General features: G+C 42.7%; 1 protein-coding gene across 1 annotated transcript; it reads right to left on the reverse strand.

Annotated features, from left to right (window-relative positions):
• Positions 1-68,235: 68,235 nt before the first annotated feature.
• Positions 68,236-121,655, reverse strand: MAP3K21 (mitogen-activated protein kinase kinase kinase 21). Its single transcript, XM_063082867.1, has 10 exons — positions 120,896-121,655; positions 105,465-105,645; positions 98,844-98,992; positions 97,335-97,510; positions 89,182-89,422; positions 81,206-81,328; positions 75,921-76,071; positions 75,470-75,567; positions 73,078-73,860; positions 68,236-68,648 (listed from the first exon to the last, which is right to left on the reverse strand). Exons 1-10 carry the CDS (start codon positions 121,653-121,655, stop codon positions 68,236-68,238), a joined length of 3,075 nt encoding a protein of 1,024 aa, XP_062938937.1.
• Positions 121,656-138,920: the final 17,265 nt, after the last annotated feature.

Here is a 138,920-nt window from a genome sequence, read left to right on the forward strand (position 1 = left end):
AAACGAACACTTGGAAGAAGAAAATGGCATGGGGTTAGTTTCCCATTTTTTATGGCTTTTGGTTGGGTGGCAGGCTACATTCGGTGTTGCACAGGACAGCCAAAACCCAGTCTTTCTGGCTTGAAAAACCAGGGAACAGAGTTTAAGACAATCATGCCTACTGGAAAGTGAGGAGGAAATCCTGAAAAGTAAAAGGCAAGGGATGGGGAGCATCAAATATATATAATTTTTATAAGTCTCTGGTTGACTCCTGAATATACAGGTAAGGGGCAGGCTTTTAGTTCCTCAACTAAGGACAGAACAATGGAACTGAGAGCTGGGCTGCTGCTTAATTTGTACCATGAATTCAGCCAAGTAAGTGGCCTATTCAAACAACAACATCAACAGCACTCTTTGGAGGAATATAACAGAATACAGAGCCTCTACGACATAGCATTTATGACACCCAGGATACAATTCGAAAGCACTCCATGTATGACAAACCAGAAGAGTGTGCCCCCCACTCAATAGAAAAGACCTGACTCAACTTTGACACATGCTCCTGCCTAAATATACAACCTTGCCAAGTTACCTAACTGGGGCTGGCCATTTAGTTCAGTTGGTTAGAGTGCAGTGTTATAACACCAAGGTCAAGCATTTGGGTTCCAATTCAAGCCAGCTGCCAAAAAACAAACAAATGAACAAAAATAACCCCACAAGTTACCTAACTACATGCAAGATAAAGATGTGGGACAGACGTCCAGAGTAAGCAGTGCTCTCAGCCCAGAAGACAGTCTTCAGTCCCTCAGTCTTCCTTTTAGTTAAGATGAATGATAAGTCAGACTCATCAGAGTGGAGAAGTTTGACAAGTCAAAACTGAAGAAAACTAATACTATAGAAAAAAAATACTCTTCCCTCAAAGGAAACTATCCAGCCGGAGAAAGAGTGTGTTCAAACATCGTAAAATGGTACCTCCTCCTGAGAGCAAGTTTTAACATTGCCTGAGCTTCTTGGTTTTATGCTTGCTTTTTGCTCAAAGCTAGTGTTTGTAGAGATTTTAGGTATCTTCTGATGTCTTCTCACCTAGACTCCCTGGCTAAGAGGTCAAGTGTAGCCAGTGTTTCCTTAAATTTTCTTAAACTTCCGATTGGTGTGTAAATTCTAGACAGCAGATGCTGTCAGTAATCTCACCACCCTTGAATGCTGTGTGTGTAGACCTCGCACTCCTATAGCATAAGCCAATTTTAACCTTCTGCCATGGGTGCCTACATTGCTTCATAATTTTCATGAAGTTGCATGCTTTGCAGCTTCTCACAGTTTATTTTTATTTCTAATGTAGCAATAAAATAATAAATACAAAAAAAAAAGACATGGAACAGTTAACTAGTGCACCGCATGAAAAGCTTCTCTCGGTGGCTGGTGGATTTACAGTCCTTCAAATTCTACTCTCATTTTGCCTGTTTAAGCACTAGACTGGTGTCTAGGTCAATTGCTTGATGGAGAACATTGGCTCTGTTTCCATATAAGTTTTAATATAGTGCAATATCAAAGGCTTTCCAAAGACTATCTGCTCAATAATATTTCTTATTATTCCACTATCCACCTATTCACGTTCCATTTAAATGTCCAGCAGTAGGTTTCAATGAAGAGGTCTGATGTGTGTGTGTGTGTGTGTGTGTGTGTGTGTGTGTGTGTGTGTGTGTTCACACATGTGTGTGTGGTCAATAAAGAAACTACTATTGATAATGTAGATGACAGTGTGACCTATTTTATGGCTGTCAGTCACACTTCTTTCCAACCGATTCTGAGCTTCTCCAGTGGTCTCATAGATAAAGAGGCTACAGTAGTAAAATCTGAGGATCTTCCTGGCCTCAAAAATCCTTAACAAGGATCAATAGCTATTGCTATTCCTGAATGTCCAGTTTGCCAACAATAACATACCTTGAGTTCCTAAAATGATTCCAGGGACCAGGTGATTTTCTGGTGGCAAGATAATTACACTGGGCCCCCGCCATGACTGGGGGGCCAAGTATTTATCTTCATCAGAATAGATACTTATTTACTGTTTAATTTTGCCTGCTCTTTAATGTCTCAAAAGTACTACCAAACATGCACTTATTTAAAGTTGGAAACACCAGGGTAGAAACGGAAGTGGAGCCTATCACCTCTTCACTTGGTGACCCACTCTCGAAATTTTTGTTTTATATTCCCATGTGACCAGACTGTCCTGATACGATCTTAGTACAAAAGGAAGAATACTTCTAACCCAATCACAATAAAGGTTGCCCTGAACTGGAAGCTGAGACTGCCATTTTATTATTTAAAGTTCTTAATATGAACTTTAGGAAGTTAGAAAACGGTGCTTGTTGGACCGGAGATGGCCTTTGTCGCTTGGTCCTTACAATTGGCACTAGAGACACAGCCACACAGAAAAACATAGCTGAAACTTGAAGTGACCTTTGCATCTCCATGTCAGGGAGTGAAAAACCACCAAGAGCTCAGGTCTCTCCGGGATGAAGGATTGGGTTAATCCCACCAGCAAAGAAAGCTGACTAGTGAGGTGTCCATTAAGTTGAGGTAGACTAAGGCTGGAACTAACCATGCAAAGCGCCTACAAGGACATAAGCAGAAAACTCCCAGGCCTCCGCTCTGCAGATAAGAGGACATCAGTCCTACACCTGTATCACATGAAGTTTTATCTACTATTGAACTAAAAATCACTCTGGTTGCTGATATACAACCACGAGTATAAAAGCAGCATTTGACAAGGGCTGACTCTCCCTCAGTGTTCACCATCTAGACCGCCAAATGTCAGCTACACCTCCATGAGAAAATTAAACAGGCAGAGGAGCACCTCAGTTTCCACTTGACGACTTATCTCATGCATATTATGTGCTACATCAGGAGTAAGCCAAAGGAAAGCCAAACATGGGCCTAGTCCAGGCTGCTGTTCTTGTCAACCCTTCACTCTGGGTCACAGGAAACAGCCACATGGACTGGAGAGTAGACGGGGCAAATGTAAGCACCTGTTGTGAGCTCATGGCCAGTTCAAGGATCTGGTGCCTACAGCCCCCGCCAGTCTCCTCTGCTTGCTCAGGAAGTTTCCGAGGTTTGAACAATCGCCATGTTCATTCTACTAAGCAGAAATTATCATGATTATCTCCTTTTCCCTCTTTAACTCTTTTCCCCTTCTCCACTATTATGTAGGTTTTTAAAAAAATTTTTATTGACGGCTGGCTGGTACAGGGATCCAAACCCTTGACTTCATGTTATAAAGCTGCACTCTAACCAAGTGAGCTAACTGGCCAGCCCCCTTCCACTATTACGTAGTAGTGGTTTAAAGTACCCTTTATTCCAGGGCTACCGTGACTTGAGACAAAATCACAATGGAACTAGCAGAGTTTGCATCACACTGAGACCCTGGCCTGGGAGCACAGTAGCCCAGTGACATTGGTGCATCTGGAGGCCACAGCTGGATGAGACCTTGAGTCGGCTCATGCTGAGGAGGTGGTGTGTGAACTTGTGATCTTATGTGCAACAATTAGATTATGTTAGGCAAAGACGTCTTTGGATATATGAGCAGATAGGTGTACGTGGGGCAGGCAGCCAACAGATGATGTAAGAGAGGAACTGAGGTGTGACTTCCTGCCTGCAATGTTTCTCCCTCTTGGAAGCTGCTCTTCAGCACCGCATGTGGTCCCCAGAAGCCATCGCTTCCTCCGTCATGTCAGATCTCTGGCCCTAATCAAACAGGGTCAATCAGATTCTCTCTCCTAGGAATTTGGAAATGAATAGAGAAACACACAAAGATTGGGATCTTGCAATGAGTTGCGCTAATCTCAGTGCTACAGAGGGCAGGTCCACAGACTGGCTGAGTCCCCTGGCACATTGCTGCTTTGGGCCTTCTCAACAGGGCTCGGCTGTTCACCTCTCTCCAGGGTTCCATGAGCCATGCATTATTCCTCCAACGTATGTATATGTTGTTTGCCTCTTAAGCTATCAAGAGTCAGTTACCATTACTTGTAACCAAATGAGCCACGCCTTAGTTATTTAGAGCACGGATCTAATGAGGGATGGCCAAAAGGTCATGACACTTGACGTTCACCACTCTTTTACTAGGGGATGCCCCTTATTTCACCATTAGAATAATTTTTTTTGAATTAAAAGCATGGTATCCAAAATGTCTCTGTTAAAGAATTTATATAAATAGCAGTGTGGGGAAGTAGAACTCACAGATGTAATTCAAGTCAAACTCATTTATCAAGGAAAGTATTCTGAGAGGGGAAGTTTTGCCCTGAGGGGTAGGAAAAATGAGGCACAGGAAGGGGAGGCCAGCACACAGGGGTGCTCTCCAGGGAGGGGCTTTGGAGTCTCACTTTCTCAGCTTTGTCTAGGAGGCAGCATGATGACTGTGCTGTAATGTCACTGTGTGATGTTCAGAAGATGAGGTCAGAGATCGTGGCAGGGCCAGCTCACGTAAGGCCCTGTGGGCCTGGGCAGAGAGTTTGGATTTTCTTAAGCGGCACGAGAAACCACTGGAGAGTTGAGAACGGGAGAGTGACATCATTTGATTTAAGTTTTCCAAGGATCTTTCTGGCTGATACATGCATACTAAGGAGCCAGGGCAGAGTCAGACAACCAGCAAGTAACCTGGGCACAGAGCAATGGCATCTTGAATGAAGGAGGCAGAAATGGAGGTGACAAAAAGTGCTCACATGCAGGACATGTTCTGAGGGTAGATCTTCAAGGACTGATTATGTGCTACAAGGAAAAGAGGGAAATCAAAGATGGTTCCCAGGTGTTTGGCCTGAGCAAACAGGTGGATAATTGTTTGTTTAACCAAGATGGGGAATGTATCAGTCAGGATCCAGGTAGGAGAAAGAAACCATACCAGTTATTTTAACAGAGATAATTCAATATAAAAAATTAGTATATGCAAAAAAAAAAAACCTAGGCAAAATAGAACACTAAGGTATCTCGTGGGAAACAACTACTACTCCCAGGGCTGGGAAAATGCTGAGAAGAGGCTGGAATGATCAATACAAGTGTGACAGTGGGTCCCATGGAGCTGAGGGTAAGTTGAGGAGAGGGGTCCTGATTTGCTGGTGCATTGTATCATCCTGGAGGAAGAGCCCTGCAGAGCCAGCACCCAGGGCCCTGAGCAGGGGCTGCCAGGGGTTGTTGGTGCAGTTGGTTTCTCTGCAGAAACATAACAAGAGCTGAGAAAAACCATGATCTCTGCTGGTGTTAGAATGAACTGCTGCTGCTGGGGGAAGCAGCATGCTAGGGGCACATTGACACCAGGAACAGGAGGTGAACAGGAAGAGGAAGCCATCAGGAAGAGGAAGCAAAGAGGAAGAGGAGGCAAACAGGAAGAGGAAGCCATCAGGAAGAGGAAGCAAACAGGAAGAGGGAGACAACCAGGAACGGGAAGCAAAGAGGAAGAGGTGGCAAACCAGGAACAGGAAGCAAACAGGAAGGAGGAACAAGGCCCTTCTTTCTCCTGCAGCCCCAAAGTCGTCCTATAATGTCCCCTCCCAGCACAGCCTATGAAGCAGCAGTTGGCAAAGCAGAAATGGGGGTCGTCCAGTCCCAGCCCACGCATCCCAAGATAGGAGATGGGAGGGGTCAAGCTGTGAGATGATATCTTAACATCTGACAGGAGGACTTGTTTGGGGGCACGTTTAGGTAGGAAGAATTAGGACTTCTGTTTGATGGATTTATTATGATGCCAAATGGAAATGTTGAGGAGACAACAGGTATACAATCAAGAGAGCAGGGAATGGTTGAAGCTGGGAGAAAAACCTGAGAGTCAACAGCTACTGTGCTTGATTTGCTTCCATAAACAAAAGAAACCAAAATAAGGCATTGGAAACTAGATCCTGAACACCAAATGCTTTCCTTACTGTGCTATACAAAAGCTTGCCATGATTGCACTTGCATAGGTCATGTACAGAGAATTTTTTCTTTTTTTTTTTTTTTGCTTAAAAATTTGATAATACGGGCTTTAGAAAAGAAATGGGACAATATGGATAAAAATTTTAATGTGGCAAGATAAGTTTAGGGTTGGGTATAATGGTGGCAAGAATCTCTAAATGTCCTCTATCCCATGTTCCTTCTTTAGATAAGGGCTGTATGTAAGTGATCCCAGAAATGTAATTGTCACTTCTACTCCTCTTGATTTAAAGAGTGAAAGACTCTCTCCATGGCATTTTAGTAACATATAGCATTGCATGAAAAATGGGACATTAATAAATTTCTTTAACAGAAGAAAAATAATATGAGATGTATTAACGAGATATTTTCTACTTACGTCAGCATCATTTTGAAAGGAACATAAAACACTTTACTAAAGCTCCAAGTAATTACTCACTGCAGGAACACTAGACCTTGATAGAAGCAGATAATATAATGTTCCCCTTTATAGTCATGGAAAAAGCAAGACATTGCACAACTTTCACAGTCCCCACGAGTACTTTATTTTAGGATTTAGACACATTAAGCACATTTGTTTGTAGGGCTGTGTATGGATGTCCTACCATGAGTTTATGGCATGGATGTTTGGAGAAAGAACTTATCCAGGAGGGAAAGAAAATTGGCAGACAGCTCTGTCCAGTAGTAGAGCCTTGGTCACACTAGGGGACTGGGAACTCTGTGTACAGTCTGCCACCAAGCAGTTCCTGTGACCAGCTCCATGGATTCATCTTTGAGGTCTAGGAAGAGACAGGTGGCAAATGAAAATTTAAGGTTTTCTCACCAAAAGCTCTGTTAGACATTTTTTTTTTTTTTTTGTCTTTTTGTGACCGGTAAGGGGATCGCAACCCTCAGCTTGGTGTCGCCCACACCGCACTCAGCCAGTGAGCGCACCGGCCATCCCTATATAGGATCCGAACCCGCGGCGGGAGCTCTGCTGAGCTCCCAAGTGCTGCACTCTCCTGAGTGCGCCACAGGGCCGGCCCTAGACATTTGATTTTTTCTTTAACTAAGCATTTATAGCTTCTTTTTTTTTCTGCCCAGCATCCCATACTCCTTTTTCCTGACAACAGTGCCTTCCCTCCTCTGTGGAGTTGTCCCTTCTCTGTCTTCTGTGAGGGTTTAATGATGCTGTCAATCAGGACATCTTATCCCCTGGCCACAGTGATCGGCCCAAGGGAAAGCACCTGGCTCAAAACAGATCAATGTGTGTCTTCGGTGAGGTTTTTATATATTGTTGGAACAGAGGAGCAGTGTCTCTCCTCTGGGGTGGCTCAGCTAGGGTGACGTAAGCCTGGGTCACTTGGAGGCCACTTCGCATCAAGCCCAGCACACTCCCCGTGAAGAAAGCAGAAGGGGAGTGCAGGGCTTTGCAACAGGCAGAGGTAAATATCGACCACAGAGGGAAAAGAAGAGAGCCTAAGGCAGCAAGAGCGATCCTGACATTTGTGAGCCTCTGAAGATTCTAAAACCATTTTGTAGACTTTCTGGTTATATATGACCCAATATATTCCCATTTTCTAAAGTCCAGAGAGTTGTTAAACAGAGATCGACATGTAAGTGGAGGAAAGGGATTTTTCCTTTTACACGAGAAATTATTTGGCCCTAGGGAGCCTCTGTAGAACAGCCTCCAGCTCCTGAGCCCCTGGCACCTGGCAGCATCCTCAGAGAGATACATCCAGAAGCTTTCTGTGTCAGAGACCAGGGCCTGAACAATTGGCAGTTGTGAAGACAAATTGCTTTTGCAGCAGCAAGAAGCAGCAGATGTTGTTAGAAAGTGCTATGGTCTGAATGTTTGTGTCCTGCCCCCACCCTGCCAAAATTAACGTGTTAAAACCCAGTCCCCCATGCAATGGTATTAAGAGGTAGGAACTTTTGGAAGGCAATTAAGTCATGAGTATACAGCCCTCCAGAAAAGGATGAGTGACCTTACAAAGGAGGCCTGAGGGAGCCTGCTTGCCCCATCTGCCATGTGAGGACGCAGCAAGAAGGTGCCATCTACAAAGCAGAGAGGGAGCCCTCACCAGACATGAATCGGCCATGCCTTGATCTTGGACTTGTCAGCCTCCAGAACTGTGAAAAGCAAATTTCTGTCATTTATAAATTACCCATCCTAAGATTTTTTGTTATAGCAGCCTGGATATCCTAAGACAGAAAGGGCAGAAAGAAGCTTTAGAAGCAGCGAGGGGGTCCAGTTCTTTTGGTTGCCTAACAGTGCCCTTGACGTTAACCCGATGTGCTGAACTCACAAGTTTATAATCCCTGATGGACCCAGCTATAGACATATTATTATCGTGGGAGTTGACAAGGCTCAGAAAAGGAGAGGAAAAAATTAACAGTCACCATGTGGAAGCCTGAATAAGAAACCTCATGGAGATAGATGGGTTGGGAGCATGCAGTTATAACCGGTGGTTATAAATGTAAATGTGACCCTGTTTTACCCCCAGACTGAAAAGATCTGGGAAAATAATGAATTAGACAAAGCTTCATTTTTCCCAACTGGCAAAAAAAAAAAAAGAATTAATGATGCCCATGCTAAGAGTGAGACTAATGTGTCATGTAGAGAACTCAGTGAGCAGCCAGAATCGATGCAGGAACAATAAAGCTAGAAACAGGTGCAAAGATGTGTCCTTGGGATGGTCATCAAAAGCCAAGCTGGGGCCAAGGTCAGGGACAGAGCCAGGTCCTCAAGGGCTCAGCACACTCCAGCTGTGAGGGACGATCCAGGAAAAGCAGAGTCTCCCCTTGCCCAGATCCATGCACCGCGGGGCCTCTGTAGAGCCCGTGAGTGCGACACCGAGTGCACCTGGTACGAGGGCAGGTGAATTTCAGCATCTGAGGAACGTGTTTATTTCCACGTCCTCCTGTAGAGGAAGGTGTCTGACTTCTCACTTTTCTTCCCTTCTACTGAAGCCATTGAAGTGTTTGCTATGTTTGATTTTGAGGATAACATGAGATGGGATGACAGCACTTTGAAAAGCTGAATGCCTCATAAATACACAAGTTGCTGCACGTAGCCTAGCGTGGTGAGACCTTGCAGCCTGCGTGGCTCCTAACCTGCCTGAACCCCATCTCCTTCCCCTCTTCCACCTCTGTGCTCTCTCCTCCTGGCCCAGGCACTTTCTTTCCCTTCTCAGATTGCACATGCAACACGTGTGTGGTTGGCACATGCACGCACATGCAGCACATGCTCATACACGTCATGGCTGACACGTGCCTAATCCAGACTGCACTGGTCTAGGAATGGCTGTCTGTGGCTGATGTCTATTCTGATTGCCAGTGCCCTTTTGGTAGCAGTGGTTAGAGATTTTTAATATCATCCCCTCTTGTATGCATTGTGGTTTCTTTTCTCACTATTTTATATATTTATCTCACTTGGAGAAAAGATGGACTATTATTGAATTCACCACTACCCCAACATGTTCCTCAACCCACCCTTTTTGTCTGGAGTTGGGGAGCATTTTACTGCTCAGGCTGCACTAGGGCATCCTAAAGAGAACTAGTATCTAAATAAATAACGAGGCTGCAAATAGAAGTGGTAAAATTCCACACTGTACTGATTGTGGACAGGCATTTAGGCAGTTGACCGGATCATGTCAAGAGCATCAAGTGACCTCTGGCTGCCCTTGTCTCCAAGTGGAAGTTGAAGTTCCCTTAAAAATGTAAGGGATCATGTCAAGAGCATCTGTCAAGAGCACCGGATCATGTCAAGAGCATCTCCTCCCCCGGCTGCCCTTGTCTCTAAGTGGAAGTTGAAGTTCCCTTAAAAATGTATTATTTAACACTCACAGGAAATCGCTTTCCTCTTCTTACTATATGAACTTTTGTGAGTTGTAAGAATGAAAATTTTGTATCTCTGCCAACATTTTATGCTGCTAAAGGATTTAGTTTAAGGAGTTTTGCTAATTGAATCATTAACTGATGTGAGAAAACTCTTAATGAGCCAAATATTTTGGGTCAGGGAATTCAAGAGCATTTTATGATGCTTTTAATTAGAGCAGAACTGTGAGATGTGTTTCTGTTTACAACCACTGACATTCAATACAATAAAATAAATCCTGGCAGTAAGAGCAAGGGTCCCCAAGTTGTCGTGAAGGACATACCAATGCCAAACAGCCATTAATTGTGGCACATACTCTCTAAACAATCACCAGTTGTCATTTTCCTTCTGAAACCTCGTTATTCTGAAATGTAAATGAACGATTGATAAGCCAGGGAGGGAGAGAGACTTCATCATTACAGGAATCCTGCCATCAGTGAATGGAGCTTCAGCTGGTGAAAGCTACTCACAGGAAAACAGTAACATTTCAACAAACGTGTAGGTAACTTCACTTTACTTTGAAGACAATCTGAGTTATCACAGAACGCTGGTTGGCTTTGAATAAATGGTGGTAATAGAAGGAAAATATAATAGAGGAGGTAAAGGACCCTTCCCCTTCTCCCAGCACCTGCTTCCAGGCTGAGACCAATGATCTGCAATCTCCAGAAGACAGGCAGCTTCTCTCTAGTGTCAGTCAAGACAGCAGGATGAAATTGCTCATCCGGGTGGGGTAGCTGGGGGGAACTTTAACAAAGGGGCTACTTGATAGGCATGGGGAGGCTAAAGGAAACCAGCAAGGGATGTGCAGTACCTCCATGCCTGCAACAATGGGGGCTTTGCCACCCCTAGGCTGCCTGACAGGAGGTGGCCTCTGATGGAGGGAAGCGGACAGTCAGGGATTCCAGCTGAGAGGATCTAGAATAGATGCCTTGACCTTGCCATCTTTCCACTCTCTGACCCAGCGTCTGTGCTTCCAATTGGCTCAACTGAAAAAGAAGCCAGAGGGCCAGGGCCCTGTTGATGCAATGACACTGGGCCAGCCTCCCAGGGACAGAGAGAGTGGGTGGGGCAGAGCATACATGCAGAGGCAAATGGAAAATATCTGCATAGGTCTCCCAGGTGGCCGATGCTTTGTAAGGTGGCTGAGGGAGAGTGGGCCCCACACATGCACATTCCCTCTATCTCTCTCTCACACATACACCAACCCTTACGCTCTCCCCTAGTTTCCTCCATCAGTGCCTCTGTTCATTCTGAAACCAACAGTGCCCCCAAAACAGCTAAGAAGAGGTAAGACAGAGAACTACCCATGCCACCTTGCAAAAAGGATAAAAGGATTGAAAGAGCACATGCTCTTTCACCACAAGGGAATTAAGTTAGAAATCACTTTTTAAAAAATCTGGGAAGTCACTAAATATTTGGAAAGTAATCAACACACACATGTGTTTAAACTAAATGAAAACTAAAATATAAGTATCAAAATTTGTGGGGTGCAGGTAAAGTGGTACTTAGAGGGAAATTTATAGCATAAAGTCAAAACTTAATTATCTCAATAATCCAGGAAAAGAAGAGCAAATCAAGCTCAGAAAAAGTTGAAAGAAATAAGAGAAGTAATGGGTGAAATAAAAAACAAATAATAGATAAAATGAATAAAACCAAAAGCTGGTTCTTTGAAAAATTAAACAAAATTAATAAAATTCTAGTTAGACTACTAAAAAAATAAAGAAGACACATTTTCCAATATTAGAAATTAAGGGTGATGGGGGGACATCACTACAGATAGTACAGATATTAAAGATAATAATATATTGCAAATAACTTCCCATCAATAAGTTCAATAGTTAGATGAAATGGACAAATACATTAACAGACACAAATTTCCAAAACTGACTCAACAAGCAAAAGAAAATTTGAATAGCTCTACACCTATTTAAAAAATTGAAATTGTAATTTAAAAACCTCTGCTTCCCGCCCATTCCAGACTTCTATGGCTTCACTGATGAATTCTATCTAACATTTAAGAAAAAAAGAGAGTCAGTCCTAAACAAACTCATTCACAAAACAGAAAGGGCAAAGCTTTCTTGATTAATTTAATGCTACCCAAATTACTATGATTATAAAGTCAGAGGACAACATTATTAAAAAAGAGAACTATAGCCCACTCTCCCTCTTGAACACAGACACAAAATTTCCTAGCAAAATATTAACGAAATGATATAGCAGTGTATGAAAACTGTTCCCTGACATCAAAGGCTCTGGAGCTCTGGGCAAGGCCAAATTCTTGAGGAAGTAGCGTTCCCACTGCACCTGGGCAGGTCTGAGGCTCAGCTGTGGGAACCAGTGAGGACATAGCAGTGGGTCTCCACCCTGGTCTCTTGCCTCTCACCGCCCCACTCTGCCCACAGATTTGTGCTGACAGACCAGGGCAGGATCCCAAGTCTGCAGAAGCACTTACTCTGAGGACATGGCCATGAATTTCTCCCAGGAGGAGTGAGAGCTCTTTGGTGATGCTCAGAGACTCCTATCCTTTGACGTGGTGCTGCAGAAACTTTGCACCTGAGGTCTTGCTGGGACTTACATCTTCAAAGTCCCATGCAGGTGCCCAGCATAAGGACGGGGCACCATCCTCAGGGAAAGGGAACATATATGTTTCCATTCATGTGTCTGGAAAGGGACTTATATCTAGATATATAAAGAACTCTTATAACTTAAAATGTGCAAAGGATCCAAGAGATTTATCCAAAGAAGATACACAAATGCTCAATAAGCACACGAAGAAATGCTTAACATTGTTAACCGTCTTAGAAATGCAAGTCAAAAACCACAAGAAACTACTTTCCACCCACAAGGATGGTTATAATAAAAAAGATAATAACAAATGTTGGTGAGGAGGTGGAGAAATTGCCACATGTTGGAGTTATTTTCTAAAACAGTCCAGCAGTTCTTTACATGGTTAAACACGGAATGCTATATGACCCAGCAACTCTCCTCTTAGGTATATACACAAGAGAATTGAAAACATATGTCCACATGAAAACTTGTACATGTCGTTCACAATAGCCTTATTCAAATAGTCAAAAAATGGAAATAATCCAAACATCCATTGACTGGTGTATTTTTTAAAAGATATATGTGGTCTCTCTCTTCATAACAGGGACTTCATAACTAAAAGGTCTGAATTTAGCAGGATAGAAGTGGAGAAAATAAAAAGCAAACAAATAAATGTACCATGTAATCTCTGGTAATTCACAGAGTAATGCACTAGGACTGACCAGGGAAAGGGCTAATTCAAAGTGGATGGTCAGAAAGGGCCTCGGTGCACTAATTTTGGGACTGGATTGTTCTTGTTTTTATAGTCCCTTGAGATGTAGCATTAGGCTGTTTATCTGAAATCTTTCTGTTCTTTTGATGGAAGCATTTATTGCAATAATCTCCCCCCTTAGTGCTATTTTTGCAATATCTACAGGTTTTGGTATGATGTGTCTTTATTTTCATTAGTTTCAAGAAATTTTTTGATTTCTTGTTTAATTTCTTCTCGTGCTTTTGTCATTCAGGAGCACGTTGTTTAATTTCCATGTACTTGGATAGCTTCTAGACTTTCACTTGTTATTGATTTCTAGTTTTAATCTGTCATGGATTGAAAAGATATTTGAAATAATTTCAATTTTTAAAAAAATTTGTTATCTTGATTTCTGAGGAATATGCTAATTATCCTGATTTGATCACTACATTCTGTATACAGGGATTGATATTCAACTTTGTATTCCACAAATATGCATAATCAATTATGTTTTGATTGTTTTTAAAAAGGCCTCTAGGGGTGGAGGCACCAGCCAGAGTGATAAAAGCCCAATCCCTACGAATCTTTCAGCTGACTGAGTGCAGATTTGGAAAATCCATTTTATTACAACTCTTGGGACAAATATAGTGGCTATACCTAATTGAATTCAATGTACCTAATTGAAAATCAGTGTGGATTATGGAATAAAGATCTAGAACTTTAATTATTAATTCACTGAGTGGGAATTAATGTTCATATGTTAATTCAGTTAATGAGTGGGACATGGCATAGCTAATGCAAAATAGGAGATACTCCAATGGGCTTTGGAAAGCAGTTGGGATGCACACACACACACAGTACCTGCCATGCTCATGCAGAAGCCACTCTTCCTTTGGCTGTGTCTGTGGCAAGCCGCCAAAGTCCCAGTAGAACAGGTGGCGGGGGTGGGGGATGCTATGACTATCCCACAAAATAAAATTCATATAATGGTGCCCTGGTGGTATAAAATCTAGACAGCCTGGGAGTCACACTTAGTCACAAGGCAGCTCTGCCCATGGTGCAAATATGGTGTTGATAGACCCTGGTGATGGGGAAGCCAAAACGACGACATTCATATACACACACTTGGTTGAAATGTAATTAGAGAGAATCGATCCATTTCAGCAAAGACTGGCTCCAGACCGAATGTGCCCCCACATGGAGCCTTGGCACCACGAGCTGCGTACACAGCCCCTGACCTGAAATAGCACAGAGCACAGACTGCTCCAGAACACAGAGGAGCAGTTCTGGGAACCCAGCCTGCACGCAGGAAACCAGACCCCCACAGAGGAGCTTTGTCCTTAATTCATTCATCATCTCCTAGTTCTGACTCTGGGGCCCAGGACACAATGCTGTGGTTGTGTATATACAGAGTAATAATGCCTTGTGGTTTCTTTGAGGCCCTATTTACCTGTGAGACAGGTAAAATAATTATTCACTGATATTCTTTTAAGTACTTAAAAAGTAATTTACAAACAGAATCAAAAGATGTGAGATTATGCTAGAATGGAAAAATACCAGATTTTACACTAAGGTTTGTAGATTCCTTTGAAAAAAGGTGTTAATGTGCCGTTCCATTACTTTCAAATAACCCTTTGTCACAGGCATGGAAAACAATTCACCTGCACGCCCTACTGCATTCACGAAAATAGGAGTGCCATTCAGTCCATATCATAATCCTATTATTTTTATCATCATAGGAAGAGTGATTACCACAAACACAAATGATTTACATTTGCAGGTACAGGAAACCCTTGCTATTCCAATTTTCGAGTTTTCAAATACCTACCTTTTAATCACGCCAAAACACTCTCTAACTCTCATGCGGCACATTGATGCAATCATTATGAATTCACTGTATTTTGCATTCATGACATTGCAAATGTAATATCCGTATGAAAAAAAGTGCTATTCGAAAAATATTTTGAATAAAAATCTGTGTACATTCCTTTTATTGAACTGAATGCTGCTTTCAGAAAGATCTAATATAGCCATCTAAATTTTCAAAATATGTATTTTGAAATACATATTTTGAATAATAAAATAATAAAATTATAAATAATAAAATAATAAAATTATTACTATGGGATAGGAGTAGGGCCTGGAGCAGAAGTAGAAATAAAAGCATGTTGCCTGCCTCGGTATTTGAAAGTTGTAAATGAAAGTATTAAACCGTGAACTATGTTCTACGTTGACACAGAGACCTGCTCAAGTGCAGAATTCTTGGACTCATGGAGTCTTGCACCAGAATGTGACAGCATGGGGCGAGCTGGCACAGTTATTAATTCACTCAGTCCAGAAGCAGAGGGACTTGAGTCTGAATTATAGGGATGACTGACCTGTTAGTGCTGAGATTAGAGTTCTGGAGAATTCTCCCTGTAGGAAGGGCCATCTGTTGGTTCTCATTAACCCATTCCCAGATATCTAAAAGAGAAGCCGTCAATTGCTATTCAGGAATAGTCACTGCCTATGAGCTGCCCAAATCTCTCAAGGATGTAGTGTCCTCACCTCTCTAAGGCTCCAGGAGAATAAGGCAAATCTGCTCCAGGAAATAATTTTTCATTCAGGTCGTTCACCCACAGCATTAACGACCTGCTCTAGGTGATGACCAAGGTGAGATTCCAACGCCTCAGTCTTCAAGGCGGCTCGTTAACAGGGGGCTCACCTTGATTTCTCTTACTTCTCTCAGCATCGAGCAAGAGTGATTGCTAAGTGTCCCCTTTGCCTGCTTTGCTTTGAGTTGGCTGTGACTTGCATGTGTGTCTGTGCCTCCTGCAACTCAGGTCAGTGATGTCACAGAAAAGGACAACCTATAAACAAACTAACACTGTTTACAGTTGTCAAAATCACTCGACCTACAGAAATTTTATTTGGCTTGAAAATGCTGTATCATACTTCTTTTGCATTCCATCTTTTCTTCGAAGACCTTACTTTTTTTTTTTAATCGAAACAGAATTAACTGTACATATCTATGCAGTACAGCGTGGAATAGCCAGGCCTGTGTGCAACACGTAATGCAAAGCTTTTACATCTTCAGGGGAGACTCTGCTTGGACAAAGAGAATGAAACAATCCTGTGTGGCAGGTGTTCTGGCTGGCATCCCAATCTCCACCCCTCTTCCTCACTGTCTAATAATAAAGAAACCCAGTTTTATTTGGGGTCTCCATGTGCTGAAATAAAAATACGTATCTGCCCAGATCTCCTTCCAGTTGGGGGCTGCCTTTGGGGACAGTCTGGGTCAATAAGATGAGGGCAGATTGGCCTGGAGAGAACTTTCTTTCCCGAATAATGTCTGATTTGGAGAAAGCACACCGGCCTTTCACTTTCTGCCTGGAAGCATGACGCTCAGAAGGGGAGCACCTACCTTGCAATTGGGAGGGAAAATGTCAGATGTTAAGAACAGCAGAGCAGAAGCTAAAGGAACCTGTGCCCTGGATGACGACCTTGAGGACTGGAGGAGCCTGAACTTCCTGCATCCAGACTTCCAACAAGAGACAATGTCACTTCTGTTCATTACAGCCCAGTGCGTGCCTAATTTATAGATTCTGCCTGCACCAAATGCCCATTTGGCACCAAATAAACGGAGTCCTGCCAAAAAAAAAAGTAAAACCGAAGAGAAAACTTTACTACAGATCCAGTGAATTACTCAAGGGTTGAAATCGTGCACAGGTAGGTTTTCATGGACACTTTGCTGCTCCGTAAGGCTTTGCAAATTGGTAACTAAAGAACGAAATAAATAGCAACTCTCAGCTAAACAGAATGCAACCAGAATGTATCCCTGTCATGGTAGAAAGCAGAATTTGTGCTGAAGAAAAATACAGCCTCATATAAAGTGATGTCTTTGGGGGAATAGTTACATCTCCAAAGGAATCACAGGAAGTATTGGGGCTTTTAGAAATGGACTGTTTTATAATTTTCTATAGTTCAGGAATTTTGGGCAGACTACTTGGTTCATCAGCTTGAATTTGCTCACCACAATAAAATTCACATGCAGAGTTTGGAGGCAGCTGATATCTTTAAACAAAGAAAGTGGTCTTTAAAAATTGGCCTCAACTGCTAGTGGCAGACGATGGGGGACAAGGTGGTGACACAGACGGCTCACATTCCTCCCACATGAAAGAAGCCCAGAGTGAGGTGACACAGGGAGGGTATGGAGCTTTGGGGACCCAGATTCCTTCTACCTTCCTGCCCCGTTCTTCTTAGGTCATCTTCTGTTCTCAGCATCCTTCTTGATACCCAGGACGGTGCTGGAGCTGCAGCCATCTGGTCAGTGTTCCATAGAGGAGGTCAAAAGATATGGGCAGCATAGAGGGTCCATCTTGTCTGTAGCTCTCCAAGAGCCTTCGTTTCAAAAAAGTTCCAGCCAATAATTTCTATTTACCTCTCTCTGGCCAGTCCTGGACCATGGCCACACTCGTGATGAGGGAAGATGTAAATCCTAACTCCATGGCTGGACACATTGTTGCTCTGGATAAATTAGGGCTCCTTAAGGAAGAAAGAAGGGACATTCATCAGTCCCCCTTATCCACGATTTCACTCTCTGCACTCAACCATGGTCCAGATGTATCAAATAGAAAATTCCAGAAATAAACAATTCTTAAGTTTTACATTGTGTGCCGTTGTGCATAATGAGATGAAATCTCATGCCGTCCTGCTCTGTCCTGCTGGGACACAAATCATCCTTTTGTCCCACGGATCCACACTATCACAGCCCCTGGCCCGTGAGTTCCTTAGTAGCCGTCTTGTTATCAGATTGACTAGTGCTTGTGTTCAAGTCACCCTTATGTTACTTAATAATGGCCCCAAAGTGCAAGAGTAGTGATGTGGCAATTTGGATATGCCAAGGAGAAGCTGGAAAGTGCTTCCTTTAGGTGAGAAGGTGAAAGTCCTGGACTTCCTAAGGAAAGAACAAAATCGTGTGTCAAGGTTGCCAAGATCTACGGTGAGAACAAAACTTCTCTCCGTGAAAGGAGAGAAAAATAAATTCCTGCCCCTTTTGCTGTCACACCTCAGATTGCAGAAGTCACAGCCACGGTGCGCGACAAGTGTGTAGTTAAGATGGAAAAGGCATTCAGTCTGTGGGTGGAAGACGTGGGCAGAAACGTGTTCCGACTGATGGCACTCGGGTTCCGAGCCATCTGTGGTTTCAGGCATCCATGGGGTCTTGGGACATACCCCCAAGAATAGGGGGGCGACTGTAGGTAGACCAGGTAGGCAAGGAGCAGTGTCTTAACACCCACCCCTCTCCCAGAACCCTTGGGCATTGTTCTCTGTGGCTTCCGATTTGACCTCTGGGAGGTCCCTTCTTACCATGTCCTCCTGCACTTTCCTCCATGCCTGCACCCAAGGAGGGCACTGGAGAGTGCTTCCTTCCCTTCTAGAGGCTTCCAGCTTTTTAGGGAGAGGGGAGAGGGCTGTTTGCCTTGATCCTCAATAGGCTGTTAATAAGATAAGAAAAACCCAAAGCAAAGTGTCTTTCCTTCTCTTACAGTCACCACAATCCTGACACCAAATATGGGCTATAGGGGAAAAACCTTTTTCCTACTCTCTACTCTCACACAGTCACTGAACACAACACTTCTGACAGCAGAGGTGTGTGCAGCGGGGGGGATCCCCATACACCAGACAATTCCCCTGCAAACTGCAGCAGATTCTGCAGCAGACTTCAGCTGGATGTCCTGTAATTCAGTTCAGTTCTAACACCGACTACCTGGAGACAGTGTCAGATCCCACAGTTTGAGGGCTCAGTCCCACGAGACTGTCCCCACTTCAGACACCAGTCACAAGTAGCAGGTTGTTACCTATGTGAGAAAATAATCTAAGTGATTCATTTTCAGAAATAATTCAGGCCCAGCCCAGAAGTTGTCTGACGGGTCCAGCCCATTCCTGGGAGGCTGCTGAATAGATAAAGTTCTCCTTGAGATGGTAGTGAGTTGCTAACCCTTTATTGTGCTCTTCGTTACCTAGTGTTTCTCCTTTCACAGGGTTTCAGCAGGCCTTTTACGCAGGCTTGTCCTGAGCCCTCAGACAATTTTTTTACAAGGGGGTTGTAAATCGAGGTAATCTTAGACGTCACCCAGGAAGATAGTGCACCCAGTAGTACGCTTGGCCAATGAGGAGGTGGGGGCAGGGACTTGTGCACTAGGGAATAAATCGCTTGCTGCAGCCCTTTTCTGTGTGCCTGCCCTGCAGACACCCAAACCTTGCAAGGCTGTAATTAAAGTCTCACTTTGCTGTACCTTGTGTCTCCATGTCCATCCTTTGGCCATGGACAGGTGAGGGTGTTTCTCACACCTATACTTCTGACCAACTGGTTGTAAATCAGGGTTCCCGTGACCCCCTCCTGGGCTTGATTAATTTGCTACAGCAGCTCACAGAGTGCGAGGAAACACTTGCTTACGTTCGCCGGTTTCCTATAAAGGACATTACAAAGGCTCCAGGTGAGAGATGCACAGGGCAAGGTGTGGGAAATGGTGCGGAGCTTCCAGGACCTCCCCGGCACCACCCTCCAGGAACCTCCATGTGTTTGGCTACCTGGAAGCTCCGGCTTCATTAGGCAGGCATGATTGATTAGATCATTGGCTACTGGAGATCAACTCAACTTTGAGCTCTTCTCCCCTTCCTGGAGGAGGTTAGAGGTGGGGCTGAAAGTCCCAAGCCTCTAACCCTGCTTTGGTCTTTCTGGTGACCAGCCCCCATCCTGAAGCCACCTAGGGGCTGCCCGCCACCAGTCAGCTCATTAACATTCCAAAGACATTCTTATCGCTCTGGAGATTCCAAGGGTTTAAACTGGGACGAAGACCAAATATATATTTCACAATATCACAACATGGGCTTGGGTTTCTTTGGAAGTACAGTTCCCTGAAAAATTTAATCAGCCTCCAGTAATTTTGCTTCCAATCAAGTTTTAGTTTAGTTTTGTTTTGTTTTGTTTTTGCATGAGTGATCACAGTAAAAGACTTTGCTTAGACACATTTTAAATAATAGATCTGTTAAACGAAATGCCGAGCTATTCAGATTTTCTATTTATGTTTCTTTCAGTTTTGTAAGGTGGGTGTCTCAAAAAAAATACAGCCATTCCCACCTCAGACTCCAAGCAGAATTTAAACTGCCTGCCAAAAAAGATCGAAACAACCCTCAGCAAAGTAGTGATAACACCACCAAAAAAAATATGCTCTGACCAGGTCAGCCAAATTGCAGTGTCTTGAGAGATCTGGGATAAGTCAGTCATGGAAAATGTTATTATCGGACCATTTTTACTTAGAGCCAGATGAGATGGCACCAGAAAGTTATAAAATAACGTAGAATGCTCCTTCTGACCCTCACCGTAGGTCCCTGCATGTGGGATGTAACCTAGTAACAATCCCAAATCTATACACCATTTTTAACCAATAGAAAACCTGATGAAGTGATTAAAGAGGAGCTGTTTTCTCTCTCCTTTGATTCTACACCTTCCTGTGATTAAAAGGTGCTGAGCTCTGCTTACTCAAAGTGCATTTCTCAGGGTGCCCTGATCTATGCATTTCCCCGGTTGCAATCACTGTATTGGCTCAACACATCCCATGCTTTATGAATTCAGCCTGAGTTTCTTTCGGGTCGACATTTCTGGTGTTAACAACGGGATCCAGTTCAACTCTCCCGATCAACCGTCTTCCTCTTCAGTTCGGGCTTCAGTAACAGCCAAAAGGGGCCCACGGTGCCTTCCGACTCCACACGCTTTGCTGGTGTGGAGCAGGGAGTTTCTCCTGGATTATGGACCTCCCTCTTTTTGGTGAGGTCTAATTGGGATTTATTGAGCTAAAATATGATAATAATAGAATGAAAAAATTCTTTAGAGCTCTACAGTAAAATTTGGCTTAATTGAAAACCGATATTCAAGCTAGATCTTTTAAAAGCCTCTCTATTTCTCTGTGTTGCATTTTTTTCTTCTCCCCATGGCAATTTTTCAGTCAACTGAACCTTTGTTTGCTCATTTTCTTTGGCCTTCTTTGGCAGTGGGCTTTGCTCTTATCTCAGTAATTCAGTTAAGAAACAGAAACTAAGCTGAAAAAGTCACCTTTCTAACTACAATGGTCTCCAAAATTAGGACTTCTGGTATTCAACTGGTTATTCTAAACAGACTTCTGAATTTTCTGTGTGTATCCTTGTAAAATCGTATAGCAAATTCCTGTGATTTTATGTTGCCTGGACATCTATTTTGAAATCCTCCTCTGTGTCTTATCTAAATGACATATGTAAACCTAATTCCACTTCCATTAAGCACTGCTAGAGAATGGCTGATAAAACTGTCAGGCCAGAACTAGAGTTTATAGCTACTTTCCAGAGAGAATCCTCAAGACCAAATTAGAAAGAAAGAAAATAAAAATGCAGCAAATCGAGTTTTAGCAGAAATGGATATTTTCATCCATTCAGATGAGCTTTGGAAACATTCAGACCTAAGAGGCAACATACCTTAAGCTCTTTCTTGGAAAAACTTACATTCCTTCTCTGTGCCTTGAGTTATAGATCTGTTTTAGTCCATTTTTGTGTTGCTATAACAGAATACCTGAAGTTGGGTAATTTATAAAGAAAAGAGGTTTATTTGGCTCACGATTCTGGAACAGCCTCATCTGGTGCAGGCCTCAGGCTGCTTCTACTCATGGCAGAAAGTGGCAGACAGCTGGCGGGTGCAAGCAGATCACATGGCGAGAGGAAGCCAGAGAGGGAGAGAGGGCAGGTGCCAGGGTCTTTTAAACAACCAGCTCTCGCAGGAACTAGTAGAGCGAGATCTCACTATCCCAAACCCTGAGGGACAGCATGAGGGATCCACCTCCATGACCCAAACAACTCCATCATTGCCACGTTGGGGATCAGATTTCCACATGAGTTTTGGGGGAACAAGACATCCAAACTCTATCAAGATCTCATTCTACCCAGGAGTCTCCCCTTTAAAAGCACTAATTTAGGGTTTCCTAGCTAAGAATCGCTTAGGGCAAGGGAACAGGTAGTTAAAGATTGATATTGTGAGAGAGAAATAGAAACTCTTTAAGAGCTACAAATGAAAAATCTTAACAAAAGCTATAGAATCTTATCTGTTTCTGTCTGTTTTCATGTGTATGCATGTACACATGAATATGGTATGTTGTGTTTACATGTATTTATGTTTTGTTTTGTTTTCTGTTTTTTTAATCTGTATATGTTTATACTTGTGTTTGTATATTGTCTGCATGGTAGCAAATTGGCTTATAATTAATGTGCACTCAAAAGTTAAATAATTAAGCCCAAATATTTTTCAAGTTCGTGTGACTTTAGTAATCTTTAGTAAATAAAGCTAGTTTTAAGATTGTTGGTGAAATTAAACAGAAATGTTTTTAAAATTTCATTTAGACATCTTTGCCTTGGTCTATTTTCAGAAAAATTTATGGTGTCTCTGCTAGATATTTTAAGATTATAAAACTGTTGCTTCTATATCATTTTTGGTACTGATGTAATTTATTTGTGAGCTAAAGCTGCAAGGGCTGGCTGCAGGATCATGCTGGAAGAGGTTGTGTCCTCCAGATATTATCTTTGTAGCTCTGTCCTTTGTCCTGAGCTCTGCCCTGGAGATATAAATCCATGACCTGGATGGGCCTTGCTGTTTATAGCTGCCCTGGATGCCACGTAAGTACTTGAGACCCAGAAGAGCTAAGAAGGAAACACTTAAAAGGGTACCTATGTCCAGTATCTCAAAGGCCTTAGTTAAGAGGAGACTGGTTTTGTTTTTTCAAAAGAAAAGGAAAAAAAAAAGAACTTTTAAACAATATTCTGGCATGACAGAGGAAAGCCTCCAAAATCATTAAATGATACCTTTTAAGGTTTACTTTCCTTAATGGACTTGATCAGAATCTAGTCGTTATGGTTAAAAGATATCAAATTAGTTGGGAAACTGCCCAGAGTCATGATCTTGTTAATTTGGCCTATCAGCTCTCTAAGATTCTCAAAAAGAAGGAACAAAGCAAGCCCTGGAAGGTCACAAGCTTACAGTTTCAGCAGCTAACTAGTCAAACCAGATCTTTTCAGAGAAGGCAGACCACGCCAAGCAACCAAAGAATAGTCTGCCTTCAGTAGAACAAACCAGGCTACCTTAAAAAGATTGCAAATAACTTAAGTGGTTAGCTTTGCTTTCCCAAATCAGTTCAAATGCAACTGTCCAAAATGAATAAATTAGGTATATGTGATTGGGATAAATTTTTATACACAAACTTATTACAGTTTCAAAAAGTCACGTTAAGTAATAGGTAGCCATAAGATACCTGAGTCGTTTCTGAGTAAGTTAAAACCCTAAAATATTAATTATTAAACATAATTTTGCTTATACGTTTTGACATCTTGTTTATACGGCATTAAAAAGCTAAATATATTTGGATCTGTTAATAAAAAAATGTAAGGAAACATCTTTCTAGAAATTATAAAGTGATTTTTTCTGCAGATACTGATATAAAACAGTTTCAAAATTGCTTGCTTCACTAGAAATTAGTTAAAATTGTAGTTAACATATGTAATTAAAACGGCTGGACATAAAAGAAACACTTCTGTATACAAAATATATATTAAAAAGTAGGATGTGTTTTTGGTTAAAAAAAAAGATTATAAAAAAGCATGAGGATTTTTTCTCATTGTTAAAGAAGAGGTAATTTCGTCTAAGCTTAAAGGGTGCTTAAGGGCAGTTTCAAAATAAAAAGGAATGTTATAGGGAAAACTAAATTGATATGGAAAGACTAAAAAATGTTTTTGTTAAGAAATTATAAAGGGTTTATAAAAATCTTACTTTATGTGGTCAAAGCTGATTAAGATTGGATAAATTTGTTTATAAGATGCTATCGAAATGAACTTTGGTATTAATGATACACTAGCCCTGTTCATTGTTTTTGAGTCTTTATGATCTGAACCGAATCCTAAATTTTAGCAAATATCCCTTCCTGGGCATTCCCTCTGGGCTGCACAGTGGTCAAGAGACACATTCCCTTGGGCAGATAACTGGGTCCATTTGCAATTTGTGGCCAAAGGCTCTTCCACTGGTGGTGGCCAAGTCTCTCTCTCCACCCCACTTGGAGAGCAGCAACTGCCTCCCTTTGGAATAATAGCAGGTAGATCAATGCACCTGGATGGAGAACTGCATGATCCAGCCCTTCTGAAAGGTGATATTCTTCATTACTGCTAAGGCCTTGTAAAGCTCCTCACGAAAAAATTCTGCATTAATAAAGGATTTCTTCCACAGCCTGCTTCCGGGAGATGAAGACCTCAAAGACCAGGGTCTCCAGCTGGGAGACTTTGTCTCCAAATCTTAAGTCATCAAATAAAGAACTCCCTCCAGCCCTGCTGGAAGGGACCACATTAGGCATTCCTGTGCAGCTCACCTTAAAGACATTGATTCATGGATTCACGTTTCTCATTTTAAGAAAGGCAAATCCACCTGAGTGGACCTGACGACAGCTCCAGGATCAATGTTGCTGAAATTTTGGACTCCCACTTTCACCTGGGGGATTTTTCTAGTCTCAGGCCTTTGTCAGGAACTAGATCCCATGTCCTTAGTCCACATTCCAGCCAGATCATATGCCTCCAGATTACTTAACAAAATTTTAAACTCTTGCTTCAATATTTTCTCTCCCAGGCCTATACCAAGTTGAAACTTACTACCTACTGTAAGTTGCAAAAATACCCTTAGTTTCTTCTCATGCTGTTTTTTTTTTTTTTTTTACCATCCAGCCCGCTAACCCTCTCGAAGATGACCCACTTCTACAATGTGCAGGCTCTTTTGCCTGAGGGCACAATTTATTCTCCTGCTGGATATGTGACAAAGGCTGCTGTCTAGTTCTTCAGGTTTGCCAAGAATTAAAGGCTCTGATTACCACCCCATCCCAACTGCCGTGTTGCTTAAAATTCAAACTCAGACCTAGAAGCCAGAGCCTAATTTCTTTCTCTCCTACGTGGGACATGATTTTTGGGGAATGAGCCTTCCCAGCAACGAGGGATCAAAATGTCCACTGGAGCTGATCGTCAATGCTTTCAGATGAAAAATTTCTTTTTTTATCAAAAGGGGAAAATGATAACAAAAAAAAACTCGCTGTGACCAGGTCAGCTAAATTATAGTACTTTGGAAGACCTGGGGTAAGTCAGTAGTCACCTCTGCATGTCCTGGAAAATGTTATCATCAGACCATTTTTACTTAGAAGCAGACATGAGGGCACCTGAAAGTCATAAAATAACCCAGAACACTTCTTGTAACCCTTACCCTAGATCCCTGCATGTAGGATGTAACCCAGTAACAATCCCAAATCCATGCATTGTGTACCACCAATAAAAAACCTGATGGAGTAATCGGGTGGGGCTGCCCCTCTCTCTGTCATTTGACCCTTCCTCCTTCTTGTGATTATAAAATGCTGAGCTCTGCCGGTCTCTTCAGAGCACATGTCTCAGGGTGACCGCCTTATGCATCTCTCCAGTTGCAATTGTCATATTGGCCCAGTAAATCTTATACTTTATATGTTCGGCCTCCATTCTTTTAGGTCAACAGTAGGGAAGGCTGGCAGAGAAACAGCAGCAAAAACAGGAAAAAATAATCCAAAAGTGCCCAGAAAAGAAATACAATGCAGTGAAAGCACTATATTCTACAAGATTGTAAGCCAGTTTTTTTTAGAGCATGTTGGAGGAATGCATAGTCTTCTAAACAAATTGATTGTGGTGGGCAGAACAATGCCCTCTCCCCCAAAAGTTATCCATGTCCTAGTCCCTAGAACCTGTGAATATGTATGTTACATAGACAGGGGGAATTAAGGTTACACATGCAATTAAATTTGCTAATTAGCTGACCTTAGGATAGTGAGATTATATTGTATCGTGCTGATGGACCCAAGGTAATCTCAGAGTCTTTAAATGGGGAAAAGGGAGACAGAAGGGTCAGAAACAGAGAGATGGCCTTATGAAAATCACCCGACTGGCCACCGATGGCTCTGGAGATGTGAGGGGGTTATGAGTGAAGGAATGTAAATAGTCACTAGCAGCTGGAAAAGGCAAGAGAACAGATCCTCCCCTAGAACCTCCAGAAAGGAACATAGAACTGCCTACACCTTGGTTTTTAGCCCAGTGAGACCCGTTTTAGACTTCTGACTTCCAGAATCGTAAGAGAATAAATGTGTGTTGCTTTAAGCCACTAAGTTTGTTACAGCAGCGAATGGAAACTAATGCACTCGTCTATAAAGACTCAATCATTGGAATGAACCCTGAATATTTGCAGATTCAAGGCAAGAAGCAGACTTTCCAGGAGAGATAAAGTGGAATAAAAGCAGCATAGGATGCATCAACAGGATGAATTTAAGACAGAGCAGAGGACTGCAAGCCTGCCTTGAGAGGGGTTGCTATCAACTGCTTAGAGGGGAGCGTTTGTTGATTTGGATCCCTTAAGGCTTCTTGTATGTATGTATGATGTTGATAGTTTTTAAAATTTAAATTCTACAACTAATCAACCAATATTGACATATTATTAGCAAATAGTGTTTATATTTTATCCACATTTCCTTAGGTTTCTTCTGATGTCATTTTTCAGTCCCAGGATCCATCCAGGACACCAAATGACATTTAGATGTTATATCTCCTTAGGGTCCTCGTGGCTGTGACAGTTTCTCAGACTTTCCTTGTTTTTGATGGCCTTGACAGTTTTAAGGAGGCCTGGCCAGGTGTGCTGTGGGATGTCTGTCTGTTGGAATTCGAATGAAGTTTTTGTCAAGATTAGACCATTTCTGGGAGGAAGACCAAAAATTGTCATGGTTCTGGTAGGAAATACAGAGGTAAAGTGCCCTTCTTGTCACATTATGTCAAGGATACACACTGTCTGCAGGACGCATCACTCTGATGCTGCCCTGATCACCTGCAGGCTGAGGTCGTGGTTGTCATGTGTCTCCTCCTTCCCATACTGTCCCCTTGGGAAGGAGGTCACGGTGCATAGCTCACCCTTAAGGAGCGGGCAGTTAATGCTCCATCTCCTCAAGAGTGGAGTTTCTACATACATTATTAAAAATTCTTCTGCACGGGAGATCTGTCCATTATTGAGCATTTACTAATTTAGTCAATCATTTATTTACACCTATATGAACTCATAAATATTTATTTTATACTTTGGGTTATAATCCAATATGACTTTAAGCAGGAAATCAGCTTTAATTAAAAAGAGACGATGACCAAATCCCTTGGACCAAAAAGCGTTTCATTTATTTTTGGCTCTGTGTTGTAAATCACTTTCTCTTCACCTGGAAGAGAAGCTAAGGACATTGCATATTTACCACCCAGGAAACTAAACAAAGAATAAGTCTTTTAAGTAATTGGGTTGAAACTCATTTCCAATAAGGCTAAAATCTGACTCTCTTTGGTTATAAGAGGCAAATTTCCTGTGCTGTGTTTTCTTGCCTTTAGTGCAAAACAGGATGGGATCACTGTTACTGTCAAATTGTATTATTATTCACCCAAAATGGGAAAATGCTTGCATAATTGTAAGAAGTAATAAAATATGGCAGGGACAGGGGAGAATGATTGTTCTTACTGCTATTTCCAATGTAACTGAACTTTAAATAAATGTACCGGCATTAAGAGAAATTATTTCTCACTCAAAATCTTACTTCATTTTTTCTCCAATGTCATAAAAACCTCAGTTTTTAAAAAAAATTCTTAATATTCAATTCAGCAGCTGGATGGTTGTGTCCCTGCAGCAAAGATGAAAAGCAAGAGTAAATAAAATATTTTTCTGCAAATATTTAGAACCAAAACATAATGCATAATTTTGTGTATGCAAATCGAGTCCATAGCAAAATAAGCGGACAGACAGACACTATTCTGGCTTTCTAAATAGGGAGAATGGCCAAGTTTCAGGTCCTAAAGACTTTTGAGGTTGGCATTAATTTCTGGGAAAATTTTAGAATAAATTATTAAACAAACAGATTGTGACCCATTAGAAAAAGTATGTGCTGTTCTTTGGACTCTGATGTGGATTCGCTAAGAACAAGATGTACTAACACAGCGGTGTCTCTTTGCCTTTGGGGTTAGGGTATACCAAGGCTGTCACTTGAATGGATGTCAATAAAGCATTTGACAGAAAGTCCTGCAATATACTACGGTTCAGAAGTGGACAGATGGGTGGGGGGATGGCAGTATTCACTAGATACACCACGAGCTAAAGAAAGCCACCCACGGGGACTTTGTTTAATGGTCCCTTCTCAGCCTGTAAGAAGTCCCTCACAAAGCATCTCTAGACTCATTTCTTGGTCCCGGGCCCTTGTCATTTTTATTTTTGACTGAAGACAAAGTAAAGTCAGTACATGTTCACATGCATCAGTGTTTGAACGGATAGCTCTTATGGTGAAGTGCTAGATTCAAAAGTCAAAGTCAACATCACAGGGAGATTGGAACCAATAAAAAGACACTCAGCAGGAATAAAGATATAGTCATATCAAAAATCAAAGACACAAATGCAAAATAAAAGAGATCTGACTTGGCAGCAACATATTTTAAGAGAAATCTGACACGTTGGTTGACCACAATTTAAAAACGAGTCAATTGTATGAAGCCGTTAATACGCCCCTCTCCCCAGCCCCCAAAGCCAGTGTCATCATGGTCTGTGTCCAAGGGACAGAAGGTAAGACTATAGATCAATATTCTGGGCCCATCTGCCCTACTGTGATATTGTCTTTTCCATTTTAATTTCTACATTGCAAGAGAAATATTTGCTCACTGCTGTAATATGCTCAGAGAAGGTGTATTTGGAAGTTTAGGAATTGGAAATCAGATCACACGAGGAACAGCCCAAGGAAGCAGAAATAAGTTCAGCCCCAAAAAGAGACAACCAAAGGCAGATAGGAACATTGCCCTCAAATGCCCAGAGAGCTGTTGGGTAGAAGAGGAAGCAGACTTTTCCATGCAGTCGCTCTAGAAAGCTAAGAGAAATGAGGTTTGGTTTCAATGTGCTGAAGAATCTCCTGCCAATTACAGCTGAGTAATGGGCGGGCAGTAATCAGAATTGCAGGACATGGGTAGGGTCAGGGGTGGAGAGGGGATCGCTGAGCTGCGTGGAAAGCGGAGCTGAGGATTTATCTCTGAAATCCCCTCCAACTCTGGGATCCCCCAATAAAGGTATTCCATATAGCTAAAGCAATCTGCTACTTCCCACACCTGTCCTATCCCTATTCCAGGAAAAAAAAGACTCTAAGTCTGAAGGAATCAAGAAAGAGAAAACAGGTGATCTTTTGCCAGGTCAGCCTTCCACAGATGGCTGCCAGGTGTGACAGGTGCCACACCCTGTGCCAGCTGCGGGCTGCCTGAGTGCAGGGAACTTGCAGCCTAACAGATGAGCGTGGGGTAGAATCCTTTATCCTAAGTGCACCTACATTTCTAAAGGGGTTAGTGTCAAATTGCATGCATCCTGGCCACGTAGGACTTTACCAGTGGTTCTCTTAAGACTTCAACTGCAGAGTTTCTTTCAAACAGACGTCGCTCCCAGTCATCGACTTGGGCTGCTTTATTAGCTGCTGGTAGACAAAGCAGCTCCTTAAACTTAGCAGAAATAGATTCTAGATACACGTCCCTTCCCCAGAGTTCATCATTCTCTCCCCAGAGCATTTGTCTTCTTCACCGTTTTTTTTATCCTTAACAACCCATCTTAGTGATCGCATCTTCTCGGGAATTACATTTGAGAAGGCTGAAGACATACTCCATTTATAAGGTTTCTGTTTTGGTTTTTGGTGTGTGTGTAAAGAATAAGAAACACGTCTGGGAAAACCAGCCTCTCTGTTTTGGCTCCCTTGCTCTGGGCACTGCAGGATTTAAAGACGCACCGTGAGAGGCTGCTTTGATCTTCCTGGCCTGCCCATCACATGAACGTTCAGCTCAAGGCTTCCCTCTCTACCCAGGAAGGCATGTTCCCTGAGTATAGAGAGCTTAATCTTTTCAGTTGGAGCCTCAAACCTCTTTTTCATCCAGATTTATTTTCATAACCAGCAGGAAAGCTGCAGGGTCTGTCCATGTGCTTGCATTCGACTGCTCCTAGGAAGCGGGTGTGAGCTGCCACCCTTGGGGGCTGGGATCCTGCCACCTGGTATGTGCAGGAAAAGTCCCATCTCCATGGCAACAGACCCAAGCTCTCACTATCTGGTCTCCCCTAGCTTCTGTCACCCTGCTGAGCACACCCTGAGCGCTACATCAGTGCAGAGAGGAGGAAAAGGAAAAGAGGAACCAACCATCCCCCTCCACTGCCACTTTTAGAGTCACACGTGTGAGTCCAGAGAGTGCCCCACGTGGGGAGAACCCAGCTCACTATGGCTGCAGGTGCAGCTGTGTCCTCCAGCCAGCAGCTCAGGGCCAGAGCTGCCCAAATAACTGCTCATCGCTGAGTTATTCTTTAAAAAGTGATTCCTTTTCTAAATCTCAGCTCTATCTGTTTCTACACCTCCAGAAGTTACAAGCTCCATGAAACCAGGGAACTTTCATGCAGAGGTCCCAGAAGGAAGCTGGTCACTACCTGCCTAATTGGGAGTCCTCCTTAGAACAGAGGTCTTCTGGAATTCTTTCACTTGCACCTGACCCCAATCATGCTAGTCTCTCTGCAGTGGCACCTTGCACTGTCAAACGAGGCCACAAGTGTATGCATGACCCTGATTTCTGAAATGAAATCACCACTGAGCTGCAAGAGATGTTTTGCAACCTTAAAAAAGAGTAAAGAGATACACAAACAACTGCTTATTTATTTTCTATATTCTTCTCACCCTACATATTGAAATTGTGTTTATTGAACACCTCGCATAGACTCGTTTCGTGCTACATAGTTGTTTCCATTGATGCTTTATCCCCACAATCCTCACGGTATGTCATGGAAGGCCACCTTGAGATGATTTTGAGGGACTTTTCTCATTTCCCTCCATGGAATAACAGAGTCATGGCTATGAGGATCAAGAGAAAGAAGCTGAGAATTATGAGTATAAAATACCTTCCAGGACGGCCAACGTTTACATTTTCCTTTAATGAAGTCCTTTTTGATTGCTGGTGATGTTTTCATATACCACTGTTGAAAGAACCAGTGAAATTTGCTTTTCTTTCTGAACCTAAAGAATATCCAGGTTTTTCAAAAGTCAGAGCACACCGTGAGAGAAGCACACCAAAGGTAAGTCATCAGACTTACACTGGCTCACTTAATCCGACCGCCTGCTCCTGAATTATAGTCTCCAATTGAGTAGAAAATGAAACTCGGCACCTCCCACCAAAAGGGCAGGGTCGATACACTCATTTGTGTGCCAGGCACTGAAATCAATATTTGCTCACAAGAGTCTTTCAGTCCTCTGAAAATTATACCTATTTACCCTCTGGTTTCTTATTTTTTTCTTCAATTTGATCTAAGCTTTAGTGAGAATTAGAATAGCTAGTTTTCGTGCTGTTCCTACTACGTTGTCACTCAAGAGAAACTGGACCATGTGCCTACAGCTCGACCATGACATTGCAATGTCACTCCCACTGATAATGCAGCGCACACTTGCTATGGCTACAGTGTTACCTTCTTTATTCTGATGGGAACGTTTTAATTACTCAGTGAAAGGGTTAACTAGGGAATCTATCACAGGGTCCAACTGTCTAAGGGCAGGAACAAAAGAAAATCTTTAGCTCTGTAGCTCCCAGTCCCAAGCACACATGGCAACTTGGAAAGAAACACATGGGCTTGTGCACGCACACACACACACGTGCACACTCACACACGTGCACACACACACACACACGCACACAGGCTGCAGGACATTAAGGCTGGCTGATCGAAGGCTCAGCTCTCCTTGAATAAATAACCTGCCCCTCTACTTGCTGGTCTCTGCGGCATCCTCTCCTATGCAAGGGGATTTATTTGAAAGTGGAAAAGGGGAGAGTTTAGACAGGAGGAAGTCTCGGGAGAAAAGAGAAATGAGAACAGCAGGGGAGATGGGATCCGCAGTCTGTTCTCTCCCTCTGGGCTGAGTTCCAGCTGCCACAGATACAGAGACGAGCCTCACAAGTAAGCAAACCTGTTTCGTGGGAGGTTTGGGGGAAATGCTGAGCAAGAAGTGAGAGCCATGGAGCTGCCTTTGTACATTGTTATTTAAGGCTCTGGGCACAAGCTGAGATGCCAGGGGGCCTCTATAGCAGAGCGTGGCATGGAGACGGGAGGGCGTCTCTCTCCATCCCGCTGTAGTACCCCTGCTCAGTGTTAAGAATGGGGTGCACCATGAGATCATTTTCTTGGCTTCTTTTAACTGAAACCATGCACATGGTGCAAAACTGTCAGGTGCCTTCCAGGGCAGCAGAGAGGATGAGGGACACCTCGTATGCCTTATGGTGGCTGCAGGAGACAGGCTCGTTTCTAGATGGTGAAATCCTAGACACGGTGAACTGGATGTCACATTGAAAATGGTCTTGAGTTGTGGAACCGATGAAGGTTTGTAGTTACTGTGCCTTTCCCATAATCACTTATGGCCTGGTGAGGTCCGACAGTACGCGGGAGGTGCCCTTCCACATGCACACGCATGCACACAATCGCACAAACATGCACACGTACCTGTAAGAACAGATTCATGTCTTCATGCCTGCAGTCATTGACGAGTTTATTCTGAATGGTTATTTCATGTACCTCATTGTACTAGGAACTTTGGAGAATATATAAAAACGTGTAAATTGACTTCTGGCTCAATATGGCCAATGCACCAAGGTGTGGATGCCCTTTCTCTACCAAAACCCTGCTAACATGAAGTGAGCAAACAATTTCAAGGTTAGTATCCCCCAAAGAGCAAAAGTAATAGCAGAGTTGACAGAAGCAGATGGAAGAGTCGAACTTATTTTTGGAAGTTGGGGGGGGGGGCAGATGATTGGAGATGGAGTATGTTACATGGCAGTCCTTTTGGGGGCAGCTCCCATGGGAGTGAGGTGGTGGCCCCCAGATGTCCCAAAGGCTCATCAGCTGGAGGTACCACGGGGGCTGGAAATGGGGGATGTGGGTTGTACATGGAGCTGTCCACCCTCCTGGCTCCCTCTTCATCCCTGCAAGGGACAGGAGGTTTATTATCTAGAGAAATTGAACTGGAGACATCTAGAACTCTGGGGAACTGAGTGCTGTGGATTGATTGAATTGTGTCCCCAAAGTTCATATATTAGAAGCTTAATCCCCACTGTAACTGTCGAGGATGGGAAATCCTATTATGGTCATTGAAAGGTGGGGCCTTGAAGAGGTGATTGGATTGTAGGACTGTGCCATAGTGAATGGATTAATAATGGTGGTCAGGGGTGTGGTTCTGAGGGCTTTAAAAGGAGAGCATGTGAGAAACTCTCTCTGCTCTGCCATCTTCTGCCATGTGACACTCCTGCATTGCTTGTAAAGCCACCATCAAAGACGACCCTCACCAGATGTGTTCCCCAGACTTTGGACTTCCCAGCTTCTGAAACTGTAAGCAATACATTTCCTTTTCTTACAAAGTACCCAGGTCCAAGTATTTTATTGTGAGCAGCAGAAATGGACTAATACACTGGGGAAGGCGGCAGGTGGAACAGTGAGCATCTCTGAATGAACTGAGAGAACTTAGCGCTGCTCTCTGACGACACGCAGGCCAGGATGGACCCAGGCCAGATGCTGAGAGCCCTTCTCTGAATAAACTGAACATTCTCTTGAGCAGAAAAAGTCGCCCCCAATGCCATTTAACCACCTCCAGTGGGAAGTTCAGCTGACTGCTCCACCGTCCCAGTCGATCCCCGGGAAGAAAGCCCTCCAGTGCAGAAGCCCCAGCAAACACGTGGGGCTTCGAATCAGCTTTGTAGTGTCTCACTCACACATAGGAGCAGACAGTTAAGGAGCAGAAGCATTCGAAGAAAGTCTCCAAAGAAATGGAGAAACTGCAAAAGCGCAGCATAAGAAAAGTAACTTGGAGAGGGCATAGACGGCACAGGCAAAAGAAAAAACTAAAAAGACAGAACAAACTATCATGAAGACCCAGAGAAATAAGATATTACACCCTTAGAATAAAAGCAGGTGGCTTGGAAAAAGGAATAATCAAAGAAAAAGTGGGGGAAAGCCTGTGGAAATCAAAACTGATTACAGAAAAAGTCCCGCCAGCACACTGCAAGGTGCTTCTCTGCCATGCCCGGGAAGAGGTGGCAGCCCCTAGAGCACAACAGGGCATCTTCCCCAGCTGCTCTGTATTAGTCTGTTTCTGCTGCTTATAACAGAAGTACCTGAAACTGGGTAATCTGCAAAGAAACAATATTTATTGCTTACAGTTTTAGGGGCCGGGAAGTCCAAAGACCAGGGAACACATCTGGTGAGGGCCTTCATGGGTTGGTGACTTCGTTGATATGGGTGTCACATAGCAAAATGGCTGATTGAGAGAGAAAGAGAGAGAGAGAGACAGACAGACAGAGAGAGACTGAGTAACTTTCTCACGTGCTCTCCTTTGAAAGCCCTGAGAACCACATGCACGGCCACCACTAAACCATTCATGGATTAATCCATTCACTAGGGTATGGTCCTACAATCTAATCACCTCTTCAAGGCCCCACCTTTCAATCACCATAATAGGATTTCCCACCCTCTAAACAGTGTCACAGTGGGGATCAAGCTTCAGTGAGTTTGGGGGGACATCCAATCCACAGCACGCTCCCCACCTGACTCCATCCCTGCAAGGCGAAACGTGGAGAAAATGTGGTCCACATTTGCTGTCTCTATTTCCTCCATCAGTTTCACTCCTGGACACCCTGCAAGGAGACTTGGGCTCCAGCACTCCGTGGAAATAACCCTCACTAACGTCTCCAGTGAGCCCATAACTGCTGAGACTGAATCACCTGGAGTCCCCTTACCTGCCCTCACTTGCTTTTAGCACCTGCTGATTCCTTTCTCTTGCTCTACGTCACTGGTTCCCGGGCACCTCCATCCGGCTCCTTCTCACTCTCCTTTGCAAGCTGCCTTTTCTCTACCCACATGCAAAGCAATCGATTCACATGATACCCCTGAGGGTATCTTCTCTGTGTCACAGACTCTGCCGGTTATGATGTTCCTTCTGCAAAGACTCATGATGCTTTTTAGCCTCATCTAGAGAAAGGCTTGAAGGTGAAGACACTCATTGATCCAGAAGGTCTCAAGAGAGCCCTTTTTAAAACACCCCCCAAATAGGGGATGAGCCATGTCCTAGATCCAGTGTCCCTATGTCCTTTGAGATTTTATTTTTGCTGTTGATTCTTTTTCACAATTTACACAGTCCTTCTGTGAGTATGATAAGAAGATTTTATGTGCTTCAAAGGGAAGACCAAAAAAAAAAAAAAATCAAAATATGGAGTTCAAAGCATAGACATTTAGACTAGAGCCAAGGAAAAAGGAAATTTTCTCTCACATGTATTCAGCATCCTAGGAAAGAAGCTGTTTCATGTTGGTCAATTTTGCAGTGAATAAAAATAGAAGCCTTCGAGTACTTATTTCAAGCATTTCTGATCATTTAAGAAAAAATATTTTTAAAATGCAGCCTTCAAATAGTTGGAAGAGGTGTGTGGATAGTAACTTAAAGCTTCCCCTTCCTGAGTGGGGATCCTGAGTACAATCCCAGCATGGTCCCTGCTGCCACCCAAGGTGTCTGAGGGCCAGCAGGGGCGCTGTGCCCTGCAGAAGACCCCACCAGATGGCCACCCTGCTCCGTGTGCCCAGTTGCACACTTTTTATTTATCTTTCTTATGCAGTCTTTTTGAAGTCACAGTTGCAAAAACTGATTCCTATCTCCCCTCTTAGTCAAACGTGAGAGCACTTCAAAAAAGTTCATGGAAGGATTTGTATTGTTTATTTATTTATTATTATTATTTTTAAAAATTTTATCATTACACAATGTTAACATTTTTTGTGGCCCTTTACCAATTCCTCCCTAACCTTTCTCATATTATTTTTTTTTTATTCCATATTTCTACAAACTTTTTGAAGTACCCAGTACTATCTTGAAATAGTCAATGTGCCGGCACATGAGTCAATTAAATTTGTGTATTAGGTAAATGGGCCACTACAGACTCATTTTAATGAGGACCTGATGGTCTCACCTATTGAGTCCAGAACAGGAGCTATATTTTTTTTCTTTTTTATTTTCGTGGTGATTATTCTATCACTTAGATTTCTCCCCTGCCCCCTCCCTTTAATTTACTATTTACTTAATTTGGGGGGCGGACTTCAGAGCTAATTGGTTGCCTGAAGACTGAGTTCTAGGCATTACTGCACTTGGAACTCCCCTGTCCTTCTGCCAAAATCAAGGTCAATCACAAGTAGAAACAACTCCTCTGTCTACCCTGCTCTCCTGGGCAAGCAGTGCCTGGATCTCGTTGACGATGGGGACGTCAGGCATCTACAAGGGAGGGGGTTCGCCATTGGCATGGCATGAGCTGGCAAAATCGGGAATAGAATTCAGCCCGATATTCGTAAGAACATTTGCAAAAGAAGGTCACAGGACCAGTTTCTCTTTTATCCACCCACAGCTGTATCCCCTTGAGGCCAGTGACCTGGTGGCATATTCCCTTCGGACTCCCTAGTGAGCAGGATCTATGTCACTAATCCAGCTCAGCCTGAATGCCACCTCCTTTGTGGGGCCCGTGCAGTGGGCACACAGGTCTGCTTGCAAGGCCTTGGCCTTCCAGAAGGAGGAAGGGTTCAGGTGGCTCCACTGGACACCATGGAAACCTGTCCTCATCAGCCCCCCATTCTGATGTCACCCCTCATCAGCCTTTTTGTCCCCAAGATGCTTCCTATATAGCCCCTGAGCAGTCACCAGATCCATGGGTCACACATACATGAGTCTTCTGGTTCCCTAGTAACAATTCTCAAATGCATTAGTAAATTGGAGTTCAGCTCTTAAATATCAGTCCTTTGAGCTTAGTTAATATAAATCCACCTCGAAGAGACAAGTGAAAAATTAAATTCCCAAGCCTGGGGGCTGAAGTCTGGGCCTGGCCACGTTGCTAAGATCTGGAGGGCCACCATGTGGGGTCTCTGGGGAGACACCAGGCGTCTGGCCTCTCTGGTGATATCACATCCACAAAGACAGACGCCCAAGGACGGTTTAAATTTTTCAGCATGCCTATGCTCGTTGTTTACTTGCAAGCTTTTCTTTCAGTCCCCAGTGTGAGTTCCCAAAAGGCAGCAGTGATCCCTGCTGGATCCTGTCAATCTCACACAAGGCTGAGTACAGAATGTGGCTTCAGTTCTCACTGATGGGCAATTTCGTTTTCCCTGGAGACGGTATTTTGTCTTTGAGTTGTAGTGACCCAAGAAATAAAGTGTTTGTATGGCCTAGCGAAGACAGATGACAGCAAACGGGAGCTGTGGTCTGCTGATCCCACCAGCACTTATGGGGCACTTCTGCTGGGCATGGATTGAAGTTAGGCAGAAAATAGAAAAGGGGAGACCTGAGGTACTGATGACGAGCTATTTGTGGGAGTGGAGCTCATAAGGTGGTACCCACTGCCTGTTGCTGCAGAATTCCTACAGAAGCATCCAGTGGTTAAGTGCAGCAGTTGGAGAGAGACCCATGGCTTCTGCTTGTCTGTTCTCTGTTTGGGGAACTCCAATTATGTGTGTATTTTTAAAGAGTCAAATAATGTGCACTTATCGAGAATGCATTAAATAATAGGAAATGTGCAAAACAAGGTCGATGTTCTCAACAGTCTCTTATGAGCATCCTTCCATGGCAGCAGAGAGACCTCCTCATTCCTTTTATCAGCTGTGAGATATTCCAAGGGGTCCTTGCTTGTCACATGCAGTGGAGTCTCCCATTCAGAAGCTCTGGTTCCCTTTCCTTTGCCATGTACCATGCTGCCCTGTGCAGGAATGTGACAGCAACAGGGACCCATATGCACTGAAAGATCTCCATGGCTTTGACTCAAGGTCTTGAGCCCAATGTGGCCCGAGTCTGCAGGGGTCCTGCTTGCTTGGGAGCCGGGGAGGTGTGTTAGGAGTCAGCTGCCACCTGCTACAGGTGGCAACCTCAGGTGGCCACATGATGAAAGTGGTGGGCTATGCATCCAGCAGGCCCCTCTGGCTGAAGCGGGCCACCTCCTGCCCTCCGTGACTGCTGAGTCTGTGGTTGGGCCTTCATTTTCTCTCTTAAGCTCCTGTTTTTCTTTCTGGCCATTCCCACCTGTCTTTGTTTTTTAATCTCATCCCCGGCTCCTGTGAACGCCTTCCCCGTCCTGAGACCCAAGGGCTGAGGGAGGCGAGGACTGCTCCTGACTTTTGCCCTTTCTGGGGGGCAGCTAGTGTAACCTCTGTCTCATGCTAATTTTTTTTTTTTTTTTTTTTGTCGATATACATTGTGGTTGATTACTGTTGCCCCTCACCAAAACCTCCCTCCCCCCTCCCCCCCAACAATGTCCCCTCTGTTTGCTTGTTGTATCAACTTCAAGTAATTGTGGTTGTTATATCTTCTCCCACCCACCCCCGGTTTTGTGTGTGTGTGTGTGTGTGTGTGTGTGTGTGTGTGTGTGTGTGAGTTTATATATTAATTTTTAGCTCCCACCAATAAGTGAGAACATGTGGTATTTCTCTTTCTGTGCCTGACTTGTTTCACTTAATATAATTCTCTCGAGGTCCATCCATGTCGTTGCAAATGGCAGTATTTCATTCGTTTTTATAGCTGAGTAGTATTCCATTGTGTAGATGTACCACATTTTCTGTATCCACTCATCCGACGATGGACATTTGGGCTGGTTCCAACTCTTGGCTATTGTAAAGAGTGCTGCGATGAACATTGGGAAACAGGTATACCTTCGACTTGATGATTTCCATTCCTCTGGGTATATTCCCAACAGTGGGATAGCTGGGTCGTATGGTAGATCTATCTGCAATTGTTTGAGGAACCTCCATACCATTTTCCATAGAGGCTGCACCATGTCTCATGCTAATTTTGAATTCTTCCTGCAGCTGGGGTCTGGGTAATCTAAACATACAGGAAGACAAAAGGCTCAATCTTAATCCCTTTTCAGCAAACACGTTATTAAATACTCCATTTTCAGACCTTCAGACAAATCAGCACAGCCTGGGTAAGCATAAGGATAAGAAATTTTCAGGTATTCAGGATCATCATGGTTCCTTTTCACGGAAACCTTCACAGGCAACTTCTGTGAGATCAGATGAAATTTTCAGTAGACTTTTCCAGCCATGTTTTTCATGTTGAAAAACGTAATATTTTTCAGCTTCTGTTACAGCTCCAGTGAAATAATTACCAGCAACTGACGAGGTTAATGGACGTCTCAGGACCTATTCATTTAATTCTAAGAAGATTTCAGCTGCTAATACTGAGCTCTGAGAAAAATTATAACAAAGGGATATTGCTTATAAATGAAAGTACATGAGGAGAGGTTGGGTGGGGGACACGGAGAATAATAGCAATTTGTAGTCATGGGCGTATTCAGTATTGATCTGATCATCACGTCTTGGACACAGGTGGGAACGGTCAGCTTTGTGCCCCATGAATATGCATAATCAATTTTTTTAAAAGTATAGAATTTTTTTAAGTACGATTAAGTCTCCACTGCCCCCACCTCCGTCCCCAAATCATAAACTCATCTTGTGCCCTAGAGAGAAACAACGGCTAGAAGATGTTTGTGACATTCTGTTACCCTTGACGTTTGAAGAAAAGGAAGTCTCTGTGGTCAGGGCTGCCATGGACTTGCCATAGCTAGGGCAGGTGATCTGCTCTGTCCCCAGAGAGCCAAGTAGGTATTGGGAGGAGCAGGTGCAGTTCAAAGGCCACCAGGCCCTGCAATGCAGTTTAACAGACCCTGACCCTGCAGACCAGGAACTAGTTTTTCTCAATACACCCTGGTTGACTTGGGAAAGAAAAATGAGTCATGAATATAGCATTGGGTCCCGGTCAGCCACAGAAGTTCACAGAGGCTGCTTCTCATGGCCTCGCGCCACGCCAGAGACATGGGAGGAAGACCCCAGAACTGGGCTGAGAGCATGTGGCTCTGCATCCTGACTTGCCACTAACTGTCCATGAGCTTTGGAGCAAACTCTCTCAGTCTCAAATTCTTCATTCTTAAAATGATGAAAGTGTGTGGTGTTTTGAAGGATCATGTGAACTCATGGAATGGAAGGACTTTAGACAATTTCAGGTCCCTTTGTAAATGCCACATTTGCAGAACTGTTGCTAGCGAAAGTCTCCTCCGGCAACAATTCAAAAGCTGCCAACCACCGAGTAATACTCTTTGCCTTTCATCCAGGATCCCCCTGGCTGGAAGGCTGAAGGAAATCCACTTTCTTCCCAGGAAGCGGGGAGAGAAAATTAAATTTATTGAATTAGTCATGTAATGCAGGGTCAAACACCACCCAGGCAGCACCTAACACACTAAGGCACCCATCTCAAAGTTTTTTTCTGGTTATTTTAGCCTTAAAATGCTTAATAATGCCAATCAGGGTTAAGGATGGGGGAAGTTAACATTAAAAAAAATTGTTATAGCTGCACCTGGAATATTTATTTAAAGCATTCACACACACACACACGCACATGCATGCACCCAGATGCACATGCATGCACCCACACGCACATGCATGCACCCACACGCACATGCATGCACCCACACACAGTATTGGGATGGCTTGCACGGCACACAGGATGAAATAAGAAATAGATTTGTTTCAAGAGGCAGGGGCTCAGGCATTTGATGAATGAGCTCATCTCTCTGTCCATCTAGTTTTTCTCTTTGGGAGTTTTATATCCTCTCATGCTATCTTTAGTGGGGAGACATTGCTTTGACTGTACAGGGCATGGGTGTGTTACCTTTCTCAGACTTGGGGCTCAGGGTGGCCCACTGTCTCACAGCGGAAAGCAAGGATGGCCAGTCACAGCTACATCCCTTCGTCCCATGGCCTCAAAGTCTCCAGGTATTTTTTTTTTTTTTGAAGGAAATCCAGGACCATTCTGGAAACTCTGGGGAAGATGAGACCTCCACTTTACCCTACCTCCTGTCGCAGCTCTGAGTGAGGGGTCGCTGAGTGGGGAGAAGGCAAAACCAAGACCCCAAGAAGATCCCAGAGGGAGCCAGACAGAGAGACAGGAGCCGAGAACTTGGACGTGGGAGCTCAGCCTCCTGGCTCCACACTGCACCACACGCACAACCTAAGGTGACCTTCAAGGGAACATGACAGCCTTCTGGTCTCTGCACGATGTCTGTGGAAAGGGCAGTTTATTTGAAGGGCCACATCTATTCTATCTCTGAAATCTTAGCTAAGACTTAAAAAGTTAGAAAGACAGTCCAACATTCAAAACTGCAAAAACGCTAAAAATTCTTACTCCCCCAATTTTTATTATTATTTTTTGACTTCAATTTTTTTTTTTCATTGTACATGTCTATGGCGTCCAGTTTGTTGTTTCAATATATGTGTATATTGTATAAAGATCTCATCAGAATAGTTAGCATATGTATCACTAAACATTTGTCATTTCTTTGTGGTTCTAAAGTTCAATATACTCTTTTCAGGATATCTTGAAATATACAATACAATATTATTAGTTATGGGCACCCCAGGGCACCAGAACTTCTTCCTGTCTAAGTGTAACTTTGTAACTTTGTACCAGTCACCAAACTTTCCCCAACCCTGTCCCCTTCCCTTTCCTTGCCTCTGGTAATCACTTTTCTATTCTCTATTCCTTTTTTTCTTTCTTTCTTTTTAATTTTCTTAATTAACTCATGATAACTGTATATATATTTATGGAGCACAATATGATATTTGGGGACATTCATACCGTGAGCCATGATCACACTGAGTGCTTAGTATGTCCATCATCTCAAACATTTGTCATTTGCAAGGTTGTTAGTGACACACAAGGAAGGATCAGAATCAAAAATACTGACAATGTAATCATTTACCCATTCAGCAGATATTGTACCCATTATGTAAAGATGCTAAGACAGTGACATGTAATGTGTCTGGTGTTTTGACAAGGGCTCAAACCCTGCTGGGGCGTGGTGGGCGTGGGGGGCTGTAGGTGGTTCCCCAGAGGAGGGGTCCCAGTCCTGCTCTCAGGCAGACCGGCTCACAGTGCCCATAAGTGTCAAGACAAGGAGCTTGTGTCACAACGTAAATCCACTCTGTCCCCTTCATCAGGGAGGCTCGCTGAGAGCGAGGTGCTGAGCTAGGCAGTGTGTTCAAGTCTAGCTGTCTTACGATCTGCCATAGTGCCTCTTCTTGTCACACACTGGGAACAGGTGGTCCCAGGCCAACAGCTGATTCCTGCCTCCACGGCCAACCGTGCCAGCCTCCTGCAAGAAGTCTTCCTGCAGCAAGCACCCTGCAGAAGGCCGAGAGAAAGGAAGGCTCTTCCCTCAGCCTCTGGCATCCAAAGACCCCGCTCCTTCTGGACACTTGTTGCAGGGCAGCACGGGGAACCCTGCATTTAAGGAGCAAAACAAGCTAAACTGAGACCAACAGAGACCTCCAGAAGCCCCATGGTCTGGGTCTTTGAAGACCTGAGATCCTTCCTGCCATGTCTGCTGGGCAATCAGAATACAGCAGTCAGCAAGAAATTCTAGTTACTGTACAGAGAAAGAGCAGGGCCGAGAGAAGGGGTAGGGGTTGGAGCTCCCACCGTCCAAAGTCCATGCCGCCCATGAGTGGAAAGGGGTCTGGGGTTCCCTGCTAGGGCTGCCACACACCTGCCTCGTTGTTGCCAGAAATGCCACCTTTATGAATGCATTCCTCCGAGTTGAGCACAGTCTAACAATTACCTCTTAAAATCCAAATCCCCCTGGAAAAGAAGCTGAGATTGACCTAGGCTTAAATCACTGAGCAACCAAGTTGACCTTGTTTATTAGCTGCTTTCTTCTGGGAACAAAGAGATTGATTTGACCAGGGTGGGCTCACAGGCTCGCTGAGACACAGATGGAACGTCCAAAAGCAGACACACACATAAAACACGCTTTGCACGCTCTCCACGGTGTCCAGGGCCAATCCCAAGGATTTCCCCTGGGATCACACCCCATGAAGAATTAGATCCTTGTTTCCTTTGCTTTCTGCACAGCCTGTGTGTGCTTGGAATTCACGGAATAGTTCGGCAGGTGTAGACTCACTAATACCTTTTCCAAGAATATTCGTGGTAAGTGTTTTCCCAAGAAACCTTTCTATTTTTCAGAGTTGTAAGAAACAGGACACTGAGTGACTTCCCTTGTCCCTCGCTCCCTGGAAGCTGTGCCCAAAAGGCAACAGCAGGGCTCTGTCAGGTTCTCAGGCTGGCGTGAGGTTCCTACTTAGGCTGGCAGGTGATAGATAGAATACAGACCTTAAAAAATAGACATTAACTGCAGTAAAATGTACCTCGCTTCAAGTACAGCCCTGCTCCCCACATGGAGAATGAACAGATCCAGAGGTGCTGGAATTGCACAAGGAATGGCACTTGCCTTTTGTATTCCAGAAGCACTCCTGGAAGATGAGGCATTTACACATCGAGCCCTCCAAAGGCTTTGAGGAGAACATGGGTGAGGTCAATAGAGCTCAGTCTGGAAGGTCAAATTAAGGAGCCTGAGCTTTGTCGGCAGGTGATGGAGACAAATGGGGGAGTTTTGTGGAGGGCAAGTGTGACATCACTGACTGTCCTTAAATTACCTGCCATGTGTTCAGCACCAGGTTGAGCAATCTGCATGCAGGAAGTCAGAGTTGCTAAGGCCCCCTACTTTCCAAGGGATCATGCACAAGTTCGTTCCTGCTGAATGGAACTTGGCTTTATGGAATAGATCTTTCCCTAGACATTTCAGCGCACATGGGATATTGTGCAACTGAAAGTTATTATTTGTCTTAAGTGCCAGGCACAGGGATGAATACTTCATCTGCATGATTACTATTATTATACACATTCTACAAATTTGGAAATCTAAGCTTTGAAAATTTTAAATGTTGCCCAGATAAACTGTAAGTGGTAGAGCTGGAATTCAGACTCCAGCTTTTCCAACAACAGAAACCATACTGGTTTTATTTATTTATTTATTTATTTATTTTGACCTGTAAGGGGATCGCAACCCTCAGCACGGTGTTACCTGAACCACACTCAGCCAGTGAACGCACCTGGCCATCCCTACATAGGATCTGAACCTGCGGCCTCCACGCTACCAGCGCCACACTCTCCCAAGTGAGCCACAGGGCCGGCCCAGAAACCATACTGTTTAATCATTGTGCTCTGCCTCTGATAGGCATAATTGCAGAAATGCAATCTCTGCATTGGGGCCAACCCTCCCCTGGCAGTGGCTTTTAATCCTACCCCTAAATCAGCCTCTTTGCCCTCAAACACTTCTCACACCTCAGACTCTCTTGCAGATCTTTAAAGAAAAGTACAAATCCTGGAGTCCCTCCTAATATCCTGGAGATCTCTTTCGGGATTTCTCATTGTTAAATGCTCCACCTTTGAGTTCATATTAAAATCTGTAAACGTGTGAGATGAATGCTGATCATACATCTATCTTCACGCAACACTCCCCCCTCAAAAAAAAAAAAAAAACACTTTTTAAACATTTAGATGTGATGTCTTTTCCTCCTGGCTTTTAGGGGGAGAAAAATCTCTAGGTGGGAACCATCTATGTAGATGGTAAGTGAAAGGCCTAATATTTTCCTTCTCCTGGATACAAATTATTGTTAGGGTCACCTGGTATAATGCAGAGAGCTTCAAATTAGAGGACAGGAGACCTGAATTTTGTCTCCTGCTCAGCCACCAACACACCTTTGTACTTGTGGCTGGTTGCTTAGTTCGCATGTGCCTCTGTTTCCTCCTCTGTAGAAGCGACAGATCACGTGATCCCTCGGGGTCTTTTCAGCTGTGCCATTCTACCATCATAAACATCAAATACCAATAAGTATTTTAAGGGTCTTGTAGCCCAGGCCCTTCTCTTGGGTGGTAAATGTGCTGTTTGCATGATGGTAGCCACGTTCCCTCTGAGAGTGCCCTACGCTGGTAAGGGAGGTTTTCTTTCCTGCCTGGACAACTCAGTCTGCTTTCCAAAGCTGACAAAGAGTAAAAGCACACGTGATGAGTAAGTGACATGCACCAGGCACTGTGCAGGGCGCAGAGCTTGCGTTACATCCTCATTTCAAGGGGAGGGGTGGAACGGACCACCTCTGATACATTTATTTGTTCACTTAAGGAGTATTTCCTGAGAGCTCTGAACACGCTGGTGGTGTTGTAGGTGCTAGAGATAGAACAGTAAGTGACAGAGATACATCCATGACCTGACATTATATAAATACCAATTTATTTCCACACATATTCATCGAATACCTACAATATCCTCAACACGACGCCAATTGCTGAAGATACCAGAGCAAACAAATCTCTGACCCCATCAAGTTTACAGCTTAGCAGACTAAAGCAATGAATGGACAACGTTTGTAGCATAGCAGTGCTCTGGAAATACGAAAGGACGTATAGCAGAAGGGAAATGCACACTTAACTTCATCTAAGTGAGTTAATCAAGCTGCTTCTGAACACACACATCTGATGTGATCTCTGCTCGTTTACTCAAGTACAGAACGGGTGCCGTTGACCTGGCTACTTTCAGAACATCCATCTAGGTAAATAGTATCTGTAGCACCTCCACCTGTGTGTCTTCATTTTTCTGCATCTTCTGTGACAAATGAATTGTTTTTGTTACCAATACCATCCCTCCCTTTTTGTGAGACAGCCCCGATACGCTCATCGTTCAAGCCCCATGCTTTGAGATATTGGATTCCAAGTAGCAGAGCATGTTATGAATCACCCCCAGGTAGTGAGGTCAGAAAGACCACGCTATCAAAAAGATAAAAATTAAGTGGATGACTCTTTGCCTTACCAAAACATTAAACCTCAGAGTTATATTAAACAGTGAAATTAGCTTTTTTGTTCTGGACTAGCTTAAAGATGGCAACCAGGGGCTGGGAGTCACAGGAGTTATAGCTAAAGAACAATTAATCCACAGAGGCTTTCTCGATTCAGCTGAGTTTGAAACTCATGGAAAGAGACCCCATGTTAGATTCTCTTTTATCTTTCCAAGATTCCAGAACTTGTAAAGCCAGATATTTGATATGCTGTTTCCAAGCTCACACAGGTGTAGACTTAAGCAATTAGCAGGAAAAAAATAAGAATGTCCGAAGCAGTTTTGAGAAAGCTGTAGGATCAGAGCATTTCAGTAAATCAAAGCCGTCCCAGCATCCTGCCCTCCCCAATTAATGAAAGAAAATTCAAATAAGTACTGAAAACATTGCATTAAATTACATTTATTTCATTATTTTTGATTGAAGGCTCTACATGATGCTTCATATTAAAATACCTGGTTAGAATTTTAAATTCAGGAGTATGAGAGTTTGTACAAATCGCCCTTGTTCTGGTTGGGTGCCTTTTTCTGTTCATTCAACAGACATTTATTGGGTGTCTACTAAGAGATGGACCTTCAGGCACCAGCTGCAATGAGGGATCAGATGTGGGAAAGCTTTGCAGAAAAGCGAATCCTTCAGCTGGATCTTGAGGGGTGTGGAGGAGTTCACCAGGAAAAACAGATGCACTTTAGCAGTGGGAAGGGGAGAGACAGAGTCAGAGGCAGAGGAGACAAGAGGAGATGAGAGCCTGGAGGTGGCCGGAGCCACCCACAGAGCCACACTGCAGGTCGGGGGAGCCACAAGTCAGGTGTCAGGGGGTGCGACGGCCTGGACAGCACAGCTGTCCATTCCAGTGGACACCTGCCACTGGAATGAAGGATACTCACACCAGGCTCAGGGAACTTCAACCAAATTCTGTAACTGATGGGAGCCACTGCTGTGTTTTAAACCAAAGGCTTTCAGAATGAGATTGCATTTTAGGAAGTTTCATTGTATCACTAATAACATTGCAACCACCGTTTCATTGTCGTATATGGGACAGTTGACCTCGGACCTGCTCTGTCTCCATGTGGTTAACTTTCCCTGGCAGTAGCTCCTCTGACTCCCAGCCCCAGGAGGCTGCAGCAGCCTTGTGCCTCTCATCAAGTGGTTATCATCTTTAAGCTAGTCCAAAACAAAAAAGCTAATTGCACTATTTAATATAACTCTGAGGCTTAATGTTTTTGTAAGGCAAAGAGCCGTCCACTTGATTTTTATCTGTTTTATGAATTTTGATTTTTTGAATGTGAGTGAAAAAGCATAAGGGCATGTATTTTGATTTCAAGAGGCAATTGCGCATGTAACATTGAGTGCCTCTGCCCCAAATCACCATACCGTGTGCTTATTTACAGCAAGCAGAATTGATTTTTTATTTTAAGTGGTGTAATCTGAACTTGAAGGATTTCTTTTGGAAGAGGATATTAGTCCAAACCGATAAGTGAAATAGTTTAGTTCTGTTTCAGCTGGAGGGTTAGTTTCTTTTTGTTTTTGTTTTTGTTTTTTATTGAATCATAATTGATTATTCATATTTTGGGGATTCAATGTTGACATATGCTGATCAAATCAATGTTACTAGCATATATATTGTTACAAATCGTCCTTATTCTTTATGCCCCTTGTCCAACCTCTCCCCATCCCCCGCTCCCTCCCTACGTCCCACCACTGATAACCCTAGATTTCTTCTCTCCCTCTGAAAGAGTAATGGTTACTCTGTTGATGTGTTGCCTACATGATCTATCCAATGCTGAGAGGTGTGTTCAGGTCCCCCAATATTATCATAGAGCAGATGCATCTTCTGTCTCTCTGGAATGGGCTTTGTGGAGAGAGACGTCCTCTTCTTTTCTTTGGTCTCTGCTGGTGACTCTCGTGTCAATGCACTCCAGTGGCTGTGGACCATCTGCATGGTGGTGATGGCCTCTAGCCACTTTTGCGGCATCTGTGGTTACTGTGGTGGCTGTGGTGGGCCACCCACAAGGAGGTGATGTTTTTCTCATGCTCCTTGGTGCTGGTGGTGTGCCTGGCTGGGGGGGTGTCGGTCCCCAGCTTGATGCCTCAGGACCCCGGTCAGGCCCTGAGGCACTGGCGGTGTGCCTGGCTGGGGGGGGGGGTCGGTCCCCAGCTTGATGCCTCAGGACCCCCCCGCCCCCGGTCAGGCCCTGAGGCACTGGCAGTGTGCCTGGTTTGGGTTAGGGTTAAACTTAGGCTAAGCCATGGCTATTTACTTCACTTTCTTTTTCAGAAGCCTGGTAATTCCCAAGGAAGTAGGTCTTGGCAACTGATAAGCCTCATCTATATGAGGAAAATGCAGATAGCAGGTTTCAGGCAATTTTAAACCTTCTGATGAAAGGTTTCACAGGTGATCTGGTGAGATTGTGCTTGGCATTGATGAGCACGTGCCACTCATTCCATAAGGAGCCAGCACGGACCTGGCTACCACTGTGGAGTGCACACGGGTAGCCAGAAGTCAGACCAGCCATGTGTGGGCTCTGATGGTCTTTTGCCTAGGTTGAAAGAAGCTCACTATCATTTGATGATTGGAGAGAGGAAACACTGGTGTTGAGACGAGGAAAGACTGTAGGATCTTGGTTCTCAGCTAAAATTTGAGTTGATATACCCTCAAACATGAGAAAATTCCTAGACAGTGAGATTCTGTAGCTAGCCCTGGTACACAAAGCACATTACACCCCTGGGACACTTACAGCAGATTGGCACCAGCACTGACCTCCCTTTGCCTCTTCCCACCTCTGTGTCCTCTTGTTCAATGCATCTTCTTCCATGTTCTGGTTGGCATTTTCTTTGACGAGGGTGTCCCTCACTTGCCTTCTCCTACCTTGTCTTCTCTTGTCTTCCATTACAGGGCATCATTCTACTATAGCAACAGCGCGTGAGCTCCAAAGGCTGAGAAACACAGGTAGGGCGGTAAGTACCATCTGCCCAGAAGTTGCTAAGGAATGACCCCATAGAAGGTCCTGCAGAGGGTGACACTTTCTATTCCTTAAGGGTCTATAAGGGGATGCCTCAGGATGACAGAGGGGAAGGGTGTAGAGTAGGAGGATTCCTTGGAGAGAGTCATCAGTGTTCTGCTCATATTTTCTCTCTCCTGTTGAGGGGGGCTGTTCCCCACTTCAGTGAGGGGGACTCTGAAGGCATCATTGACAGAGCTTGGCATTTGGGGGTTGTGGGCATGAGTACTTATCTCACACCCAAATGGTGAGGGCGCCTGGCCACAGAGCCAAGACACAAGGTTATGCCAGGACAGACACATCTCAAGAGTAAGAAGGGACCTGAGGCCCACAGGTGGAGCCTTTGCAAGTCAAATGGACTCCTGGAGAGGCTGAGTCAATGGCTGGAAGCCAGGGTCTGGTTGCAATGGTGTCAGAGGAGGCCTCCCTGGGGCCAGAGAGCTGCAGCCGGAGGTCCCCAGCAGGGCCATCTCAGGGGAATCCACGACAGCCTCCCACTAGAAGAGGGTCAGTTTGGAGCATCCACATTGCCAAGCAGCCAACCAACTCCAGCTGCAAACGTTCACATGGGGAACTCTCTACCCCTCCCTGTTCCCATTCCCCAGTCCTGTTGGAGCCAGGGCCAGCAGGGGAGTTGGGTGAGAGAAGGGCACAGGCTGGGGGATGGGAAAGAAACTGCTCATGCCTACTCAGCCCTCCACCTAGCCACTGCAGATCTCCCACCTGAGGCAGTGCTCACCTGGGAGACAGGAGACAGGTAAATTGATGAGAAATGTCATGTGGCTGGACTGGGCATTTTAATACCTGCAAGTAGTCGCAAATGCATAGATCTGCATGAGATTTCACTCGGGGCCAGGAAGAACGTGTTGGCAGAGCAGGTTGGAATGGGAAACTGTAAGAACGAACACATTTCCTTTCTACTTGTGCTCTACTGGGTCCAGGTTCTCCAATAAACTGGTTACAAATATATGAGAAGTTTCTTTATTTGCATTTCAAGAGATGAATGTGGTAGGAATAAGGATATTCAATAAAAGTTCTGGACATCAGCCCCCAGTGCAGGATATATTGAAAATAATTCACATACAGAGCTTCTAGTTTCCACTACATCGCTTATTATTAAATTCTGCCCCCCAAAGAAATTTATGTTTTGCTTCTGAACAATTAGAAATACTTTTGAAGCTAAAGTTCACATCTTATTCAGTAAACATTCTGAATCTACAGATTAGACATCCTACTAAAATTTTTTTCATATTAGGTTTGAGATACGAATCACTACAGACTTTTTTTTTTTTTTTTTTTGAGCAGTAGGAAATGTGTGGAACACATTTCCAATAAGCAAGTGAATAAGATGTGCAAGACTTTGATTTCCTCGTAAAGAAAATGTGGAAAGAAATTCATCACTTGAATGACAAAAGAAGAATTTAAATAGTTCATCTAAAGAATGGGAATTCTTGCAATTAGCCAAATAAAAGTACTCAGAGCACAATGTGGTGGAAAATTTCAAAAGAACAGTGGTCCCAGATATCTGCAGGCTTTTGTGCAGATACTTAGTTATTCAGCAGGAAACTTGCTACACTGTCGAAGATTCCCCTGTAATGAGAATAGAAATTGCATATCAGAAAGCAATATTTCCCCTCAAGTGACTGAGGAACTAAATTAAATGTATTTTCGTCTTCACCACCAAGAGATATGATACAGATAAAAGCCAGACAAAAGATGAATTTTCCACAATGCATATGTGTATAAAAGAAAAATATTCATCATTACCAGGCAGTTTCAAACTAGTAGCTGGTAAACAGAAGCAGGAATCTGGAGTCTGATGTTTGAGCAGTGTAATGGACTAAGTTATGTCCCCCCAAAACTCACTGAAGCTTGAATTGTGTCCCCCAATTTTATGTATTAGAATCTTAGCCTCTACTGTGACTGTTAAGAGGGTGGGAAATCCTATTACGGTAATTGAAAGGTGGAGCCTTGAAGAAGTGATTGGATTGTAGGACTGTGCAGTAGTGAATGGATTAAAAATGGTGGTCAAGGGCATGGTTCTGAGGGCTTTAAAAGAAGAGGGGAGTCTGTCTGTCTCTCTCTCTCCTCTCTGCTTCCACCATCTTGCAATGTGAGACCCCTGAGTCACTGTCACCACCACCAGATGGACTTTGGACTTCCCAGCCTCAGAAACTGTAAGCAATAAATTTCAATTTCTTATAAATTACCCAGTTCCAGGTATTTCTGTTACAGCAACACAAAACAGACTAATAAAAGCAGTAAGGATGTGGATTTGCAGTGTGGAGGGCCTGGTCTGTAGAGCAAGCAACTGCAGTTTAGCATATGATTTTTAGGTTGTATTTTAGAGCAAAGTATTAAAAATTACTGAGTAGGAAAGAGAAAAGAAACCCCTGACATTGGGGGCTGGCCTGGTACTGGCGGCCAGGTCTCAGTGTAGCTGGAAGCTGACCTACAGTCCCAGACAAGTCTTGGTTAAACACATAACATCAGACAAGGCGATCTGTGGTCAGGACAGACCAGGACATAAACAAGACCCCTCCATAATCATGTCTGAACACATACAGAGCATGAACTTGGTGTAAGCCACAACATTGCAATTATGCACCTGATTGAACACATCCACCCCAGAGTAAAGCCCTGCTTCCTTAAACCCTCCCCAAACCACCTTATGCAAGGTGGAATCCCGCAGGTCCTTTCTAACATCCTCTTGCAGAGATGCCCCCCAGATCCCCCTGGTGTGGGGTCTCCCTCACTGCAATGAGGAATACACCCCACTCGTTCAGTCACACGTGTGTTCCTAGCCGGAGGACATTGACAGAGGTATGATTTACATTCAAGAAAATGCACCCATTTTAAACATAAAGCTCAATTAATTTTGGCAAATATAACCACCCATGTAACCACCACGAAGATAAATATATAGAACATTTCTGTCACCTTGTGCCAATTCTCAGCCACACCCTACACCATGTCCTGCCCCAGCCAGCTCCAGTGACCTCTACGTGTCCTCTAGAGTCCAAGTACAGTAAGAACTTTCTCCACCTGGCTTCTTTCTTGCAGCTCAGGTTATTGCTGACTGAGGTATGACTTTTCCCTCCTTTGCCATATTGTACAAGCTGGCACCCGCTGGCACCCCCAGGCACTGGGGAGCAGAAGGGACAAAAGCCAGCATCTTGGTTTTGTTACTGACCTTAGGCTTCCTGATTCAGTCTGTCGCCATTAACTGTGATGTCACCTGTGGATTTTGCACAGATGCCCCAATCAGACGGAGGCACGTCTCTTCTTTTCCGAATTTGCTTAGAGTTTTTATTATTAAGTGATCAACCTCGTCAGGTGCTTGCTATGCATTTGTCAAGGTGATCATATACTTGCTGTTTTCAAATCTTTTATGCTGTTAATATGGTAAATTACAGTCTTGATCTTTAACGTTAAGCTAAACTTGCAATCTGAGAATAAAGCCCCACTTAATCATGGTGTATCATCCTGTTGCTATTTTGCTGGCTGTGATTTGATAATACCTGGTTAACTATTTTTGTATTGATATCAATGAGATGTGTTGATATAGTTTGCTTTTCTTGTCAGTTTTGGCATGAGAGAGCGTCGGTCTTATCAAATAATTCAAGTGTTCCCTGCTTTTCTGTTTTGTTTTTCAAAGAATTTGTGTAGGATTGATAATATTTCTTTTATAAATGTTTGATCAAATTCACTAATTAAGCCATCTGAATCTGGAGGTTACGTGTGGGAAGGTTTTAACTATGAATTTAATGTATTTAATTGATATAGGTCAAGTTTTCTACCTCTTCTTAAGTCAGTTTTGGTCATTGTGACTTTCGAGGTATTTGTCCATTTCAGCGAGGCTGTCAAACTTATTAACATAAATTCATCCATCATATTTCCTTGTTATATTTTTAATACCTGTGAGGGCTACATAATGTCCTACAGTCCACTCCTAACATTGGTAATTTTCTTATCTCATTTCTAAAGAGGTTCATTAATTTCATTTATTATTTTCAAATAAGTAGCTTTTGTTTCATTGATTTTTCATTCTCTGTCCTTTTCTGTTTCATTTATTTCCACTCTTATTTTGATTATTTCCTTCCTTTTCTTTTCTTTTTCTAGCTTCTCGTGGTAGAAGCTGAGGTCATTGATTTCAGACCTTTCTTATTTTCTAATAAAAGCTACGAGTTTCTCTCTATAGCTTCTTCCCATAAATTTTCCTATGTTGTGTTTTCGTTTTAATTCAGTTCAAACTATTTTATATTTTCCCTTTTGATTTACTGTGATCAATATTATCCATTTATGAGTTATTTGGAGGTGTGTTGTTCAATTTCCAACTATTTGGGGATTTTTCAGATATCTTTCTGCAATTAATTTCTTTTTCAATTCTATTGTGGTAAGAAGCCAACCTCTCTCTCTCTAATCTCAATTCTTTTAAATGCTTTGAGACTTGTTTTATGTCACAGAATATGGTCTATCTTGGTGAATGTTCCATGTACAGTGGTAAAGAATTTATAGTCTCTGGGTTTGGGATGGAATGTCATATGAATGTTGTCAGGCCAAGTCCAATGACAAGCCTTTATGTCCTTATACAAACGTTTGCCCATATGTTATGTCAAGTATTGAGAGAGAGTTGGAATCTCTAACTATAATTATGGTTTGTCTATTTCTCTTTCAATTTATCAATATTTGCTTCATGAACTTGAAGATCTGTTATAAGGTTCAAACATATTGAGGACTGTTATGCCTTTTTTATGAAGTGTTTCCTTTGTCACTATGGAATGTCTTTCTTTATTCCTGGTAAATATTTTTTGTTTTGAAGTTTACTTTGTCTTGTACAAATGTAGTCCCTGCTGCATTCTTAAGTTTGCATGATATATCTTTTTTCAGTTGGGTTCCTTTCATGAAAACAATTTAAAGCAGATCCTATAGGACATATTTGAGACTTGCTTTTTTTATCCAGGCTGACAATCTCTGCGTTTAATATAAGCGTTTTGGCTACTTCTATTCATTGCAAATACCAGTATGGTTGGGCTGAATCTGTCCTCTGTTCCGTTCAACATTTGTTTCATTTTTCTGCCTTCTTTTCAATTAACTGAGTAGTTTTTAGTATTCAATTTTTTTTTCACCACTATTGTCTTATTAGCTATGTCTCTTTGTTTTACTTTTTAAGTGATAACCATGGGGTTTGCCATATGCATCTTTTCACAGTTGTATTAGTCTATTTCTGTTGCTTATAACAAAATACACAGAGCTGGGTGATTTATAAGAAAATGAAATTTATTGCTTACAGTTTCAGTGTCTCGGAAGTCCAAAGTCCAGGGAACACACCTGGTGAAGTCTTTCTTTGGTGTAGCTTCAGTGGTGGCAGGGTGTCACACTGTGAAAATGGTGGAGCAGAGAGGGCAGAGACAGACAGACAGACTCTCCTCTCCTTTTAAAGCCCTCAGAACCACGCCCCTGGCCACCATTTTTAATCCATTCACTACTGCAGGGTCCTGCAATCCAATCACCTCTTCAAGGCTCCACCTGTCAATGACCATAATAGGATTTCCCACCCTGTTAACAGTCTCAGTGGGGGCCAAATTTCTAATGCATAAAACTTGGGAGACACAATTCACACTTCAGTGAATTTGGGGGAGAGACATAATTCAATCCACTACAACAGTCTACAATCAAATAATATTATTCACATTTAATCTAAATATCTTACAACTGTGTACCTCGGTTTCCCCTTATGATCCTTTGTGCCATCATTTTCATTTGATTGGGTGGGTTTTCTTGGCAATTAGTCAGTAAGGGGATTCGAACCCTTGACCTTGGACTTATAACCCCACACACTAACTAGTTGAGCTCATCAGCCAGCCTCTTTGTGCTATTATTGTTATACATTTTCCTTCTACATGTTTTGGGAAACTCAAAAAAAAATTTTTTTTTGGTTTTAAAAATAAATTACCTTTCAAAAAATTTTTTTAATTGAGAAAAACAATTTTAAAAACATATGGGTTATACACAACACATTTATCATTTTTGATACTCTCCATGTCTTTCCAACAATCCACAATTCCATGTGGTTCCTTCTGTGGAACTAACTTCCTTGAATATTTCTTGTAGAGCGGGTCTGCTAGTGAGGAGTTCGCTCTGCTTTTGTCTGTCTGATAAAGGCTTTATTTCAGCCATTACTTTCTTAAATTTCTGTCCTCTCACCTCCCTTCCTTCTGGGACTCTATTTACACGTATGTTAGGCTGCTGGATACGGTCACCAAGGCTGCATTTCTTTTCTGTCCTTTTTCTCTCTTCGATAGTCCCTATTGCTACAGCTTTAGGTTCATGGATCTTTTCTTCCAGTTCAGTATATTTTTCATTTTAGATATTGTGTTTCCACAGCTAGACATTCTATTTTGCACTTTTTTAGTTGTGATAAAGTATTCATGACATAAAATTTACCATTTTAACCATTTTTAAGTGCACAAGCTTTAGTATATTCACATTGTTAGACACCCATCACCACCGTCGATCTCTAGAACTTTCTCGTGATCCCAAACTGAAACTCCATGCTCATTAAACAATAACTTCCCGTAGATCCTGGCAACTATCACTAGACTTCCTTTATGTTTTTTTCTTCATTTTAGTGCTCTCGCTTTATTCAAATGCAAAAACATAAGTTCCAAGAGACGACCATAATTATACTCTGTCGTGCTCGATTTAAAAGCATTGATTATTATTATTGATGGCTGTTAACACCTTCCAAAACCAAGTGTAAGCTGTAACTAAAATGTTTCCCAGTCCATTTCTGGAGAATTACGCTTAGTATTTTAGAAGCTACTCCAATTTCTATTCCACAAGAAGGAAAATTATGCTATAAAAGAAAGAGAGTGAGCAAAGTTGTGATATGAAAGACTTCCTTAGGAAGTCTTTGAGCCCTTACTAGGGAAAAGAAGGATACCTGTTTCTCTTCCATACTACGGTAACCAGGCTTAAACCCTCTGCAGAGCTGCATTTCTGGTCCTACCCCAGCCATCGATATGTACCCACATTCCTTTTATTGTATCATACAAAGTCCAGCACTTCAACAGGATTTAGAATTTGCCAATAGCTTAAGGTTCTTTTCCTAAGAGAAAGTGGGTAAAAGGAAAATGCAAGAGTCTATAAACCAAAAAGTGAAAACAAATATTTAAATGTACTCTGATTTAAACAATTTCAAATGAGATTGAGTAGAATGAATAATATAGAAACTTGTATCATTATAAAAGAACAAAAGCTTAAAAGGTACCTGAATATTTCAATATTTATGGTATCCAGTGATATGATTTTCAAGTCCAAAATTTCCACTCACTTTTTAGTTTTGCTACATAGTGAAGGTTAATAACTTATATGCCAGTGTAAACACATTCACTTTGGCTGGTAGCAAAATAGATTTTTTAAAATGTTCTATGAAGCCAAAGAATTAGACAAATACCGAGCAGCAAAAAACAAAACAAAAAAACTAGTCCGGTACTTTAGTAAGTCACACATATTAGAACATTTTCTCTAGTTCGGCACATGGCTGTTACTGTGACTGATATACTGCATGCTGTTTATGAAATTAAATGCACAATCTTTCTCTGAAGACTTAAACCAGACTTCAATTCCAGCTACTCACCCATCGTACTAAAATGGATCACGATGTGACTTGCTCACAAGTCAGCAAGAGATCGGCGGTTTTCATAGTACCAATTGCAAATTAGTGTCATGCATGAGCAGACAAGATTAAAAATACAGCTAAACAAATCATCAAAATATGATTCTTCAGGGTGTTTTTCCGTGAACATTTTAACTACTTGGAAACAACCTGGTCCAATTTTTAAGTTGAATTAAATCCTAATATTTTCAGGAAATAAATGTGGGTGGGGAAAGGTAACACTGAGGAACAGTGTTCCAATATTCAATTTTAAAGAATTTATTTTCCCATTCGTAGAGTAACCTTGTCATAACATCCTGTTATTGCAACACCTGCCTTGCTTAAAAGAATTCCTAACTATTTTGTTACAGCACATTTTTAAAAACCTGAACCTAAATAATGTACGTTTTATTTCTAGGCATGGTGTCATTGAAGTCCACATGACATCCTCTGTATAAATCCATGTGATGTTACAGTCATATACATGATCTGATTTTCATCCTAAAGGCTTCTGACCATGGTTGCTATTCAAGATACATCAATGCCTTTACCGCCAGACTGTAGAGACAGTTCTGATCTTAAACAAAAGGGAAAGCTTTGGGTGCCAGACGGGGATCTCACAGCTTAGATGTTTGCAGCATCTCCTTGGCTGCTTTTTCAAATTCTTAACTCCAGAGTCACACTCAATCTTCAGAAGATTCTTTCCTCGGAGCCCAGATAGATCCTGGTTTCTCTTTCCCTTCTACTTTTTCTCTGTCAACCTCCACATGTACATTAGGGACTTTGGACATTGGTTCTAGCAACAGCTTTTCTATTATGGACCGAAGGTCTCACATGTGCCTGTTTTCATTCTAGTGCCAATCTGGCCACAGCTTTCAAAGTATCCTCAGGAACATTTAGTTAATTTGTGATAATTAAATGCACCAAAGAGTATTATAAACACAAGGACACCACAAAAGCAAGTTGAAATTTCTACCGTTGTACACATTTTTATGATGCATGCGAGACAGAAATCTTTAAATATGTATTGATGTATTAATATGTATTGATGTATTAGTATTTAAATATGTACTGATGATCAATACTTTAAAAAGTATTGATGTATTATTTATTTTTGTTACTGTTCTATTAATGAGTAAACTCATAAAATCAAGTTTGTTTTATTTTTAATTGCTCTTTCAGTAGGAGTCATGACCAGAGGCCAAGGCACGTTGTTGTCTGGGTGTCACCTCTCTGTCCTCTCTTTTTTCAAGGTGAATCATTTTGGTAAGCTAAATAATCCTGGTGGTGCAGTGCGTGAATGTGTGAATACACGTGTATGATTGTGTATGTGTTGTGTGTTGTGTGTGTTATGTCTGCATAAGTATGTTATGTGTCTAAGTATGCACTGTGAGTGTGTGTTCTGTCTGGATAAGTAGGTATATATGTAAAAACGTGTGTTGTGAATGTACATGCATGTGCATGTGGTGTGTTTCCAGTGTCCAGCATAGGACATAGTATGTGATCAGTTTTTATTTATTAAGTGACTACTAGGGAACATGTCTTAAGCAGGTATCTTTAGAAGGGTTGCTGTGAGCACCAGGGAAGTCTGCTTGCACCACTGTCTGGGGACGGTGGGAGACTGCCACTTGGGACACGGGTTCAATGCCGCCCAGGCTGGATTTGACCTAGCTTGTAGCTGTCAAGTGCAATCGTCTGGAACAGACTATAGAAGAAATCTGTTTATAAAGATCTCCTTGTGGTTCCTGTGTAGCCATTACTGAAAAATCATTTTCCTTTTCTCCCTTTATCTTTCCCGTATCTTCCCAAATCAGGTCCTTTTTCTTTCTAAGGTTAAAAATTTGGGTGCAGTTCTCCAAAAATCAAGCTGTGGTCCTGCCTGTGAAAGGATGTGTGCACAGTGCCACCTAGTGTGCAGGGAGCAGAAAACACAATCCACACAATTCAAACAGGATTCTTCAATTTTTGAAACAGGTATTGTTGAGATAGGGCAGCAAAGAGACTGGAGGAACAATTAGTACCAAATGCATGGATTTGAATCCCGTTTGCACCTCTATGAATAACTTCATATTTCAGAAAGAAAGGCTCAGCTTATTGAACAATTTAATTCCTATGAAGCATCCAAGGTGGAGATTTTTCTAGTTTTTGTAATTGCTTTCACACAACCATGGATCACTCTAGCCCACGTAACCAAACTTAAGTAAAAAACATTTAGTTCTTCTAAGAGAATCTTTTTTTTTTTTTTTGAGACAAAGAATGCTTTCCTACAGACTTATGCAATACATATGAACTTTCTGTAGAAAACATTCCTTAATAGAGTAAGTTAAAACTTCTTGGAGAGGGTACGTTAGAATATGCTCTGGCTTTTCAACATGCAGAGCAATGAAATTGTACCTCCTGGGTCCTTGTCAGTGGCTCAGTTTTGGGCTCTCTCCCCACTAGGGGCATCTCCTGCTACTAAGCAAATAGGGCTCGGCTGGACCAACACCAGGAGCAAAATGACATCCCTGACGATCCCACAGCCATTTGTAGAGTGGCAAGAGGCAAGTTGGCCATTGGAGCCTGGAAAACTAACCAGTGTGTCTGAGGTCAGAGGAAGGTAAGACAAAATATTGTTCCCTAGCCTATAGTTTTAGGAACGAGGAGCTTTTAAATATGGTGCATGCCACGATGCAGGCTCCTTACACTATAGAGAAGGACGGAAGGGAGGAAAAGTAAACAAAGGGACCTGATCTGGGACATGAAATTATAGTCCCGATAGACATCGACCCCCTTGTGATTTTGTAGGTAGGCAGAACCCAACAGGGTTTAATAAAACCAGTGGACATCCAGCTTCTCTTCCCACTTCCAGTTAAGTGGGATGTACATGCCGATGTCTTTGGGGAATAGGATCCTTCTCTGACAGTATTAGCCCACAGAGTCTTGCTATGGGTTAGGGAAGGAATTTGAGAACGGTGGTTGTGACCTGCTGCTGCTTTCTGTGCTCCGGCTCTTTCTCTCTTTCTTTTCTGTCCATTTCTCCTCCGAGCTATTCAGCATCTTCAACCATCCCCGACAGCCACATGACTTCAGAGTCTCTCTCCACCTCTGACCTGTGTCTCAAATTCCAGCTCCCCCTGCCCGGTGGATGTCTCCGGAGTGTTCCATCATCCGAGCTGCAAATGTCCCCTGTCCAGAGCCAGGTCCTCATCTCCCTGAGCACCTGTTCTCCCGTGTCTCATTTCCCACCGAGGCCACAGTCCCCCGGCGGGTGACCGTCTGCCCGATGGACCACTTGCTCTGTCCTTTCTCTTCCTCCTCAGCCCCTTGTGCTCTATTTGGAGGTTGTCAACTCCCTCTCCGTGCTCCTGTCCCCCTCTATTCTGGCTGTAAGAGCTGATGAAATTGTCCCATCGGCTTTTCCCACCACTGTCATGCTGAATATAGGACACTCTGCTGTGGGCTTCCTAATGTCATCAATTATACGTTGAAGTCCTAACCCCCAGCATGTCAGAATGGGACTGCCTTTGGAGACAGGGTTTCACAGAGGTGATTCAGTTAAATTGAGGTCATATGGGTGGGCCTTAGTCCAATGTGACAGTGTCGTATTGGAAATTTGGACACAGACACACACAGAGGGATGACCATGTAAAGACACAGGGAGGGGACGGCCCTTTACAAGCCAAGAAGAGAGGCCTCAGAAGAAACCAACCCTGCCGACACCTTGATCTTGGACTTCTAACCTCCAGGCTGCCTCAAAACCTGAGCTTCAAGCTCAGCTCTGCTCTGGGTCTCTAGCCTCTGGGCACACCCTGCAAAATTCAGACTTGCCAGCTCTCATAAGCACACGAGCCAATTTCTTAAAATAAATTTCTCAATATATACATATATTCCATTGGTTCTGTTTCTTGGGGAACCCTAATTCACACTCCAAATGAAAACCTATAATGAATCCTTTTAATGCAAAGTACGGGGCCAGATCCTTAGACTAGCGATTGAAGTCCTTCACAGTAATGCCCGCATCCTAGTCCAACTGTAGCTTACGCTGCTTTCCTTCAACTACCCTTTGATGCACATGTTAGCAATAACATTTACTGAAAACAAACTGTTGAATATTTAACCAACTTTTGCTTCCTGTGGCTGAAAAGCATGGACTAGACTCAGGCTGGATTCAAACCCAGCAATTTTTTTGATCTCCCTAAGCTTTGGTTTCTTCATCTGTAAAATGGGACCAATTCATTCGATCATTCTACCAATAGTTATGGGACAACATTCGTGATACAGACACGTTCGTGGTGTTGCTACCTGAGAACAGCTGGACCAGGGAGCCTCGAAGTTCCAGATGCCCTTGCTCTTTACTGAGAAGAAGGCTGAGAGGAGAGAAGATTTAGGGGAGAGTGAATTTCATTTGGGCTGTGTCCAGATTGACATCCAAGAGGAGGGAGCGGGATAAACACGAGTGACATTCCAAGAATAGGATGGCACTGGAGATAGAAAACTGAGCGTGAAATATATGTAAAGCCATGGGATAAAAGACATGAATTTGGATGTGTGGTGTTACATGAGCCAGTAAGAGAAAAAGCTCCAAAAAGGAGCCAGTGATCAGCTTTGTGAAAAATGACCAACTTATGGCTGGCCATGTGAGCAGTGCTGAAATCCTGGGAGACCTGTATAACTAGCAAAAACTTAAAAAAAAAAAAAAAAGCCTCTGGAAATTATCTTATGGTCATACAGCAAATGAAGAAATATTTATTTAAAGATAAACCTACTAAATCTTGGTAAGAATTGCAAGAGTCTGTGACCTGCTCCTTTCCCCGCTTCCCCCTTTCCCAGCTCAGCTAGACAGAAATTCCACCCCAGGCAGTTGCAGCCAAAAAACCTTCTCGTGGAATACAGTACTTCACTGGGAAGCACAGGCCACCAGCATTCCTCACCCCCTCAACTCCACATTTAACAGGCTAAGTTCCTGGTGAGTGTGGTCGACAGGTCAAGGGCTCCCTTCCTCCATGCAGTCCCCACCCAGGGGGTGGACACTCTCCCCAGTGAGAATACTGGGTTCCCACCTGCCAACACATGAGCTCACCTGGAGGGTGAATGTTCCACTTTGGAGCAGACAGGCCAAAAAGATAAGAAGCTACCACCCCACCCAGCACCCAGAGCATGGCTCAAATATTTTGCTCAGGGAGAAAGGTATTTGAAGGAACAGGCACCTCCAAAGCTCTCACCAAAGGAACCGATGTTATGGGAAGCAGTGGGGCAACCTTCAAGCCTAAGAGTACCTTCAAAAATCATGGCTCCTCTTAATGAAAAGCAACAAGCTAAACTGTAGGCCAGTGAGTTTATCAGAGAGAATCAGGCAAAGAGACAGCTAACAGGAGTCCTCCTGGGTCAGAACAAGCCTTAAACTACCCCTGCCTGAAATGAATTGGAATAGACAGTGGAGCAATTTATGCCCCAGGGCATAACCCAAAAGAATAGAGCAATTGACCAGCAATTTTCAGAGCCTAACAGCTGGGTGTGATGCAAAATGAAGTAGATGGATTAACAAAGATATCAGGGAAAGAGACAGTCAAGAGGGTCATGCTAAGACCATGTCAGCTCAGGGTGGGTATGTACATGGCCACAGCTGAGCCCTCCGAGGAGTGACACTGAAAGGTCCACACTGTGGGAAGAAAAGATTTCTCTAAAATAGTCCAGCAAGGGCCGAGCCCGTGGCGCACTTGGTAGAGTGCTGCGCTGGCAGCGCGGCGACGCTCCCGCCGCGGGTTCGGATCCTATATAGGACTGACCGGTGCACTCACTGGCTGAGTGCCGGTCACGAAAAAACGACAAAAAAAAAAAAATGATAAAATTGTCCAGCAAGTCACCAAACAAGCAAGCAAACAACAAAAATGAGACCTGGAGAGGGGGTGAGGAGAATTAGTATCTGCAGTTGCTGCAGTGAATTACCTAAAATGTCCACTTATTGACAAAAAAAAAAAAAAATGAGATATTCAAAGACAAAGACACAGGACAGCATGACCCATACACCAGGAACAAGAGCAAGCAACAGAAATGGCCTGTGAAAGGGCCCAGATTTCAGATTTAACAGACTTCCGAGCTGCCTTTATAAATATGTTCAATGAACCAAAGGAAAACGTGTTTAAAGACGTGAAGGAAAGTATGACACCAATGTCTCATCAAATAGAGAATAGGGATAAAGAGGTACAAATTATTTTAAAAAATCAAATAGAAATCATGGAGTTGAAAATAGCCAAAATGAAAAGTTCACTAGAGAGGCTTGCCAGGAAATTTGGACAGAAGGAGAATCAGAGAATTTGAGGAGAGATCAAAATAGATTTTGCAATCTGGAAAAAAAAAAAGAACGAATACAAATGTTGGACAAAGTGGGGAGACCGACATATGTATAATGGGAGCACCAGGAGAGAGGAAAAGGAGCAGGAAAAATATTTGAAGACATAATGGCTGAAAACTTCCCAAATACAGTGAAAATATTAATCTGCCCATCCAAGAGGTTCAATGAACTCCGAGTAGGACACATGCAAAGAGATCCATAACCAGATACATCATGATAAAAATGCTGGAAGCCAAAAGCAAAGAGAAAATAGGAAACACGGCAAAAGGAACATGCCTCAAGGACTCCCCACCAGCTCCTGACTATGCACAGAGCACCGCTTGCTATGCAGGGGTCCCAACTTCCTCAGCTGCCTTTGCAGAACCCCCCAACTAGATGAGCTCCTCCAACACTACCAGAGAGGCCAGTACTCCGCCTTGTATAACCCTCCTCTCCCTTGCTGTCAGGGTTGGTCACATACTTTGTGCAGCCCAGGGCAAAACAAAAATGAGGGGACCCTGTTCATAAATTGTTAAAAATGTCGAGATGGTCACAGCACAGCATTAATTAGCATCAAGCTCAGGGACCTTCCAAGGGCAAGGCTCTGTGCCGCTGCACAAGTCGTGTCCCTGCTAAGTTGGCCACGCAAATGGCTTCTCATTCAAGGTCTTTCTTACTAAATTGTAAGAACCACGCAGGCAAGGAGCACGCAGTGTCTCTTGCTCACAACTAAATCCCATGTCTTTTGCAGTGCCTGTCATGGTAGCCACTTAATGAGCTCGTCAGTGTATGGAAGCTCAGTTCAAACTGCCTATTTTACTTGGCTGTAAAAAAAAATAGCTAATTTTTGCTCTACCATCTGGTCTCTACTACATTGTTTCACTTGTAAATGTTTCATCATTCATCTTTGTTGCCTGGGTTTTTTTTTGTCCCTGGTGTGTGGGTCATGCTGTCCTGTGTCTCTGGATGTCTTATGTCTTTTTTTTTTTTTTTTTGTCAAAAACTGGACATTTTGTTTGCAAATGCTTTCCCTGTGTGGGTCTTTTCAGAAGTGAAGGATATAGGCACTTTAAGTCCAATTACGTTTATATTACATTGCAGTTTTTAAATAGCTTTACCGTATCTATTATCTTAGTCCATTTGGGCAGCTATAATAAAGTACCATGAACAGGGTGGCTTATAAACACCACACACTTATTTCTCACAGTTCTGGAGGCTGGATGTCCAAGATCAAGGTGCTGGCAGACTCAATGTCTCGTGAGGGCCTGTTTCCGGGTTCTTGGACAGCCAAACTGTCACTGTGTCCTCACATGGTGGGAAGGGCAAACCAGCTTCCTTGGGCCTCGTCAATAACGGCACCAATCCCATTCACGAGGGCTCCACCTCCACGACCTAATCACCTCCCAAAGGCCCCAACTCCTAATACCATCACACTGGGGCTAGTGAGGATTTCATATGAATTTTGGGGGGACACATTCAGATCACAGCATTTACAAACCCATTGAACAGAATACCCCATGTTTCTGAGTTGTCTGTTAGATAGACATGTGTTAGTACCTTTTATTTCATTTTGCATTTAGGAAATATCTCAGTGTATTAACCATTGCAAGTGAATATAGAGCTTTACTTTTAAATAAGTACTGATGCATTTCTAGACATGTGAACTTTTTGATGAATGAAAAAGTTCATTAGCTTTAGACGCCATTTGCAAAGTTGTAGATGTCTTCACCTTCTATACTGTGCTTATAATTACAACAGGTATCACAGGTAGATGGTGGGGACTTGACACGGGCTGGATCTTCAGAAATTTACCCAACTTCCCTGTGTCTGTTTCATGTCTAATGAAATAGGGATACCACTACTTATCGCACACATCTTATTAAAGAGAATTACAGGAAGTATCTTTTATGGGCACCTAAGAAGGAAGGCCCCAAACACTCAGTGATATACAACAGATGTTCAAGTTCACTCCCTCTTACATAACATCTCCCTCTTACGTAACAGATGTTACAAATCCGCACGTAACTCCTTACATATGTTACGAATCTGCATGAAATCCTGTGGTCTGCTTTCTTAATTCACCCAAGCTTTTATCACTTAGTAAAAACCACCAGATGCTAGGTGGTGCTTGTTTGAAATTCGTCTGATTTAAACATGTTAATAATACACATGTCTCACTAATCAAATTCCTGTAGCATCCACCAAGATGTACTTTATATGCTAACTACACTCTGCAAAAGGGTGCCTTCTGAACACTGGATTTGCTCAGTTCTCCCTGTGCAATGCAACTTTTCAATGCATGTATGAACCAAACATTTTAAATATTTCATTTTACCTTTTTTGCAGTATTTAATCCTATGATTCATCTAGTGATCTTCAATTTTATGCATTTATTAGGGTAATAGCTGGCTTATTAAGCATTAATTTTTTTTTTTTTTTTTTTTTGTCATTTTTTCGTGACCAGCACTCAGCCAGTGAGTGCACCGGTCATTCCTATATAGGATCCGAACCCGCGGCAGGAGCGTCGCCACGCTCCCAGCGCAGCACTCTACCGAGTGCGCCACGGGCTCGGCCCAAGCATTAATAATCTTTATTAATATACCTTTCCTTATTGAATACAAAATAAACCATTACAAACTAGAGTCACGATCATCAGGAGTAGATCAAAGCCACTGAGCAAAGAGACCAGCTATAAAAAAGTTTATTAAAAAAATAGACAACATATGTAAACATCTTTTTCAGTCACAAGCCTTCGTAATACAGTGTATCAGGCCCGTGCCTTAAATCTCTGCTGTGGAAGCACCTTAATTGTTGACTAACAGTTTAAATCAGCTTAATTTATCGTTCAGTGTGCTATGAAGTCCATATAAAAATAAATAACCAGATGCTGCTAAGTACACCAACACACAGAAAATCACAAATGTACAATAGATCACAGCAAAAAATAGCTATCTGCAGTAGCATGTGAGATTGAATCCTTATATTGCAATTATCTTTTTAATATAGCTTCATTTCTAATTCATCATAATGTAGAGTTGACTAAAACAAAGCTAAAGGGGAGCTGGAACAGAGTTGAGAAGGACAAGCCCTGCGGACACACATTACAGACATACACATGCACATGTGCACAGATGCCTATGTGCACACATGCACGTGTGCACACACACACCTATGTGGATACACGTGCACACACGTACATGTGGACACACAGAGACACGTGTGCACACATGCATGCACATGTACATACGCAACATGCTCGCACATGCACCTGTACACACACACAAGCACACTTATGCACATGTGCACACACATGCAATGCACACACACACAACTTGTACACACATGCACCTGTGCACACAACCAATACACACACGCACATGTGCACACATGCACACACATGCACACACACAGAGACGGTGTTTTGGTAGAAGCAAAACTCTGGACAGTTTCTTCACTTTTTTTTCCATGTTTTGATTATTTGGGACATATATTTCTTTTACTTTTAGCTGGATGTTACATGCCCCCAAATGCCTGAATACGAAGCAGCTGACCACAGTTTCAAATGTGATAAAATTTTGAGGAAACCAAATCTCTATATGCAATAACCCCTAGAAAGTGAAGCCAAATGACAGAATGGACAATAATATAACAGAACGTTATTAGTACCTGAGGTTTTGCTGCAAGAATCTGAAACATGAGACTGTTTTCCTTATAGCAAACCGTGCTGTGAATCCCGTCCTTCATGACCTGTTCGTCACCTGCTGGGCATACGTGCTGGGGGACTAAGACATTCTGAAACAGCCAAATAATGTAATTTTCCTTATTTTCTATCACAGATGAGATATTTTATCACATCTCATTTATTTTAAATTGCTGACATTTCAGTTTTTCCACTAAACCTTAACCAAGGTACAATTTTAAATAAATAACAAGCAATGTTCCTAATTTCATTTTTCATTGTATGGAAAAATTTAAATATTTATTATCTGTCTTCTGCACAACCACATTCTAGCAACAAAAAGGAACCACAGCCAATGTAACAAAAGACACCCAGGCAAATTTACCAAGCTCCTGGATAGCCATTTCTGTAGCAATAACCCAGGAGTCTATTTGTAGCATATACGTAGGATTACAAAAGTGATTCACAAATTATTTTAAATCATTTAAAATCCTGATCTGCTGTTCAAAGGCCCACTTTTTAAACCCATTTCTGAAATTTATCTGTATTTATCCTTTCCACTATATCAGCTTATCTCAACAGATAACATCCATCCACAATGAAACGAAATGTGTAATAACAACAAATTCTAACAGTACTGCTGTTTCTTGAGTTGGCGATGTTTAAGTGTATTTGAAATTATTGCAATACACATTCAGGTAGAAAAAAAATAAAACGACATGAATGTTTACAATACATGGTATCTGCAAACTGCGCGAGGCATGTGTAAATTAATTTTTAAAAATTCTGTTAGAGAATGAAAAAGCTTTCCACTTCTAGATACCAAATGAAGGGTTATTGATGAAGGGAGAATACTTTCTGCAGGAAAAACCTAGCCTCACTCAGGAGCATAAAATATGGTCTTAGCCAAATATCAGGAGCTCACCTTTTAAAATCTACTTTGGAGTTCTGATGGATAAAATGTTTATAAGTTACATTCAGTAAAGCATTTATAAATTACATTCAGTAAAATTTCCTCGAAGAGAGAAACATCATTGCATAATTTAGGTGAGAATTGAACGTATTTATGCACAATAAGCCTAGAGCTGAGTTTAGGTAGTTTCAATAGGACTCTGCATCTATTCCAGTGTTGACTTTTTTTTCTTTTTTCCCAAATGGACACCTTTACTTACTAATATCACATTATTCTTGGCAAGAAACTAATAAGTCTTTCTTGGCTTTCCGTTGCCCAAATAACAAAAAAGAAAAGAAAAGGAGAGAGAAAAGTGGAAGGAACGAAGGCAGAAAGGAAAGAAAGGCAGTGAGCCCATTATAGTTTCTGTTGTGTTTTATCAGACAAGGAGAGAAATGCAAACCAAGCGTTAAGACAGGGCTCAAGGTGATTCTACCCAGCCTAGTTTCACACTGGTGCACATTTCTTGCTTTACACTTTGTGTATTTCAAGTTACTAGATAAGGGTCCAGTGGAAAATACAATACAGATGGCTAATGCAATCACATGCATTACCCCTTACCCATGTAGTATCGAGGCCACAGCTTTTGAGAACACAGCAGCATCAAACAACTCCCAGATGGACACACGGTCTCATATGTTTACCTTAAAAAGAGAAATGCTCCAGCAATACAAGGCACTTAATTTAAGACAGAAATTCTTTCTCCAGTTCATAAATTGACGGTCGGCTCGTCTGGTTCTTCATTCTGCACAGGGGTACAGTACAGTCCCTGCTCTGACCCTCCACGTCAGCGTCCAGTAACGAAGGCATGTGGCATTTAGTTCTCTCCTTGGCACTGAGCAAACGGGCATGGCTTAGTCCTGGATGGCCCAGTACATGGTCAGCCTGTGCAGGCAGAGGTGCCACTGTCTGTGTGAGAGTCTGCGGTGGATCCGATCGGGTTCTCAGGGAGGCAGGGCGTGGGCGTGGCCGAGGCACCGTACTGGCAGCTCTGTGTTTCTCAGGTGAGACCTCACCTGGCAGGTTACTGTGAGCACTAGGGGAGGAGTGGGGTGGCCAGTCACAGACTCCGGGAGCCAGGATAATATCCGCACCAGCTGGTTGAGAAAGCCAGACAGTGCGTAATTAGAAAGACAGTGACTCCTAAAACAATGAATATTAAACAGAATAAAGTATGATGACAATTCAACTAAGGGATCACTTTAAAGTGAGCTTCAACAAAGTACACCACAATCCTAAACCTTTTACAACTGTTAGGATATAATGTGTTTCAGTTTTTTTGTTTTGTTTTTTAAAAGTAATGCAGAGCTGGAAAGAGTACTTCAACCTATAAAAATCATATCTGTAAACAGAGCTAAATAATATTCATAGTGCTGAGGACAATGTCATTATAAGTGTTTTATAAACAGGGCAATGATCATTATAAGCCTTTTATAAACAGGGTAGATTTAAAAACGGATTAGGAGCCAAGGGCAGCCACCCCCTTGGCTTGAAAGCAAGCGAGCAGCAGAGCTCACCTAGAGTCCTAGGCAGGAGCCAAGGGCAGCTGCTCTCTCCACCTGGAAGCAGGCAAGGAGCATGACAAAAACACCACTTCAGTGCAGGTGGCCCACCACAGCCACCGCCACAGCTGCTGCAAAAGTGGCTTGATGCCATAGCAGTAGCCTCAGCCACCATGCAGATGGCCTGTCAGACACTTGACTGCACCAGCACAAGGACAGTCACCAGTGGAGACTGGAAAAAGAAAAGGATGTCTTTCTCCTCAAAGCCCACTCCAGAGTAACAGAAGAAGCAACTGCTCTATCAAATGACCAGATATCAACATAGAAATACTAGAAATACAAAAATCCAAGAAAATATGATGCCGCCAAAAGAATACAGTAATTTTCAAACCTCAGACCCTAGAGAACAGGAAACTCTTGGAATGACTGAAAAGGAATTCCGAGCAATAGTCTTAAGGAAACTCACTGAGATACGAGATGATACAGACAACATAATGGAATGAGAAAAAAAAATTGAGAATATGAAGGAGGAAATTTACAAAGAGATTAATACCTTAAAAAAGAACATGGTAGAACTCATGGAACTGAAAAATTCACTCAACTAAATATAAAACACAACCAAGAGCTTAAACAGCAGGCTAGAACAAGCAGAAGAAAGAATTTCTGATCTTGAAGACAGTCTTCTCGAAATAACCTAGACAGACCAAAAAACAAAAAACAAAAAAAAAAAAAAGGAAAAAAGAATTAAACAAAATGAAGAAAATCTAACAGAGCTAGCAGATAACCTTAAGCACACAGGCATTTGAATAATGGGTGTTCCAGGAGGGGAGAAGAAAGAAAAAGGCATGGAAAACCTACTCAACGAAATAATAACAGAAAACTTCCCAGGTTTAGGGAGAGATACAGACATTCAGATCCAGGAGGTTCAAAAGATCCCCAAACAGATTCAACCCCAAAAGATCCTCTCCAAGACACATTATAGTCAAACTGGCAAAAACAAAGAGAAAATCTTAAAAGAAGCAAGAGAAAAGCATCAAGTCACCTATAAGGGAGCCCCTATCAGACTAACAGCAGACTTCTCAACAGACACTCTACAGGCCAGAAGAAAATGGGATGATATATTCAAAATACTAAAAGAAAAAATTGCCAGCCAAGAATACTATACCCAGCAAGGCTAACCTTCAGAAATGAGAGAAAAATAGTGTATTTTTGAGACAAACAAAAACCGTGGGAGTTCAACACCATGCAACCAGATCTGTGAGAAGTCCTCAAGGGAGTCCTGCATCAGGAAACCAAAAAACAATAATCACTCATCTTACCAGGTATAATTCGGTTCAAACTTTTTGGGTTTTTTTTTTTTTTCCATAATTCACTCTTGGTAGGTGGCGTGTTTGTAGGAATTCATTCATTCCATCTAGATGATCTGATTTGTTGACCAGCAACTATTCATAGTATTCTCTATTAACCCTTTTGATTTCTGTAAGTTTGGTTGTCATGACCCCTGTTTCATTTCTGATTTTAGTTATTTGAGCCTTCTCTCTTTTTTCTTAGTCCATCTAGGTAAAGGTTTGTCAATTTTGCAGTTCTTGTTAAAGCACCAACTTTTGGTTTCATTGATTTCCTCTATTTCTTCCCCCTATTTTCTATTTCTTTTCTCTATGCTCTAATGTGTATTATTTACTTCCTTTGCAATATCTGGGCTTAGTCAGTCCTTCACTTTCTAGTTTCCAAAGGTGCAAAGGATGATTATTGTTTTGAGATCTTTCTTTTTTATTAGTGTATGCATTTACAATAAATAAATCTCCCTTTTAGCAAAAAGTAAATGAATGAATGAATAAAAATAAAAATGCATTAGACTGGAATAAATTTAAGACTTTTGGAAATGATGGTTAACATGATTACACTTCATTTCAGATTATGATTTGAAAAAAATTGATGAAAATAGGGAAGTCATTGAGTTTTTACATGTTACCTCTTGTTTGTATTGAAGAACTGGCTTATTACCGCTTTAGCAAATGACTATTAACTTATAAGTAAGAGAAAAAGAATGGTCTCTTCAGGGGTTATTGTGCTAGGATTTCTCCTTGTACTATTACAAGATACCAAGACAGTACTCTATTGACTTACAAAAGGGTAATAAACCAACTTATCTAAAGGCAATTAACAATAATTAGAAAATGCCATGTCTAGGTACAGTACTTAAAGAGACAGATGAAAAGATAAAGAGACTGAAAGCAGTTTCAGTTTTAATATAGCTTCATAACCAATCCTAGTATAGCATTTTACAATTTAAAAAGCATTTCTCATATACCTCACTTAATACTCATGACAAGTATATAAGGTTATTATAACTGTCTTCATATACAACAGAAATACTAGTCAACCCATTGCATGTCACTTGATTTTTACCACAATTCTGACAGTGGCAAAGATTAGGTAAATATATTATTATCACTCCCATTTTATAGATAAAGAAACTGAGAACAGATGGTTCAGTGGTTTGCCCAAGGTCACACAGCAAATAAGTGACAGAGCAGAGATGTGAACCCAGATAGCCTCCACACTATTAAGCACAACACGAGTGCTTCTTAAGACATTCATACGAGAAAGCAGGTTGCACAATTTTCCCAGGATTGCAAACCTATCAGGTGGTACAACTAGAACTTGGACCTTGGTCCTATGACTCCCAATCACCTGTTCTTCCCAAGTAGACAGTGTCTCCTCCAACGTTGGTATCCAATTGCCACTTAACCCCAGAAATCTCAAAGGCGAGTGCCACTCCAGCACACAACAGCATCATCTAATCATGGAAATACTCATCTGATTTTAGAAATGGAAAGAACGCAGCTGTGTGGAGGAGAAAGCACCATAATATGACAAACAGTAAGACCCCAGGTTCAAATCCTGATGCGGCTGCTTCCTAACCGTGTGACCCTGGATAGGCCATTAATTTTCAGGGAGCTTATTCATGCCCTTGCTTCTGAACTGGGGATGTGTATATAACAGAACTGCCACAAAGACTACGATGGATGGTTCATGTTCAGGTGCTTTATCATCTACAAAGTGCTACAGAAATACCAGCAGTTGCTTTCCAGCCAAGCCCCTCTTATTTAATGGTCTAGAAAAATCTATTACGAAATTTGATTTTTCTTTCAGGGCTTCCACATCTGCACATACACCCCATTGGACTGTTTAGTGTATTATACATCAATAGGATAATACAGGTATTACCCTAAAATCCATATACTGAAGCCCTAATTCCAGTCCCCCAGAATGTGACTGTATCTGCAGATGGGGTCTTTACGGAGGTGATTACGGTAAAATGAGGTCATTAGGGTGGACCCTAGTCCAATCTGATCAGTTTCTTTATAGGCAGAGGAGATGAGGAGACAGACACACACAGACGGACAACCACGTGAGGACACAGGGAGAAGACGCCGTCTGCAAGCCAAGGAGAGAGGCCTCGGTAGAAACCGGCCCTGCCCACACCTTGACCTTGGACTTCCAGCCTCCAGAACAATGAGAGAAGATAGTTCTGTGGGTCAAGCCACAAGTCTGCGGTACTTCGCAGCAGCCCTAGAACATTCATGCACCTGCTAAACTCAATCCCAACATAAACTGAGCAAGGGAGCCACGCAACGTAAGAGACAAGGTGTCACAGGGCAGGCGAGAAGACCACCTTCAGTTCCGGCTCCCCCACTAACTACTGGTTCTGATTGGGGCAAGTGAGTTGCCTTTTCTGGGACACAAAGGTTTGGGTCAGTCATTTTCCACGTGCCCTTTCTGCCTTTCTGTGCTACTCTGTACAGTTACTAAAACTTAACCACACTTTTCCCAGAATCCAAATTATAGTGAAATTAAAACCAAATCAAAAAGAACGGTAAAACCCAAAGACCTGTATGAATGGTAAAAACAAATGATTAAATGTCATTGCTAGAAAAAGATAAAATCTTAGATCCCTACCATTTCACATCCTCATCTCTGCAGCGGTGTTTCGTATTTTTACCCAACCCATGCAACCTACTTGGGTTCTGAAAAGGATTCCCCTCAGACATGGTCCGTCCGTGGTGCGATGCTCTATCTTTTGAAGCAGCGTAAGGCACATTCCCAGGTGACTGCTCTGGGAAGGAAGGAGATGGGCTTTTCAACACACCGCCATCGGTCTCGAGTCTTGGCAAGAGGGCTGGCGCACGACTACTTCCTGGGACGTCAGCACAGACATCTGGAGTGGGCACCCTGGGGTCCCAGGTGACAGGTGTGCTGCCCATGAAGGCATCCTCCCCATCCGACTGCAGCAGGCACTTGGTGGAGAGAGAAGGCACAGAGAAAAGGCTCCCCGCACCTGGCAGTGGTGGTGATGGGGGACCGCAGGGCTCCCCACCTGGAGCTGGTGGCTGTGCGGTAGGACTGGCACTTGTGCGGCACCTGGAAGCCCTCGGGAAGATTCCCTCCCATTTCCTCTTCTCCTCCTTGGGCAGCCGATCTTCAACAGCCTGTGCTTTATGCAGCTCCCGGATATCCAGGCCCAGGGCCACCGAGGCCAGCAGTGCGGTGCACCCGAGCAAAGCCACCTCCGTTCTCTTTCTCTGGGGGGGTCTGCTCAGGCTCTCAGCAGGAGCCACCTGGGGAGAGTCCATGACACAGTTTGCAGGGGCTTCCTCCTGCCAGCTTCCAGCTTCCAGTGCATTCTCTCTCGGACTGTCTTTCCAAAGAGGTAGATCTGAGCAGGCCTGACCGGGCAATTCTAACTGCTTTGGCTTTCTGTGTTCTGATCCGTCGGGGAGAAGTTCTGGCTCCTCACAAGCCCCTGAAGAAAGGTATAAATACACACATTATAGGACCATTTTACAGTAGAAATCGTTTAAATGATATTGTAAATTGAACCTAAAAGTCTAATAAATAAATATTCTGAATCAAAACACTCAGAGTCCTTTCCATTTGGGCACATGGTTCCTCCAAGAGAGCTCGAAGGAACAAGGCTCCAGAGCCCTGCAACTCCAGTTTCCCTGCAGACAAAATGGCCAGGAAATCATCGGCTCTTTCCAATCCTTCACGAGCATCAGAAACAAAAATTACTGTAGACACGGAGGCATCAAGACACAAAAATGCACACATGGATACACAGGCCACACGAAATGTGTCCTTTTCTTTGCTTCACTGCAGTAAATGTGTCAGCCCCTGTCTGCTGCTCCCTGAGGGTAAAGGGGCTGTCCTGCAGCACATCCGTGGTTCTCAAAGTGGGCCGCCTGGATGGGGAACTTGCAGAAATGCAAACTCCATCCCAGACTGCGGAATCAGCAATTCCAGGGGTGGAGCCCCACTGTCTGCATTTTAACAAGCCTTTACTAAAGTTTGGGAGCTGCTGCAATAGAGAAAGATTCTCCAAGAGGTTGCAGAGTCCCCAGGGCTACAAGCCACAGTGGCTGAAGAGGAAGCTAAAATTCTTATGCCTGTGAGCTGAACAGGGAGTGACCGCACAGCAAACTCCTTCACCTGGTTTCCAAAGCAATCCACGACAGAAGGTCCCACTTTTCCTGCATTACACCTGCCACACCTAAAACGTGCTCCCTAACCTAGACAATCTGGGGTGCCAGCCCTTCCCCGATCAAGCCTGTGCTCTGCCCACTGGCGCCTTTTGTTTGGGGTGCCCTCTTTTTCCTCCACTTGGACCCCCTCCGCCCTCCAGCATTGCTCCCCCAAACTCCCTTTTCCTTCATAAAGGAGGAACCTTCACGGGGAGAGGTGGAACATGCACGATGAGCAAAAATATGCTTGTAAAACTGAGCACAGCACCAATAACTCAATGGTCTCAAAGGGTCCCCTTGAACTGTTATGTGCAAAGACCAATTTCCTTTTCTTTGTTAACAACCATTCCTGAAGCTTTTCTATAGTTTTCATCTTTGCAACCTTTTAATATCTGAATACTGAATATGAATACTGCATCATGAAAAAGAATCATTATGACTCCTTCAAATTAAATAGAAATTCCAACATAAGACTCTCCAAGCAGCAGTTTTCCATAGTTAACCTGCCTCATGGGATTTCATCATGTCAACAGGGGACAATATAGCCAGAGTCCCACCATTAATATCAGCAGAACTTTCAGGAGGTTCTAATTTTCATATTTACTATCTCCTATACTAAAATCATTTAGTTCTACGTAATTAATTATGATACTAATTTTTCTGGTAAAGAACAGGAGTTACAAATTCCCCCCCAAAAAAAACATGTGGGAGCCCAGTTACTTTCTGCCGTAAAAACTTGACGGAAAACAGCTTTTGAGCTGTAAGGAATGCTATCATTTGCTGACCTCCCCTGCTACTTTAAGGACCACATGACACTATTAAAGCAAAGATGCAAAGCACTCAGATGCTAAGTCTATCTCAAACAAATTCTACTTCCTAAAACCCATTTACCTTGCTGGTCCACAAATAATGAAGCCAAAGGCATGGTTTTCTGACTTTTTATTAAGAGAGTTGACCAAGGACTGTTGCCATCTGAGAGAGGTCTTATCCTGCAAGAGAAAGGTGTGTATTTTCATATAATGGAACTGCACAATGCACAAATTAGGTTTTGGTGGATATGTGCCAACAATATTTTTAAAATAGCAAGAACATATTTGTACTTTATAAAGAATGAACAATGTACAAATAAAACTTAAAAATGAGACAAACTATCAGAGGATATTTTTAATTGCTTGAATAATTAAGGTAGTAAAATAAACTCATCTAGCATAAGTTAATATTCAGATATCTCTGTACTAATTTTCTCGGTTTTTGAAAGTTCAGTCTGGCTGGTGCGTTATTAAATCAAGCACTGCTATATGTCACATTACACGTCGGATACCGCCAGACCACACACCCGTACCTTTCTTTGCAATCAGTTCTTTCTTTCATTTGGATGGAATTTGGTCCCCAAGTACAGCCTTTTTTCTTGAAGTTCCTTTTTACATCCTCAAATTCCTCTTGTCGAGAGACCGTGAGCCTGCCCCAAGTTTTACTGCTTTCATCTGAAGTCACTAAACAGAGAGCAAAACCACCATTAACCAGCACCAGCTTTGTTAAAAAAGTTAAATTACCAAACCAGTTGTGAAGCTACCTTACTCAAGACACGAAAACAAAGAACTGATTTATTCCACCCAATCTACAGCAAGGTTCTTCCTCCAATCATAAAAATAGCAAGAAATGTGGGATAAATTAACAGAAAAAAATACAAATTCGAGGTAAATTAGCATCAAAGATCTGATTACTTAATTATCTCTTTATTTAACATTTTGCAAGTCAGGATCTCAATTTAAATGGGGAGGGGGGGAAACAGCCAAACGGAACATTTAACTTAACTTAGTAGTCTATTTTTTTAACCAGAAGTTTTCAACTTGAGGCACAAATGTATCTTTTCAAATTGCAATCTAAACTAACTTTCCATTAGTCATCAAAATTTTGCTCACTTTGGCTATAGTTGCCTTTTAAACTCTGAAAATATTTAACAGTCTCCCATGTCTAGCCTGTTATTTACACCCCACAGGAGGTTCACATGACATTTAGTACCATATTTTGCTGATACACTTACACGCTATCCCTGGAGTGTTGAAGCACACTTACAACTGATCTGCAAATCACTGGGGAGAACTTGTCACTACTACAAACTTAGGAAAAAATAATCCGAAATATACCAGATGTTCTAAAAACAGTTTGAAACCTTATGATACACCTACACAGTAGAATGTTCTGTGATCATAAAAAATCAGGTATGGATAAAAATTAGACACAGTATAATGCTTATATTATCTATAATATTACATATAACACTTCATTCACAATTATGTGTTTATACATGTGTATATACACACATACACACGGAGAAGTTAATAAACACAGAGATCGAACTTTTAGTAAAGTATTTACATTTCAGGGAGAGGAATGCTTGTGTAAAGAGGGAAACTGAACTTCCTTACACATTTTTTTAACTAAATTTTTTATTTTATTTTAACAGACTTGTACCTGTTTGTGGGGTACAGTGTGTTGTCTCAATACAGACATATGCTGCACAGTGATTCGCTTAGGAAGACAGCATAGTTTTGTACCTGTCAGTCCATCTCTTCTCTTACCCCCACCCTGTTCCCTCCCAGCCTCCTCTGATAACCATTATTCTACTTTAATGAGAACCACTTTTTTTCTTTCTTTCTTTTTTAGATTCCACATATCAGTGAGCTCATGCGGTATTTGTCTTTCTGTGCCTGGCTTATTTCACTTAACAGGATGGTTTCCAGTTCCATCCATGCTGCTGCAAAAGATAGGGTATCGTTTCTTTTTATAGCTGAGTAGTATTCCATCGTGTATCTATGCCACGGCTTTTTTTTTTATCCATTCCTATGTGTGAGCATTTACGTCAATACCATTTCTTGGGTTTGTGACAGTGTTGAGATCAGCATGAGAGCGCTGGTGTCTTTTGGACGTACTGATTTCATTTCCTTTGGGTATATACCCAGTAGCGGGATAGCTGGGTTGTAAGGTAGATCTATGTTTAGTTCTATGAGGAAACCTCCATACTGTGTTCCACAATGGCTGTACCAATTTACACTCCAACTAGCAATACAGGAGGGTTCCCTTTTCTCCACACCCTTGCCAGCATTTGTTATTCTTTTTGATAACAGCCAGTCTAACTGGGGTGAGATGATATCTCATTGTGGTTTCAATTTGCATTTCCCTGATGATTAGTGATTTTGAGCATTTTTTCACGTGCCTGTTGGACATTTGTACATCTTCTTTTGAGAAATGTCTGCTTAGGTCCTTTGCCCATTTTTTAATTGGGTTATTTGTTTATTTGCTGTTGAGTTATTTGAGTGCCTTACATATTCTGGCTATTAGCCCTTTGTCTGATGTGTGATTTGCAAACACTTTCTCCCACTCTGTAGGTTGTTTCTTCTCTTTGTTGATAGTATCCCTTGCTGTGCAGAAGCTTTTCAGTTTGATGCAGTCGCATTTCTGTATTTTTGCTTTAGTTGCTTGTGCCTTTGCAGTCTCACTCAACAAAGTGCTGCAGACTCCCATTTCATACAGCATTTCCCCTGTTTTTTCTTTTTTTTTTTTTTTTTTTTTTTAAATTTATTTATTTATTTATTTATTTTGTCTTTTTCGTGACCGGCACTCAGCCAGTGAGTGCACCGGTCATTCCTATGTAGGATCCGAACCCGCGGCGGGAGCGTCGCTGCGCTCCCAGTGCAGCACTCTACCGAGTGCGCCACGGGCTCGGCCCCTCCCCTGTTTTTTCTACTAGCTTTATAGTTTCGGGCCCTAAATTTAGGTCTTTAATCCGTTTTGAGTTGACTTTTGTGTATGGTGAGAGAGAGTGACCTAGTTTCATTCTTCTACAGGTAGATATCCAGTTTTCCCAGCACCATTTATTGAAGAGACTGTCCTTTCCCCAGTGTATATTTTTGGTACCTTCATTGAAAACCAGTTGGCTGGAGACATCATGGTTGATGTTTGATGTCTTCTGCATTTTTCAATATTTTCCAAATTTTAAAATATACACATGCATGCAACTTCAACTGTGCAACTTCCCTGCCACGCTCCCAGGGCCGGCACCAATCTCTCAGCTTCAGGTCCCACTTTCCTCCCTCTCTGGATGTGTTCTTCTGTCTTCTCTTTCGTTTCAACACTTATTGAACGTTTACCATCTTAAGAGGCTGGAAGAGCGGGCAGTGAAGAGCCCACGTTCTGGACATGGGTCTGAATCCAGCTCCATCAGTCCGTGGCCACCATCTTAGGTCGAGATTCATGACCTCTCTGCACCTCGTTTGGGGGGCCCAACTGCATCCACTGGATGAGGCTGTTTTGAGAATTTAAAGGACTGACCCATGGAAAGATCTTAAGACGGTACCTACGACGTAAGTGCTCGGTGGATGTTAACCGCTGTCATCACTGTGCGAGGTGCGGGTCACAAGGTCTCTGCCTTTATGGAGCTTTTGGTTTAGTGTCTCTTCCTCTCCTAACCCATCTGCAAGTTGGCATCACTATCTTCAGTCAGCAGGGCTGTCTTGGTGCTTTGCTTTGTAGGGTAATCAGCAGGACGGGGTGCATGGGGGGCAGGAAGGTTACTGATATTTTCAGCTTGTATCACCTCTTTGGAAAAATAAGTGTGTTATGTTCACCGTCCGTTCTGATGCTCTGCTGGTGGGAAAGATGCTGAGGACACACAGTGACACCAGGCTCCTGAAATAGCAGGTGCCACGTGGGGGCCTCTCCACCACTCTATTCCGTTCTTTAGGACTTTCCCTGAGACCACACCCTGAAAGTGGGAATTCTCAGAGGATTAGGGAACTCAACCATTTCTTCTTCTTTAAGACAAGTGCATCATAAATATAATGTCACATAACGATGCCAGTCATTAGAGTAAGCCAGAGAAGACGTAATTATAGAAGAAGAAATACAAAGAAAACACACATTTTGTGCAAACATTGAGGGTTCTTCGCGTCATGGTGAAATGTTCACGTTTTATCCAAAGTCATGCTGATGTCATAAGGCCTTTCCTCTGGTGTTCTTTGTGAACTCTCTGGGGCCATCTCTCTTTTTTGTTCAATTTGACTGAAAAGATTCCCAGCCTCTCAATACATAGAACTGCCCTTTCTTTCGGTTTCAGAGGTTTTTTGGGTTTTTGCTTCTCATGATGCTTTTATCATCAATCTTTCTCCTTCAAGTTTACTTACATTTCCCCATCGCTGGGTCCAGGGGAAATGTGCCAGGTGACACCTACAACTCCTCGTAGTGAAAAGAAGCTCAGTCCCCTAAATCCGATGTGCGTGTAAATGCACCATGATGCACCGGAGAGAGGCCACATCTTCACGGTGAACACACACCAGCCCTGTCAAAGGCACACAGCAGTGAGACCGCAAGGCCACAAAGGCCTTCTGAGCAGCAGTAAGGATAAAAATGACGATTGTAATGACCGTCGGCGTGCACAGAGCTCCCATCGCATGCCAGGCACTGTCCTAAGCACTTCATATTTATTTAGCCCTTCTGGACCATTACCATCCCCAGCTCACAGAAATGGAATCTGGGGCATGACATGGTTAGGGAACTTGTCCCAAGTCTCAGGTGCAGGGCCAGAGTTGGAATTCGGTCCCAGACAGTGTGGCTCCAGAGTCTGCACTCAACTGTCACTACCCTGAGCCGTGACACCAAGGGGATGTCTACATGAGACACAGACACGGAGACAAGAGAGGGCCACGGAACACGTGGGATCAGGACGAAGATGAGCAAGACTCGGGCTGGAGAACCTGAGCTGACTGTCCCTGCACAGAACTGGTCCTACTTGGGGTATCTGGAGCAGGACGTTTTCACCCACTGGCACTTCTGGGGGTGAACACCAGGGATGCCCCTCCATAGGCTGGTTTCATTTCAACTCTACAGGGTTGGGATTTATCTGAAATCCCAAAGGTACTCACTTGAACGAGTATGAATCCTGGGCCCAGCCAAGTCGGCCCAGTGCCACCTCCACGAGGTGGGTCCCCAAGGGCAAGACGTGAAGACACTGGGAAGAGGGCAGTGGAGGAGTAACTGTATTTCACCCCAAAACTCTGATTCAGAGTCTGACAGAAACTCTCAGAGTGCAAAGAAATCAGCCACATGCGCTGCCTCCACCAGGCTGAACGCTCTTCCTAACACCGAAGGACCACGTGGTATTTTTAAGAATTAGGCTGGACATACCTAAAATAGATTAAATTGAAATCCCAAAAAGCAAAATATTTTTTTATCCTCACAAAAGACGGAAACCTGAATTCATTTTTCAAAATATCCACAAAGAAGCGCCGTGTGATATATTTAGGTAATGCTAATTTTGCAGCAAGTGTTTAGATAATACTAATTTGGCATGCACATGTTGAACAAAACGTCTCAAGATGTGTGGTCTCTCACTTTCTCCTCCGGGGCCTGGTCACATCACCAACTGCATAGAATCATTTGTTGTGAGTGTAAGAAAATCAGACTAAGGAACTTAAGACAAAATTTTGTTTTCCAAATAGCTGTGGCACCTATGCAATGTCACATGCACACTTACAACCTGCTGTGAAACCCTATCTGCTTAATCTGAATCCAAGTCAAGCACAGATGGAAATCAGCACAAAAGCCCCCCAGGCAGAGGGGGAGGCTCACACTGGATAGCTCGGAGCCGGGGGATCACTGGGGGGCTGCTGGGCGGGCTGGGACTGCTGCTGTTCAGACTCCTCCTTCTGTCCAAGTTGGGGGAGGCCTGCACGGTTATCTTGTGCTGGAAATCTGTTGGATTCAGAAGAAAGTAAGAATCGGTGAGTCACGGTTGCAAGTGATTTTCATAGACATGTCTTGAGCTCATGGCCATAAAAGCAAAAATTGCCAGACGGGAACTCTAAAGTATATTTAGAGTTGGTTTCTTACATATCAGGGTTCAAGTCAACTAATAATGATTCAGAGCTTATGCATTAGGGACAGTGACACACACACCCACGCACACACATACACAGAAAAATGCAGTGTTACTGAATCCTTGGAGAACAATCTTCTGAGAAGATTTACAAAATGGATATAGAAGGCCCAGGATTTAAATGAGTCCTGACTCCATCATTAATGCGCCATGGATTTTTGAACCAGTAAGGAACTGCTCGGAGCCTGTCTCCTGACCTGATAAATGTGAACAACGGTATTTTGCAGGGTTGTTTTGGTGATTAAGACAGACGATGTGGGTTAAAAGCATTTCGTGATCAAGACAATAGCTATGAGTACCTAACTGTAACGTGGCAGAGATATGCCGAGGACGTGGAACTCTACAGAAGAGCGAGCAGAATTACTGACGAGAAGGGGACAGTGTCTGGGAGGACTTTGTAGACTCCCAGGAAACTAACCGTGAACGTGGACACAGGTAAAAGAAATTATGGGGCGTTTTTTCAGTGCAGTGCTGAGCTTAACTTCTGACTGATTGCTTTTCTATTGACTGTGCTATTTTTTGACAACTCAATAGGAACAGATGTTAACTTATAGATTTTGCCTGGTGATGATGCAAACAGTTTCTGTCTGGCAGAAAAGACAATCCCAAAGGTTACGGTTTATTGCCACACTGGGCATTAACCAGGTTTGTATTTAACCCAGCAATCTACTCCTGACAGTCCCTTATGAAATTGCCTATAAATACCTAGCCCCTCAAACTCTCATTTGAATGGTTTTATCTGCATCTTCACTAATTAATCAGTTAAAATCTTTGACACGATTTCCATTCCACATTTGCAAGAGAGCTCTCATGCATCTTTCTGGAAATCATACTTTAAAGAACCACCTGGTACTTGAGGTGAGCAGGAGTTGAGATTTGGTAGGCAGATATCTGTCCAATTATTCATGCTAGAAATGTGAAGTTTTCTTCACACTGTCTTCTCGCCCTGGGGTCAGCACACTTCTTCTGTAAAGTGACACACAGTAAACACCATAGGCTTGGTGGCCCATAAGGTCCGTCACAACCAGCCAGCTCTGCCGGTGTAGCAGAAAAGAGTCAGAGACGGTATGCAAATGAATGAGTTCCAGTAAAACTTTGCTTAGGGATATTGAAACTTAAAACACATTCTATGTCAGGTGCCACCAGATATTATTCTTTTGATTTTTTCCAAGTATTTAAAAGGGTAAAAACCATTCTGAGCCCACGCGGCAGGGTTTGCTGGTCCCTGGTCGAACCTCACTGGTCTTTGCTCAGTCCCTGGAATTAAGCAAACTTCCTGGGCACGTGTTTGTCCATCCCCCTCTGTATTTTGTGAACTCCCGAGTCTCAACTGAAGTGCTGCTTCTGTAGAAAGCCTTGTAGGGTCTCCTCGGACCAGTAACATCTCCCCGCCCTGCTGATCCTTTCCCTCAGGGTGGTAAGTAATTATTACAAGCTAATCAGCACCTGTTTAATCATTAGCTTCAGGTCTCACCCAATACAACTGTAAGCTCCCCATGGGGAGAGACTGGGACAGTCTCCATCACATGGTATCCCGCTCCAAACTGGCACCATGCCCGGCCCACCAAAGGTGCTTAGAAAACTGTGCTAAATGAGTATTTTTCTTTTTTCGGTGAAAATTGTAAGTTACATGAGTGCAGAGACCATATGTACATTACAACCCCTAGTACTTGGGAATCCTCAAGTGTTTGTTGAACAAGGAAATTAAGCAAAGGTTACCAACAGGACCCAACTGGAGCTTCAGGTTAGCTGGTGAAAGCGACAGCAGGTGTGGGTAACTTGGGAGACCATGCGGACAGAAGCAAAGAACTAAGTCAGAGGCAGCGTCAATCTAGCAAGGAAGAAATTATGAGAGATTTGACCAGGTAGAACAGTTTAAGGAAAGGAAAGAATGCCCGGAGAAATGGAAGTTGTTGCTTTGCCTCCCATGGATTTGTCACCCCTTTTCCCCTGGGTGACAGAGCCACCAAAGATTACTCAAAGCCCATCTCTTTTGAGCAGTGAGAAGCCCCAGAAAGGGGTTAATATCCCAGGACCCTCAAGCGTGAGGCATTGCTTCCATTGGGAAATTAACCACGAATCGGGGTTCTCTTCCTGCATTTATTCTCGAGACCAGCAAGTTACAGGAAGACACATAGGTGGGGTTTTGCTAAGTACAGTTTAACAAGTTTTACAATCGAAGCTGGTAACATTCAGTAAAAACAAGTCAGATGACATTCTGTTAGGCAACTAAGTGATCCACTAACAAAGGCTTGATTTAGCAAACATTCCTTTTCCCTCCAGCAGCTTTTTAGTAACTTTGCATATCAATTAGTAATCTGTCTGTCTTTGAACCAGCAGCCTTGCTGTGTTATGATTTTTATCTTGCAACAGAGACTCAATAGCCTGGGGAAATTTTCCTGTCCTTTGCAAGGTCAATATTTGAAACTGCAAGGCTTTGGAAAACCAGGCCCTGTGAACATTCACTTTATGAATCCTCCACAGAAGTCATCACGTCAAAGGGATACCTGTTCTCCCATGTTTACTGCAGCACTATTTACAGCAGCCAAGTGTTGGAACCAGCCCAAATGTCCATCATCAGATGAGTGGATACGGAAACTGTGGTATATCTACACAGTGGAATACTACTGTGCTATAAAAAAGAATGAAATACTGCCATTTGCAACAACATGGATGGACTTAGAGAAAATTGCATTAAGTGAAATAAGCCAGGCACAGAAAGAGAAATACCACATGTCCTCACTTATTTCTGAGAGCTCATAAAAATAAGTAAATATACAAACAAACAGGAGGGAAGAAAGAAGACACAACAATTCCTTGAACTTGTTAAGACAAGTGAATAGATATGATGTTGAAGGGGCAAGGGGAGCGAGGAAGAGAGGAAAAGGAGGAATTGGTAAAGAGACATGAAAATCAACTATGTTGCATATTGATAAATTAAATTTAAAAAATAAAATTAAATAAGTAATAAAAGGAAAGGAAAGAACGGATACAAGAAATGGTTTAGTCGGACATGATGACTTAGTGGAATTGGAGTCACGGGGTGGGGGCAGCTGGTAGAAGCAATATCCTACCATTGATGTGAAACAGTTTGTTTTAGGTCAAAGTCATTTAGAAAGGTTTAGCTAAACACTGATTGGGTTAATGCTATGGAAAGGATTCGCCACGCGCTTCTAGCAGGGGGTGACAGTTACCTCTTCTGCCCCCAAGGTGGCGCTATATTGTTGTAATACTGATACCAACAGGGAAGCTTTTTAAAATTTTTTTCTGTTTTTTTTTTATCATCATACAATGTAAACATTTTTTGTGGTCCTTTTTCAACTTCTCCCAGCTCCCACTTATGAGTGAGGGCACGCAGTATTTCTCTTTCTGTGCCTGGCGTATTTCACTTAATATAATTTTCTCTAAGTTCATCCATGTCCACAGCAGACGACAGGCCAAGGACCAGGTCACAGTATCGGAATGATAAGTTATTTGTGACAACTGATGTGACAAGAGATTCCAAGGATGGCTCAGGTAACAGGCATGGACATGTGCAAAGCCGCAGATAAGCAGCAAGACACACGGCTGGATTTTAACAACACCTAAGGTAGAGAGTGCTTCTGAGCCTCTGGAAATGCCTAGACACTTCTGAGGTGGCAGGGAGGACGGGGCTGGCAGGGGAGACTCCATCTTGTTGTCCCCACCAAGAACCCAGCAGTGTACGTGCTGGAAATGCAGCAGAGACCCCAGGGCAACAGACCACGTGCTGTTCCAGGAAATGCCAGGGAGGGCAGGGGTTAAAGACAAGCCCTAAAGACTCCACTATGTCCCCATCCCACAAGCATGTCATTACCCAAGGTTGCCTAAGCCCCTGGCGAAAGCATTCTTCTACAGGCCTCCAGAAAACAATCAGGACCCCACCTGCTGAGGCTGAAAATAGGACACCTTGTGACCAACTGACGAAGACCCCAACTGTGAGACCGGAGACCTTACCCTCTCTCCCAAGCCCCCTATCCAGCTCTTTTGTCTTTAAAAACCCCTTGCCCTGCATGCTCGGGGACCGCCACTCCTCTTCCGTGTGGGTCCCCTCTGCACGAGCTGTCCCTCAATAAACCTTGCTTGCTCACTCACACTACGGGCTCAGTGTCCATTTCTGCGACACTGACTCCCAAAGAACCTGGCATCCTAGGTCCGGTAAATAATAAATAGTGTTTTTTTTAAAAAACACTCTTAATTATAAACATCCTTGTCCCTTTAAAGTGGAGAAAGGTGGAGTCTGTCCCAGGTATACATCTAGGGAGGATAAAATTGAATGGTTTAGTGCCTCTGGCTGGTGCCCGGTTTTTCTTTGTGCTCCCTGAAAGAAAGGTTCTCAAGACACCTGCTCAGGACAAATACCATGTGGTCAAGGGCTTTGAAGTGAAACTGACCCTAGTATTTTTGTTGGGAATGTTGACATTTCACGAACTAGGCTAACACTGCCTCCGTGGGAGCAGTTGCTTCCACACGAAAAACTGCATTATGGCCTTCAGAATCCTGGCGAGGCGTGTGTTCTGTCCCCACTGCGCACCCATCCACTCACCGGGCACACTCAGGGGGCCGAGGGGCCTGGCGCCTGTGGCACTTCTAAATGCCACTGCATTAGCGATATAATAAAATAACCATTAATAATTCTCAAGGACCAGATTCCAAGTGAGTCTACTCATTCACATTTAAGAACAACGTTTTGAAAGATCTGCAGACACAAATATTAAGTGTCAGTTTGCCTTAGGAGTTTCTGAGAAAACTGGGTAAGACAACTCCTTAAGAAAGCATCACCGTTCAATCTACCACCTCTTAGGTGTTTCTTCCTGAAGAGTGTGACATTAAACTACTAAAATTTGATAACTCAAAAAGTTTCCTAGCAGATGATGATATCAGAATTCCCTTGAATAATAAGGTACTATCAGAATAATAATTATTCTGATGATATCAATAATTCCCTTGAATTTAAAGTACAGATAATTGCTTTTTCTTCCATACAAAGAAATATTCCTGAAGGAGAAAAATAATTATTTTTATAGTCATTATTCCTCTTGTTGGATGTCTTGTCCTGTTCTTGGATATTGAATAGTAAGTGTGTGCATGTGAGCGTGCACGGGAGTGCAGAGCTGGAGAATCCTAATGAAAAAAAGTTTCCCTGTTGGACACATGAAGAAATGCTCAATATTACTAAGCATCAAGGAAACGCAAATCAAAACCACACCGAGATATCATCTCAAAAATACAGAAAATAACAAATGCTTGTAAGGATACAAAGAAAGGGGGACCCTCGTATACTGTGGGGGGACTGCAAATTAGTGCAGCCATTGTGGAAAACAGTATGAGGTTCCACAAACAACAGACAGGACACACGATCCAGCAATCCCACTGCTGGGTATATACTCAAAGGAATAGATACCATCATGTCAAAGGGACACCTGCACTCCCACGTCCATCAAAGATCTATTTACAACAGCCAAGATATGGAACCAACCTAAACGTCCATCACCAGATGACTGGATAAGGAATCTGTGGTATATCTACACAATGGAATATTACTCTGCCATGAAAAGGAATGAAATTCTGCCATTTGCAGCGACATGGATGGACTTAGAGAAAATTATATTAAGTGAAATACGCCAGGCACAGAAAGAGAAATATTGCATGCCCTCAGTCGTAAGTGGGAGCTGGGAGAAGTTGATAAAGGACCACAAAAAATGTTTACATTGTGTGATGATAAAAAAAAAAAAAATTTTTTTACAAAGCTTCCCTGTTGGTATCAGTATTACAACCATGTAGCGCCACCTTGTGGGCAGAAGAGGTAACTGTCATGCTAAATTCCAGAAGCTGATTTTCTTTCCTTCTTGAGGGATTAGGATTATAGACGATTTTTTGGGTTATGTTTTAACTGGAATCTTTTATTAAGTGCCACAAAGTATAAATATGTAACTAAAATGTTCCCTTTATTCTCAGAAAGAGAAAAGCCAAGTGATACAATCCAGAAATTAAAAAAAAAAAAAATACTTGGCAAAGAAGTCAAATATATTCAGTCTGCTTTGAATAAATTCAAGGTATTAGTCAAGGAACATTTGAGAAGACAAGCAAGAGTGAAAGTCTGACCTCAGGAATCTCAAGGTATTTTACGTCATCACTTTACCACCATTAAAGAGTAAAGAACCATTGGAGTGATCTAACTTTTTCTTCCAAGTTGATTTCCTTTTCCATGAGATTCTCACTACTTGCCCCCCACCACAAGTTTCCCAAAGGAAATAAAGAATACTAATTTTGATCCCACAGTGCTGATAAAAGAAAGCTGGTATAGCTGAGACCTGGAGAAGAAAACTCACACCTCGTGCCTCTCCAAATGTTTCTACCATCTACACGTGAAAGCAGAAACCTCATCATAGGTAAGTTAGTCTATTTTTTAATGATGGGTGACTGATACACAATAGTCCTGTCCTGTCAGGTCCTCCAAGCTAACTCTAGCTAAAAGCAAACGTCAGAAGAGAACTAGAAAAAAAAAAATACCTTTTTTCCCCCCTGCAGAGACATTGAAGGTAAAATAGCCTAGTCTCACCTCATCAAACCAAATAATCAGTAACGTATTCTGGATACTCATGACCCCCACATACTAGCAACTTTCTGATAAACTGAGGACATCTGCAATAATCTAAAAAGCCACGGTACACTGCAAGGCTTCCAGTATTTTGTAATAAATACGAGATAATTTATATATTCTTTACATAAAACAAAACTGGTTTTGCTATTGAAATCAAATTTCCTTGCCATTAGCAAATATCTTAGGAAAATACTCAAATCCATAAAGAACACTTTAATATATAATACATATACACATAAATAGAGAGATAAATACAGATATTTAATACACATTCAGCCAGAATATGTTCTGCCCTTATTCCGTCACTTCCCTTCCCTGGTGTTTGAAAGAATCACAAAATACACTGGGAGTGTTTGGTTTTCCCTGAAATCAACTATAACACATAATACTAACGAACTTAATTTAGCAAATTCATACATGTGTATTGTTTTCTGTTCAGTTCCACCTGACACATTGCTAAAAGGGTTTCGTAATCCTTTTCTGTTATTTTACAAGGTTTAAAAGCTTTGCTGGATTTACTGGTTCATTTTGGACCTTGAGGATTCTAAACCCTTCGAAGAAAGCAAGAATACAGACGAAGCCCTTGGTGCATTCTGCAGAAGTGCTAACAGCCGGGTCAGCGTCCCACGTGAACTCGAATGCAGATGACATTACAGAGCCTTGGGGGAGCAACACACTGAATGGTGAGAGAGCGACCGTTTGGTTGTTCTGGACTTTCACAACACCATGCAACGCTGGTTCAATACAATCAGCTAAAAAGCTCTGCTCTGATTTCAAAAGGAGTGAATCGATTGCTTCCCCACATGGGAGCGTGCTCAGAGTTAAATGCTCCCACACGGTGACCTACCACGTGCTCCTTAGGCCGTTCCATACATGAGGACACAGCAGGCCATCATGTGAGGAGCATGCATTTAAGCAAACACTTAGAGAAATGGATTCACTCACTGTCTCAAAGTCTCATCTCTGCATCTCTTTGCCAGTTCAGATCAGATAAAGGATGACAAGGCCATGCAAACATCTTTATGCAACTTGCAAGCACAACCATACCTGAAGGTAAACTGATTCGATGCCCATCTTTGAGCTTCAGACGGCTTCTCTTAAACTTGCCCTTCCTCCTTTTCACCCTGGGCTTCTCCTGGTTCAGCTGGGAGATGAGAATATTGAGCTCGCGCTCCAGCACGTCGATCTCGCGCTCGGCCAGCTGCTGCTCCCGCCGCTTCAGCACCTCCTCCTGAGACTTCTGCTGCAGGGCCGCCCTGCTCAGCTCCTCCTCCCGGGACCGCAGCTCCTGCGACAGATTCACCCCCATGCCATCACTCCTGGCAGCAGGAGTGCAGCCCTGGTCTATTCCTCTCCACCTGCACCCCCACCCCAGCCACCAGATTCCATGCACAGTGGGAAGCCAAAACCCCTCTCCCTCTGCTCAATCCTGCCAGGACAGGGCTCTCTGCAGCAGGGCCATCAGAGAGCTGAGACCTTCTCAGCCTATGATGGACTTGGGTGAAAGACAAAGCCTTTCCACAGGCTCCAATCTCCTGTTTGTTTTATGACCCTAAGAGAGGCAGCCCAACCTGATTTTAACATTTCTCTCTGTTCATCTCCAGCCTTTATAATCACCTTGACACATAAGATGTACTATTAACACACAGCAACAAAGTACAGATGGTGAGTGACCTGTCCTAAAAAACAGCTCAAAGTTAAAGCTCATTCTAGTGACAAAAGAGGCAGTTCAGATTTCCTTACTTAGGGACTTCTTCAGGATATTTACTACGAGTTTGCTTAGAGAATAAAACCTTGTGGTGGAGAGATAAGGGAAAAAATAGAGCTAATGGGTTAGGAGTTGGCTGAAGGCCTATTGGAAATAAAATTGGGACACCAGTAAAAGTATAAGCCAAAGGAAAACATGTTCGTTGTATAAAGAACTTTTCAGAATCCCATCGGTGCGTGGAAAGCATCACTTTATAACAGATCTCATGAATTAGCTAATAAAAGTTCCTCTGTCGCTATTCCTCCTGATTGGAGTTAAACATCCTCTTGGTTAGAGCTTTAGAATTAATGAGCTTCTGGGATCTGTAAAGTGCTCTGTTCACCAGAGACATAAAGGTTTCTTTTAGTGCTGAACTACTTTCTATTCTAGATTACCCTACTACTAAATCAAGCACTCACATAGAAATCAAGGCACTTGCAAGGCTTTATTGACACTGCTCTAAACAAATGTAATCTTAGAATATCCAAATAAGACGATCTTTGTTAGAAACTGTAGATGCCCTCTGAGGTGGGTTCTGAGCACAGTACACACATTTTTCTACTTCATACAACCAAGCAGCACTTGAACCGGGCCCACCACGGCCGTGCTGATCCAAACTCTGCAAGACGGAGCCTCCTGGAAAGAACTGGAGCCAAACCATGGGATGAAAAGGCCACTTCAAATCTTCTAATCACTTGGACTTCTTACAGACGGACACAGAGTAATCTGACTCTATGTCAGGACAATTATAAAGGAAAATAAAAAAGAAGAGAACCCTCCCACAAATGAATAGGACAGTGTGAAGAAGAGACTGGGGGGGGGGGGGGGCTCTAATAACAAAAAGAAAATTTATTTATTCAGATAAAATTCTGAATGCTTGGTAATTCTACCCAAGTGGACTGAAAGTCAGCTTTCAAACATTCTTTAAAATTTTTATAAAAAATTGCATGAATAAAACTGCAGGAGGAATGATTTGCTTTAGACCAATTAATGTTCCAATCACCTCCGCTAATAGGTAGCAGCTGATTCTTATTGATAGAGCAGATGGGTGTTTCTTCATTATACTGTGCCAGATATAAATTAGTATTTATTACTTGAATATTTTTTAAAAGCTGTATGTTAAAAGAAAATTCTGTAATCTGTTTTTGAACTGACTGGTGACTTTCTCCAACGAGTCTGTCCAAGTTGCAGATTTTACTGTAGTCTATTAGGGGAGAAATGATAACTTCCAGTCAACTCCCAATTTCTAACTCTTTACTGTCTATCTTCTGGTTAAGATACTACTTTTCAGTGGTGTTGACATCAATCCAATTAGTCATTGTTAAATGAGATGGCACAAGGAGGAGATGAGGGCAGCATACTCAATAAGGTTTTTTGTGTGTTTCTACTACAGAAATTGAATAAGAAACCATTTTTAATTCCAGGCCCCAACCTAAAATATGAATCTCCTTGCAACAACTTTACAAATTAAAAAAAAAACACAAACATCACTTAGGTCTAAGACTTCACAAGAGCAAAAATAAGATCAGAGAGAAAGCAGCAAAAGTCATCTTCCTACTGAATGAATTCTAAAACATTCAAAAGTAAAAGAAAAACAAAGGTTTGGGGTACTAGAAGCCTTATAAATACTGTGAAATTATGAAACACACAAAAAATTCTCTTGGTTGATGAGATGACTAGCAGTAATCTTGGTTTAATTGCTGGGCACTTAAAAAAAATTCTTTGGGTTGGTGCCATGACTAGCAGTAATCTTTGTTTAATCACTAAGCACAGGCCATTCTGGTAACGGCAAATCCAGGTTCATAGCAGCAGACGTTAATCATTAACAGTGCTATGCCTTCTCCTAGTGGCTCAAGGACAGGTGCATGCACAAAAAACACCAACACAGACACAGAGATAAGAAGCCAGGAATTTAGGGAGGACCCGGTATCTAGGGAGGCTACAGTTTACTGAATAACACAGACCACAGCCAAGTTACTGAACATTAACTCCAAGTCTGAGGCCTCCTCCCGTAAACAATCCGTGAACTAGAAAGGGAGATAGGGCACATACACTGGGCTTTTTACTCTACCAAAAACGATGCGATTAGAAACCCTTAAGCAAAAAAAAAAAAAAAAGTACTACATATTCTTTAATCGTGAATCAGAAGGCTCACAGGATACCATAAATGCTGCATTTCAAAGAGCAATGCACAAAAATCAAATAAAAAGAAAAAAACAGACCCTACTGCAGGACAGCCCCAAAATCAACCAAAAGAATAACAAAGAAACAACTATAAACCTCAGTGGAGAAAGTGCTGACAGCCATTCTTGAAGCATGCTGTTATTTTTATACCACAAATAACAAGAATTAATTCATTGAACACGCCTGTGTCCTGCAGATTCATAAGTAATTATCAATCATGAAAAATAATTAAAATAGGGTAAAGTAATAGTAATTAACAGTTAATAACATCACTTCCGAATTTAAAAATTCTGTGATTTGGAGCTTTATTTTTCCTCCAAGTCTTCTCTCACTCCTCAAAATCTTTTTTTGTTTTTGTGATCCAACACTTATTTTAGAATTCCAGGGCCGAGCCCGTGGCGCACTCGGGAGAGTGCAGCCCTGGGAGTGCGGCGATGCTCCCGCCGTGGGTTCGGATCCTATATAGGACTGGCCGGTGCACTCATTGGCTGAGTGCCGGTCACGAAAAAGACAAACAATAAAAATAAAAATAAAAAAAATAAAAAGAATTCCAGAAAACAATTTGGAAAAATGTTAAAAAAAAAAAAAAAATCAGTCTTTTCCCTATCACTTTAAGCCAACAAAAGGTGTTAAAGTTTCTAAGGAACATATCCATGTTATCATGATAGCAATCCTTCAAAGAACTGCAGGATTTAAAACGTGATCCCCTCAGTGGTTTCCCCAACGTCTGGGCCAGGGCACGTGGGATGTCTGAGCCGCCCCAGCTTCAGCTAAAAGCACCGCTTCCTTTTTCAAGGCCGACGCTCATTTGGCACTTACTAGGTTAGAGGCTCCGCTTAAGCCTCACCCATCTGGAGGGAGACAGCGTACCTGAGACCTCCCTTTTGCAAATGCCAGCCAGGGTGTCCAGCTCTGATCTTAAGCATGACACTGGACTGCTATAGATGCTGGCATTTGCAAAAGGGCAGGGGGAGTCTATCCTATTTCCTAGAATCCCATATAGATACCCTATTCGGTCTCTGCTTGAGTGAAGAAGCCTTTGAAGCCATGTCTTTCACCACTAGACAGCTCCAAGTGTTCCCCAGTGGCTGATGTGAAGTCCCCATTCCATCGTGGGGCATCCACCCAGAGGTCCTGCTGCTGTGCTCTGGGACAGCACACACGGGGTCTCCTCTCTGGACTCCCGGAAAGCCCTGCACTTGCCACCCCTCTGGGCCATTCCTGGTCTGCACGTGCATGGATCTTCAGCTCTCCCTTCCTGGGAGGCCCCTTAAAACATGAAGCAACAATCACATGCAACACTGTGGGCATGATCTGAGCAGTGCAACACGGGATTTGCACTTCTTACTTATGAACTCTGTGTATTTATTAGTGGTGTCAGGGTCTTAGCTGACATTTACCTGTTTTATACTTTTAAACTTACCAAATACTGAAAAATCTAAGGGAGAGAGTCAATTACCTATCCGTATGTCTACTTAAAAAAAAAATAACTTTAGTAGCTTACATTTTTCCTCTAACCATTATTTTTTAATCATTAAGAGAACAGAGATCTGCTATTCTTAAGTTGGTGTGTAGCCTTCCCCCGTGTATACTTTTAGCCTCTCTGTATGATTGAATAGCACTGTTTTGTGTGTTTTATAATTTTACATAAATGGTATACAATGTAACTACTATTCTGCAACTTGCTTTTTTCCATCTAACATTATGTTTAGATTTATCCACATTGGAATGTGTTGCTAGAATTCATTCACTTTAACTACTATACAGATTTCTATGCCAATAGTTTTAGCATCTCTTCCCCTATTAATGGATTTTGGGGTTGTTTCCAGCTTTTCCCTATTTCAAATGATGCTTAATTGAAGCATGTTTGCTGGTGCACGTGCGAGTGTTTCTCAAGAATATGTCACCATACAAGGACAGGCACCAGCAGAGAAGAAAAAAAAAAAAAAAAAAGGTCCTCTCTCTCCACAAAGCACACTCCAGAGTAACAGAAGCGTCTGCTTTACAATAATGGGGGGGACTTGAGCCCACCTGTCCCAGTACTGGACAGATCATGTAGGCAACAAACCAACAGAGGAAAAGTGAGTCTATCAGATGAAGAAAACAAATCTATGATTATTAGAGGGGACAGGGGAGAGATTGGATAAGGGGCATGAAGAATAAATATGATTTGCAACAATGAATATACTAATGAAAAAAAAGGGAAAAAAAAGAATATGTCATCAGAAGTTAAACACCTGAGCCGTATGCCTCTTACAGCGTAAGATTCACAACAGCATTCATAACAGGTACACATTAGCAAATTCACTGTTCACTCGAAACAGTAATCACAACAGTAATAATTGCTAGTCTCTCTCAACTATTAAAATAGATATCAGGAGCACATTCACCAGGTGCACTTAGGTTGATTTACTGTATATATTTAGGGCCTACCACGTGCCACATACTTTGTTCCACGCTGTGGACGCCGATGGGCAAGAATGTAAGAGCACAGCTCGTGAACTTACTATCTAACAGAAAAGGCAGACCAGGAACAACAAACAAGCACATGACACAGGTCTGACTTTGCCATGATAAGGGAAGCACAGGATATTGTGAATGGGACAGAGCAAGGGAGGGGACAGGGTCACAGCAGAGAACGTAGGTGTGCAAAGGCCAAAAGTCAGAACCATGGCATTGAGGAGCCAGGAGGAATGTGGTGTTGCTGGGGACAGGGGCAGCAGAGGAGTGGGGCTCAGTACACCAGGAGAAAAGAAGTCAAGGAAAAGGAGCTGACTACTGAGGCAGGGCTGACCAGACCTGCATATTGGAAGGAGACGGAGGAGCAGACAGGTTAGGGGGACAAGGTGCACGGGCAGGGAGGAGTTGGCCCTGGTTCAGTGTCTGCCTTGAAAGTGCTGCCAAGACATTACACCTGTCAGCCAGGTCCAGGTCACTGGCAGGGCACTCAAAGGGCCACTCAAAGGAAATCAACTGCCATAGCCACCTCCGAGTGCTTGGGCTCTGGCAGCGTCCCAAGCCCACAGTGGACAGTCAACGTGTGTTTGCTGAAAAACTCGTGCGACACGTTTCAACTCAGAACGATTTCCCCATAGAAATTAAATTGTCTTTTTTTCATCTTAGATTGTATTTTTTTTTTTTAAGAAAATAATTTGTATTTGGGGGAATGCCTATGATATACCTGGTATTAATTTTCAATTTAGTATCAGAACAGAAGTCAGCTACTTAAGGAGAGAATTTGGGGGTAAGGTACTTGATGTCACATACAGTAGTACACGTTAGCTCAAGAAATGTGTATGTGTATGTATCAAACCACAACTTCTTGGTCTCTCTTTTGCCCTTTTCTTTAGACGTAGGTTGGCTACCGGCTCTCACTGGACAGTCATTGAAAGTCTACAGATAAAAGGCAGAGCCACATCAGAAGTCCAGGTAATAAACAGGAGACAATGTGTCCTAGCTGTACCGCAATTCCACGCTCCCATGTCATAAACTGGAATGAGCACATGGAATCTTTATTTAAGCAACACAATATCCCCTATCCAAAAAGAATTCTACTATTTCAGCATCGCAAGCGTACGAGGTATAAAAATTCCTTTCTGAAGGATTGTATGACTTCATAAAGATCATCAATAGCTTGCAATGTTGTGATTTAACATGCCATGTTATGAATAGACGTGCAGAAACACTGAACACACATAGAAGAACAAAAGACTCCACAACTGTACACTTCAGACAAGAATAAACCTTGGTTCGCTGAAATGCTCCAGTACTACAAAAATGTCTTTAACATAATAAATGCTACCTCTGTAGCTCAGAGCTATGCCTGGAATTTGGGGTCTTCAGTGCCTTTAATAGCATAGGCCATCAACCAAAAGAAACTATGCTAACTCAACTCACTTCCCAACGAGCCTGCCTTCCAACCAGGTGCGTTTCCACACCTCACATTTCACCTTGTACCTGGCAACAAAGCAGCAGCTTCTGAAAGGGGATTTATTAAGGTATCTCATGCAGTTGTGAAGAGAAGTCCCATGATAGGCCATCTGCAAACTGGATGCTGGTAGCATGGCTCATTCCATGTCCAAAGGCCGATTGTGGGAACCCTCACTAATACAGATTTTGGTACTAGGAGTACCAGGCTTATTTTATTCCTTCATAAGATTTAAAAGCCAAGCATAGCATAACTGATTATGTTAAAATATTCAAAATGTACATATTTCCCTGGTTCCTCCAACAAAGCAATGGCCTTGGAAATAAGAGGACATAGACAGCAAAGAACTTGCATAAAAGAGGCTTTAAAAGACCACCAAAAACAACACAGACCTTGTATAAATTATGGTCCGTACAAACCAACTATAAGAAGACATCTTTGTGACATTTGAATATGGACCAAATATTACATGATATTTAAAAAAACACAGTTAATTTTTTAGATATGGGAATGGCAAGGAAGTTATTTTTAAAAATTCTTACCAGTTAGAGATGCACATTGAAGCATTTATAGGTAAAATGACATGAATCTAGCATTTGATTTAAAATACTCTGGTTAGGGCCGGCCCGTGGCTCACTCAGGAGAGTATGGTGCTGATAGCACCAGGGCAACGGGTTTGGATCCCATATAGGGATGGCCGGTTTGCTCACGGGGTGAGTGTGGTGCTGACAACACCAAGTCAAGGGTTAAGATCCCCTTACCGGTCATCTTTTAAAAAAAAATAATTAAAAAATTTTAAAAATAAAATAAAATAAAATACTCTGGTTAAAAAATGATAATGGGGGACCAGCCCTGTGGCTCACTCGGGAGAGTGCAGTGCTGGTAGCGCCGAGGCCGCAGGTTCGGATCCTGTATAGGGATGGCCGGTGCGCTCGCTGGCTGAGTGTGGTGCTGACAACACCGTGCCGATGGTTACGATCCCCTTACTGGACAAAAAAATAAAAAATTTAAAAAATAATGGGGAAGAGAGAGGAACAAAATGATAAAATAATGACAATTACTGAAGATGGCAAATGCACACGAAGGGTTTATTATGCTGTTCTCTCTCCTTTCTCTTTTTTACATTTAAAAATTCCTTTAATAGAAAGGGTTTTTCCCTATTATACAGTTTGAGTACCCCTCTGTTTTGTTTTTGTTTTATTTTTAAACTGAAGGAAGGCAAGAATCAATAAATATGATACCTGATAATATCTTACAATAATGCCAACAGTGGTTCTCGGCTACAATTTTCTGTAATTTTCATAAATGTGAGTACATTGCACAATTAAAAATCTCCCTCACCTTCTCCTTTGTCCTCAACTCATTAAACATTTGCTGAATTTCCAGCTTCCAGTCGTCTTGCATGGAATGAAAAGATTCTTGTGGCATTTCAGCCATCACGGCCCCTTCAATAGCCGTCAGCTGTTCCAGAATTAAGGCAAATGACGGGCGGATGTGAGGGTCTTGTTCCCAGCATTCTAAAACAAAAGACAACCACGCTAATTCCATCTCTCCGCCCAGTTCGGATGATCTCCAAGACATCAGGGTTTCTAAGAAATGTTTTACAATAAAATGCATTTCAACTTAACATCTGTCATTCTAAACCAGAAGCCCATGTTTCTGCTCCTGAAGATTCAAGACTCTGTTGAGCATACTTTGAATAGTTTATAATACACAGTATCCATGTCAGACGCATATGCAATAATTAATATTAGATAGGCTTGCTGTTGTCTATAGGATACCACATTTAATATATGGGTGGGTGCTTCCCAGGCCTGACCGTGAACTCTGATTCAGGGTCCCAGGCTGCCATGGCCAGACGATCTACTGATATAGAGTTACACATATAGCTCCACCCAAGAAAACCAAAGTCTCTAAAATGTGTAAATCACAGGAGAAGTTCTAAAAAGTAACCTAATTATGAAATAAGGTAACTTGCTGCATACAGAAAGAATTAATTTTTAAAAGGTAAGGATCAAACAGACAAGATCACAGCAAAACCATGCCAGTTAAGACTATAAAACACGTCTGATCATTAAGATTTGGAGCCAATTCAGTACTGTTTGAACCCTACTAGTGTGCTTGGTAAAAAGTTTATTACTATTCAGTTGAGTTTGTTACATAAATGAGTCACTGATAAAACCAGACTGTTTTTAAGTTACTTCGTTCATCAAAACTTTACCTGACATTTTATTTATTTTTTTTTTTAGGAGTATTGTTATTATTTTTTGCATACTATGATGTTGTGGAGCAGTTTGGGGGGAATGGGAGAGGGAAAAGGAGAGAAAATAGGGTGGGAGGAGAAAGGAGGAGGGGTGGGGTTGAGGCCTGTGGCACCCCCCTCATTCCTGCAGGGGAGACCAAGGGATTTCCGGGAGTGGCTTGGCCATTGCTGGGCAGGGTGCAGATGTCAGAGGGGTGTGGCTGAAGCCCTCGCCCCACCACTGCCCCAGCTTGGGAGCCCAGGGCACCTCCTGCGGCAGCTCAGTGGTCATCGCTGGGCTGGTTGCAGGTGTTGGGGGTGTGTGGCCAAGGCCCTCGGCCCCCCACCGCCCTGGCTCAGGAGCCCAGGGCACTTCCTGCAGTGGCTCGGTGGTCATTGCTGGGCTAGTTGCAGGCATTGGGGGGCTGTCTTTACCTGACATTTTAGATCAAAGGCAAAGTTTCTCATTCTTAAAACAGTATAATTACTTAAATGAATTTGAAAACTGGAATCACAAAAATGGCTTTTCTGGTTAAAAAAAAATAGATATTCTAATGAGTGATTCTCTTTGCTCATACAGATCACAGAAACAAAGGCTACACAAATACCTCTCATGAGCCTGGCAAATGGCTCCGGGCAGGTGGACGGAATGGGCAGAGTGAGCTTATTGACCGCTACCCCGTAAGCCACAGCAAGGCCATCAATGCCGCGATAGGGGACTTCTCCCGTGAGCAGCTCCCACAGCAGCACTCCGTAGCTAGAAAGCCAAGTTTTCATATGTTAAAGGGGCTCCATGGTGTCTCTCCCTTTTGACCCCGTTGACGGGATAAACACATCAGTACCTGCTCCTGGTAGGATCTTCCCTTCCAGCAAGGCTCAGGAGGGGCTGAAATCTCAAGCTGGGAGATGGGCTCTTTCAGTCAATAACCCAAACACATGCAAACATATTCCCCCCTGAAATCACACATGCATCCATTGCAGGAATTAAAACTGCTTAAAGAATAGGAGAGCTTGGCAGTAGTACACGACTGAAAGAAAAGGGGTCCAGAAGCAGGCCACACTTTAAGAGTAATGTGGCCTATCTCTTACGCAACACCTCTGGAGGACTGTTAGGACACTGAAGAGCCCAGCCCCACAGAAATCTCGTGCCACACACACCGCAGGACGGAGAGAGTGTCATGCTCATTAACAATTTTTAAACGGTTTTTGAAATTGTTTATCTTTCTGCCTGTCCCTTTACATTTCAGATGTGTTGCTAATGTTCCCACCATATTACTTCATGGTAACGGATGAAAGAAATCAGCATGGGCCTCCTGGCACCTGCTGGCAGGACACAGCCCTCTTTTTTCTGTAACGAAGGAAGCTGAGGTGGGACGAGAGTGGAGAACAGGGTCAGGAGCAGACACCGCCGCCCCTGCACCTGCTACGTCAGTTCTTCAAAGGCAAACACAGTCACCAGCAAGAACAAGAAAAGGCACAGGATGGGATTTCTAAACAAATTTTCAAAATAAAGGTAAAGAACCAAATTTCATCACACACCCATAGCACAGACTCTAAGGTCCTCAAATTCAACTTTGTACAGAGTAGCAGAGAACAGAAATGAATCTTCTGGGTACATGTATTTACTTTCTTCTCCTATAAAGGTCAGTACCTTTGTTTACCCTTATTCTTTCTCTAAACGTGAAGGACACTCAAGTTATCTTTTGTTAATACATTAAAAAATCAGAATCATTCCAGATGATTCACTTGACCTTTAATGGAAATACACAAATTGGAACACTGTCATATTTAGTTTCTTTTTAAATTCCATTAGTGTACCTGGTGAAGCCCTACCTTCCTAACCTTTTAAAACCTCATTAGCAGGTAAGGAAAATGTGGTATGTATACACCATGGAATACTACTCAGCCGTAAAAAAGAATGAAATTCTGCCATTCACAGCAATATGGATGAGCCTGGAGAAAATGATGTTAAGTGAAATAAGCAAAACACAGAAAGAGAAATACTGTACGTCCTTACTCTTAAGTAAGTGCTAGGAAAGAAGGAAAGAGAGAAAAAGAGAGAGAGAGAGAGAAAGAAAGAACCACAATAATACATTGAACTTTCAGAAGGAGAGAACAAATCTATGGTTACTAGAGGTGGGAAAGAGGTAAGCACGGGGAGTTAGGGAGAAACTGGGTAAGGGGCACAAAGAATAATTACAATTTGTAATAAAGAATATGCTAATAATATTGATTTGGGCCAGCCCCGTGGCTCACTCGGGAGAGTGCAACGCTGGTAGCACGGAGGTCACGGGTTCAGATCCTATATTGGGACGGCCGGTGCACTCACTGGCTGAGCGTGGTGCTGACAACACCGTGCCGAGGGTTGCAATCCCCTTACCAGTCAGAGGAAAAAATAATAATAATAAAATAATAATAATAATGATGATGATTTGATCATCACATATTAGGCATAGGTGATGGCATAACGCTATATCCTCAAAATATGTATAATCAGTTATGTTTCAATATAAAAAAAAAAGAGAAACCGCATTAGCTTTAAGTTAAAACCAAGTCTGAAGTTTAGAGACAGCTTTTCTCATTTCTTACGTGTGCTGCTTCTACATAACATGTACGCATAGATGTAAAATATCAGAGAGAGAGAAAGTAGTAAAATATGCCAAAGGCAAAGCAGCTCAGAATTACAGAAATTATTTTAATTTGGCTGCAGAATCAATTTGTGAGTATCACTTGATAATCTTCTGATCTTCAGAGAGCTGGGGATTCAAGACATCACACTAGAAGGAGCCGACTGTGAAGACCTGATCTGCAAAGAGCTGGAAACCATCTGCAGTCCAGGCTTGGGTCATCCCGAGATGTGGAGACTTTGGAAAGACTCCTCCACGAGTGCCCCCTGGACTGCAGACTCTGCACTGAGGACATTCAGAAAAACAGTGCAAGGGACGACAGGACGCGCCCATCCGAGGGGCCTCAGGGACGCTCTGGCTGGTGTTCTGGCCCTAAGCAGAGGGACCTGAGTCCTGAGCCAGGCGCTCGGGTTCCGAACAGGAGGAGTAACAGGTCAGTGCTGAAAAACGACTGGATTTGGAGGCCGAAGACTGGAGTCTGAGCTTTGGCGGCATCAGCCTTCACTAGTGATCTCTCTACTTGCAGGGCCTGTAAATCTGATCTTCAATGAACTCAGCTATGCCATACAATAATGTGATATTTCCTCTACCATCTCAAAGCACTGTCTTATTTTAAAAGAAGAAATATACATAATAGGAGAGTACTTCCAAAAAGTTCGTGGAAAAATAAAATTAAAAAACAATACGAATCTTTTCATGAGCTTTTTGAACTACCCTCGTACTAATAAAATGAAATACTTGTAAATTATACAGTGCTATGAAACTGCTAGCTGTTCAGCTGAAACCAATATTTTTCAAAGATTATCGGGTTAGTTTCTCGAAAATGATCTATACAGATGGTCCCCAACTTATGATGTTTTGACTTAATGATTTTTCAACTCTACGATGGTATGAAACAGTGGCGATTTCAATGTAATATAGAGTGTTCAATAAATGACACGAGATATTCAATACTGATTTGAAAATAGGCTTTATGTTAGAAGATTTTGCCCAACTGTAGGCTAATGTAAGTGTGCTGAGCACACTTCAGGTAGGCTAGTCTAAGCTATGATGTTCAGAAGGTTAGGTGCATTAAATGCATTTTCGACAAAGCTGTTTTCAACTTACATGGGTTTATCAGGATGTCAGAGGCATCTGTATTATGGTTCATTAGTAGAGACACCTTCATAATTGCAGGAGTAAATAAACTTAACTCACAGATCAGTCAACAAAGATCACCTCAGAACAGGGGACCCAAAATTTCATAGACACAATAACTGACAATTGTCTAAATTCAAAGAAATTCTCATTAGTAAATAACAAAACTATGCCAAAAAATAACAACATAACTTTGCTTCTTGGAAGTTTCGGAGAATGAATAATTCAGGACAGGTCTTTTTTCCAGAAAGAGGGCTTATCCTGTGAAAAACCAATGTGAAAAAATGTAACTTTCAATGGAACCATTTCTATCATGTAATACATATTTTTCTGTTCTCTTAAACCAGATGGGAGATTGTACAATGAAGTGCTCCCCTGAGAAGTCAAGTCGCATAAGGATTAAGCACTACGGGAGCAGGAGTCATGGACCTTAGTCCTGGGACTGGAGTCTGCAGCTTCCTAGTTTTACAACCCTAACCAGATTTCTTAACTTCCCAGTGCCTCGGCAACCTCGTCTTAAAACTGGAGTAATAATAATATCTGCTGTAGAAATTAGGTGGTGATGTCTAGCTAAGTGCACAGGACAGTTACCCTGCAGTGCAGTAACTGGTGAGGACAAAGGTCGGGGAACAGGAGAGGACCTGGAGGTACACAGTCCCAGGCCCCAGTACTGCAGAGGTGAGACAGTGCTCTCCATATGAAACTTCTGTTTATGGGAATGTTATAAAAGAGATTCCACAGCAACGGTGTGTGTGATTCAGAGAGACCATCTCCCCTGCTCTTACCCATGATATCCTACAACTCTAGTTTGCTTTTACATATTATTGTGTTCTGGAGATGTGTAGGGTTGTTTGATCCTACAACCCAGCAGCTCCAGGGGGTGATACTTTCTTGCCACCTATTTTGCTTTCTGCTGCCAGTTTTTACTATCACCAGCTTGGCATCCCTCTCGTAATTAGCTGCCTTTAATGAAAATCAGATCATCAAGCTTTGTAAAATGGAGAATATCTTATAAACAAACAGATTTTGAGAGGAGACCTCTCCAATGACTGGATGAACATGAAGACCTATATTTTGGCTGGGTTTAACGGGTAATTTTATGTTTTTATTTTTTTGCTTACTTCCTGATTCTCTTTTATGTTTACAATAGACAAGGTCGCTATAAAGCATGATTGTACAGCACTTGTATACCTTGTAATTACACAGTTTATAATAGAAGTGCACTAAATAAAATGGTTATAGTCTCAAGATACACTATTTTGAATGTAAAATTGATTTACAATGTGTTTTTATAGTTTTTAAAAGTCTTAAAGAATGATTTCTTAAAAGGATAGCCATTTCACTTATGTAATTTGGTATTTTTCATCTGGTTAGAAAATGACTGTAATTAAATCAGTGAGAACACATTTAATGCTTTATAAAAACACACACGCTCAGCCCCTACCAGTAGAGAGTCTAATTCATTAAGTAAAAGGTAGGGTGCCAGCATTTGTGTTTCTTAAGCCAGCCCTGAGACACGACAGAACCCTGCCGCCAATGGGTAAATAAGTTGTAAGTAGAACAATTAAAATCATATCTTAAATGCAAAGGGTAGGCTTTAAATGTAAAGCAATTCTATACTGGCAAAGGTCCCCACCACTTCACGTATGAACTTGACATGGTAACTTCTAGCATATCCAATGATTAAAAGGGAAAAATAATTGTTAATGAAAATGAATTTTGAAGTTAGACAGATCTGGGTTTAAGTAGAGTCCTGCTACTTAGCAGAAATGGACTCTTAGCGGGCCGAGCCTGTGGCGCACTCGGGAGAGTGCAGTGCTGGGAGCACAGTGACGCTCCCGCCGAGGGTTCAGATCCTATATAGGGATGGCCAGTGCACTCACTGGCTGAATACCGGTCACGGAAAAGACAAAAAAAAAAAAAAAAAAAGAAATGGACTCTCAGCAACTGACATTTTCTCTCCCAGCCTTGGTTTTCTATTATGTAAAAAAAACAAACAAATCAAAAAGCTGGAATTTTAACCATAATGAGATATCACATCACACCTGCAGGAATGGCTGGGATTGAAAAGTCAGATAACAAGTGTTGGCAAGGACGTGGAGAAATCAGAATCCTGCACACTGCTGGTGAGAATGAAATATAACAGCCCGGAAGTTCCTCCAGTGACTAAACACAGAATTACCATACGGCCTGGCAATTTCACTGCTTAGGTATGCACCCAAGAGAACTGGAGATACATGCCCTTCCAAAGCCTTGTTCATGAATGTTCTCAGCAGCATTTTCACAATAGCCAAAAACTCAAACGTCCATCCACACACGAATGGATAAACAAAATGTGTATTCATGCAATGAAATATTCTTCAGCCATAAAAGAATGCAGCATTAACCCATGCTAAGATGTGGATGGACCTTGAAACACGATGCCCAGTCACAAACGACGAATAAAATAAGGTACCATTTACATGAAATGTCCAGAATGAGCAAATCTAAAGAGTGACTGCCTAGGGCTAAGAAGAGGGCTTTGGGGGTGATGAGTTAAGAGGTGCAGGGTTTCTTTCTGGAATAATAAAAATGTTCTAAAATTGTGGTTGTGGATACACAACTCTACCAAAATAATCTAAGAGCCACTGAATTGTACAGTTTAAATGGGTGAATTGTACGGTATGTGAATTATATCTCAATAAAGCTGTTAAAAAGTGACAGACAAAAGCTGGAATTTTCATACCTGCCCCATAGGATTTAATGAGCACTAAATAAAGGCCAGTAAACTCTCTGTGCACTGCAACTATTACACAGAGTGATTTTTCTTTGTGGCTCTGCTATTGTCAACATCTTCATCCCCCTACTGAGACATAGCTGAATGGAAAATCAAAATAATCTGCTATTCCAGTAGGTCCAGTGTGCTCCATCTTCGAACAGGCAGCTCTAGCTTTAGATGAGGCGACCTATAAAATGAAGGGAGTGGCCTAAGTCTTTCTCTCATTCTCTTTCCACGCTAATACTGTTTGTGAATCACGAGGAATCACAAGTTTGCTTAAAGTGAACATTTATTTCCTGGCAGGCCTTACAACATCTTGGCGCTGGTGCTAACTCACATGAGAACCAGTTTTTTATTTTTCTTACTGAAACGTAATTGATTACATGTATTTGTGGGGTACAGAGTTGACTGTCAGTATTCGTGTACAATATATGATGGTCAAATCAGGACAGCTGGCATCTTCGTCATTACACGACCGGTTTTAATCAATCTTCAGATTAAACAAGAAGGTTCTCCTAGCAGAGAAGTCATAGGACAGTGAAAACCTCAAGTAACCTGTCATGCTGTCTATTGAGCAAAACCATAAAACCGTCTCCAAAAAGGTCTGCGCTATGCATGCTCAGAATGACTGGATATTTGGGATTCAGTGACATGAAGCAACCAACCAGTGTCTGCAGACGTCTGCAGAGCAGACACATGGCACTCACCTCCAGACATCGCTTCCCTTAGAAAACAGGGAGGACTTGATCACTTCTGGGGCCATCCAGGCATAGGTGCCCGCCACGCTCATCTTGGTGGTCCTGTGCCACTCCCTGGCCAGCCCGAAATCGGTGATCTTCAACGTCTTATTGAAGACATCATCATGCTCTATCTTCTCAAGGAGCAAAACTGAAGAAAAATCAGAGATGGGATATTTTCATATTCTCATTTTTCAGTCATGACTTTTCTACGACATTTAAAAACATAATTGTCACTGTCGTTGGCAGAGGACACGAGAATGAACCTGTCCTTAACCATTTTATCTTACTTACAGCATGCATGTCTCAACCGTTAGCAGGTCATTTGTGCCTGAAGTCACACATTTTTTAAAAAAAATCCACAGACACAACACGGTTTAGCTCTCTTTGTGTTTCTATTTCCGAGAGAGTAAATGATTTCTAGGGGCAAGAAAAACTGACTGAGATATCACAGATAGGATCAGAAGTCTGTGAAAGTTTACCTAGTATGAAAAAATATACTGTTTTCTTGCAAGAAATTCCTTCCTGACCTATGTGCAGTCTTTTCTACTGAATATATTGTAGAGCATCGCAAATAGCTGATTTATTACCACGAGTCATTATCATCAAACGTTATCTTATATTAAATTTGCAAAATGCTTAGAGATACTTTAACTCATGAAGACAATCTATGAGATAGCATTGCTTTATCAGAGCTCAAAACATAGCAAGAAGCAAAAACTTCAGAGAAACCTCATCCAGGTGCTGGTTCCCCCAGCCCCCGATGACGTTCAGGACACACAAGAGCAGCTTCCAGGAACTGAGCTCAGGCCAGTGTCTGTCCCTGAGGTCTCAGGTAAGTCTGCAGCCACAGTAAATGTGCTTTAGTTGCTCTCTACCTGCACCCTCCTGCCCCACCCTTCCCCAGCACCTTTGGGTCCTCTCTCCCTGGGTCATTCTCCTCTGCCTAGAACCAGGTAGAAGGTTCCTGGGCCTTCTAGAAGGCTCTGAGAAGCTGGATGCTGCCACCTGTCCTCGCCCTAATCCATTTTGTACATCAGCACCAGCAGACTCTCTTACTGAAGTGGAGTGTCATTCTTTTATCTTTTAAGCCTTCCATGAACACACTACAAACACGCACCAACATGGGAGAACCTGTAACCCGTTATGTCGGAAGTGAAAGAAGCCAGACCTAAAAGGTTACACACACTGTGATTCCATGAGACATTATTCTGGGAAAAGAACAAGGACTGACACAGATCGGCAGTTGCCAGAGGCTGAGCAAAAGGGTTGATGGCAAAGGATGTGATGGAAACTCTGTTCCTTGATGCTGGTGGCGGTGGTTTCAGGGTTATACACATTTGTCAAAACTCGAACTGTACACTCTCAGAGGGTGGACTTTACCATGTATAAGCTAGACCTCAACAGACCTGCATTTAAAGGAAAAAAAAAAAGTCATGGTGGTTCCCCATAGCTCAGGGACAACGTCCACAGTCCTAAACCTGGGCAGTCGTGACCTCTGCATTTGCCTGCCACCTCAGTCCTCCACAGGTGAGCTCCCTGTGCCAACGGCAGGCTGGCCTGTCATCCGCTCAGACACTGCCCTCCTGGTGCAAACTCCCAACTTCCCCTGAGCAAGAGCTAGTGCTCTGTCCTAGGACTCACGTGGAGGTCGTGCTCCCATCACAGCACACAGGAGGCCTGGCGTGCAATGGTTATGTGTGTTTGCCTTGATTCCTCCACTAGACTGTGAGCTCTGGGAGGAAGAGGGAGGGGGAAGGGAAAAGGGGGCGGGGAAAGGGGGAGGGGAAAGGGGAATGGGACAGAGCAAGGGGAAAGAGGGAGGGGGAGAGAGAGAATGAGTCTGGGGAGAGGAGGCAGGTGGGCAGAGGCACATATTCCTGCACCTGCTCTGCTGAGTGCAAATCAGAGTAGGGGCTTAGTGTTTATAGAAGAAATAATCAAATCCTGACCAGAATACATATATTCTTCCATCTGTGCTTCGCTTGTGCCATTGCAATCTAATGGGAACGATCACAAATTAATGAACGAGTCAGTCACAAGTATGGAGCGTCTGCTCTGGGCCTTGCACTCTACACACATTATTTCATTCAAGCCTCACAAAAATCCCAAGAGACAGGTCTTCATCATCCGAGGAGAATCCCGGTACTGAAAAGAATAAAGTAGCCAAGGGAATCCACATAAACAGAAATCCAAACTTCAGAGTAAAGGGGCTGCCTGAGGAGGGGAGGGCTGTTATTCAGGTTTTACCTTGAAAATAAAATGAAGATAAATTGACTTCATCTCCCATTAAAGGGCATTTTTGTCCCAACGGTGCTAGAAACCATGTGCTAATTGTTAGAAAGAAAAATAATAAAACAACAAAACAAGACAAGCACGTGAGGTTGTTTAGAATAAATTATCCAGACAAAACTGGAGAATGGCATAAAATGGGACATTCGTCATGTCTGACGTCTGGAATGATCATAAAGACAGCCATTTTTTCAAGTGTTAGTTTTAGTAATAATTAACATTTACTAAGAATCCTCTATTTGTCAGGTGAGGTTATAGGTATTTTAATCATAAAACCCACACCGCCATGCTATGGCTAGATACTGTTATCTCCACTTTACACACATGGAAGCAGAGGCACAGAGATGTTGAGTAATCTGTCCAAGGTCACACAGCGAAGCAGCAGAGCAGCTCAGCAGTCTGACCCCAGAGCCCCTGGTCCCAACCACTACCACACTACTCAGCTGGCAGCTTTTGTCACTTTTTCATAAGCACATCCTTTATCCTCTGGAAATCTCTCTCTGCCGAGGTGCCTGTTCTCCTTGGCTACCTGTCACTTGTGAATCGTCGGCTGACCTCTGTGGAGGCTGCACAGCACAGCGACAAGGTGCATTCACTTCCCGGCCACACTGCTCAGTGTGGGCCCACTAGGCACCAGCCCCCTTGCCTGTCCTGGGAATTGCAACAGCACCTACACCTTCAGACTGCAGCAAAGAGTAAATGAACACGTGCAGAGTCTGGGGCCCGGGAGGCGTCCGCGAGGACTTCATGCACGCGTATGCACACCTTTCCCAACAGTTCTGAAAGTGTTTGGGGCAAGCCTCTGAAACCACAGACTTCAGAGAATCCTGCATCTTTTGCAAGGCTTGAAATTCACTTTGCGATGGGTTCGCATTTTATTTGCATCGTATTATCAACCGTGTACCACATGGGACAGTCACACAAGCTAATGCAACAGCAGGGAGCCAATCCTAGGTTTCAACACAGAGGCATGTTTGATTAGGGACTTATCGGATAAGTAATCAATACCAGATAAGTATTGCGGTGTCATAATATTTCTTTCCCAGTGTGATCTTGTAACTGTGAGATTCAGAAAGCAAGAACCTTCTGGACTATTCCTACGTCATTACAGAGATAAAGAATCGGATGCAGGATGGTTATGTCCCCCTGGCTGCGTAGCTGGTGAATATCAAGGCTCCAATTCTTGCATCTTTCCTACTGATAATGTCAGTGCTATCTACGGACTTGTACGGAGGGCTGGAGACAGCAGGGAGAGGGAAAGGGAGGAGAGGAATAAAAGACCCACCTGTCCATCTATATTCTACCTATTTTCAATGTCCAGTTTCCTTAGGAAAACCTCCTGAGCATCCCACAAAACTGAATGATTTTTTCTCTATCATTTGTTACCCATGGATTACACTGTTTTGTCAGTTACCTTTTACCTAAGATGTTTCTGCCTAAATTATGCACAAACTGCTTCATCCCAGGAACCATACTTTATAGCTTTTCCCAAATCCTCCCATCACCTAACACAGAGCCCTGCAGGACACAATGTTCAATGGAGTATCTTTTGTTAGTGATCACGACCACCAGTTCTAATAAGAACCTTGCCTACCATTGACCAATCCTCTGCTCTGTAGAGTAGTTTCCACACATTTAATATCTCATCTGTTCTCCACTAGCCTATGAGGGGAGAATTATAATCTCTAGTTTACAGCCTAGAAATGTTATCCAGGATCAAAGGGCTGCAAACGTAGAGCTGGGTGGGCGTCATCTGCAACCTGCATGACGATCTCTCCAGCCCTCCTGTAGTCCCCAAAAGCTGCTGGCTACAGCAAGGGGCGACACAACCAGAAATCCCACTTTGTGTACTGCTTACGAGGTTAATTTTTAAATGTTCCTTCCGCGTCAGCTAAAGGCATATTTATTTCACAGTCCTACGACTAGTGAATATCAAGAAAAATAAATTCCTATGAAAAAAGAGATTTAGACCCCCAATCCTTCAAACCCTGTATACTTCAAACAAAAGGTGAAGCAAATACAGGTAAATTAATCAGCTTCTGCACCAGCTGTGTTACATTTTCTCCTTTAATACCATAGTTTGTTTTCCAAAGCACTTTATATACATTATTTCCTCATTCTTATAAAGACCCAGACAGCAAAGCATAAGGACTGATTAAAAGAGGCCTCAAAACAATTCCACTCCCCAGACCCACACAACAGACCCCAAGCAAGGGCTGGCAGCCCTTGAGATGCAAAAGGCACAGAGAGCCAGTTCTAAAATGAATGAAAACAGAACTAAAAGTGGGATCTAAAAACTAAACATTGAAAACTGAACGTGAGGGCACCAGGTACTGTCGGCAGACAGAAAACAAGTTAAAATAACACTCTGAATGTCAAACACTTAGAGTTCCATGAAAGGCCCATTGTTTTGGATTCTGTTTCAGAAGTGTTGGGCAGAATTCCTGAAATTCCTTATCTTTTGGGCACTGTGACCGAAACCAAAAATAGCCTGTCTCACAACAAGTAATATGATCAGGCGCCTGGCCAGGTTTCTGCCTAAGGACCCAGGTTGGGGCCACCTTCCACTTCCTGTCACTCCAGCAGGAAGATCCCTGGCCACTGTGCAGTATGTATAATGCATACTCGCGGCAAAGCAACTTTGGGGCCACAGAAATGGTAAATTCTCATTAGTAACTTAGCAACGAGTGTTCCAGAACCCTTTCCTGCGGCTTGGGATTTTAGATCTTCAGATGTTTGATCCTGTTAGCTCCACCCTTTAACAACTGGCCTTTACAACCTTGGACTCAGCCTACTTATTCAACCATGAGGCACTCAGTGTTTCCAGCTCCTTTGAAGTTTCACTGATATCTGCAGAATTATAGTACAGAATGTATATTTTTATAAGGCAATTACAATATATCCACTCAATTCTCTCAACATGTATGGGATGGCTGTGTCCAAATTCCATTCAATGAGTCAAGTGGGTTTCAATTAATCTTTAACCAGGAATATATATTATCCAAAAAAAGTCATAAGCGAGAAAACAAGCCGAGAGAAAACAACACTGTAAAAGAATACATGAACCAACAGCTCTTCTCTCCGCTTAAGATGGTAAGGTTACCTTATGAATTTCGCCTCTGAAAACAATCAATTTATATGGAATAAATAACTTTCTAAATTGCTCAATTTCAGAATGTTTTGTACATTTCTTCCCATCCAAGCCCCTAAGGTCCAAACTTTCGCCCTGACCTTCAAATCCTTTCTCAATCTCATTCTAAAGGATCTTCCGAGCTCTTCTACTCTCCAAAATGAACCCCACATTCTAACAACTCTGTGTACTAAAAGTCATTTCCAAAAAACACAACATTGCCTCTTTCTGTCTCCCACCCCCCTGTGCCTGCTTATGGCGACCCTCGTCTGCCCCACCTGTGAAAACCACACTTCCCATCCACCTGCCACCCCAGCCATCGGGGCGCCGGCACTGGACTCAGCCTGGGCCACTTACACATCCATCAGCCTTTGCATGTCCACACTCCTCCCACCCCACTATGACAGGAGTCTACAAAGAACATTTTCCACTTGCTCCATCACCTCTGCCTTTCTCACGCACCTCAGTTGGACCACTCCACTGCACTTCAATACTGCCTTATCTTTCCTTGTTCCTGTCCCATCTCTGCAGCAGGTTGAGGATAGAATTTGTGTCTAATTTATCTTTTTTTTCCTACTACTGCACAGTATCTAGCATTTTTATATGCACATGCATTTGTCGAATGAATAGTGACTACAACAGGGGCAGACTGTGAAGATGAATTAGTGTAAGCTTTTCCATGTCAGCTGCTAATTACAGAAAACCAACTCACCTCTACCCTCCTGAAAAAGTATTAGGATACTGTACAATTAACAAATGAAGACTGATTCAAAATAATTATAACAGATATTTGAATATTGATCTATCAGCAGCACTGATATGGCTGCTCACTCCTCCCTGAAACACTTTCTCCTGTGGCCTCCAGAGAATCCCATTTTCTCAGTTTTTCTTGCTGTCCTAGCTGCTCCTGGTTCCTCCTTAACTCCCTGGCCGAATTATGGGAGACCTCCAGGACTCAGTCCCGTGGACCTCTGGCCCTTTCACTCCCTAGATAACCTCAGGCAGTCTCAGGGCTTTAAATACCTTCTTATGCTGATGGCTTCCAAGTGTGTATCTCCCACCTGGTTCCCCTGTTACCAGCATAGCCCTTTAAAAATGTAAATCAGACCAAGGCTGTCCTCTGTGCAAAACCGTCCTGAGTCAAAGACTCTGCAGGACGTCCAGGACCCCCCATACCTGACTGATCCCCACATCTCCCCCCTGCCATGTTGTTCCACCCCTCCACGCATCTCCATGGCCTCCTGCTTTAGGAATCTCACAATTTCCCTTCCCTCTCCCAAGAGCGCTCTTCCCAGATGACCACTTTCTTGCTTCTTGCGATTTTGCTGAAAATCCACCCTTACAGAAAGTAAGGCCTTCCTTAGAAATCCAATCTACAACATTAACTGCTCACCCCAACATTTTCTTCCTCCTTTGAAAATTCACTTTTTATACTAAGCGTTCACCATTTCTCCAACGTACTACCTATTTTAGTATTTATTTTGTTTAATGTCTGTCTCGCCCACTGGAATGTAAGTTCCACGAGGGGAGGAATTTGTTTGCTGCTTTGGTCCCTGCTATACACTAAGGGCTCAGCAGAATTCCTGGCACACAGCATACAATCAGTAAATAACTGCTGTATGAATGGATGTGTTCGCTTATGAGAAAAAGGCCTCTGCAAAGAAAGTGCAGACGTGGTTAGCTAAAATAGAGCTTCACATTGCTTAAACACCAAAACAAAACCACCTTTCATGGAACAAGCCTTTTCCAGGACACATACAATACTCGGTTTTAATCAGAAAACGTACATTTCGTTGCATGTGAAGTATAGTTCTCTATTTTTATTACCTTAGTATCTTAACAGTCAAGGTACATAATAAAGCAAACTGAAGCAGAAATTTTTCCACAATATTCTACACTAGAATACCAGTACACAGAAAGCAACATATTTGATACAATTTGATGCAATATTTGCAGAAAACCTGAAACAAAATAAATCACATAAAATCACTTTAAGCCAAATATTTGGAGATAATCATTTAAATAGCTATATGCAATCAAGAGACTTCCACAAATAGTTCGTGATCTGACCTTTTTTAAATAGCTTAAAAAATGCACAAACTGATTTTGAATCCTTGTAGTGAAACAGTTACAAAAGCAATTTAGTACTTCATGCCTCCTTGACCCAACTTATCTAGCCAAGTTACAAGCAGCCCTGCCAAAGCATGCAAATCTCAGCACTCCTACAGAGAACAAAGCTCAGGACTGTTTCCTCCTACTGCTGGCCAGAGTCAACCCAGTTAGCCAAATTAAAAAGACCCTTACCCCCAACCAAGAGGAATAAACAGATGATTAAATGGTACTACATTTTGCAGAATAAATAACAATAATGTTCTTAGGTTATAAAGAGTTGCAGAAAACTTTTAGGTACCAATAAGTTTACTAAAAATGATAGGAAATATTTAAGGAACTTAAAGTATGTCTAAAAAATATATAAAAATGAATGCAGTCAGCAACTTACATTTAGATTTTGTCTTACCGTTTACTAAATACTTTGACAAATACCAGGAGTCGACAAACTACAGCCTATGGGCCAAATGTGGAACACTGCCTGCAGTGTAAATAAAGTTTTATTGGAACACTGCCACACTCATTTGTTTACATATTGTCACGGATGCTTCCAGGTACAACGAGAGAGCTGAACTGCTGCAACAGAGACCATTTGGCTGAAAAGCCAAAAATATATACCGTCTGGACCTTTACAAGAAAAGCCTGTTGACCCCAGACATACACTATCTCACTCCTGATCCCCACATCACCCTATGCCAAAAGTTAGGGTCCGTGAGCCCACAGTAGTAGAGTCAGAGCTCAAAACTCAGACATCGTAATAACACTATTTTTCCCCCCAATGTCGGAGGCATAGATGCTTAGAGATGTTTTTTTCTCAGAGTCACATGCCAGAATAAGCCAGGCACACCCTGACCTAGCACCTTCTATGACCAACCATCCATTTGCCTTCACAAGTTAATTAATTCGGATGTAGTCTGTGACTATGGAAGAATTAGCATATCAACTCAGATCACCCTAAGAAATCCACAAATCAGATCCTCTGAACTGCAGTTTCTAAACTTGGCTATGCATCTGAATCACAAAGAAGCTATAAAAAATATATATATATACACACACACACACACACACACACATATATATATATATACACACGGCTGCTTCAAAAGCTAAGATGGACTAATTAATGGACAGATATGGGTTACATCTGTGTTAAAGCAAGTTAATAAAATGTTAATGGTAGAAATCTAGGCAGTGGGTACGTAAGTATTCACTTAAAATTCTTTCAAATCTGTATACTGCAAGATTTTCAAAATAAAATATTTCCAAAAAAAAAAAAAAATTTGCTTGTTCCCAACTAAGATCCATTGAATCAGAATATCCAAAACTGAGACAAGGAATTTTATTTTTTAAGAGCTCATGGGGACATTCTGATGCTGTATAAGGTATGGGCACGACTGCTCCAGAGTGTCATTCTAATAATTTAGCCTCAGGGTGCATAAGGTATGGCCCAGAGACCCCTAGGGGTCCCCGGACGGCCACAGATTGAATGCAGAAACAGACATGACCACCCTTCTGTCTTCCATCAAGTCCGACATCCATGTGAGTTTCAAAAGTGTAAAGTAAATGCCACCCTCCCCGCTAAATTTGTTCTGAAAAATATGATGGTTTTTTTCCCCCATTAAAAATGCTATGTTAATGTGTAATGGATCTATGGTTATTTTTATACATTATTAAGTTTTCGTTTTAAATTTCTAATAGGGTAAATATCAATTGCTATAATCCACATAAACAAAAGCTCTTTGGGGGTCCTGAAGACAAACATTTGAGAACTGTGTATCCAGGCAATATGTGCAGAGGGTAAAATCTCAAGTGCTGGGAGCAGAGGCCCTGGATTCAACTCAGCGCCAACCTCTGACAAGCTGAATGGCTTTGATCTAAGCAATTAATCCTGGCTTCAGGGTCTGCACCTGCAAAATAGGGATAATTAACTACCTTGAAAGGTTGCAGGGAGCACTAAATGAGGATAAAGTTTGAGTAGAGCCCAGCATCTAGTTAGCCCTAAAAAAAAAAAAAAAAAAAAAAGTTGACTGTTGCTCCTGTTACTGTTTAGTTCAAATCACTGAAGATGAAGAAATATTTGGAGAAGATGAACTTTAAAAGTGAAATTCACACTGACGAGGGGTCAACTGTATAAATTTAAGTTTCAGGCTCTGAAATAAAACCATCCCAGATCTCCTAGACTCCTCAGGAACCCTTCTGCCCACAAAACTTCCCTCTTGGGGCACTTACACCCCTTGGGAGCCCCCCAAGTACCTTGGAGGGATTGGGGACAGTCCTGACATTTGGAGTTTAAAAACAGTCAGCCTGACATGGCAAATCTAGTCAATGTTTTCCAACTCCAGAGGGAGTTAGAAATCGCTGAAAGTAGCCTAAATTAACTCACTAAACAAACTGTGATTACAAAACGAAGCTCTGGTTGTCAAGGATAAGCAATGTACATCAAAACAATGTCTAAGTAAAGTATTTTATTTTTTATTGTTACTCTTCTGGCAATCTACGATGGAACAGTCGTAAGGCAAATGATCCCAAGCTTTTACTTTTTTCTTTGTAGCTGTCTGTCTTTTAGCAGCAGATCATATAACTTTCCTCCTGAAAAACCTTCGACGGCTCCGCCTTGCCTATTAACTAGTCCATACATCTCAGCATGGCATCCAAAGCTCTCACTGCCTGGCCACATGCTCAATGCCTACTTCCTTCCCACAAAATCTCTCTCCACCTTCTGGTCAAGCCACACCTAACCACATAGTGTCTCCTATAAAGACACCATGCACTTGCATGCCAGTATTTACCAAACTGCCTTTGAAGGGTTAAGAAACAGTAAAGAGACTTTCTCTGCAGGACTCTGTCAATCTCCCAAGACAGGAGTTAGAATCCTGGATAAGAAATCAAACCATTCAGGCTCCAGGAAGTTCTATAACTCACCCAAGGTCACACTGCTAGTAGTGATGACACCAAAATTCAAATCCAGATCTGACCAACTTTAAGGCTAATGCCCTTCCCCTTAACTGCACTATTCCCGTAAAGTTCAACATGTAAATGCTAGTGTGAGAACGCAGGACTTACCAATGACCTTCTGAATCAGGTGCACTAGATTTCCCCTTTCCTCTCGGTCCTTTACCATGTTTCCACACTTGATAGTGACCACAAAAATAATCAAGCATGTACAGTCTGCACAATCCAGAGTGAAAGTGCTGCCTCTCTCACAAGCTGACAAGCTGAACGACTTTGCTCTAGGCAATTAATCCTAGGCAATTAATCTTCACCTGGGAAATGGGGATAATTAAATAAGAAATGGCCGATTTTTTAATATGCAAGCATGAAAATGGTGGGAAACAGAGGTGCCTCCTTGGTAATTGCTGTTCTCCTAAAAATATAACCTCAGCTGGCCTTGTCTCCGAAGATTTACCTCTAAGTTACCATCAGGATAGCTAGACTGTATTAGTCTACTTTCATGTTGCTATAACAGAATACCCGAGACTAGGTAATTTATAAAGAACAGAGATTTATTTGGCTGACAATTCTGGGACAGTTGCATTTGGTGCAGGCCGCAGGCTGCTTCTACTCATGGCAGAAAGTGGCAGGCAGCCGGCAAGTGCAAGGAGATCACAAGAGAGGGAGAGGGAAAGGCGACATGGTCTTTTAAACAACCAGCTCTGGTGAGAACTAACAAAGCAAGAACTCACTCACTACCACCCGTCCCCCCCAGCAGGGACAGCATTAATCCATTCACGAAGGATCCACTCCCCTGTCCCAAGCTGCTCCCAACACTACCAAGTTTGGGATCAGATTTTGACATGAGCTTTGCGGGGACAACACATCCAAACTCTATCATGGATGGATGTCTGTGCCTCCTGGAACAGGCAGCAACTGTAGCATGAAGCCACAAGTCTTGAGTAAAAGGACAGGAGAAGGGACATACGTGTTTTAACTGATAATAGCATAACTAACTGCTCCCCCAATCACTCTGATGAGTGATTTAAACTCCTTATTTGGAGCTTACATTTGCTATAATTTTCTCAAATAGTCCCTTATTTACATGGTACTAATGGAAAAGCTGGAAAAAAAATTAGATTCTTTCTGCAGTTTGTATTAGTAAGAGCTCTAAGTTGTGTTTCATAATAAACATAACCAGGTCTATCCATGGACTGTAGATGTAGTCATAAATAATGACATGCATAGATAATTATTATTCCCAAAAAGTTGAAAACTCGGGATAAAGATGTGTAATCACTGACATAAAAAGTATAAAAGTAAGCAACTACCATAATTTGTGGCTCAGTTTCCCATGGGATGCTTATTTCTTCTCAAGGAAAAAAAAGGTTGAAGACAGTTAATATTACAAAAAGAAAAAAGGACCTATAAATGATGCCACACAATCTTCTTTCAGTCCTGAACTATGCCACAACAAATGAAACACATTAAATTCTAATACTCTAGATCATCATCGGCAATTCCTATACGGCACTATCTTCTCTCCCCATGGAAACCTCTCTGGAACCATTTCCACAGCTACCACCCTGGGCCGAGCTAGTATCTCCTCTTGCAGGACTCCGAGACAAGCGTCCCACATGTCCTGTGGTCCCTCCTCCACAGCAGCCAGGTGGTCTTGTGATAACAGAAATCACATCATGCCGTCCCCCTGCACAAAATGCTCCAAGGCTCCCCTAGATAAGACTGAGAGAGGGACCCCCACGTGCACTGAGGGGCCAGACCTGCACCTGCCTCTCCCTCCACCCTCCACCACTATTTTGCCATAGCACCTACTAATACCTGTATTGATTGCATGACTGCCATCTAGCTTTCCATTAGACTGCGCTCTCTGATGGCAGGGATACCGTCACTATCCTCTGGGGTGCACTATGTCCCTGGGGCTTAGAAGTGACTGTCCCTGGGAAACAAGGCACTCAAAAAGTGTTAAATAAATAAGTTCCAATGATTTCTTTCTCTTCTAAGAAATTGGCGATTTTCACAGTAGCCCAAAGTCCCCTTGCATGGTTCTCTAGTTGTTGCACACAGATTGACTTAAGCAAAGTGTTTCCTACAGATTTTGCTTCCCCAGAGATACAGAGCCTAGCAATTTTTTTTTTTACTACATAATCGATGCTTAAAACTTGCTAATTCAGCTCACCTTTCAATCTGCTGCTGCCTGTTAGAAAAGGGACAGAATTGTTTATATCATCACAACATATCAGCTATTATTTCAACACAGACATTCTTTCATGAAATATGATAAGACTCATTAGAACAGATGAAAGAAAATCTGTCAGGAGTAATATATTCTTTTAACAAATTTAAACATTTGTTTTAAACAATCATTTCCACTGACTTTTTTCCAAGTAGTCTTCTACCGGCTCTTTGGGACTTGAGTAAGTACACAGTGAAAATAAAATTCAATATTGATTTTTAAAACCTTTTTTCCATTATTATTAACTCACTACCACCATTAGCAAATAACCAATATACTGTAACAGAGTATCTGCTACACTCAGAAGTCTGAACAAGAAATTATAGCTGCACATATCATAAGAGAATTCCAAAATACTTGCATTTATTTACTGAACAAATAAAACCACGCAGCCAGGATAAGGCCATGTGCCAGGGACTGTGATTTGCACATTTTAGGCTCTGTTCAAAATTTTCATTTTATAGGGGTTAAATAACTATAATAATTGTCATAGTGTAACATATTTGACTAGACTAGTGACTAGCCAATTAAGACTTTTTAAGAGTGCAACAACTTAAAGCAAAGAGAACCTTGCCTGACAATTACAGAAATTAAAATGCTCCAGGGAATTTGGCAATTTATTCTGAAGGTGAAAAGTCTTTCAGAAACTAAGTACAGTAGGAGCAAGTAATCACCTTCAAATTACACAATATCTACTGTATACACAGCAGTCTACACTCCACTGTACAGGTTTTTCTGGTGTCCATAAAGACTATCCTATATACCATAGTTATTATTCCACAGTTGTGTTACTTCTTTTTACTACTTAGTAGTATTAGGAGTCCTTTAAAAGTTTATATTTTATATAAAAAAGTTTACCACTTGCAACAACTGGAATAGGGCTTAACATCCCTTCCCAACAGTAACAAACATTCTCTGCCTTGCTTGGGAACACTTTGTACGCCTCTTGAGAACTACTGCAACCAAACAAATCTGGTTAAATACAGTGCAAAAGTAAAAGCCACAGGCTCTTCAATTTTTTCGTCTAAGGACCAATACAGACCAAGTTGTGTGTTGGTGATTTGATGTTCTGCAACACCATGTTTGTAGAAGGCAGGGTTCTACGTTACCACAGCCCTGCTGCAACTGCCAAGAGGCAAGCAGGAGAGGGGACCGTGCTGACACTGTCTTGAAAATACCTGGTCTGCAGAAAACTGGCAGACACAGGCTTGTAGGATGTCACTGGGAAGAGGGTCTTAAGGACACATGGACAAGTCACTTGTTCTACGGCAGCAGGTTAAACATTTCTTTCAACGAAAGCATATTTCAGGAAACAGGCACAAATTGGTATTGAGGGCTGTTATCAGGTTTGAAGCATGTACAAAAATGAGTTCATGGAAAATTGTGCTGTCTATGTTTTTACTATAACACAGCCCCAAAGCAAGTAGTTCTAGAGTCCTGCATGTGGCCCGTCAGGGCATTAAGTATCCACCACTACCACTTCAATTTTCCCTATCATATTTTGTTAGACTCTGCTCTGTTGCTTAAGCAGCTGCTATCTAAATTATGAGAAATCGGGGGGGGGGGGGTGTCGATAAAACAAAACCTAAAAGTATTCAATGCTTATACATAGCTACGACACTCAGATTATCTATAATTCCCATAATAAAAATGCTACATTAGCACTTTTCAAGTAAATGTCAGTACTGAAGGATTTTGAATAGGAAAAGAAATCCACACGAACGTGCAACAGAGACATTATTTCTTCCTGTCAGTCTTCTCTGCTCTTAGAGAAGGACGGTGTTGCAGTTTGAGTTAGCTCCTGTCCTAGCAGGTTTGACAAGGTTGAACGACACGCAGCCAGGGCCAGTTCCGGCTGCATCCTTTAATCTTTCATGAGATTTCATCCCGTTCTAAGAATACGAAGCGAACTTCAATATTAAAGAGCCAACTTCAAACGGCAATTCTATTAGCTCTTTTATAGAGCGAACTATAATAGGGATTTGTATTTAGGTCATTTGTCAGTTCTTTATGACATCTGGAAAACCCTCCCTGATTTGCAAACAAAGTAAATGACACAGGCCAGGTCTTCAGGATTCCAAGCATCTGTTCAAGGACAACGCACTTTTTCATAACCCAAAGTGCGTAAGGGCGACCTGGTTCTTGGACCAATAATAAAATCATATTTCATGTGCAGAGACATGTGACTGAAAGAGGTCTTTGGAAAAGTCAAAGGACATGAAGCTCTATTTAAAGCGGGAGAATGGGAACCCCAATACAACACCTGCAAAGATACAGGACAGGGGGAGTTTGAGAAGGCCACTAGGCCAGGAAGGCCACCGGTCACTAACTCGTAGTCCTCATCATCCCAGGTTTGCAAAGTCCCACCCAAACGAACCACCTAAGGCACCTAAAGGCCAACCTGCCCCCGGGGCTTCCAGCAGATGCAGGTATCCCACAAACGTTTCATCTTCAAGCAAGCCCGGTGTGCACTGTTAGAAAAGGCACCCCGAGGCAACAAGTCGGGGTGACAGTGTCCCCTGCCCCGAAGCACGTAGGCAAGGAACTCTCTGCACCTCTGAGTCCCGGGAGGCCGGAGCGGGCGGTGCCGCAGGCGCGGTGAGGCGGACCCCCGGCTCCTTTGCAACCCTTTGCAGCTGGCACCGTGCGCCCCCCACCCCCCAGCCCGCTCCCCGTGCCACTTACTGTTGCTGGACTTGAGGTCCCGGTGCAGGATGGGCACCACGGCCTCCTGGTGCAGGTAGAGCATGCCGCGCGCGATCTGCACGGCCCAGTCCACCAGCACGTGCGGGGGGATGCGGCGCGCGCGGCGGGGACCCGGGGCCAGCGCGCGGTTGAGCGCCCCGCCGCGCGCGAACTCCAGCACCAGGCACAGGTGCGGCGGCCGCAGGCACACGGCGCGCAGCTCGATGATGTTGGGGTGGCGCAGCATGGCGAAGAGCCGGGCCTCCCGCCGCACGCTCTCGGCCGCCGCCGCCGCGTCCTGCTCCGGGTCCCGGCGCGCCGCCTTCACCGCCACCTCCTGGCCCCGCCAGGTGGCCCGGAACACCTGCCCAAAGCCGCCGGCGCCGATGAGCTCCTGGAGCTGCAGCCGCTCGAAGGCGACGTGCACGGGCGAGCCGGGGCGCGGCGGCGGCGGGGACGGCGGGGACGGCGGGCGACACGGCGGGGCACACGGCGCCACGTAGTTGGCGGGGAAGATGCCCAGGCGCCGCTGCACCTGGCCGGCCCACCAGCCCTCGTCGCCCGACACGGCGGCGTCCTGCGACAGCACCGCCACCAGCTGGCCGCGCCGCAGGCTCAACTCGTCCTCGCCGCGCGCCTCGTAGTCGTAGAGCGCGGCCCACAGCCCGGTCCCCGCCGCGGACGACGACGACGACGTCGCGGAGTCGGCGGGGCCGCCCCGGCAAGGGGACACCGGCGCGTCGGCCGCCGGCAGAGCCATGGGGGCGGCGGGCTCAGCCGGGGGCTCGCATGGTCCCGCGGGGTGGCGCCCGGGTCGGGCACGGCGGTGCTGTCGCGCCCACGACACGCAGGCCCCGCCTCAGCCCCCGCGCCCGCACGGCCGCCTCCGCCGCTGCAGCGGTCCCCGCGGCCAAGGGCGCCGTCGTCTCCCCATGGTGGCGCGCTGCGCCTGCGGCCGACCTGGCCCTCGCCCGGCCCGCCCCGCCCCCTCCGGGTTCTCCGCACCTGCCCCGCCCCGCCCCCTCCGGGTTCTCCGCACCTGCCCCGCCCCGCCCCGCCCCCTCCAGGTCCACTCCGCCCCGCCCCCTCCAGGTCCACTCCGCCCCCTGCGCCAGCGCCCTTCGGTGGGGCCGCCCCGCGCCCTGGGCCCTCCCCGCCCTTCACCCAACCGCAGGGCCGGCCCGCCCCCTCCATCACCATCGCGACCCCCTCCCGGCCCGCCCCCTCCAGGTCCACCCCGGCCTCCCCCTCCAGGCACACCCCGGCCTCCCCCTCCCCGCCCCCTCCAGGCACACCCCGACCTCCCCCGGCCCGCCCCCTCCAGGTACACCCCGGCCTCCCCCTCCCGGCCCGCCCCCTCCAGGTCCACCCCGGCCTCCCCCTCCCGGCCCGCCCCCTCCAGGTCCATCCAGGCTCCCCCTCCCGGCCCGCCCCCTCCAGGCACACCCCGGCCTCCCCCTCCCCGCCCCCTCCAGGCACACCCCGACCTCCCCCGGCCCGCCCCCTCCAGGTACACCCCGGCCTCCCCCTCCCGGCCCGCCCCCTCCAGGTCCATCCAGGCTCCCCCTCCCGGCCCGCCCCCTCCAGGCACACCCCGGCCTCCCCCTCCCCGCCCCCTCCAGGCACACCCCGACCTCCCCCGGCCCGCCCCCTCCAGGTACACCCCGGCCTCCCCCTCCCGGCCCGCCCCCTCCAGGTCCACCCCGGCCTCCCCCGGCCCGCCCCCTCCAGGTACACCCCGGCCTCCCCCTCCCGGCCCGCCCCCTCCAGGTCCATCCAGGCTCCCCCTCCCGGCCCGCCCCCTCCAGGCACACCCCGGCCTCCCCCTCCCCGCCCCCTCCAGGCACACCCCGACCTCCCCCGGCCCGCCCCCTCCAGGTACACCCCGGCCTCCCCCTCCCGGCCCGCCCCCTCCAGGTCCATCCAGGCTCCCCCTCCCGGCCCGCCCCCTCCAGGCACACCCCGACCTCCCCCGGCCCGCCCCCTCCAGGTCCATCCAGGCTCCCCCTCCCGGCCCGCCCCCTCCAGGTCCACCCCGACCTCCCCCGGCCCGCCCCCTCCAGGTACACCCCGGCCTCCCCCTCCCGGCCCGCCCCCTCCAGGTACACCCCGGCCTCCCCCGGCCCGCCCCCTCCAGGGCCATCCCGGCACACCCCACCCCACCCCCCGCCAGCCCCCTCCAGGTCCGTTCCCCTGGGCCGCCTGCACCTCTACTCTTGAGTTTCAAGGGACAGGCGGAGCGGGGGAGTCGACTCCTCTCTAAAAAGCGGTGGGAGCGGGTGGAGATCAGGTGTGCGAGGGTGTGACGGGACGGAGAAGGGCCGCTGCGGCTCTGGGAGAGCGACAGCGCACCCCAGAACAGGTCGCAGGACAAAGGGCAGCGCGATTCCAGCCCCCGGGCCAGTGCGAGGCCGGGTCGCCGGGCTGCGCGCGCGTTGGGCGTGCAGGGTGCACCTGGGAACTGCTGAGGTGACAGACCACACTGCGCCGTCGGGACAGTCCCGGAGCTCAGGCCTCCTGGCCGTCGGGCCCGTGTTTGTCTTCACCGTCTGCTCAAATGGAAAAGGACCGTCCGTCTCCCCCCAGCACCCGCAGGTTTGGGTTTAGGAGGCCCTGGCAACGACCGGGTCCTGGGAGCTGAGAGCTTACTGTGGCAGGTAATGCTAAAACAATAGAGAGTAGAGTTATAAAAGTTCTAAGCAATTAACATTATCCTGTAGTAAGTCAGAAATTGTTGAAGTGTGGGTCCTGTAACACTGGTGACAGGAGGGACCATTTGGGGTGTTAGGAGGATAGGACATAGAGTAACATTGACACACATGTATTGCCTTTTCAGCTTTCTTTCTGTCTTTCAGATTAAACTATTGACTGTGTGATCTTGAGCAAGTGACTTTGTTTCTCTGTGACTCAGTTTCCTCGTCTATAAAATGGCAACAGTAATAAATAGTACCTACCTTACAGGGTGGTTGAGAAGACTAAATGAGTTGATAGAGGTAAAGGGCTTGGGAAGGTGTTTAGCACATGGGAAGTTCTCAATAAATATTAGCTTCTATTATTAATATTTCTTTTTAATAAAGATCACGAGCCAGTCTCTGGCTTGGTGCCTCTGGCAAGCATAGTTTCTAATTGTTTTTCTAGTATATACATTTATGGTTGCCTTCTATTGATGACACAAAATATTGATTTTCCATTTGCAACAATGGAAATAAGATTTTTACACAAATAAATTAAGTAAAACATGAGTAAACAGAATTAAAAATAATTGAAATAGCACATTAGGCACATGGATATGGTAAGAATCATGAAGCCGGTATCCGGATGACAAATTTGGAAAAGACTGCTGGGGTGGGCGGGGAGATGATGTTTTAGAACAGATAAGTGATATTAATTTATAAACTATATAAAGGTGACAGCAACAAGTGCAGACACTGTAGGTGTGATTGGAGAAACAGGAAAACCATGGGAGAAGGTGCGATGACCCTACAGGAGAGAATTTAGTAGAGCTTGAGCCTGCCCGTGGTGTTAGCAGTGGGAAACAGACACAAGGTTCAGAGGCAGAATGCAGGAAGAATCCAAAAGACTTAGCCACAAATCACAGGCCCACAGCCTTATCCAGAATTCAGGGATCCAGGCAAGTTGCAAAGTTTAGAATTTGGGGGGTTTGGGTAATATAGCGCATATACGAATGCCAACACCTCCCAGTGGGGGACAGGGCAGCACCCTATAATCAAACACGTGAATATTTCTGCCCCCGAATCTAAGAATATTCTCACCAAGTGGGATAAACAAACACCACAAACAGCCTCATGTCCTTTCAAGTTGAGTTTTGGTGCCACCTTTTCGTTTCCAGAGCTTTTTGGATTTTAGAATTGTGCATAGGAATTTGTGGGGATTGTTCAGGATAATTCCTCCCAGGATTTTAGCTTAAGCAACTAGGTAGATGATCATGATGAGAAATGACCTAGGAAATAGTTTTAAGGAGAAGGTAATTTGGGGGCTAGTTATACAGCCTGAATGTGAGAGAACCAGAAACTCAGACAGGCGAGCCGGGGTGGAGGAAATCGCATTTTGGAAGTAATTCTGCAAGCAGGATGTCGCGGACTGTGCTCCGGGGCCTTGCAGAAAGCAGGGGCCCAGGGTTGCCTCTGACTTGAAAGGCCCAGCTGAAGCTGGGTTACAGCTTTATTCACCCTGGAAGACTCTTTGTTCCCTGCTCTTCTGCTGCCTGGCAAAACACAGCCTCCCAAGTTCCAGAGGAGTGTGTCTGCAGAGCCACCTAACTTAGGTAAACCTGACCCCTTGCTTAAGTCACACAGCTGGCTCTAATAGGAGTACCAAGTGTCTATACCTGTCCACACCACAATTCAGAGATTCGTTCTCCTTGAAGCTGGAGCCGTGGGATTCTCTCGGACCTGTCCCCCATGCAGTACCTCTGAACAGGCAACTCCTCTGATCGGGAGTCTGTCTGGCTTTGATTATCCTAAAATTCATCATTCGTTGCTTTTGTGCCTTTTTTTAAACCTCTCACATCTTACAGCTGGGAAAGTAGCATGGGTGGCAAGCACCACTCAGAGGTGTGTGTTGTAACCACGTCCACTCTGTCTAGCCAGACATAATCCCCAGGGAGATAGTAACACAAGAGCAGAGAGTAGGTGACAAGCATGTATTTAAGTAGAAGGTGGTGAAAATAAGAACCAAGGGGAAAAGTAAAAAGAATCAGACAAAGAGTACAACAGGGCAGAGTTTGGAAAAAGAGCGACTGACTATATGGGATTGCTCTTATTGAAAAAAAAGATCAGTTTAATTGACACATTGTAACTGTACACGCTTATGGGGTACAATCTGTTGTGTTGATACGTATATATTTTGTATAATGACCAGATAAGGGTATTTAATGTGTCAATCACCTCATGCATTTATCATTTCTTTGGGGCAAAAACATTCAAAAGCCTCTGCTCTAGCTATTGTGTAACACATAAAACTTAACTGTTAACCATGTCACCCTTGTGTGCCATAGAACACCAGAGCTTACTCCTCCTCTCTAATGGCAGTTTTGTACCTGGGGGCCAACCTCTCCCTGTTTTCCCTTCCCACACCCCTCCTCAGTATCTAGTAACCACTGTTCTACTCTCTGCCTCTATAATATCAACTTTTTTCTTTTCTTTTTTTTTTAGATTCCACATATGAGTGAGATCACGTGGTGTTTGTCTTCCTATGCCTGGCTTCCTGCACTTAACATACTGACCTCCAAGTCTATCCTTGCTGCCACAAATAACAGGGCTTCATTCTTTTGATATGGCCCAATAGTATTCCACTGTATATTCCAAAATATATACCCCACTTTTAAAATCCATTCATTGGTTGTTGGACACTTAGGTTAATTCCATCTCTTGGCTATTGTAAACTGTGCTGCAAGAAACATGGGAGTGCAGGTATCTCTTCAACATACTGACTTCATTCCCTTTGGGTGCATACCCAGAGGGGTTGCTTTCTTGATGATATACAAGAGTGGCTCAAAAAGTTCATGGAAAAATAGATTTGAGAGATTTTGAAATGCTTCATATATCTTACATTCATACATACGTGTGTGTGTGTGTGTGTGTGTGTGTGTGTGTGTGTGTGTGTGTGTGTGTGTGTGTAAAGTTGGATTCTCCAACATTGGTCTTGGAAGGAAAATCAACTCTTAAGAATCACCTTCTGTTCAGGAATCTTCCTCTGTACCTATTATCTCAGCTCAGTGGTTCTCAAGGTGTGGTCTGTGGACACTGAGAGAACCCTGAGACCCTTTCAGGAGATCCACAAGACAAAAACTATTTTCATAATTATGCTAAAATGTTATTTGCTTTTTTCACCATGTTGATGTTTGTGCTGATGGTGCAAAAAGCAAGGGTGGGTGGCAAAAATCAAGGCAGTGGCTCCAAACTGTACCACGCTTCAATGTCACATGCTTGCGATAAAAGAAAACAATGCCAGGTTCACGTGAAAATGTCCTTAACAAAGCAGTAAAAATGATCAATTCCATTAAGTCTCAACTCTTGAGTGTGGTTTTTTAATATTCTGTGTAACAAAATGGGAAATACATATAAAAAAATTCTGCTCTATACCCGAGGGTGATGGCTATTTTAAGAAAAACCCCTTGGGTGATTCTGTAAGTTGTGCATTGACCTCATCACATTTTTTACAGAACATCATTTTTACTTGAAAGAACGGTAAGTTGTAGTTATTCAGATTTGGATATTTAGAACACATTTTCTTGAAAATGAGCAAACTGAGTCTGTTATTCCACGGAAAACCCCTGGCAGTATTTGTTGCCAATGTTAAAATTTGTGTTTCCAAGCAACAATCAGGATTTTGGAAAACCTTGCAGCTGCTGTCATGAGCTCAACAACTTTCCAAATACTTCAAGACTTTTCTTATAAGATTAGTAGTAATACTAATGAGTGTGATTTTTTGATACTGGATAATGAAATGTGGCAATATTTGAAACATCTGCATTAGGCAGGGGAATAATTAACATGAATTTTTCCAATGAGAAGGGGAAAAGAAAACCTTTTTTCTTTAACAACACAGAAGTTTTCACCCCCAACCCTCCCTGCACTAAAAAGGATAACCTATGTCAGCACAAACCTATGATTTTGTAAAATTTGGGGATTAATAGACAAAGGAAATTTCTGTTTATTCTCTGTATACTGAGTAATATAAGAAAAGATATACATGGAGCCCCTGTGTTATAATGCTAAACTTTTATTAATTTTTTATTTTTTATTTTTTTTTGTCTTTTTCGTAACCGGTACCCAGCCAGTGAGCGCACCGGCCATTCCTATATAGGATCCGAACCCACGGCGGGAGCGTCGCTGCACTCCCAGCGCCGCACTCTCCCAAGTGCACCACGGGCTCGGCCCATAATGCTAAACTTTTAAAAGTGCTTTTGCCTGTATGCATTGCTTTTGATTTTTAGGGCTTAAAAACAAAATAATGAAGGATTTGCAATAGTTAAGAAAAAGAAAAAAAAAATCTGCATAGTTCATTGAACCAGTATTTTTCCAAAAGATTGATATCATTTTGATATCAGAAAATCATGCATGCACAAGAGGTCAATTTGAAGTGGATCATGAAAGGTTCGTTGGTAATGGTTTCAGATTCCACTTTGTAGCTCATCTTTAAGAGGCTACCACTTTTCAGGCTTTTGTATGGTATCAAAGAATATCCACTTTTAGCTGAAAAGGCTGTCAAAGATATTTCTGCTTTAGAAAATATTCGTAGTTGCCAGGGGTTAGGAGGTGAGGAAGGAGAGAGGGATATAACTATGGGTGTAAAAGGGTAGCATGAGTGATCTGTGTGATGAAGTGTGTTGTTTCTCACACATGATGGTGGTGGTTGCATGAATCTGCACAAATGATAAAATTACACAGAACTAAGCACACACACATGCACACGAATGCACACATATAGAACTGGCAAACTCTGAATAAGGTCACTGGATTTTATCAATGTTGATTTCCTGGTTGTGACATTGTACTAAAATTATGCAAGATATTACGAATGAGGAAAATTGGGTGAAGGGTTTACAGAATGTCTCTGCATTATTTCTCATAATTGCATGTAAATCTACAATTATCTCCAAACAAAATGTCAAGAAAAATCCTCTGCCTTTTCCAACTACTTGTGTGTGTGAGGCCAGAATGTCTCTGCATACTTTAGCCAGGACAATATCATGCAACAAACTGAATGCAGAAGCATGTAAGAGAATGCAGCTGTCTTTTATAAAGCCAGACGTAAAAGAGATTCACACAAAAATGAAACAATGCCAGTCAACTGACCTATACATTTTGGTTGTAGAAAAATAATTATTTTTTATAAAAATGTATTCAATGTTACCATGTAATGAGTTAATTATTGGTTTTTTTTAAAGCTATAGAAAACATGTTATGCATTTCTCAGTTTTAATTTTCAACACCAAAATTATTGATAGTTATAAAGCACATATACAAGAACTCTTTGAGGTCTTCCATAATTTTTTAAGCATATAAGGGGGTCCTGCAACCAAAACAATGTTAGAATTGTCATAGTTAAAGGGAAGATTAAAGAAGAGAATCAACTCTGATGATAAAGCTCTTACTCACATGGGGGCATAAGATCCTTTGCTCGATACCCTGTGGTGCTGCTGGCCAGTACAGAGAAGGCCGGGACACCTAACCAAGATGTTACTGGAGGCAGTGAGTCTGCAAAATGGAATTAAGCCCCTGCATTACCCTAGAACACCTGCCCTTCTCTCATGGCCTTGCAGTTAGACCTGAGGACATAGTCTGGGGGAGTGGTTTGGGGGTTCCCGTCCACTCCCACCTGCTCTGACTCCAGTTTCCTGCCTGAAAGGAACTTGGTACCTGACAGCAGAAAAGATTGCCCTTGCATGGGAGTGTAATCTACCACAGGGACAGCTGTGACCCTCCAGAGGGAGCAGAGGAAAAAGTTGCAACTGGAATTGGCAAAGAGCAGACCCCTGACGTTTAAAAATTCAGCTTCAGTAGTGCAGAGGGGATCAAAGTTCATAAGGAAAAAAAATGAAGGACAAGGACATGGAGATGGTGGAAATTAATCCAGAGCTGTCCCTGCCATCAGGGATCTCATAGGGTCGGACTAATAGGTGAGAGGAAATGGCACTGGGAGACAGAGATGACCTTGTGGGGTGTGTGGAGTCATAGAGCAGCTGAGACAGCGGGGTCAGTGGGAGGGAGGGTCGTACGCAGGGTGACCCAACTGTCCCGGGTTCCTGGTCACAGGATGGTCAGTGCTAAAGTCCCAGGATGGCTGGTCACCTCAATGAGAGAGCCTAACGGATGAGAGGGAACTTGAGTGGGGGGCTTTTGGGGTGGGTGGAAAGGACAGGATCATGAGGGCGGGTGAGGAATGTGAGCAGAAACGCAGAGCAGTGACCACCTGTTCACCAGCCACTGAGATCACCCAAGGACAGGGACGGGTGTTCTCTCGGGAAGAGCTGAGAAAGGAATCCAGATTAGAAAAGACCTTTGAAATGAGCAGAGGTGTCTGCAAATGAGGAGAGATGGGAAACCCTGGAGCGGTGCAAAGGAGGGGTGAGAAAGAATATTCTCTCCAGGACTGTGTGTGCAAATTCTTTAAAAAATGGCAAAATCTCTGGGATGAAATATGTTTAGCCCCAATTTTTAGTTATTTTTTTCCCCTAGACCTTCATATTTCTAGATGGAAAACACAGACTTTTAGGAAGATTATTGGCTGTGCAGTGGGATTGCCCATATCAAACGTTTTTGAGACAAAAAAGTATTTTTATTGATATCCTGAAACTCTCGAAATGCCAGCTGTACTTACTGGCCTTGGATTACATAGAGAGTGTGTGTGCGTGTGTGTGTGTGTGTGTGTGTGCGTGTGTGTGTGTGTGTGTGTGTGTGTGTGTGTGTGTGTGTGTGTGTGGTGTTTTACCCATGTGGTACTTTGGTACAACCCATTACAACGCTGTAATTAACAGCAAGGGTCTTATCCCGTTTCACCAGTATTCTTGTTATTTATTGATCATGCACAATGCCACAGTACAGCATGTATAAGTCTGTCATTCTTGGTTTGTAACAGAGAGAGGACAGAATACACCGGAAAAGCAGGTTTGGCATCAACACGTATTTTTCTGGATGTCAGGCACTAATCTACGTATTTGGGATATAAAGGCAAACAGAAGAAAGTTTCCTGTTACCATGGAGCTTAGATTGTTGCAGGAGTAGATGAAAAATAGACAGGATAAAAAAGTAAATTATTTAGTGCATGAGAATTTGATAACTGCTGTGTAAAAATAAAGAGCACGAGACAAACTGGACCAAGAAGGGGGGTGTGCAGGGGGCTGGGTGTGTTGCGGTATTTGGTAGGGTGGGCAGGGTGCCTTCACCGAGAAGGGGAGATTTGAGCAAAGACTGAGGGAGGTGAGGGATTGGGACAAGCGATTATGCAATTATCCAGAGAAAGATTAAGTGGAAGACTAAGGGACTGTTCTGACTTTCACACCCTGCGAGGGCTCAGTTCACTCCTTCAGTGTTGGAGCTGGTTAACCATAAAAAGCGAGGTGTGAATGGAAGGTAGCATGAAGTTCTCTTTGAATGTCCCCTGGGATTGTAAATTAGCCTTTTTCTCTTGAATCTGGTTCTCTGACTTCATTTTCATGCCTTGAAGATGTGGGGTTCAATGAAAGGTAATGACCACCGAGGTGATGACGGTGACGAGACAGCAACAAGTCCACATTTATCGGCACCTGTTAAGTGCAGATGCTTTGAATCCAGTCCGTGTGTCAGGTTTGCTCTGTCCTGCAAGTGTCAGCTGGCTTTCAGCTTGAGACGTATGAATCGTGATTTTTTTTCTGCAACTCTAATCTCTGGACAAGAGGGGAGCCCTGCCTGTCCACGCTGAAAGTTACAGATTACAGCCAAGGCTGCTAACACTGACAATGAATGACTTCATTGAATAATGCAACAATGTTAAAACCTGAGTGTTCCAGAAAACCAATGCCTTTCTAAACCCTTGAAGGAGTCCCTTCTGAAGCAAGACTATCAAACTCATGACCTTGGACCTGAGATAGGAAGGCGGCCCGGCCTTTCTGCTCTGAGTTACCTTTTCTATACACTTGTCTTCACAATTAGTTTTATTTTACTTACAATGTACTGGACTCTTTTCAAACATGACATAACATGCTAGAAATAATAAACAGAGGACAGAGATGATTTTTTTTTTTTAAAGAGCAAGTCATCTTCCTAAGGTCACCACCGTACAGTGATGGGTTGGTATTTCTTTTGTGTGTTTTTTAAGTGCTCACAGCTTGTGACAATACTGGCTTTTGTGAGTTGACTTTTCTGCTCTGCATAAATTTACCCTGTAGTGCCTTTTATCCTATTCATCCCGTGAAAATCAGGGTTTTCTGCATATCAGATCATTTTTTGGGGGGTGGGTGGGAGGTGAGCATAACTTCCTGAAGGTGGACTGAAACACACCACAAATGTTAGACTTAACACCTCTGACCTTTTTAGAGAACTTGAGCTTTTCATTTAACTCTCTGATTATATTACCCATATATAAAATTAGAAGGATATTAACATACTCCCTTTAGAATATATGAATACAGTTAGAATTAATGAGATGATAGAATTAAACAGCCCTTAGAAGAGCAACATGAAATAAATCCAAGCATTTTTTTCTAATTATTGTATGAAATAAGTGCTAATACAGCACTGATTTATGTAGTTCAGGTTTCTTTCATGAAGTAATCTCTTTTTTTTTTTTCTCAGTCTTTTTAAATACTTCCCAAAATTTCTTAAGAATTCTTAAATTAACCTACCCTGACCTTTCCTTCCATTACACATAAATTTTGAACACACCAATGATAACTAATCCATTGCTGCTGCTGGTTTCTCTTGCCTCCGTGTTGTTTTATTCTCTGTAAGAATTTCCAGGGCCCAAAGCCATGGTATCTGCATGACAAGCCAGCCCTCCTGATTTTCAGGATGTTTCTGTACCTCATAGGGTTGCTTTTGTTATCCTGAAGGTGCTGATGAATGCAAAGTACTTTGGAAACTGAAATGAGCCATATAAATGTCAAGCATTATTTGTGGTCGCTACTTAATCACAGGGTTATTCAAAGCCTTCCTGATCTATCATAGTGTCACTTGATAAAGTTGAGAGTTTCAATGAGTAAACACTTCCAATAAGTATGTCTTTCAGGGGCATTTTCTTATCTGGCAATTTTCTTGCACAAACTGGTTTTATATAGTAATAGTAAGATCATCTTTTTTAAAACCTCAGCCTAACTCTCAAAGATTTGAAATTAAACATCCTGAGAAAACATCGACAAATCATGGTAGATTTTGAGCCCCAGCTTGCATATATACAGAATATTGATTCTCTTTAATATTAACTTTGGTGCTGCAAACCTGAATTTTCCTACTTAGACTGATTCTAACTCTACTTTTGGGAAGTGAAGTTAATATTCTTTTAACTGTTATTTTCTTGACTGGTCACTTCTGTCTTAATGTTTTCCATTTTGGGAATCCATGTAGAAGGAACCTAGAATACTTTCTATGTGTGTCCTAATTATTTCTTATACATATTTTCAAAATAAAATGAAGGAAAACACATATTTTTTAAAGGTCATGCATACAAGAGCACAATTTGAAAAGTTAAATTTCTCTCCCACTCTCCCTCAGTCTCCCAGCCATTTCCTTGCTTAAGAGTTTAATTTGTATCTCTCCAGAGACATATGAATACAAATGTGCATTTATTTATATGTTTATTTATGCCTTTCTATTCTCACTTAATGTGTCTTGGGGATCATTCTGTAGCAGAGCATTGAAAGCTGCCTTCTATTTAACTGTTCCATAGCACTCTCCATGTGCTACACTGTCATGTCTTTAATGACCTTCTATGGACATTTATGTTGTTTCCAATTTTTTGTCATCCCACGCAGTGCTGCAGCGAATATCCTCACACCTTTGCCATTCGCACGAGTGCCTCCATACAGGTGAGACAGAACCCAGGAGTGGCTTGCAGAGTCCAAGGGTGTGCCACGTGCAGGTAAATGGTCCTCCCTAGGGTTGTGTGACTTTTCGCTCCCCCAGCACCCTCTGCAGCACAGTGTGAAAGGAGCCTTCACCCTTTGCTCATCCAACAGTCTCAGCAGGTCTCCCATAGCCCGAAGCTGCATTTTTGATTGTGAGATTGCACGTCTCTTCACACGCTTGAGTCATTCGAATGACCCTTTGTGCAAACTGTTCTTTCCTTTTGCCCGTTTTTGGTTGGTTTTTCTTACTGATGTTTAGAGGTCTGTCTTAGTTTTTTTTTTTTTTTTTTTTTTTTTTTTTTTTTTTACTTCTAGGTGGTTGAATCTTTTCCCTATGGCTTCTAGATCATAGTGGAAATGTCTTCCCCAATTACTAGAAATGAATTTCCATAGTTTTCTTCTATCCTGCCCCTCCATCCCAGCTCTCTTCTAACTCACTTACATGCCTGTCTGCTCAAGCCCCAGGGCTACGATGTTATAGAATCTGATTCTCTTCACTAATATTTGCTTCCAGAATTTTCCTGCCAATTCTTCTTTGCTTCCTTTTCCATACTGAACACAAACTAAGCTCAGGTGCACCCAGACTGAGGAACAGAACATTGCCAGAACCCCAGAAACTCCCCGGTGGTGCCTTCCAATTGGTAGCCTGACATTAGAAATTAGGTTTGCCTATTTTTCTAAGGTTATGTAAATAGAACCATGTACTCTTTTGAACTTGTTAAGCTCAGCATTTTATTTCGAAGGTTTATCCATGTTGTGGTGTGTAATTTTAGTTTGTTCCTTTAGATTTTCAAATAGGGCTTATGTTAGAGTTATAAATGAGTTAGCAAGAATTGACATATTTATAGCACTGAATCTTCTGAGCGCATATCTATGCCTTTCCATTTGTTTAGGTCTTTTTCGTTTCCTTCAGTAGCACTTTAAGGTTTTCTACATATGAATATTTTCTCTAATGTATTGACCAATGGCCCAGAACAGTATCAATAGTAGTCTTGCTAGTGGACATTCTAAATTTCCCTACTTTAATGGGCATCCTTTAGGTATCTTTGTGCTCTACAAATAAGCTCCCCTTGCATTTTTATGCATCGCTGTTTTCTCTTCCTGATATTTAATTTGATTTTTGCATCAATATTCATAATCGTGATTGGCTATAGTTATTTTTATTGAATTTTTGGAATGTATGTTATGCTACCTTCATATAAAAAATTTCAAAGCATTGTTCTTCTTTTTTTAGTGCTCTGAAATAGCTTAAATAACATTGGAAGCACCTCTCATAAATGTCTACGTAGAAATCTTTTGTAAAACAGCTTGGGTCTAGTGCTTCTTGAATGTGTAGCTCTGTGATAATATTCTCCATTTTTTCATTGTTTTCTTTAGATTTTCTACCTGTTCTGGGGTGTGATATGGCAATTTATATTTTCCTTGATAATGACCCATTTCACCTAGTTCTACACCTGTTTATGTACTTGGAAGCAATACCTTATATGATTCTTTTCATATTTTCTTTTTCTTAGTGACAGCTTTTGTTTCAAAGCCCTTTTAATCTGCATAAGTATTGTCACTCAGTTTCTTTGTCTGCATGGTATATTTTTTTTCTACCTACTTGTATCCTGGAATCTAAGGCATGTGTTTTATAGCAACATATCACCTGAGCATGCTTTTAAATCCACTGTGACACTCTTTGCCTTTTGATTTCAGTGTTTAATCCATTTCCATTTAGTGTAATCACTGACAAGGAAGAATTTACATCTGCCACTTTGATATTTGTTTTTATATGTCACGTCTTTTCTTTTTCTCGGTTTCTCCATTACTGTCTTCTGTATTGCTAAGTGGATATTTTCTAGTGTACCATTTTAATTCCCTTTTTTAAAAACTGTAATTTAAAATGTAATTTCTTAGTGGTTGCCCTAGGGATTACAGTCAGCCTTTAAAACAATCTAATTCAGATTAATAGAAACTCAATATTATACAAAAAGTTAGCTTCGTTAAAACTCCATTTCTTCCCACTTCCTTTGTGTTCTTCTTTTTCATACAAATTATATCTTTATTCATTATAAGTCCTTCAACACAGTTGTGAAATTCTTCCTTTATGCAGTTGTCTTTTAAAACAGTTATCAGAACAAAGGAGTAAAAAACAAAATATTGCTATAGTGTTTTTATATTTACCTGTGGAGTTACCTTTGCGGTTGCTCTTTATTTCTTTCTGTGGATGCAAGTTATTCTTAGTGTCCTTTCATTTCAGCCTAAAGGACACCCTTTTGTGTTTCTGTAGAGTAGGTCACTGAACTTCGGATGGAGGGCTCCTGTTAAAATGTCACAGACCACCATTGTCTTATCTGGGTTCAATAGTTTCTCTTGGGTAAATAATTTTTAGTTCGATCTGTGACTTTGGTTAATTTCCAGAGTTCTGAAATGGACGGTTTTAGTTGTTTTGCCTGTTTTTTCATTGTTTTTATGTGAGAGTGAGTTCACCAAGGTCCTTACTCTATGACTGCAGAAGCCAATTGAATAGGATCTATCTTAATGTTCATTGTTTTTTGTCATTTTGGGGACAGGGGCATGATGTACCTTTTTAATGTTTAGGTAAAGTCCTTTATTTGTTTTTGGAAAAGCTCTTTAATGATAATTCGGAATATTCTGCTATTCTGGATACTAATTTGTATAGAAGTTTAAGGGAAAATAACATAAAATAGAATAGTAGTCACCCACGAAACACACATGCAATACCCACTGACTTTCATAAGATGTGTACACACTAATTAGGTGCAGAGAGCTGTCATTTGGGGGACAGCTTTCTGGAGTATCAGATTCACCCTCTGTTTAAAGTCTTTCTTTGCAAATGTAGGGGCAAAGCCTCGAGACCTTCAGATCTAATTGCTTTGTTTTGGATTCCTGTCATCTTATTGAATCCTTAGAAAATGCACACTTCATTGCTTTATTCTCCATTGCATGTCTTTAAAAAAAATCTACACAGTATAGCTCAGAATACATTAAAAGCTATTTTAAATTTTTTTTATTTTTTAGAAGATCTTTATGTATGTATATTTCTTATGCAAAAAAATTAAGATATTCTTATTCTAAAGCTTTATTACCCAAAGGGTGGGGGGAAAGAAAAAGTCCTTTGCTTTGTATCACCAGCAAAGAACCTTATTTTACTGTATTCTAAGCGGTGTTCTGGTGCCACCTAGTATTACAAACATGTAAAAGCCACTGTGCTTTTCTTTTTTTCTCTTTTCTTTTTCATCTTCCTCCCCCACCTTCTTTTTTCTAATAACTGGTGTTTTCTACCTCAAACTTAACTGTTTGAATTATAATATGTCATTAAAAGAACCAAAAATGGTGTTTGTACTATATGTTTGCTCTTAGGCAGAGCTGAGCACATTTGGGAAAATATCAAATCATCTTGGAGTCGAGGGGTTAGTATTTTACATATTAGGACTTTAACACAGTCTTGTCCTATTTGCACATTGCTTTCTGCCCACTGACTGTGCATTAGTCTATTTCTTCTCTGCTCCCTCCAAATTCTGCTGGGCTCTGTGAGATCCCCACATCCTTATGAATAATCTTTGCTTCACCGCCAGCCCCTGCACAATAGAATACCACCCCGAGCCTTCTCTCTGGGCTGCTTTTTCTTGTGTATCTCCATGTGCTGACATTATCTGTGTACTGTATCATTTTTCCTCCACTAGAAATGCATCACTTTATATTTCGGACCACTTTAAAGAAAAGGTTTAAGGGTTACTGAATCTCAAGCTAATATAAGACAAATTTGAATAATAAGAAAAATGTCTATCCATAAGAAGCCAAGAGAGAGCGTAGAACAAGAATGATGAATTAAAAATCATCGATGAGATGATATGCTTAAATTCAGAATTATGACAAAGTGCATTAAACATATGGAGACTAAATGTTCTCATGAAAATTCAAAGGTTATCAGACTAAGTAAAAATAAAACTCAACTATATACTGCTTATAAGAAAGAAACCTAGAACATAAGGATCCAGAAAAGTTGAAAATAAAATGCTGTAAAATGATATGCTGTACAAACACTAACCCAAAGGACACTGGCGTGATATTAACTGGTGTTAATATCAAACAGAATTGAGTTTAAATTAAAAAATTACAGTAAAGACTGTAACATTATAAAAGTTTCAATGCTTAAGAAAGAGATAAAAATTTAATTTGAACGCACCTAATATCATGGTGTGTGTACATATAATATATATGTGTGTGTATATATATATAAAATATAGCTATTGTATTGTTGTAGATATGGCTCTCTAGTGCTCTTTAATTCCTCAGTAAATTCTACAGAAAATGCTCTAAACTCTGAATAATTTCAATTATTTGAAATTTATTGAGGATTGTTTTATAGTAAAGATGGTCTATTGTATAAATACTTTGCAAAGGTTTTATGTGTGTGTGCGTGTGTGTATTTGACTAAACTTAAAAAAATAGACATACCTCTGTCATTAATTGATAGAAAAGCAGAAGAAAATCAGTAAGGATAAAGAATATTTGAACAAATGATTAGCAGACTTAACCAATGCACATTTATAGAATACTGCACCCTAGGAGTGGAAATAAACCATTCTTTTAAAGCACATATGGACATTTACAAAACTGATCATATTCTTTGCCATAAATCAAGTCTAACAGTCCTTCAGAGTATGTTCTCTGGAATTGAATGAGGGATCACAGATTATCAGAAAATTACCATATGTAGGTATACATGTTTAGAAGCAATATCCTTCAAAATAACTCATGGGTCAAAGGAATCCTAATGCAAATTAAAAAATATTTTGAACTGAACAATAATAAAAATAAATCAAAATTTATAGATTGCAACTAATACCATGCTTAGAGGAAACTATATTGGTTTAACTTCATATATGGGATAGGCAGGGGTAAGCATAAAAGAAATGAGAAGCATTCATCTCAGGAACTTAGAAAAAGAAGAGCAAATTAATCTCAGGCACAGCAGAAGAGAGGAAAACATAAAGATAACCAAAGAGAAAACAAACCTTTGATAGAAAAGATCCACAAAGTCAAACCTTTCTTTGAAAAGACTAAAAAACTTGATATATCCCTGATGAGTGAAAAAATAAGTCACAGATAACTGATTTTAAGAATGAAAAGGCACACATCAGTGCATATTTTACAGGCATCTAAAAAAAAAATCACAAGAGGATAGTATAAAAGACTTTATACCAATAAGGTAGAAAACTAGGATGAAATGAACAAGTTCCTAGAAAAAATATATTTACCAAGAAGACAAAGGAAGCAAAACATTCAAATAGGCCTAAAATTATTAGAGCTATTGCATTTAAAATCCATCTGGATGATTCATCTGCATTGGTTACTCTAGGCCTGCTGTTTTGTGAGCTGTTATCTAGGGAATTCTTTTTTGGTTTTTTTTCCTTTTTTAATACCTGTTCCCTTCATGCTATGACTGGTGTA

Source organism: Cynocephalus volans, chromosome 18 (assembly GCF_027409185.1).
Source record: "Cynocephalus volans isolate mCynVol1 chromosome 18, mCynVol1.pri, whole genome shotgun sequence".
NCBI lineage: Eukaryota > Metazoa > Chordata > Mammalia > Dermoptera > Cynocephalidae > Cynocephalus > Cynocephalus volans.

Coding starts and splice junctions, on each gene's coding strand:
- MAP3K21 (XM_063082867.1), bottom strand. CDS start 121,655: ATGGCTCTGCCGGCGGCCGACGCGCCGGTGTCCCCTTGCCGGGGCGGC. Junction 81,329..89,181: donor TCGAATCAGTTTACCTTCAG/GTATGGTTGTGC, acceptor TGAATCCAACAG/ATTTCCAGCACAAGATAACC. Junction 76,072..81,205: donor CCGGCTCCGAGCTATCCAGT/GTGAGCCTCCCC, acceptor CTCTCTGTTTAG/TGACTTCAGATGAAAGCAGT.